The sequence below is a fragment of the Haemaphysalis longicornis genome, unplaced genomic scaffold (assembly GCF_048455015.1).
Source record: "Haemaphysalis longicornis isolate Haplotype H1 unplaced genomic scaffold, Haemaphysalis longicornis Haplotype H1 scaffold_1, whole genome shotgun sequence".
In the NCBI taxonomy this organism is placed as follows: domain Eukaryota; kingdom Metazoa; phylum Arthropoda; class Arachnida; order Ixodida; family Ixodidae; genus Haemaphysalis; species Haemaphysalis longicornis.
In genome coordinates this window covers 120,573,476-120,717,654 of record NW_027526203.1, presented here as the reverse complement: position 1 = coordinate 120,717,654, position 144,179 = coordinate 120,573,476, and the positions used below count along the sequence as shown (strand labels likewise).

General features: G+C 48.8%; 2 protein-coding genes, 2 long non-coding RNA genes and 1 other non-coding gene across 5 annotated transcripts in view; 3 read left to right on the top strand and 2 right to left on the bottom strand.

Annotated features, from left to right (window-relative positions):
- The first annotated feature begins 16,453 nt into the window (after positions 1 to 16,453).
- On the top strand, positions 16,454 to 16,526 carry Trnar-ucu (transfer RNA arginine (anticodon UCU)). The gene has a single exon. It is a non-coding gene; the product is annotated as a tRNA-Arg (tRNA).
- A 50,038-nt stretch (positions 16,527 to 66,564) lies between these two features.
- Positions 66,565 to 68,946, top strand: LOC144179552 (uncharacterized). The gene is made up of 2 exons (XR_013324282.1): positions 66,565 to 66,661; positions 66,910 to 68,946. It is a non-coding gene; the product is annotated as an uncharacterized LOC144179552 (long non-coding RNA).
- Positions 68,947 to 73,205: 4,259 nt separating this feature from the next.
- On the bottom strand, positions 73,206 to 73,802 carry LOC144148406 (epithelial splicing regulatory protein 2-like). The gene has a single exon (XM_077679969.1). It carries the CDS (start codon positions 73,800 to 73,802, stop codon positions 73,206 to 73,208), a length of 597 nt encoding a protein of 198 aa, XP_077536095.1.
- Positions 73,803 to 77,897: 4,095 nt separating this feature from the next.
- On the top strand, positions 77,898 to 135,196 carry LOC144165696 (uncharacterized). Its single transcript, XM_077695502.1, has 9 exons — positions 77,898 to 78,048; positions 86,398 to 86,500; positions 92,350 to 92,550; positions 96,761 to 96,964; positions 99,044 to 99,127; positions 101,065 to 101,181; positions 120,233 to 120,471; positions 120,671 to 120,812; positions 135,027 to 135,196. Exons 2-9 carry the CDS (start codon positions 86,414 to 86,416, stop codon positions 135,078 to 135,080), a joined length of 1,128 nt encoding a protein of 375 aa, XP_077551628.1. The 5' UTR covers positions 77,898 to 78,048; positions 86,398 to 86,413; the 3' UTR covers positions 135,081 to 135,196.
- Positions 135,197 to 143,513: 8,317 nt separating this feature from the next.
- The window catches only part of LOC144165685 (uncharacterized), a 6,672-nt gene continuing 6,006 nt past the window's right edge, over positions 143,514 to 144,179 (bottom strand). Inside the window, exon 3 of the long non-coding RNA XR_013321489.1 lies at positions 143,514 to 143,640. This is a non-coding gene — a long non-coding RNA (uncharacterized LOC144165685). The remainder of the gene's footprint in view (positions 143,641 to 144,179) is intronic.

The following is a 144,179-nucleotide window of genomic DNA, read 5'->3' as shown; positions in this document are numbered from 1 at the left end:
CAACCTCGCTTACAGTACAAAGCAACATGGTGAACATATGGACGATGTTATGAAACAATTTGATGTTTTACCTGTTGGAAAGCAATTTGTTTGATGCTTTGTGCAAGCACTTTTTTCAGAAACAGTTTAAAGTTGTGAATGTTAAAGCTAGGCCTCTAAGAAACATTGAAAAGTTTGTATTACCACGTCTATGCACTTATAACGGTAAAAGAACCTGTGCCTTTTATGTCACCCTTTATTTATTTTTTATATTATTTATGTCACCCTTTATTAAAAGAACCTGTGCCTTTTATTTATTCAACAGAATTAAAAACGAGCCAGTAGTCACTAATATGAAGCAGGTCAAAACACTTTTGATGTCATTTATTGCAGACATTGAATGAATGCATTGCGCTACATGGATGTACCTTGGATGTACCTTGGATGCGCTGGATGAATCTACATTGGATGTACCTAAATCCATTGTAATAATTTTAAGTGCGGCTGAATGTTAAACGCCTTTCCTACGTATGTAGGTACAAATTCTCTTGGCTTTTTCAAGTGCTTATTTTCTCTCCTGTTTTCTTTCATTTTTTTCTGGGCACGGCAATTGCTCAGATATTTTCCTTGCGATTGTTTGGCTCTTTGAGCTTTCTATTTCCGGTGTGTCCCAATTCGCATCCTCCTGTGACTGCCTAGCGACGCACACAAGCCATGTGGCTTATGCCGGCGGGATAATTATCTGTACTTTGAAGTGTGAATAAAGTTCCAGAGTGTCGAACCGGAACCGAACCGAACCAAAAACCGGAACTAAACCGGTATTTTTGCCGGAACTTAACCCGAAACCGAAACGTTATTTTTTCAGCACGCTGAACCCGAACCTGAAAACAAAACAAGTAACGGTTACCGGTTCATGTCGAAACGGTTCGACCCTCCGTTGTTGATATTGCACAGTCACCGCAATGCAGGCCTTTTTTTCTTCCACGTACCATCAACTTTGTTCCCGCTCGCGCACTTTCCCCTCCAGACAATTCACTATCGCGCTCTATGTAACAACAGCGGAAATGAATGAGCACCAATCTAGCAATGGTCTGTTGCTACCGGAAGCGCGAGCGTAGTGCAAGGTGACCAAACGAAATGTCATTCTCGGCAGCTTGCAGGGGATATAAAGCGACTTTGCCCTTCCCTAGCTGCGACTTTATTGGAGCAATCAGGCTGCAGCAGTGCTCCACTGCGCAACAGCGAAACCCCACCCCTGATGTGTGCAAACGTTTTGCATTTCGTAATTTGTTTAAAAGGTCCGACACCTGCAAATTGTTAATATTTTACAAGTGTGACCGCAGGATCTGCTCACTGGCTACCACAAGTGGCCTCGATCTCCCTTCCCCACGACCATTTTTCTGAAGTACGTGGAAATTGAGAACGTTCATGTATCGAGATTTTGATCCACGTTTAATATCACCAGCTGGTTAAAATAAGTCTGCCGGCCTGCAACATACGATGGGCCTCGGAGCAGAGATATAGCAGGGGGTATCAAATGGGCCAGTTTTTTTTAAATGTTTTTACACAGAAAACAACAAAAAGAAAAGTCGAATCACGTTGTTTTAAAATGCTATGCATAAAGTAAGTAAAAACGAATAAGTAAAAAAAAGCACCAAAACCTGGATATTGCTCCATACTTTTCTTTGCCCTGCCTTTCACAACCAAACGTGTCATCAATGCCAAGGAAGCGAGTTCCGTGGTCAGTTTTTGAGGGCAGTACAGTGGACAAGTTCCATTTTTTACAGAAACAAGTAACAACTGATATGTCAGGGAAAACTGTTAAGGTGCTAATCCCTTGGAAACAAACTGCAGCCCTCGGCCTTATTTTGGAAGCAGAAATGCTAATAAAGCAGATGACACGTGCAGAAAGGCAGGCCGGTTCCTCACACTGTCCCATTCACCCAGCGATCATCTTTTCTGCTTGTTCGACAGTTTTGTCGCTTTCAGATCTGCTTTTTTTCGAAGGTGCACTTGTACGCACTGCCCAACTCGCAACATTACTTCTACTGCTACTCCTTCCGGAGGGGAGTACTGCAGTGGACGAATTAAAAAAGAGCGTCTACCCAAAAAAGTCCCACCTCATGCTCCGCGCGTCAAATTTCCCTTTCATATTGTAACAGCATAATCTGTACCTATAAAATGAAGTGCCCGACTGACTGACTGACTGACTGACTGACTGACTGACTGACTGACTGACTGACTGACTGACTGACTGACTGACTGACTGACTGACTGACTGACTGACTGACTGACTGACTCATCAACGCACAGCGAATACTGCTACTTCTAGAGACTTGAAATTTCGGGATTACATTTGCGACATCGCGTAGAGGCTCACTAAAGGGGGACTTTTGGAAATTGTACTCCCAACCGAGGGAAACGGGGAAATGGTGTTTTTTAAATTCGTGATCACTTCCTTCACCCGTTCACATTTTCAAGCGCTTTTTGCTTATATATGTAGCCCTTAAGAATATCTAAAAAGTAGTTTTTCGATTTCCCCCTAACCTACACTATCGAGGTGATTCCGCATTCCAAAAAACCGTTTTCCTGAAGATTCTCAAATAACTCTTTCACCGATTTCTCTATCCAACTGATTTTTGCTAGCATATGTTACTCCTACAAATGCACAGAACTTGTTTTAAGGATTTCGCCCTGCGACGCCGCTAAAAGGGCCAAATTGTTTTTTTACAAATGACACGGCTGACGAGCCAAAAAGGCCTAACAGGTGATGTCCACGCCTAGCCAAACTGCTCTTTTAAACGGCTACAAATTACATGGGCACATTGTGATTACGATGTTGGAGGTCAATATTACTGAAAAATGTAAAACTTTCACGATGGGGTGAGTGAAACGCGGTAAAATAGTTTTTCCGATATTAATTTTTTTATCGCACGCCATTTGAGATATCGAACTGGTTTATGTTGAGATAGGCAACTTACTGAGGTATCTAAACACTGTTCTACACTATTTTTCAATGACACCCTCCCAATAGAGGCAGGCAGGATTTCGGGAAAACACTGTGTTTTTACACATTCGTAAACAGCCACACAGCCAGTCGATATAGCCCATTCGTGTTTGCTTGCAAATGCTGCCCATTCAATTGCCCAAAAATCAATTTCGGAATTTTGTCATAACATGTAGATAAAAAGGCACACGAAGTTTTTTAATTTGCAACCCTGTGGACGTGAAATTCAGTTGAATTTTCCCGCGTTCGCATAGCGCTCGCCATCTGCTGACACTTTCTGCAACCACGTGCCTCCCGTCACGGCCTCCGCGATCGGCTGCCGGCGGCGCGCCGCCGGCAGCCGATCGCGGAGGCCGTGCTCCCGTTGGAGCCCTGTCATTTATCATAAATCTAAAAGAGAAGACGGACCAGTAAAATCGCAAAGGTTAGTGCTCGCCATCTGTTGGGACTTGCTGCAAACTATGAATTTGGTGGTTAGAAGTTCTGAGAACTTGGTATCATCAATGTAACGCGTATCCTAAACGATGTATAACGCACGGATGTTTTTGTTGCGTGCTTTTATTCTGTGTTTTTCCTATGTCTTTCCTGCGAGAATCCCAACAAGGGATTGGCAGTATTTTTAAATAAATAAATAAAAAAAAATCCAAGTCAGCCAGAAACTGGCGAGAAGCGCCGATGAGTATAGGAGGCCTCCGTTGTCTTTCATACGTATGAACTCAGCTGAGTTTAAAGTTTCCTGCCTCTTCTTTGTAATCAAAAGCGAATTCAGGCAGCTTTCACAGCCAGTATGCAGTATGCTCTTTCTTGCTACATAGCCAGGTATGTAGAAAATAAGCTGGCCGTCATTTGAGGCTTCTCGGGAATGACCTGGAAGGTTTTGCAGGGGTGCTGGTTCTGCTGCGTCGATGCTGCCTTGATCAAGGAGTTTGTGCACGAGTTCCTGCTTGCCGCTGGAAGCCCTTTTTTGGCTAGCATCAGCATGTAACAGCGAAGTAAGGACGCCAGGCTTTCAGTTTACCTTGGAAACAGAACGGGCAAGGTTTTCGAATGCCCGACAGTTCACAGTAACAACAAACTGTTGAGGCGTCGGGTGCGCATTGCCGCTGGAGGACTGTCTGACGATTCCGAAAAGATGCTCGGCAGGATCCTGGCTGAGACGGCTAGTCATCACGTATTTGAAACCTACATGTTGTGCGAGGTACTTCAACAGTGACAGCACACTGCAGTGTCACACGCAGCCATGTTGCTGTCGACTGGCTTAAGAAGCCATCCTTTCCGTTGGCGTGCTTCTCCCATGCACTGAGGAAGGACAAAAAAAATTTAGTTTGTCCACCGACGAAAAATTTGCCCGTAAAGCTTCAGCAGCAACGCGAGATGTCATCACTCAGCTGAGGTCACGGATGGTCCTGAAACAAAAGCATACGCTTTGTAGCGCACATCATGAAGCAATTACAACCCTGGGGTCGCGTGGGTAAATTTAACGACGGTTAACTGCTAAGGAATTGGCGTCCTATACTCACTTAAAAAAATGTAGCGTAGCTGAAATGTCCCCGCAGGCCTCCTCGACCCCCGCCCTGTACAACTTCAGTCCCTTGATCCCTTTGTTGCTGAAGAGCTGGAAAGCTAGTGACACCCTCTGGACCTCCAAATAGTTGGTATCTGTGTGACTAGAAGTGATTCTACGCAGGGCTTGCAGAGCAACATTTTTGCCATCCAAGGCCACCGCTTGGCGTACAGTCTGAGAGACAACTAAAATATGAAAAAAGGGTTTCTGGTTCTTATACATACCAAGATGAAATCAATATTAACATGATGAATGCTGTTCAACCTGTCTAATCATCACTTGCACGAACCTCTGGAAGTATGTAGTCAGAAGTCGGCGGGCCATTGCGGAGGCACTTGATGAAATGGGGAAAGTGCGATAGAAAGTGGAGTCGGCGCTCTGGATCAACAGGATGCGATGCGCTACACTTCGTGTTTGTTGAAGATGCACGAATTCCCATCACGGACTATATCTTCCTGTTCCAAGTTGCTCCGTCGCTTGTTATGAAGTCGACTTTGAGTCTTGGTTTTTACGTCAATATTACAGTTTCCAGCATTATTTTTGCCAGCAAGGTACCTTTTATGTTTTTCTTCGAGGTAAATGCTGCAAGCTCCTGAGTCAATTTACCAATGAATGCGACGAAGAGTATTGCCATCCCATGTTCACAGACGGTGTGTTTATCCTGTTCTGACGTGAAAGGTCAAGATCCACAAAGCCCTCGATGTGGCCACCGTTGGTTAGTGACAAATGCTCGGACAATTTCATTTCGTCAACAATGGGGCCTTCGTGCAGCTTGAACTCATCCACTGAGCTCGTTTTCTCACTCAGCACGTCAAAGACGTTCATGTTAAAGCCAAACCCCGCTACCTCCTCAGGGTTGTTTTGCTGGGTGCTGCAAGTATCTTCTCTTTTCTGAGGTGCTCGCAGAGTGCAGGACTCTTCATTTTCATCATCAAACACTCCAACACCCATTCATTTGAATATTTCCGCCTTTAGTGTTTGTCCGCTACGAACATTTGAGAATGTGACGCACTGCCGCACGCTGTTTTGGTGGAAGCTCCGCTATCTTTGCAGTGAGAGCGTCTCCCTGTTACTGGAAGTTGTTTGGAGTCATGCAGCCTTTTGTTTTTCAACCTTCAATCGTTCAGCTGCGAATTTTCCTATCGCCACGTTCGTGAGGGGCGGGGCTTTCTACTCGGGAGACATTTTCGTGCGGCCTTGCACTCTGCGCAAACAGCACCTGAAAAAAAAACGACGATGCACATGAGAGAATAACTCACAAGATGCTGATACAGCTGATTTCCTAGCAGCAAAGTTCTAAATAAACAGATTGCCTTCATAGAAAGCTTTCCCCAGGCACTTAGGGCTGAAGGCAGGGTCTCCGAATGCCGTCGTTGCAGATTGCAGCTGCGGTGTTAGAACGTACAATACATAATTAAACTCCGTAGCCGTCATGGCCCCTTTGCAGGCCGTACTGCCATCAGCTTCTTGCAGCACAGTGCTCGCAAAAGCAAGGGTATCTATTTCAAAGCTCACACATAACATACCGCGAAAAAAATGTGTACGCCGACACTTTGTCTTCATGTGTACAGAAGAGCACGAATTTGTCATGAACAATTTCGAGCTTTTCCTCTTTTCGTATCGATGTGGTAGCGAAAAGAACGCTTGGGTCGTTGGCACAATTTAGCCGGCACCAGAGCTACGAAAAAAGCTTCAAGGCTCATTGTGAACGGCTCACATTACGTAGAACCTTTAACGTCATTTGGTGAGCCTTTCGGGGAAGGAGAAACATTGCGATGTTGCTGGCACACCTCCTCGTTTTTGGCTCTTGTACTTTGTAGTGGCTTTTTGCTTGCTGCCGAGGAGGTCAGCGAGGAGAAGGAAGAGGAAGGGGCTCTGGAGGCGGTGGAGGAAGAGGCGGCGTGTCGGCCGTCACCTCCGCCGAAAACGACGACAACCCGGAGGAATTTCCGGCTGAGAGCATCAGCGACGGGCTTGCACCACCGTCCCTGGTGGCAAAAAATGGTGCAAAGAGGGACGCGCTGCTCGCGCCGGAACGATCGCTTCCGGCGTCTGAGTTCGACGTCTGCAAGGATGAAGATGAGGAGGAGCGGGAGGAGGAGGAAGATGGAGACAACCTTCCGACCAGCCCCGTCGACGGCTGCGATCGAAAGCCCGTCCCGAGCGCCATAGACCGCATTGAGGTCGTCAAGGAAGAGCCTGAGTCTGCGTCCACCCAAAGTAGCACTGTCGCTAAGCGTCGCCGGAAGCAACTTTAGGGTAGACGAGGAAGGTGTTAGGAGCGTTGACGAGTCGGTTGAATTCTCGCAGGTTTGCAGCGAGACGGTTGTCTCGGCTGCCGAAGTCGAGGTGGGCCCGCCCGAGGACGAGGGCTCGACAAAGCGGACAATCAATCGGAAGATGTTCAAGGGGGGAAAGTCTAAGTTCGTGGCCGAAGTGAAGTTGAAAGGCCAGAATAAGATGACAGGTCAGCTGTCGGCGGACGGCGCGAAGGCTCCGCGGATGAAGAAGTGCCACAAGGTCGACGGTGACCAACACGTGGTGGAGAAACGGAAAAAGCTGAAGGGTCTTCCCAGTGGCGCGGATGGTGCAGACAGTTTGGAAGCATCTCTCAAGAAGGCCAACCGGAAGATGCGAAAGTCAAACAAGTGATACCCCGAAGGTCCAAAGAAGGGCAAGCAAAAAACGTTAGCCGCTGAAATGGCCAGTGGAGCTGCAGCCGTCGCTGCTGAAGATTCGGGCAAAATGGGAGGCGGTTGTGGCAACGTGGAGAGGAAGTTTGCAGGGAAGATCAAGCGCGACAAGCACCAAGGCCACGCACCCCTCGCCACCGTTTCCCCCCTACTTGTCGACGCTCGCCGAAGTGTGCGGCAAGAAAGTGGAAATGAAGACGACGGAAGCACAGGCAAAGTCGGCGGACTCGCTCTTCTTACTCTGTAAGCAAAAGGTCCCGGCGAGTCCGACGAGGGAAGGGGACAACGAAGAACCACAGCCGCAGTAACAGCTGCCTCACCAACACACGCACCCAGTCACAGCCATCACCACCAGCAGCACCACCAACCCCAGCATTCACACCATCATCATCAACAGCAGCAGCAGCAGCAGCAGGGTCCGACGAAAATGGACATCTTCACCTCCGTTGCCGAGGCTGCTCCCGCTGGACCTTCAACGTCCAATCCATCAGCGCCCGTTCTCGACAACACGCCTCCGACGACGCCGCACGACAGCGGAGGTGCGGAGAATGACTCGCCGGGCTCCTCGCTCGCCGGCTCGCCGCGTCTGGAAGGTGATTCATATCCCGTCATCGATGGAGAGAGCACCATGTCTGCGGACTCGGAGAACAGCCGGGGGTCGGCGGACGGTGTGGGCCGATTCAAGGCTGGTGGCGAGAAAGACTCGGCGTCTTCAAGGATGCTGGACTGCGCGTCTTCAGCGCAGCGGCACAAGCCGTCGGCTGTGAAGCGTCCGGCAAAGCACGACGAGGAGGCACTGCCGATGCACAGAAAACGGGCGAGGAAGGCACCTCGAAAAACCCTGCGGTCGGCGGTCGCCTCAAGAGGTAAGGCGCGCCGCATCACGAGACGAAGCCGTAGGAATTGTGTGTCGATGTCGTTCGCCGCCGAAAGCGGATTGTGCACGCCAACATCGGCGATGACCACTTGCACCGCGGCGACGCCAGGCAGCACCAACAAGGGCAGCTGCCACCGACCGTCCAAGTTCAACTTTGACCTACCCCTGGAAGACAGCCTGGATGCCGAAAAGCGCATAGCAGTCCTCAAGGACCGGCTCACCGAGCTGCGGAAAGTGTACATGCAGCTCAAGGCCGAAGTAGCGGTCATTGACCGGCGGCGCAAGCGTGCAAAGAAAAAAGATACCGCTACACCTGTGCCGCCCGGTGCGTCCGTAACTCCCACCTACTCCCAACACACATGTTCACCTCCGAGCTCACCCCAGCAGCCCGTCGAAGTGGAGGGCTCCTCTTAACACCACCGCGTCTTGGAAGTCGTCTTTCGCAGCGGCTCCTGTCTTTGAGGCTTTCTCAACCTGTTTCTTCCCCATGACCGATCGTAACAAAGAGCGGCTACTCGGAGAGCAAGCATCACCGCTCAAGCGCCTAAAGTACACTACGAGGGTTATTGTCACGTCACCGCCCGCTGCCTTCGCTTGTCACTAAACGGCGACGCCATCAGCACGACTCTCCATTGCCGTCGCACCTTTCCCCGTTCTTTTCTCTTGCCACGCCTCTTTCCCATTTCTTCATTGGGTCATCTTCGAAGACTCGTCTTCTCAGCGGGCGGGAACGAGTCACGGAATACTGCGCCTAATTCCCCCCGACCACCCAATTTCACCGCTCAAATTGTCTCTCTCATTGCTGAGTTCTACAAAAATACAAAAGTTACGATTGAAGGGTTTTGGGGGCGAACTCTGCCGTCGTATCTTGCCAGAGAGAAGCTCCAATAGGGCGAGTGCAATTAAAGTCCTGGTAGAAGAACGTTGTGCATTTTCAAAAGAGTGCGGAGATTTGATCTGCGTAGTGCTTTTTTTCTTTAGTGCTTGCCAAATCGTAATTGTTACAATGAAGAATTTTGTGCCCACAGTAACAAATCGCCCGTGAAAATTGTTTGGCTTCTTTCCGCCTTGGCTTGTGGTGGTCTTGCAGAGAAATACTGAACGCGTACAAACTGAATCCCGGAAATAGTCTGACTGTTTTGAAAATTCGGTGATGTTTTGCGTCGACCATAACTTCTCGGCGTTCAGGCTTTGTCGAAAAGGAGGAAAACAATGGTGCAAGGATTAGTTAATGGTACACTTATTAATCGTACACTTGTAGTCTGCGCCGAGGCGGATGTCTCCATTTCCCTTCAATGGTGTGACAATAGGGGTTGCCCACTCGGCGCAGTTTACTGGCTCCACCTCGCCCTGCTGTAGCAGGTTGTGAAGTTCTGCATCGATTTTCCGGCGAAGTGCAAATGGCACCCTTCTGGCTTTTAGACGGACTGGCACCACCTCAGGGTGCCAGGCCAACTTCAGCGGTGGTCGTTTTGTAGCACCCCAGGCCCCCGTCAAAGACAACAGCAAACTCCTCAAACAGCTTGTCAAATACCGTTGTCGGCTCATTCATGCAATGCACTCCTGTGATCTCAATGCCCAGTGCTGGAAACCAGACCAGCCCGAGGAAGCACTGGCGCACCACTTTGGCAATGACAAGTTTCATATCTGTGTGCTTGTGTACTATACATAGCAAGTAGTTACTGAGTGCGCATGCGATCTTTCAGCCGCTGCTGTCTCAATGTACTTATTCTAGCCTTGGGGTTCCTTACGGCAAGTATGGTACCTTTTGTATACTCCAATGCCTGGAGTAGCCAGCTCCTGTTTGGATTGGAGCTAAACTCTCCAATAAATCGTTGTTTCTCTCTCTCTCTCTCTCTCTCTCTCTCTCTCTCTCTCTGTAGGCCAGAAATCCCTGAATTTTACCATAACTGTGGCCATCCGATGCACTGCTATGCAGTTTCCCATAACGATGTCGAGTCGCTTCAACTTCGGGATGCGCCCATTCGGGAAGATTTGCCTGGCCCTAGCCTCGGAAGTGAGCGATAACGTGGATCCCAAGTCCACCATTATCTCGCATTCCACACCTTCCATTTCGACAACAACGTGAACCTTCTTTGTCACGGGCTGCGGCACATCGTGGATACCGGACTCAGTGAGGGTGTCGTAGTACGACGTACTTGCACGCGGAATGGTCCTCCAGTTAGACGTCCGGCAGTTTGCCTCAAAATTTGCACGGTGGTCACGTTTCCTTTGCGACCGGCAGACGTTGGCTATGTGCCCTCTTTTTCCGCAACCTCGACATTCGGCATCACGGAAACGACACAAACAGCGCTCGTACGGGCCCCCACAACCTGCGCAAGCTCGGCCTCCAAGTCCTGCGTTCCTGCGTTGACTGGTGTCGGCAGCTAACCGACGAACACATTCTTCGAGGCAATCCTGGTCCTCCTAAACGTCCCCGCACGTCCCCTGGTGAACTAGCTCGGCGCGGTTGCGTTTAGTCGGGGCTGGCTGGCCTCCCGGTCGATGGCCTGTGCGGCGGTAGCTTCTTCGACGGCGCAGGCGAGCGACACTTGTTTCTTCGCCAAAATACGCCGCTTAACTTTGTCATCTGTGACCATTTTTTCCTCCTTTGGCATTGGGACCATTTTTTCCTGGATCATTTCCGGCGGGGCCGTTTTTTAGAGGGACCGTTTTTTCCTGAACCATTTTTTTCGGAGCCATTTTAGCCACACCCGTGTAACACACCGACCCAGATACCTCAACCATTGAGGACAGCTGACAGCTGTCCTCAACGTGGAAGTCTTGCGGGTTAATACCACCTGTCGCATTAAGCCGCGAGACTTCCACGCTTAAATTTCCAGCCAGCACAACGCGCATGTCATATGAGGCGTTTTTTTTTTCGAAAGGAGCCGGATCCAGAAACCGAAACTGAGTTGGATAACACTGCAGTGACGAGAAAAACTCTGCAACTTTCGCCTAAAAAGGAGATGGCTATAAAATAGTTGAGATGGTGCCTTAAAAACGCTTAAGCAGATCATAGTACGTATAGAAAATGAGCCAGATCCTGCTGTTTCACGGATCAAAATGAACCAAATCCATTTGCCCAATGGGAGTTTGCTTTAGGCTTGAGGTTCAGATTATTTCGTGGGTGTAAGTTTTTGTTTTGCTTTTCAGAGCTGGCTTGTTTTGAATTCAGACGGTAATTAGGAGATCGGCGAAACATCAGACCCTAGATGTGAACGACGATGTGAACGGAAGAAGAAGTGAAGGAAATGAAACTGAAAGATGTGAAACAATGATTTCATTTCATCTCACCCGTTCCTACGACATAACTCTGGTTGTATTTATTTTTTTACTCCCATCTTCACCATTCTAGTGCTTCACTAAATAGCCGCCGCTTACAAGCCCTGGCAAATCTCCTCCCCCCGCCTTCTGGGTGTACGAACCACTTCATTAACGTGAAGAATAATAGAAGAGAAGTCTTCTTGTGAAGCGTTTTGGAAATTCATGGCAAAGCAATGGAGGAGAGCTTGCTTACTTGGTGAATGCCTTCAGGCGGGTTTCAGAACTTATCCTAGGAAGGATTAGAAAAGAGGTGCTAACGGTGCTAAGAGGACTCACCTGCTCCCCATGTATAGTTCCACTGTTCTCGAAGCGCTGTTGCATATTTATATTGGTTTTTGCACCAAAACGCAATCGCACCATGCTTGAAAGTTACTTTAAATAAAGTTTTCACAAGAATGCCTAATCAATTTGAGTTTTTTAATTCAATGTGTGCCAAATCCTAATTTATCACCCCAATATTGCTCAAGTTCACGGCATTTTTTTCAATTACTTGTTGCCGTAAACTTCCCCTAGGTGACATGTAAAATATATCGTATAATAGCTTTGACGGCGCTGCATTTAGGTCCGGCCACAAACTTTCGCTTGTTTCTCAAATTCCCGTTAGGTGGATCTGGCTTAATTTGGGAGAAAAAAACGCGTCATATACTGCTTTGCAGTAATAAAGCCGCCATGGCCGCCTATCTTTAAGGATACGATTCACTACATGCCCGAAGTAGGTGCTGCCAATTTTAACTCGCCGTCAGCAGGTCATGTCATCTTGCGTGAGACATTGCTGTGTAGATGGGCTCCCTTTGAGCGTGTATTATTCGGAAATTAAAAACGAGCGAATGTCCGAAACATTTCACGATGTCTAGCGTATAACTAAGTTCTTGTTTACGTGTGCTGTTATAATTTCGCAGAACGCCGTCTTGTTTGAGTGAGAGATGAAAATTGCGATAATTTTATTTGCAAAATCCCCTCTCCATTCGTCAACGTATCCCCGTCCCTCCCGTCCCCAAGCATATGCATCCCTTCTACAACCAAGGCCGCCGGAACGCCCGCGTCCGATTAATCGAAAAACGCTACGGCACGGATCCCAACACCCGCTATACCGACATCGCCCAGTCCTCCACCCGCCACAGCACCACCATCGCAGTCGTCAACAACGAGGGCCGCCTCCCCACCACGGCCTCCTACCGCCACATCCCCACGCTCACCGCCGAGTCCCTCGCCATCGCCCACGCTGCCCTGACCCACTGCCACCAACCCTACCTGACCATAATAACCGACTCACAGCAAGCATGCCGCGTGTTCCAAGCCGGCCTAGCCCCGCCAGCAGCCATTCACCTCTTTCAACGCCTCCCTGAAGACATTGACCTTTCCATTGTCTGGACCCCCGGCCACTCCGGCCTGGCAGGGAATGAGGCGGCCCATGCCGCAGCCCGCGCAAACATTACCCGGACACTTCCCTCGCCTAGCCTCGACCAACTAACTCCCCCACCCCCGACCCAGCAGCCCTGACACCTCTCGAATCCAAGTACAACTCCATCCTCTCCCACCACACTAACTCCCGACGGCAATACCCGCCCCCCCCCCCCCTTCCCTCACCGCCCAACAGGCCTACATCCTCCGCCGACTACAGACTGAAACCTACTTTAACCACATAATTCTATCCCACATTTGCCCTTCTCTCTTTCCACCCGACTGCCCACATTGTCACATCCCTCTCAACACCTACCACCTCGTCTTCTCCTGCCCCCAACACCCACATCCCCACCCCTCCTCTTCCCCTGAGCAGTGGGAGTCCGAGCTGACCAGCTCCGCACCGGAGCGCCAGGTCATCCTGGTGCGGCGCGCACTGGAGGCAGCCCGGACAAGAGGCCTCCTGGACTTAGGAGCCTAACCACGCCCTTATACCCCTTCCCTTTGCCTCATTCAACGTTTTGCCACCACCACCACCACAATGAGGGTGGTTTTCTAGAGCAGGACAAGGCGAAGCAGAAGGTAATACCGCGCGTAGGTGCATAGATCTTCCGTACGCGTGTGTGCGAGATTTCGATTTGTGCATGCTCCTTCCATCACTGAAACAAGCACGGCGAAATTTTCCAAGATATAGTTGATGCTTTGCATGACACATTTCCGAAACTCGACGGATCGGCGAAGTTGTTTCTTCACGTTTATTTGTACTTCCATCCCATATCGCTCACGTATATGCCTGCACAGACGAGCGGGAGAAGTAAACATTTTTCATGCGAGCATTACGTGCTGATATCTGGGCACCCGCCTGATGGGTGGTTGTTCAGAAAAGTTATTCTGCCCTTCCCAGCGTGCCTGCGCTAATGAACGGAAACGGCCGTTTCCGTTCGCGTCTAGTTATCAGGACAACCACGCCCGAAGGTCGTTTTGCCTGACATGCCTGCGGTTTGACTGGAAATCTCAGTGTCTATAGAAACCGCCTTGGAAGCATCTTGAGCTATTGTACACATGCGCGTTTTTGGGTCACGATGGCCCCGTCGTGTATTTTGTCCAAGGTGAAGACGACCAAGGATATACGTCTACCTTCACAAGTAAATGAATTTAATGTGCCTATAAATTAGTTATTGCACGTTATTAGTTGAATCGTACTGGTGAATTTTGAAAAAGCTGCCAAAGCAGGTGAATCAAATTGCTTACCATGGGTGTATCATCATTCATTAGTGTAGAGTATTCTGAAACTTAATGTGTATTGCATATAGCAGTCATTAAGACAGCCGGCAATATGTTAAACTCTCATTTTGTTATATTTGAGACAGTTACACTTGCACATATCGGTTCTGCCAAGACCACCTGGAGACGTTCTTCAGCTGTTTACATCAGATAGAAGGAAGGAATGCGATATGCGATAGAAGGAAATTAATTCGATATGCGTAGCACAGCCTTCCTATTTATACCAACGTCAAACCAGTGGCCGCAAATATGCCATGCCAGACGTTGTCGAATTCCGGCGCTTCCATTCCAGCGTGCTCACAGCAACAAGGATGATGACAAGGTTAGATTACCAGAGCTGGGTGCCAGTAATGCTGTAGCTGATTATGGAAGTTTTGGCTAATGGCGAATCAGGTTCAGGTCACAAGTATCCTTACTTTCATCGAAAATATTGGGGCGTCATAATGCCATCATCCCCTGTGTGTCATGTGCTTAACACCGCAGACCACATTCTGTGTCACAGTTTAGGCAACGAAAAAGAGACAAATTTGACATTGACAGCCTTGCTTTCTCATTTTTCCACCTGTTTTGCTTGAGACATCAGAAGTTATTTTTGGAAGCTGAACCCAATCAAATCCTGTGAACATACATTGCTACTTTACTTTTTATACTTACAGCACATATAGTACGTTGCTCTTTGGCTGCGAGAACGAGCAAAAAGAAACGCAGAAGAAACATGGGGCTCATATCTGCGAGCAATTCTCATAAAACGAATTTTATTTCACCACCAGTAATCACACCAGGCATTAGGAAGTTTGTGATGGTAACAGCGAGGTTACGATGACCCAATGTGCGAGTTGAAAGAAAGGAAGAAACAACAGACGAAATGTAGGGACAGGCAGTTACATTATCCGAAAAAGCGTGTTTGTTTAGCATAAAGTGGAATGCAATTTACGATTTACATTTACACGCATTTCCTTGTAGCACTGTCAATTAAGTTCGAACTTCTATTCGCTGGAAAGCAAGCGGTTTTGAAGAACATCTCAACGGAGCGCGAAGAGACTACCAGCTGACGCATCCGAGGAGGGCAGGTGTGTGAGGCATTAAAATAGCGCCATAGAGACGGGACAACAAACGGACTACACAGAACTAGCGGTGGAAATCAGGTGAGGTCTTTTACCATACACAAAAAAATATACAGAAACAGCGCACGCGCGAACACGAGAAAAGTAGTCAGAAAAAAATCTGAAAGAAATGCAGTGAGGGGGGGAGTGATTAGTTTTCAAAGGAATAAGGAAAAGAAATGTACTGGGGATATTATTGAGCTCTTATGGCAGCTCACCTGCATTCATCCCAGTCCAGTGGTGGGAATAGGGTGGGCAAATGGGATAGGATAGAGAAAAGTAAAGATTAGAAAGGTGAGGAAAGAGTAGAGAGGAGTAGTTCCTCCGTTGTCCACAGCGCACCTCGAACACTGTTAGCTGGCGTAATGCTGCGTCTGGGAGACGAGAAGCCTCGAAGGGAGCGGTGAAGCGCGGAGGCAAGCTTGCTGTGACGAGGAGCGAAGTCTGCGGCGGTTCCGACTGCTTTGGATTCACTCGAAAGGAGTGCGGCCGACAGACGGGTACTGGGGAGCTGGAGCTGGCACTCGACGGCCCGCACCAGCAGAGCTAAAGCCGGGCGACATCCAAACCCGGGGCGATGGCCCGCGCGGACAACGGGCCGCCGAAACGCATTCCCTCGGAAGTGGAGGAGCGCGAAAAATCACGTTCGCTCGACTCCGAAGTGACGACCGAACACCTCTGACGCATCCGCCAACGCTACCTCCGTGCGTACGAAGCACGCGTTACTCTACGCGCCGTCCTTCTAAGTTGTGGAGAATTCAGCACTGCATCTAACGCGTTAAGCATGGCACAAGTTGGCTACATAAGGAAAAAAACTCGCACAACGTTTTGACACACGAAAGTTGTCCCTGCGCATTCACCGCAGCGGAAGCTGCCATGATTTAATTCGTAAATTGGCAGGTGGATACCCATTACTGCCCTAACTCTAGTAGGCAAAAATACAGCGCGCAACGCTGTAAGGGTGGCATCCCGGCTACGCTCGGGTTTAACACGGTTCAATAGACGGGCTGGCCGGGCAGCTTTTCCTCTAGTGATAACACACATCCCAATATTCCAGTAGATAACCGCCGACGTACTTGAGTGCCTGCTTGCATCTTTCTACACTGTGGATACCCAGAGAGGGGCCCACCACTCGGTAAACTCGATCAATTCTGTACCCTCCGCTAGTGTAAACCACCTTTAACTTTATGTTCTTATACATGGGTAACTGCGCATGTGGTCCCTGTGGCGCAGTGGAAAGCGCGTTGGACTTCTAATCCAAAGGTCCCGGGTTCGAATCCTGGCAGGGATGGGCTGTTACATACAGCCCGCTTTTTTTTCGACGTTTTACTGACATAGGCTTTTCGTTCGGAACGCGTTTGCAGCACGCTTTAAAGCAATAAAGCCTGCTGGAAACGATTTTTTCTTAACTTTTCATTTCTCGTGCTCTGTTTTTAATGATGTCTTGTTAGTTTGGCTGTCTGTTTCATTTTATCCGCCCTCTAATGTCCACAGTACGCTTGCCTTACATAATTGCTTTGCGTGCGATTCCGCGCAAAATAAACAGGAACGCGATCGTGAAAGACATGGGTTGCATAAAGAGGAAAAATTTCAACTGAATGATATTCCCCCTGCGCAGAATTTTATTCGAAAACAGAAATGACTGTGTATGAACTTGTAATATTATACCTAAACATAACGAAAAAATTAAGAGCCAGGTGATGTCGTCACGAGGGCGAGCGAGGGGAAGGTGACGCACCGCTTCTCCAGTCTTGAAGCCGCCTCGGCTTCGCAATTTCATGAATAGGCTGAGTTCTGCCACAAGCAGGTGTCGGAACGAAACAAAAACTGGAAACGAAAAAATAAACAAAAAAACGATATTTTTGGCCGGAACGAAAACCAAAACGCAACTATATTTATTATTTCGTTCTGGAGTTAAACCGAAAAAAAATTCGTTTCAGTTTTCGATTTGAGTGGCAATTTCTAGTATTTGACAATTCATTTCAATTGTCAAGTAGCGAGGTGGAAAATTGCCGTCTATTCGCTAAGATAAAACCGCCCTTCTTCTCGCGGCACCCTCTCTCCTTCGCCAGGCTTGGTGCCTCCGGCCATGCTCTCTACGTCTGGGTCGATAGGCGCAGTGCTGAGCTCCCTGCGGGATCCCCGCGCGCCTCTGGCTGCGACGCAGACGTCGGAACATTATTTATTTATTTTTTTATTTATTTATTTATTTATTTATTTATTTATTTATCTGTTTATTTGTTTATTTATTCGTTTATTTATTTTAAACACCCACATTTGCCCTACGGCATTGTTTCGGTGGTGTGAAACATGAATATAAACGAATATTCAAAGCATGCCATGAACAAGGACGAAAAAAATACAGACTTTGTCGTGAAGGTCAGCATACACAAAAAGCACTGCAAACAGATTAGAGCCGCACACTCAATGCAAACGGCAACAAGCCATGTTGCACTTGTAGGCAAGTGCTGCCAAATGCAGCGGAAAACGTTTCATAAGAAGCGGAAGCAACAGTGGCGGGCAAGGCATTCACCTCTATAATAGGTCGTTTTTAGAAAAAGGCGCTTGAAATGAGGTTGTGCACCATGAATAATCACCAATTTTCGTGCGGTTGTCGCTTCGTCTGGATGTATACGTGGGGGCTGATTGTTTTCATCGCGCGTCAACAGTGCGTTGCAGCCACAGTGACCTTCCCGTTAGCTCGTCTGACGGGAGCATTTTTTCAGTCTGAGCTTGGCCGTTGACGTTGGTCAACTGAATGCTTGACGGTAGCAATGGACACACAGAGCTGAAAAGTGTTGAAGGCGGGTATTTCAACCGGCCGCTACAAGACAGTAGAGAAATTCGACGGAAAAACTGCAGTGTGGGACAAGTTTATTGTTGTAGTGGAAAGTGCGACTTTGAAACCTGTGGGACACGTGCAGTGCCAGTCCTTCCTCACGAACAGATCTTCTAGTACCGGCTCATCACACATGCAGAGACACCGATGCAAGCATAATTCTGGAAACGCAAGCACAACATCCTTGTTGAAGCCGACAACAGTCGAACTTCCTGCAGCTGAAAAAGAGAAGGTGACTCTTTCTATGGTGCATCTTTGTGCTAAGGTATGCGACCTTACGACATTGTTCGTTGCACTGGGTTTGCAAAAGTAGCTGAGCCGTAATTAGTATCGGCAGGCTCCATGGAAACCTAAACCCGAAAATGTACTACCTCATCGCAGCAAGATTGCCAGGAAGGTAGCCTTTATGGCATGACTGATTAGGAGCAGCCTCATGTCCGATATAGTGAAGGCCATCAACGAAAGCCTTTCCCCATTACAACAGACAAGTGGACGAACGACTTTCGGAAAATGGCTTACACGACGGGTACTGCTCATTATATTGACGACAAATGGTTACTATAGGCACCGGTACCTTCCCAGAGGGCGACACGGAGGCAGCGACACCCAGCGCCGCCTTCGGCAAATACGTGCAACACTGGGTCGGTCCCCTCGCGCCAGCTCGTTCGTGAATGGGGCACGCTCCTTTCTCACCGCGCCCGGTGAATCACATTAATAGCCCCTTTTACGCTCAAAATTAATTGCGCTATTCTACATTAATTATACCACCCAGTGCAGGAGAACAAATAAGAATTTTCTCGGTTGAACGCGCGTAGGGGATGGAAGGTCGAAACAAATTGGCGTGACGCCCAGAAGAGAAACGCATGCGCGGGATAGCTCACGCGTCTTGTGACTGGCCCGCAAAACTTTTTCATGATCTGCTGTTTGGGTTCAAAAGAAACAGTACTTTTTTGTTTTAGAGTACCCTAAAGAGAATGTTTCGTTTGCTCATACGATATCAGGCCTTGCGCGATGTTTCCGCGCATTAGCCGATCCATGTGAGTACACTTAATTGTCGAAATACTTTGTTGACTGCAGTGATACTGACTGGGCAACATGGGACAGAGCAACATGGGGTCTGATTTTAATTTGGTACCTGGCATATGCAACAGTTTGAAAGTCCCATTTGTTTCTGTGTATAAAAAGTGGTGACGTTAATGAATGGAACGCACCATCGACTACGACGTCTCGAAGGCTGATAATCAAATTTTGATTTTGAATTCATGACTTCGATTACAAGGGTGTGTGGCGCACCGTCTCATCTTTTTTATGCCTCTTTGTTCGCTTCTGCCGGAGCATCGCACGGCCAATATCACGCTCTCAGGCCTTACGGATAGAGAAAAATACATAGCTTTGTGTCTATGTTGGCCCCTCCACCAATAAACTTGACGGATCTACTCGTGCAACCCAACACGCCAGCTGCATAAAAACACGCCGCGAAAAAAAAAATCTCTTCGCGAGAACGCCACCAAATAACTTTCCTTCGAATGAGGAGTTTAAAAATGGGGGGGGGGGGGGGTGGAAGCAGGATACCCAATACGCATATTCAGATTATTTTACAATATTCATATTTGGCGATATTTTTCGCTCTACACTAACGGCTCTGGCGTGAGAACTCTATTAGAAAGTAATTCTATCGCGTTTATTACCTTCAACTTACAGCAAAAACTTTAATCTGAACAAAAAAAAAGTAGCTAGAACACCAACATTTTGTCCTGCGTTTTGCCTATTTCCAACTTTTATTGAAGCCAATGTTATCTGTATTTTCTTACCCGTTCAGTTTGTGAGAGAACGGCCTTGCATAGAATTGTTTTGAAAGAAAATCCAAGATATGTTTTGATATATAATAGCAGGAGAAGCGTTCAGGAACATCAAGGCCTAGAGAGTCTGCCCCAAATATGGCTGTTTGCATTAAATGCAGCGACAGCCACGTGAAATAATATATGGACCATGGGGTGGAGCCCCTGGGTGATAAACTACCCTGTGATAACTGCATTTGAGCGTTTTCGTTGTGCACTAAGCCTGCTAACCAACCTCATAACCCACCTGCTCTAATTTCACAGCAGCACGTAATCCGCTCAGTTACGCTGTTTTTAAAATGTAGTAACCAATGTAGTAACTATGACTTCGTATACCTGCAGAAAAAGAGAAGAATCTGCAGAAGTACACTTGCAGAAAAAGCAACCTTCACAGTGGGCCAGCCTACGGTTCGGCAGGAAGGCGATATTTTTCCATCAGCGCCGTCTTACTTGGAGGCTTCTACTTTCTACAACATTCGTTTCTGCCTTCGTTGCAGTATTTTGTTGGTATGCACACTTATAAACTTATGCTAGACGCCGGTCGTTCGAGGGCAACGAAGGCGGCCGGCGCGGACTGCCCCGGAGTTGTGCGCGGCTGGCGCTGTGGTCGGCCGGACGTCCTGTTTACTTGCGATTTTCCTAACGAGCGGAAAACTGTCGGGAACATCCGGAAGAAGCTGCAGTGGGGCTTTGCGGAAATCGGCGTTGGCACGAACTCTTTGCTGAAAGCAACTTTTCTGACCGACCAGGCCGCAATTATTAGTTCTGCTTTGCAGTGCACATCTCTTGAACACAGTTCCTTGGAAGGCCTCCTCTGAAGAGTTCATAAAAGAAGAGGTCATGGCAATTTCTGAGGACTTGCACGGTGCAAAGTCGCTTGTAAGATTCCTCAAAATGGGCTAGCTAGCCAGCTTAGCCGACGCATTTACCAGGAGGTCGCACAAGATGGAATTATAAATTCGAAATGCTAAAATCGGTATTGTGCCTACTTGCAGAGATTGCAGCCCTGTTTGAGTTCATAAACCTTGCATTCCTCGAAAACATTGATAAGAATATACTTAGCGCCCTGGTTGCCTCTTTGGAACCTTTCGCAGAAGCTACATCTGCCCTTGAGGAGGAAAAAAGACAAACGCTGCCGATAGTTTCGCTGCATGTTGCGAAGCTTCCAAAACATCTTCAGGGACCACTTAGCGCTCCATCTCATAAAACTGAAATGGAGGAAATCAAAGAACGCGCACTGCACTTTTTGAAGAAAAGGATAACCCTTACTCCTGAACACCACGTAGCAACATTTCTTTGCTCGCAATTCCGACACCTATGAACGTTGGTACCCGAAGAACGCGAGGAAACATGCCAGCACACAAAGCGTTTCCTCTCACTGCTACCGGATGGCCCAACGAAACCAGTGGATCTAGAGCCTGAAGCGAACAAGCCATCCATGGAACTATTCAATGAATGGAGCGACGTTCTGTCCACTGCGGATGACAAAGACGAGTTCCGCAAGTACTTAAACGCAAGCACTTTGCCGCCATGCTCTCCATCAGAAATCCTGTAATTCTGAAAAAGCGAGCAAATCAAATACCCGAAACTCTTCCTCCTCACAAAAAATATATATATATATATTTGCAATTCCCACCACAAGCGCCAGCAGTGAGTGAAACTTAAGCGCTGCCGGTTTTATCATGCAGGAGCGACGAAATTGCCTCAAGCTTGAAGCGATGGAGAGTCTTCTCTTCCTTCACAATAATTTGTAGACACATTTGTACGTAATTAGTCTGCATGCACAGCTTCTGACAAAAAAATAAGTATTTTTTGTGAACATAGTTGATTGAACGTCAATCATGGAACGTGCAGTTGAACGTCAATCAAAGATGGTTTTGTGAACATAGTTGACCTGTAAATATTTTCTATTCGCATTCAGAGCCTGCTCATCATATATAGAAAAGGTTTTTTAGGAAAAGAATGTTATAATGTGTATTTTACTGGTACTCAAATTTTCCCGTTCAAACCTACACCCGGATGCTCTTAATTGGATACAAAACATTTTAACCCACCGCATGCGGTTTGTTCATGTATATTCACACTCTTTCTGCTTATCCCCTGTACTGTCTGGTGTTCCCCAGGGAAGAGTCCTCGGACAATTGCTATTTCTTATTTACATTAAGGATCTGCCGCTTACTGTCTCATCTAATATCCGTCTTTTCGCAGATGAGTGCGTAATTTCCGTCCCATACTCACCTCAGACGATACCGCTATCCTTCAACAAGACTTGCCTAATATCCAGGAGTGGTGTCTGAAATGACTAATCAAAATTAACGTCGCCAAGTCCTCAGTAGTCTGCTTCTAGCGACGTCGCAATTATATAGAATCCACGTATGTCTGTAATAACGCCGCAATAGTTGCCACTGACTCTTTCAAGTACGTAGGTATTATGATCTCCCATGATCTACCTTGACCCATCACATCAACTGGATTACAAATTCTGCTAACCGTGCCCTCGGCTTCTTGCGCAGGAATCTGTCCTCCGCTCCGACTGATATTAAATTATTAGCGTACAAACGTTTGTCTTGCCTAAATTAGAGTACACCAGTGCGGTCTCTGACCAAAATCAAGCTAACCTTACGCACTCCGTCGAATCCGTTCAAAATCGTGCTGCGCCTTTCATTCCATCAGTATACTTTTTTCTTTCCGTCATCTCATCATTGAAACGCCAGCTCCACCTGCCATTATTGGAATCCCGCCGCCACATATCTCGTCTCTCTGCCTTTACCACCGATTCTTATACCCTCTCCCCCGCAATAACGAGATGACAGTTCCAGCGCGTCGTATCTCGCGCCATTCTCACCCCAATGCCTTGTATCTCCCACGCAGCCTGACCAGAATTTTTCAACGTTCATCCTTTATCTTCACTGCGCATGAATGGAACAATTTTCCCTTCAACATTTCCACTATTACCAGAAATTTCAACTTCAATAGTGCCATTGAAAATGCTTATCTTGATTAATCGTCGTCTTTGCATTTGGTGCCATGCTGCTGGTGGTTTGCCCACCCCTCATTTAATACCCCTGGGTGTGCCTTTGAGCTACTAATAAATAATATAATATTAATAATAGATATCGTATTGACATGGCCGGGCTCCAGTGGCTGGTAGCCGGCCACACATTTACATTTCGTTATCCCGTAGTGCCCCGTTACGGGTGACACCATCTAAAGGCACGTTTGAACATATATGTGTGCTGCTTATACCCCGTTTAAACAAACACGGGCCGGCTGGTCTCTTGGCACACAGGTTCCATTTCTGGAAAGCAATCACAAGAATTAGGTTCAAATGACACAGGTGCCATTCTATTTTGAATTGCTTGTTTTCTTGGAAACCATTTCTTTTGATTAAGAATGTAATCCATTTATGGCACATTATGACATTCTAAACAAAATTTTGGGTTGTATTGTTCCCTTTAGGACAGTTCCAGCTCTTGGTTTTTTTATTTTTCAGTGGTTTGGTCAATTTCGCTTTCGGCTACTTTTCTTAAATATTTTTCAATATTACCACGAATTTATCCGTGGTTGGAAGGTTTATGGTTCATATTGCTTAGGTTGGGCGGTTTTGTCACCTTTAGGTCGGTTTCAACTAGCTAAGCGAAAGCCGGCTGCGGTACGGATATGCGCATGATTGCTATTCTTAATTGGGGTTGTGTGGCCCGTTTAATGTTGGTTTTGCCTGCTATTATTTCCCTTACGATGCTTTTTATCGGCTTTACGTACGTTTTGGCTGACAAATTTCTCCCAATCAGGTGCGGGCCCCTACGGTATTTGGGTTGGAAATACGCAGCCGGCCTGGCCGGCCCGAGACCTTAACCTTAAAGACGTTCCCAACTTCTCATTTTCTAGCAGCAGAACTCATCACCGAAGAACTGATACTACAGAGAGCAGTAGAGACGCACGACTACACGCCGACAGGACGGCCTAACACCTCAAAACTTAAGTGTCGCCCCGAAGCCACACTCACATGTGGAAACGCATCGTAGTTTGCGGTACTAGCGAAAAAAAGGGGGAAAGTGTAGTTGCTCTGGCTACTTGTGTGGTGTCACGCTACGCAAGCAAAACCAGATGTGGATGCTACGTTAGCCACGGGATGGCGCTGACCACGGGATGGCCTGGAAACACCGGCAGGCGGTCAAGACGCTGAGCAAGGAGGAACTGCAGGAAGCCTGGAAGGAGTATTTGCTCCGAAAGCACGAGATGCAAGTCGTGACGCAGCGAAAGATAGCGGAAGCGGACAATCGTAAGCTACAGGACATAAAATCAGCAGGAAAAGGGGCGACGGCGAAATTTTGGTCTTACGTATCATCACTGGACAGGAGAGCTTCAGCAGCTGAAATCCGTGAGGAATGTTGACTTGGCGGCCGCGAGACGAAAGGAAGGAGCACAGATTTGAATGTGCATCTGTTTTTCGCCCTCCAGGTTGGTTTATTTCTACAATTCAAAGCCTGTTGCTTCTGTTGCTTTTCCTGTAGTACTCTCTGCTGCCAATACCTTCTATTGTGTTTTGCTGGTGCTGTATGTGAAACGCCATGGCTCTACGTCTCGAGGATTTAAGAGAGGAGTACCGGAAGGAAATGAAAGAGTTTAAGAGTAAGCTGGAACGGGACGTACGGAAGGAACTTCGCGACTTTGAGAAAAGCCTTGAGGACTTCAACGCGAGGTTTGAAGAGGTAATGGCAAAGAATGTAGCCCTAGAAACGGAAAACCCAAGAGTTAAAGAACTCCAACGAGGCTCTGATGTCTGAATGCACCAAAATGAAAAGGGAACTAGAGGAGCAGGAGCTGAGGATTAGAGCTAATGAGCAGTATTCCCGGAAATGTAATGTAGAAATCAAGGGAGTGAAGGAAAACGAAGATGAAAACCTTGTACAAACTGTGTGCCAAATTGGCACATCGCTTGAGCAGAACGTCAAACCGGACGACATTGAAATTGTTCACAGAGTGAAAACTCGCGACCACCAGGCGCCTGCAAATATTGTCGTTTGGTTTAAGAGCCGCAGCAAGCGTGACGCCCTTCTTGAAAAGGCAAAAAAGACTAGGCTTACAATGAAAGATCTCGGTGACTCGGCAAACACTCCCATTTATGTGAATGAACATTTGTGCACAGCGTTGAAGCGCCTTCTGGGCATGGCCATTGAAAAAAAGAGAGCGTCAAACTGGAAGTTCGTGTGTGTCAAGAATGGGCATATTCTCGCACGCAAAGATGAACATAAAGACTCCCGAGTTATCCGAGTGAAATGCGCACGGGACATCGATAAAATCCATTAAGCCGGCGTAACTGTACTCTTTGTTCCGGTTACAAAGGAATGGCCATTCCATCCGATGCAGTAAACAGAATGTTCACCTCGGAAAATATTAAAGGATTCACATGCTTTCACTTGAATATACGGTCGTTACGAAACAAAGAAGATCAGTTAGGTATTCTGTTAAGGAGTTTCAATTTTAAGTTTGACTTAATATTCCTAACTGAGACTTGGCTTACCTCAAAATGTGACCTTCCTAAACATAAAAATTACTGTAGCTTTTCAAAGAGTAGAGATAACAGGAAGGGTGGAGGATTGCTTATGTACGTGAAAGATATTAAGTGCGATATGATGGAAAACTTTTCGGTAATATCGAATGATGTTGACAGGCGTGTAGCCCGGTCCGATAATAATATGTTCGCTGTTACGTACCGCCCGCCAGATGGGAATTTAATAAACTTCTTTGCTTACATTGAAGATATGTTTATGTATGTAAATCAAAACAAACTGACACTTATTCTCGGCGGATATTTTAACGTTAACATGTTGGAAACATCCACTCCGCGTAACACTTTCCAGATGCTTTTAGATTCCAATAGTTTGCACTGTGTAATTTAAACAGCAACTCGCATTACATTGGACACGATCACATTACTCGATGTATTCATTACCAATTTAGCCCCGAATGATAGTATAGGTGGTGTTATCGCCTCCCATATTAGCAATCACCTGCCCATATTCCTACTTACTAGGTCCTCTCACCAGACGATTGGCGTAAAACTCCTGATAATCGAAAGATTCAAAACATCAATCAAATAACACTTGAAACATTCAGCTCTAAGCTAAAAAACATTAATTGGGACAGTATATATCACGCGGATATACCTGATCAAGCGTACGGAAAATTCTTAAGCCTGTTTAAAGAAGGCTACCATGAGTCTTTTCCTTTAATTACTATTAATAAAACCAATCGATCGCGGAAACCTTGGATTTCGAACTTTTGCCTTAAGCTGATAAAAAAGAAAAACAAACTCTTTAAAAAGTTGTGGTCCACAAGGAGTCCTCTTGACTGGGAATTATTTAAACAACACAGAAACAAGACTAATACCATCCTTCGTAATGCGAAAAGGGAATATCTCTTATTTTTTTCACATGGAATGCAATGCAACGGCAGATGTAGTATGGAAAAAGACAAATGAATTATTGAATTGTTTTCCTGCGGCTCACAATGTAGTTGACATAACTGTAAATGATATTCTGCTGAAGGGCAGTGAATTAGCAGAAGCTTTCAATGATTTTTTTGTAAACCTTGTGAACACTTCGCATCATCCGAGGCTGTTAATCTAATTCATAGTAATAAAAGTAGTATTTACTTGAACCCTACGAGTGAAAATGAAGTTATAATGACCTTTAACCTACTTAAGAATAGTAACGTCTGTGATGTTGACGACATACATTTAAAACCCGTTAAGTACACACTCGATATAATTGCAGCACCACTAGCCCATATTTGTAACCTCGCAATTACTACTGGCAACTTCCCTAAAAGGATGCAGTTCTCTAAGGTAATTGTCCTTCACAAAGGTGGTGATCAAAACAATTTTTCTAACTATCGCCTCATTTCCATTCTTCCTGTGTTCTCAAAAGCCTTAGAAAAAAGTATACATGGTAGAATCGAAAACTTCGCCTCTATAAAATCTAATAACTAGTGCTCAGTACGGCTTCCGTAAAGGCAGATCAGCAGAACTTGCATTATTAAACGAAAAAGAAATAATTTTAAAAGCTTTTGAAGAAAAACAATTTATAGCTGGTGTATACGTAGATTTTTCAAAGGCACTCGATCGCCTGAATCCCACAACGTTGTTAAAAAAAACTAGAGCTGTATGGAATACGGGGTATACCCTTTCAGTTTCTCAGCACCTACCTAAACTATCGTAAACAAGCCGTAGTGATGTGTGATTCCTTCTCTTTGTTTAAAAGTCTGAATGCTGGTGTTCCACAAGGTAGCATTCTAGGCCCCCTCCTGTTTAACTTTTACACCAATGACACAATTAAGATTAGTGCGAAACCGACATTTGTTATATATTCGGATGACACGACAATACTCTTCCGAAATTCAAGCAAAACGACACTTCACCTCGAAATAAACGATTGTCTTGACAAATTGCGCTCTTGGAGCAAGTAAAATTCATTGGAGATAAATGTTAACAAAACGAAGGCAATTTTATTTTCGCCCAAACAATCATGCGCTGTGTTAGAAGGAAGTCTGCTTCTCGGTAACAACATTGTAGAAGTAGTTGACTCCGTTAAAGCTCTTGTTGTCCATTTTCATGACAACTTGTCATGGGATCTGCATATCTATTTTATTTATTTATTTATTTATTTATTTACCCTCAGGGCCGGAAGGCATTACAGAGGGGAGTGGTTACAATCTACAATACAAACATAATAAAAAAGCAGTCAGTTACAATATAAACGCAAATAAAGCAATCAGTTTGTTATATAAAGATACATTCATATCAAGTAAATAAACAATTCAGGTAAATAACAAAAGCAGTCAGATAAAATACAAACGCAAATAAAGCAATCAGTTTGTTATGTAAAGATGAGTTCACCTTATTATACAATGTTAGGTAGGGTATCGTGAAAAAAATGGTTATCAGTAATCGATACAACTTCTGCAGGAAGGTGGTTCCAGTCTCGTGATGTACGGGGTATAAATGATTGCGCGAACGTTCTCGTAAGACATGAATTGAGACCGACTTTGTGAGCGTGATCAATGCGATGGGAATGGTAGGACGGAGAGGGAATTAATTTATGGCGTAGCTCATTATGATGATATAGTTTGTGAAATAAGCTGAGGCGAGAAATTTTACGACGAGTCTGTAGTAACGGCAGGTCAAGACTGGACTTCATAGTTGTTATGCTGGCTGTACGGTTATAATTGGAAAGAATGAAGCGTGCAGAGTTATTCTGGACCATTTCAAGACGGTAGGTTAGTTTATCGTGACTGGGGTCCCATACTGATGAAGCATATTCTAATTTAGAGCGCACTAATGTTTTATACAGTAGTAGTTTTAATGATGATGGTGCGTTATGGAAGTTCCTACGCAAGTACCCCAGCATTCTGTTAGCGTTATTAGCAACATATTCCACGTGAGCATCCCACGCTAGGTTAAAAGTAATATGGACACCTAAGTATTTGTAAGAGTCAACGGATTGCAAGCATACGTTATTGAGGTAGTAGGAACATCGAGTTACGTTAATCCTAGAAACATGCATGACTTTACATTTATTTGTATTCAGTTCCATTAGCCAGGTATTACACCAGTTATTAATAGCAGAGAGATCAGATTGAAGTATTCGACAATCATTTTCGCTGGTTATTTCCCGAAATATAACACAGTCATCTGCGAAAAGGTGCAAATTAGAAGACACGACATTATGAAGGTCGTTAATATAGATTAGAAATAAAAGCGGACCAAGGACGGATCCTTGGGGTACACCAGAATCAACATTACTTAGTTTGGAGTTATGGCCGTTAGCTGAAACAAATTGGGTACGATTAATTAGAAAATACTCAATCCATCTAAGGACATTCCGATCTATGTTTAGTTTTCCTAGCTTATGGAGTAGAAGTTTATGTGATACCTTATCGAATGCTTTTGAAAAATCCAGAAAAATACAGTCGGCGTGTGATGAGCGATCTTGGATTTGATGCAGCTTATGAGTTAGCAATGCAAGCTGAGTTTCACATGAGTATGATTTGCGAAATCCATGTTGTGCCGATGTGAAAAATGAGTTTGATTCTAGGAATTTTACCAAGTTGGAGTAAATTACGTATTCTAAAAGCTTGCAACAAGTACTTGTAAGAGAACTAGGACGGTAGTTAGCTGGATTAGATTTGTTCCCCGATTTGTGAACTGGAACCACCTTTCCGATTTTCCATGATGTGGGAAGACTGGACATATCTAATGATTGTTGAAAAATTTTTGTTAGTAGGATGGCACTGTAGGTGGACGTGTTTTTTAGAAATTTTGTTGTGATGTTGTCATAACCAGGGGAGGAATGATTACAAAGACCACTAATTAATTTATATATACCAGCTATGTCGAAAGATATTTGAGGCATGATGGTGTAGTTATAGTGATTTGTCACAGGAAGGTAGTTGTGTGTTGCATCCGAAAAAATGTTAACGAATACCTCTTGCAAGACAGTAGCACTTTGATATTCAGGGATCGGGTTATTTGACGGGTCAACCAAGCTAATTTTGTCAGAATATGACGGATTAATAGCTCGCCAGAACTGTCTAGGGTTGTTTTTTAGCATGGCTGGTAGTGTATTGGTTAAAAAGTACAATTTGGCATTTTTAATAGCTGAAACATAAGCATTCGAAGCAATATTATAGGCGGACCAGCGCGTGTTTGTAGGATTTCGTTTGGCCTGGCGATAAAGACGCTTCTTTTTGTTAGCTAGACGTTTGATATGAATATTGTACCAAGGTGCATGCGTGTTAGTGGTGATTGTACGTTGTGGAATGTGCTTTTCGGTTAGTTCATGAACTTTACGCGCAAAAATGTCCCAGTTTTCTTCGACCGAACGATCATCAAAATTTCGAAAAAAAACTTCAATAAATTGTGACAAGGCGTTATTTATGGAAGCGAAGTCAGCTCTGCAGTAGTCGTGTACAGTTTTTCTAACTCGTCTTGTTTTTAAGATCGGTGCGTGAATATCGAGAGTGAGAAGACAATGGTCGCTTATTCCAGGCAAGTAAGTGATTGGGGAAACGAAATCAGGGCGATTAGTTAAGATAAGGTCGAGGGTATTTGCACAGTTATCCGCAATTCTAGTCGGTTCAGAAACTAACTGTGTTAAAGAGAATATAGAACACATTTCAAGAAAGTCGCTGGATTCCTGAGAAAACGAGGTAAGGTGAGGCTGCTCGGCGTGCCAATCTATGTTAGGAAAATTAAAATCGCCGAGTAAGAAAACAGGCGACAAAGGAAAACGGTTCCGAATATTGTTAATTGCGTCATGTAAGTCGTTAACAAAACCGGGTGGTGAAGAAGGAGACCTGTAGCAAACACCTATTACTACTTTTTGATGATTGATTGTGACTGAAGCCCAAACCATCTCGAGGGTGTTTTTAATGTGCACACATAATGACGGAAGATCTTTTGAAATGGCTAGCATTACGCCACCGCCTCGTCGTATGGTTCTATCGCAGCGATAAAGGGAAAAGTTAGAGGCATTATGAAAGATTTCGGAGTCCCGGATATTAGTTGATAGCCACGTTTTGGTTAGGGCGATAATATGAGCGTTGCAGGTGTCGATGACTGATGACAGTGCGTCGCGTTTGTTAACTGTGCTTCGAACGTTGCCAAACAAAATGGGTACGACAGATGGACACGTGGGTGAAAGTGACGAGCCACTGCCCCTCACGCGTTCCTATGTTAGGGCCTGTGGTTGACGGCTGGAAGAAGCGTCTTCCTCTGCCTGCATTTCGCGTATGGAATTCGAGATAAGATCGTAGGTGTACCATTTGTTGTTAAGCTTCATTTTTTTGTACCTTAGCTGAAATTTGGGTGATCCAGGTTGTTTTTTGCCGAATTCAATCAGTTTTTTGTGTATCAGACGGGTACTGGGTGAAAAGTCCTCTCCGACAGTGAGGTCTTTTTCTTTCAGTTCTTTCCTCAAACCGAGGAATTTATCTTTTGTTTTGAAGTTGCTGAATTTAACAATGATTGGCCGGACTTTGCCGTTTGAAAAACTACCCAGTCTGTGTGCGCGCTCAATTTCATTAGGCGAAAACCCATCAAGAACCGATGTTAGCTCGGTCACTATTTTGGTTTCTGTTTCTTCCCACGTTTCTTTTGTGTCTGGAATGCCGTAAAAAATCAAGTTGTTTCGGCGAGATCGGTCTTCTAGTTCGTCTAAACGAGATGCGAGTTCATAGTTTTGACTTGTTAGTTCGTGGGTTGTGCTCTGCAAGCTCAAAAGTTCCTGCTGTTGGCTTTCAATCTGCTCCGATTTTTGTTCTAATTGGTTGAGTTTAATTTGGAAATTTGACATTTGGGTTTCAATGGCTTTCTGTCCATCCTTAATAGCCTTCATTTCAGCCACAACTTCGGTTTGCCACGCAGAACTTTTCAGAGCTCGAGAGTGTAAATCCTTGAGGAGGTGAAACATGACTTTTGTTTGTTCTGTGGGGTCATCAGGTAGGGTATCTAGGTCTAGTACGGACTGGGAACGTGTAGACGGACCGGGGTTGCTTTCTATATCGCCTGAACGTAGTAATAGAAAAACCATAGAAACACAATTGCAAACAGAATCACAGAGCACTTGTGGGCACGGGAAAACTAATAGAAACCTGTCATCGGACCTTCTAGCATACAGTGAATACGGCATACACACCTGCAACAAGCAAGGAGGGCGATTAGCCATGTCGGCTGGACTGCGCCCATGCCCACTGAAGATTGGAGCGGTGGGAAGTCTTCTTATATCCTTTTCCCAGGCTGTCGATGTCGATGAGGAAGGTGGTACGTCACAGAACTTCACTGGCGCCCCCACACGCGGAGCGCACGGCCAGGACAGCTGCAGCGGCCCATCCAGCGGGGGAGGAGGCGAGCAGCAAACGAAGATGCCATCGCGCAGGTGCCGGAGTGGTCCAGGAGAAGAAAATCCAGGGGAGGGGGGCGGTGATAAACAGCTGATGATTGCCAGCAAAGCCTGCCACAAGCAAGGAGGGCGATTAGCCATGTCGGCTGGACTGCGCCCGTGCCCACTGAAGATTGAAGCGGTGGGAAGTCTTCTTATATCCTTTTCCCAGGCTGTCGATGTCGATGAGGAAGGTGGTACGTCACAGAACTTCACTGGCGCCCCCACACGCGGAGCGCACGGCCAGGACAGCTGCAGCGGCCCATCCAGCGGGGGAGGAGGCGAGCAGCAAACGAAGATGCCATCGCGCAGGTGCCGGAGTGGTCCAGGAGAAGAAAATCCAGGGGAGGGGGGCGGTGATAAACAGCTGATGATTGCCAGCAAAGCCTGCAACAAGCAAGGAGGGCGATTAGCCATGTCGGCTGGACTGCGCCCGTGCCCACTCGGGCACGGGCGCAGTCCAGCCGACATGGCTAATCAATCAATCGCAATCAATCAGGTTATTTCCCGTATTGCAAGGTCTGTTGGTATTTTAGCAAAGTTTCGTTTCTTTTTACCGCATCAGATCAAACTAAAAATTTACACTGCCGTTTTCCTCTCTCATATTAATTACTGTGTCCTTGTTTGGGGGAAAACCACGATAACGAACTTAAATCGCCTACTCGCACTCCAAAAGAAAGCTCTTCGACATACAGCCAATGTAGATTACCTCGCGCACACTAAACCGCTTTTCCATCGTTTTAATTTAGTTTCTACTCGCAATCTTTACTCATATCATCTAGCGATGAGATACAAACAAAGCATTAATAACCCTGAAAATTTATTAGTGTCCCTTGCAGGTCTGACAAACCGGATGCCCATATACAAAACCCGTAACACAGAACCTTGCATAATACCTTTTTCGAGAACTTCCTATGGGGAACAAATGCTTCGCTGTTCTCTCCCTACGCTCATAAATTACCGGCACAAACAGACGATAATAATAGAAAATACTAGTAGAGCAAAACTGCGCCCATTTTTTGTACATGGTGAATGATATCTTGAGGGAGATTTTGAATTCATTCATATGTTGATGAAATGTTTTCTCCTCATTTATATGGCGGTGTTATTGTGAATAAGTTATCATTCTGCTCGGTGAAATGGATTCCGCTGTTGTGCCTACTGTCTTGCTGTGTGCACTTGATTCTGCTGTATGTTTTCTTGTTGATTTTTTATGTACGTAACATGATTTAACATGTATAACATGTTAAACATGCCTCCTTATAAAGGGGGGCCCGAACCCTTGTCAAGTGGACTAGTCTCCACTTATTGTTCGGGCCTCCTTCCAAATGTTCTTTGGAAAAATAAAGATGATTTTATTATATTTCATTTGGCTTGAAGACACGGTTGAGGTGACGGATAACCTACAGCGACACGTCACTGAACACATCCGCCGTCTCTACGCGGAGCCAAAAGAGACGGACTGTAGTGCCAGCCCACCAGATGCCTCTGGAGGTGCCAGCGCAGCTACAGGATACCTGAGCCACTTGAAATGGATAGTGTCACGGCAAGCGCTGGACAGGGCAATCAGCCACATCAGCCCGCGCACAGCCCAAGGCCTCGACAGAATCCCAGCCGGTATTGTGAAGATCCTCGGCGACCAGCAAGAGAGCATCTGGCCGATATCTACAGTGGCATACTCGCTGGCCAGCCGATACCTGAAGAGTGGACCCGAGGCAGGGTAATTTTGACCCCTAAGAAAGGCGGGGACAAAGGGCTACTGAGTGACCACCGTCCACTGACCATCACCAGCGTACTGTACAGGGTTGTCGCTCAAGTCCTAAGGCATGGATGGTTTCCTGGGCGGAGACCGGCAAACACCTGAGCGAACTGCAAAACCTTCTTCCGCCACGACCTCAGGCTTGAAGCAAACCTGTTCGTTCTCACCCAGTGCATCGAAATTACGCGAAGCGAGGGACGTGAGCTCATGAGCTGCTTCCTCGACGTGTCAAGGGCATACGACAATGTGCCACACGACACACTGCTGCGCTCCCTCCAGACCATGGACATGCCACCCACATGGGTAGATGTCCTGCACCACCTGTATACAAACAACACTGTAGTAGCAACAGGGAATGGTGCTGTGTCAGACGAAATGCTGGTTCAGAAGGGGCTGAAACAAGGATGCCCACTCTCACCACTCTTATAAATGCTCTACACGGTACCACTGGAGCGTGATCTCCTGCAGGCTGACCTCGGTTTCAGGCTGGAGTATTCTACCGAGGGACTGAAGAGCCAGTGTTTTCTCCCCGGTCTCGTCTTTGCGGATGATATTGTGCTGCTGGCGAGCACCAAGGAGGCGCTCCAGAGACTGGTTGACATCTGCGCGGACAGGCTCGCAAAACTGGGGCTCTGCTTCAACGCGAATAAATCAGCAGTGTTGTGGTTCGCGGGCGACAAGGACGCAGACCCGGGGATACGGTTGCCTTGTGGAGAACCAGTTATAGAGCATACCAAATACCGGTACTTAGGGGTACACCTTAGTACGGAAGCGAAGTACCTCACAGCTCATGAGGACCACCTGAGGCAAGCGTCCAAGAGAGGCAGCAACGTTCTACGCAGACGGTGCCTTTGGAGATTTAGTCGTTTCTACATGATTCGGGAGCTATGAAAGTCAGTACACGTCCCGGCGCTGACTTTCGCCAACGCTGTGATTTGCCTGACGTCTCCAACGCGCGAGTGGCTGGAGCGCGGCCAGCGCGCTGTCGGGCGCCTAGCCCCCCGGCGGCCACGGGCGCGTACGTAGCCAACGAAGCCATCCAGGGGAGCTGGGTTGGTCTACATTTGAGGCGCGAGAGGCTCACAGTGAGCTGGCATATGATGGCAGGCTCCGCCTAATGGCGCCACACCGCTGGGCACGCCGGGTCTTCGCGTACGTACACCAGAAATGCATACGCACGGCCTTGACCAAACGAGTGCAACACCTGCGGAATAGGTTTGGTTTCTTCACGAACGAAGTCCACGCAGACACTGCACGCGGGTGGGCTAGGCTGATTGGGACCCAGGTGCAACAGCAGGAACAGAAAATCTGGAAAGGCAAGGGAGAAAAAAGACTCTCTCCAGCTGTACCGACGATGCAAACCGGACATAAAAGTTGAGCGGCTGTACGACAAAAGTACGGGAAGCGCCCTCCTCTTCGAGGCGCGGGCCGGCGCGCTGCGCACACTGGAATATCGGAGCCGGTTCGACGCAACAGTGACGAGCACGCTCTGCCGGGCCTGCGGGGAGGAGGCTGAGACCACGGAGCAAGATATAAAGAGGAGCACCGACTGTGACCCAGAAAAAATCATTTGCTCGGGCCGATAATCCGCCGGCTGCCCAGCTCTCCCTTTGCTCTCTGCCTCCTTCGTTCGCCCTCTCGTCGCTGTGCCTCTGTACATGGCTCTTCCTTTCTTCGCTCTCCCCAGAGGTGTCTTTTCTTTCGCAGGGACGTCTGTCTTCTGCCTGTCCTACTATGCAGGAGGAACGCGTGCACGGGCGGAATTTAAACACCCGCGCACAGCCGCAATAGACAGCGTAGATAATCGCCCGCCACCGCATACATGGTGATCGCTTATAACCTATCAGGGAGCGTTTATTGTGACATTACGAAGACCCGCTAAACATATTGTACTAACCCAGCAGATGTAAGACGCAACTGAACGACGACGACTTCACAAGCACCAAAGAATAAGCAAGAGTAATATGGAACGCCACAACATACAGTCTAGCGTGATTCTGCTTACGACAAATCGATGCAGCGCAAAAATTACCCTCTGTTGTTGTCCCGCTCTCCGGCCGCGTGCTCAATTATTTATGCTGCTTCTGCGCACAAACAACGCTTACAGGGGTCGCCCGCCATTTATATCCACAGTTTGCTATACTGCATGCGCTGTAAATCAGCGAAGTAGTTTAATTTACTGGTATTTTCACTGTGGATACAAAAAAAGCAACAACACTGAAGCTGATGCGCGGTGGCCTGATGCAACTCTGTACGTTTTTTTTTTTTTTGAATAAAACTTTAAAACTGTCCCAGCTACCTACATCAATGGCCACAATCATTACGTCGGAGGCATGCATGCAGCATGTGACAAACTATAAGAGTTAGTGTGTATTTTAGTCGCAAAATATTCGGCAGTAAATACATCGTGGCTGAAATGACAATGGGCACCAAGTTAACGTAACAACAAACCTTTCAGCCCGGCAAATCGGGAACCAAGTGCAAAAGCTCGAATTTTCCACCATTAGATCATCATAAAACAGTGTACGCCACTTCTGCAACGACACGCGGCTAAATGCAACGCAAAAGAAATCAACAACACACTCCCATACCGTGCGCGCCCGCCACAGAGAAAATTTTTAAGCCCGCCGTGACGGCGTAGTGCGGCAAGAAAAGTTTGTTTACAGCCCTAGGTATGATTAAGGCTCATGTAGGGGCTAAGCGGTACCATTTAACAATGAAATGAAGCGGGCGCAAAGCCACAGGGGCGAGTGAAGAAACATCCTAATTTTGGCAACGTGTGGTACTGTTTTCCCGGTCGAGCGCCGCTGTCAGTCGCATGAATAGGCGGCGCACGCTCAGGCTTCATATAGAATACAAAGGCTGGACCACAGAACTCCAACGCAGCTGTATTTTTCATCCGGACAGCGACTACGGAATCCCGCGCTTAGCGAACCAACGACAAATATTGGCTCCCAGCGCACCGCGCCCAGCGTGTCACAAAGGTTGCTCGCGCCGGCATCGTTCGCGTCAGAAAGTTCGTTCAAAAGCGTGGAACTTCACGTACCTTTTCTCCATTTGTACCGGTATTTCCGCATTGCGTGCACTGCGGCACAAAGCAATGCTCCGGCATTGTAGTCCATCACCAAGAGAGGTCAATGCCCGCCTTCTATGTTTTTCTAATTGGTTTCGCTTTCAAACGACCGTACCAAAATGGCGGACCTAGTTACCGGAGTCGACGTGAGATGGCGGGGCGCATTTTGCATAGGGTCTATTAATTATCTAGCTCGAGGAGTTCGGTCATATTCATTAAAGTGTCAATTAGACACTTGTAGGTACTCACTAGAGGCATTTATTTCTGGTATTTTCTGCGACCAACTAATTGCGTACTCATTTATTCTGACTCTTAAAGAAACCCCGCCAAATATGAATAATACCACGTGATGGCGCTTCCGCCCGCACCACAAAACAGTGCCCTCGAACAGGTTGCCTCGGAGTTAGCCAGAATGACATAAAGAAAGAAAGTAAGAAAAAATCGCGACCGAGTTTGCGCCGATGATCTCTTACGCGCGCTCCGCGAAACTTGCTGTTGCTGCTCCTTCCATGCATGTCATTATCAATGTTTTGCACTGTCTGTTCGGGCGTGTAAAAGGCAAAGCAATTGCTTTCAATGAGCTTATTTGAGGGCGCTGGTTTATGAAGCGGGTAGGAGCGCCATCACGTGGTATTTTTGTATTTCTCGGAATTTATCAGTCAGAACAAGTGAGTACGCACCTGAATATGGAAAAAACAGCGCTAAAACGGGACAAATAACGTGACAAGACTTGTCACGTTCTTTGTCCCGTTTTAGCGCTGTTTTTTCCATATTCAGTTATGTACCAACAAGCCCGCACCAACACACTTTTTCAGTTCATGCGTACGCAATTAGTTCGTCGCTGAAAATACCACAGTTAGATTCCTCTAATAAGTACCTAGAAGTGCCTAATTGGCACTTCAATGATTGAGACAGTACTTGTTGGGTTAGATAATTAATTAGAGTTAATTCATTGGATCCCATTAGCTGAAAGATTACTGAGCGCTACTCCACTGTACTTGAAACTTATGCCCTAGATTTTCTTCGAGTAATGCCATTGCTCATTTTTTAAATCTTGGTGCATGATAGCTGGGACACCCAACCAGTCGCAAGCTAACGGAATTGGATAATTAGCCAATACCCTTGGCATTGCCTTTGAAAGGAATTATTTTTAAATATTTCTTTCAGACATTTTAACAAAAACGTTCAATATAGTGTGCTTCAATTTTCATAACAATAATGTGCATACACTCCGTTCGGATTCTGTAAATTGGGCGCAAAGGCATTACCTTGGATTTCTTCATACAGTGAACAGTTGGCGGGGGGTAAGCATTTGGTCTTCTGTCGTGCTCCACGAGTTTAGTCTTGTTTCCCTTTAACAGTGACGTTGTGAAGACAGCCTTTCTTTTAATTTTTTACCCCATACAGGCGCAATCAAGAAGTTATTGTAAGCGTATTAAACGGACGTCATTAGACCAAAGATTTAAAAACGCGACAAATGAATATGAAAGGCGAATCCTGGAATGCTTGTAGCGTTCGTTCGATGGCTATCCCAAGCCAACATTTCACATGCTCTTGTTTTGCCGACGAGCACCGGGGAAGTCTGGGAAACCATGACGTGATCCTTGCAGGAGGTTTATGCACCAATCACTCTCAGCAGCAGGTCCTATACTGTCTCCTATTTGCTCAACAGAGTGCACATTTCTGTCTTCGGGGTATGGCAAGGACAGGCTGTCGTTCTGAAGGCGCTGATGCGCTAACCCGTTGCTGTATACAGGACCTTGGCATTTTCTCCTCTTCAGCCATCGGACGTCGTGGCCGTTTTATACAGTGTAGAAGGCTCCCTTCCAGTTACGGAGACAAAATGAGCGGAACATGAATGTTCTGTTCTTCGGCGTTGCAGAGAAATCGGTTGTTTGTGTCCACGGCGAGTATTGATCATTAGAATTCCGCCAGTTTACGGCAACGATAAAGCAGTACATGTTCCGTTTGTCAGAGCTACGAACACTGTACAGTTCAAGACCCGAAACGGTTACTGCTCTGTGAAATTCCGACAACTTACAGAAAAAAACGTACGGAACGGCACCAATGCCGTTAGCTGCACTTACGGACAATCGGCAGTCTTTGTTCCAAAACGGAGACCGTTCTGAAAAATCGCCGCCAATTTATGGCCAAATGTAGCGGAAAAACTTCCGTTCGTTAGCATGCGGACGATGAGGATACCGTTTATGTTCGAAGCGATCGCTTTTCAGTTTGAATTGTTCCTGTAAGTATAGCTGTCTGTGTGTAGTCGTGTGCGTGCGTGTGGGTGCATATGTGTGTATGCATGTGTATGTGTGTGTGTGTGTGTGGGTGTGCGCCGTGCATGCGTGCGCGCCTGGCGAGTGTGCTGTGTGGGTAGCACATGGGTATGTATACTGTGGCACTGTGTTTTCTGAATTAAAGGTACTAATTTAGACGCAGGTCTTCTGTTCTTGCAACAAATTTTTAAAAGTCAAGTATGCTTTCATATTCATCACGCACACTGTCGAGGCACAACTCTATATATGAATGGCCCGAATAAGCGAAGAAGGGAGAGTTCTCTATGGTAAGCACTTATGTTCATGAAGGGGGAGGGACAAGCTGCGGTGATTTTATGTACGGGTCTGGGAAGCGTTCGGCAACGATTGCGCTGAATTGGTCCAGTCAGTACGAATAAAGAATGGTAGGTGTCCACAGACCAACAAAGTGCGATGGGCGCTGTCTTGGTCACCTGCGCGGCGTATACGAGCAGTTTTTCACGCTATACTTTATTCGGTAAGCTTTTGGCCAGGGACCGTGTGACCGGTGAGCGTCTGTCCGTTCACGAAATGTTGACATAGTCATTGAGCTTCCCAGTCCCTCTCGCCTAGCTCTTTTTATTCCGAGGAAAAGTAGAACGGGCCATGAAGTTTGGTTCATTGAAAGACCGCTTCGTCGCGATAACAAGGACATCAATTTTAGCTCCAACTTCAAAGACAACTTAGATGCGAAGGAAAACAGACGAAGCAGAGGAAACAACCCAGCCACTTTGCGGCGACATTTCTATGACGTCATAGAATCCCGATTGCGCCATTGGAGGCCTCCGACCAATGCTAACGCCAAGAGACACGACTGGGCGATGGCAGTGTAGGCTCTAGTTGAGTTAGATTGCATCGCCCGAATACTGGCGTGCAGGTAATGCTCTGACAACTATGCTGGTAGAGCTGACCTTTATGCGTCACTCCAGCCCATATTGCATCACGGTAGCGCGAAAACTTAGATTTTTTCCAATTTATAGTGTCTTTTTTGTGTTAGGAAAACGTCTTTCGTGGCTGGAATGGAGCTGTGTGAAGTACCAAAGGCTAGTTCTTTCAAGCTAAACAAATTTTATTTGGCTTCATTGTCTTTCTAGAATTACGATCGCAGCTTGGTTACGCAAAATTTAACCGAGAAAAACAATGAACACGCTGACGTATGCTCGCTACATGTACACATGACAGCGTCTTCAGCACCTACTACGCCGTGTTGCATGTACATTTCACGAGGAAGGAGAAAGTGGCAAAATACCGAGAATCCGTTAGTCGTTTTCAGCCAAACAAGTGTGCAGGCCGCCCGCGAGCTCAGTGGCTAAAGCGTCGCATGCTGCTGAGCCCAAGGACGTGGGTTAGACCTCGTACCTGACGGCCGCGCTTCTGACGGAGGCGAAAAACGAGACCTACCGAACGTCAACATCTCGGGGCACAGTACAGATCCCCATGCGGCGTAAATTAATCCGTGTGCCTCAATTACGGTGTGAGCGCATACTGCATAGCCCAGGTGTAGCTCCCCGCAATTCAGATTTTATTTAGCCTTCTGATGAAGGGTGAATGTTTTTTACTTGACACGGAAAACAAGCTTCGCTGCAAAAGTTTGCAAACGCGTGTTTCTGACAACACAGGAGGTCAGGAAGGGAGCTTTTGTGCCTTGCTGCGCGGAAATGACGCTTCTCGGCGCTTGGCTCCGTGAAATCCCTGTAAAGGGGAGAAGTTATTTGCACCCTACGTGCGTGCCAAGGAGCGATCGCTGCCGCCGGGAAAGCCGCGACCATCTTCGCCAGTTCGCCAACGGCAAGATGAAAAAGGAGTGGGCAGGTTGGGTCCACGACCGCCAGGCTGACGAGCTCTCCCCTAACCGCTTTGATGGGCTGGAGGCAAGGGCAGCCGGAGGAGGAGAAGGAGGTAAACTTTATTTAGCCATACTCTGTTACGGGGACGTGGTGGCCGCTGGCTTTAGCCTGGCGGCGACAATGACAGCCCGATTCTTCAGGGAGGCTTGAACCTCCGGATCAGAGCTGCCCAGCCGGAAAGCAAGGAGGTGGCGGCGGCGCTCTCCGCTACTGCCACCGAGACGTCTCAGCATTGCACGAACGGCCGAGGAATAGCCCCGCTGCTTGCCGGAATCGGTCTGTCCCAACGCGCATCTTTTGCGTCCCTGCCCGTGTTTGGAGCGTCGTGTGACTGTTCTCGCGAGCTGCAGAAATGCGGGCGACCTGTGCGGACACTCCCGTTGGAGTGTTGTGCAACATGCTGCCGCGGCATCTACGTTGTGGATGCTGACGTCAACGCGTTCACGTTGCCGGCGGATGAGAAACTGCTTGACGATTGCATACACGCCACGCCGCGGGAAAACCTCGTCGTCACAGATAATTCCAGGGTAAGGTTTTGGTTTGTTTAGAATGCCCGTTAGCATTTAAGGGAAAATGAAATTATCCCACATATTTTTGCAGGACGGTTTCGGCTGGCGTACACGCGCATTTGTCTTGGGAATGAAAGGCCGTAGACTAGCGCCACTGCTTGGGCCCGTCTTTGTTATTTTTAGTTAATTGCTTAATGTAATATTGCCGTCACTGGCTATGTTATGGCCTACGATAAATGTTCGCCGGTATCACAGAGGAATACAGGCCGTCTCAAGCAGCTGTTTAGTTAAGCTGCAATGATTTGCGCTCCCGGGATTCTTTTTGCTTCTTCGGGCTTTCTTTCAACACAGCCTTCGCTCTACTATTGCAGTCATTTTTTAGATTCGACGCATCTCTTGCTCTGAGGCATGTCCCTCCTGCGTCGTCGCGCCGTCCGTCCGCAGCCCTCCTCCGTTCTTCTCTCCCAGAGCTGTGTGCAACACTCTCACTCCGGCTCATTAGCATACCACAGCTGGCGCGCTTGTTTGGGCGCGCTTCACTGCGTTAACAACTGCTCCGGCGCGCGCATGCGCGACTCTCCCCCGCTGTGTCCTGTCCTTCAGGCGCTGTGAATATCAAGCGGGTAGCGCGCTGCGGCGGTTCAGTCAGCGCTCGCTCTCGTTCGACTCCGCGTGACTTTGCTTGACGACTCCGTGCTTGACTTGATTCTTCCGTTTAAGACGTGATGGAAGCGACGGTCCCTTCAGCCAGTGGTCTGACACAATCCGATACCAGCGTCAGCGCAAACGCTCAAGGCAACGTTACGACCAATTGTACCCCCCGATGAGTCGCATCACATCAGGGTTCCCTCGCGGGAAGATGGGCGTAATTTTTTACTGTTCAATGGTTTCATTTCTTACGTTAAACATTCGCGGGCACGGCCACGCAGATGAAGCCTTGGCACGTTATCCAAATATCAAAAGCTTGTTGTGGTTCACGTGGTGGACGACAACGAAAAGAGAGAGAGAGAGAGAGAGAAAGTGCTTATTGAGCATATATTTACAAGGCGAAGTTTTGCCTCTCGTCAGAGGACACATTTCTCGCCGGGGGTGGGGGAAAGGGAGGGGCAGTCAAATAAATGGTTATATACTCTGATTCGCTAATAAAGAAAAGTACAGTGGGCTATGTACATATTAGGGGAAGAGTGGAGAAGTACGGCAAGCTATATACACATACACACGCACGCACGTGTTTCTTCGGCCTTCGACAGTTCAAGGGCGGGTATTGAGGCCCGCTTCCTCGAGGTACGAGATGAGCAGCGTGAAGGCCGTGCATCATGAGGGAGCCACGAGGATGAAGGATGTCCTCTGCGGAGCTCTTTCGTAGCACCAGCCGCCGGTACCCACACACTAGTTTGTTCCGGCACCGGCGTACGCAGGGCAGGAGCAGAAGACGTTATCCAATGTCTGGGGGTCGGGGCAGGGGGCACAGGTGGGTGTGGTCTTGAGACTCTGCCTGTGCAGGCGTGCTGCTGTGCTGTAGCAGCCGGTGCGGAGCCGGAGGCGGAGGGACCGCTCTGTTTGGACTATCCCACTGGTGGCACGGCGGAGCGCGCTGTGTCGGTAAGGCCTTCGATATAACGGTGTTCCATGAAAGAGCGTTTGATAAAATCGTGTTGGATAAGCTGTCGGGACCCCGTTGTCACATGACCATTCATCATAGGTGAAAATATGCGATAGGTTGATTCGCCGTAGTGGGATACTCCTAGCCCACTACGTCATTCCGTAATCTGTTCTTTGGTATTGTGAGCTATTATGCAGCTGGCTACTTATTATTTCTTGCGTTTTCAATGCGTTTTTGTTCTCGCCGCGAGAAAATATCGGATGTTTGTTTGAATGGTCGCAAATTGGCGTATTCTGGTGATGTAAAACGTGGGCTAATATAAAAAACATACAGAGTGCCAAGTGCGTGAAAAAAACACGAACTAGTTCACTTTAATATTATTTTTGCTGTCCTTTCATCTCATTTTATTTCATTTAATGATTTTGTGTTTTTTAATTCTTTAAATATATTTTGTGTGGCACGAGCACCCAGTGACACCCTTAACTATTTTACATGGACCTCAGTCTGGTACCCACTTTAGTTGCGTCACAAAAGGTCACTTAAAAATATTAGAAACGCGAATAAAATAGGTGCATTGGGTCAAGTTAGCGGATGTGTATGATAAATGTGACTTTAAGGTATATAACATGGTTAAAATTTAACTCATATATTTCGTATAAATTTGTAACAACCTCAAAAATTCGTAAAAACATCGTTCACTCCTACGGCGGAATCCGGTGCACTTGGTTGAGTGTCTAACCATGGACGATGAGGAACATTACAGGCAAACATGTTTGAACTCTTACGAGTACTACTTCAGGACCCCTAAGTCTTGCATTAGGGTAGTGAAATTTTGCGGAAAAACCACATACGAATAGGAATAAACGTAGTTTCTTTCTTATGCTATCCTTTTTTTATTCTGCAAGGACTGTACCAAGAGCAAAACGTGGCCCAGCTGTCCCTCACCGTCTTTCTTGGGCGCGTACAAATGCTTCTCATGCCGGAAATCCTTGCAGCTGCCAAGCGGCTTTCTTGCTTGTGGGCACCTTGGGGCGATTTTTCTTCACCGTTCACGGGTTTCAGCGAGTCAACGTGGACAGAGTCGAACCGACTACTTGCCGGTGCTGCCGCAAGCAAACACCGGCAAAATCACTGGCTTCCCCCAAATGCGGAGACGCGGACCTCTCGCATTCCTTTCGGCTTCTTCCCACATCAACCACCCCCTCCCTTTAGCAGAAGGGTTAACTAATATCTGCTCTTCCGTATTCCTGGAAGGAGGGCCATGGCATATTGGTTGGGAGCCGTGCGACACCCAAAAAATGTGCATCTATCACGCATGGCCACCGAGATTCCCCCCCGCGCTCGTGCGATCAAAACGCGCGCAGGGGAATCTCGGAGGCCATGATCTACGCCTTTAGTTCTCCTCGAACATTTCGTTGCTTGTGTTATAATAAATTGATGATGATCGTTGGAAGTTTATGGTGCAAGGCCAACTGGGGCAAAGAGCGCCAAAACAATAGTCGATGATAGGGGTGAAACCTTAAACACTAACTAAAATCAGCAAAAACAAAAGTAAAATCACAACACGACAATGAGCATGGCTGGTGTATAGAGCCAGATTTCATGATGCGTGATAGGAAATGAGGTTTAAAAACTTGACGTCGGACAAATACTCAAACACACGTTTCACGGAAACAATGGCATCATCACCTAGGAAAAACGATGGATGTAGGGGAATATGTTGTCTGTAGAGTTCTCTGAAGTGTTTGTGTCGTGTTGTGTGAAGTGCCTTGCATGTGATTAGTATGTGCACTACGGATAGGGCCTCTCCGCACCTGCCGCACTGGGGTCTAGGAGATCCCGTCAGCAGATACGAGTGAGTTGCATGCGTGTGCCCTATCCGTAGGCTACCCAAGGCGACTTCCGTGTGTCTGTTGCGTGAGTCAGCTGTGTACCGTCCCAAGTGTGGCTTTATTACATGTAGTTTGTTGTCTGTCTGTTGGTCCCAGTGTGTTTGCCATGTTCTGTGTTATAATAAATTCTCTTTACCCCCCCCCCCTGCCTGTGTCGTTGGCCAGCACGCATATGTGTTCATGATGTAATGTAACAGCGCAATAAACGACGAGGGCAACTGAAGAAATTCACAAGATGGGCGCTGACTGGCAACTAGTATTTTATTGGAAAGGAACACAGATTTTTAGCCGACACGTACAATCTGACCTGGTGGAAACAAACATTTGAAACCTCTGATAAAGCCGCGTTAAGATCGGATAACCGCTCACAGAGTTAGGCGGCATCTAAAAAAGCTTTTTCCTCCTCGTACAGCGCCAGAGAAGGCTGGCTTACAGATCCGGTTCGCCTCTTGTTGATATGATAAGCTTCAACAACATCTCGGGTCTCCTGTCCGGTTAGCCGAATGTATCTGCAGCCGCTATCTACTATGTAGTTTGCTGTGCAAAGGTGTTTCTGTTCCAGTCAGATCTAAATCTGTCGTGGCTTTAGGGGCGAAGCCCCTTGCGGGCTGGGGCTGTCGGCGTCTCATTTCGTCGTCGCATGTCATCGTCGATGTAGTGACGGTTATAAAACACCGGGACACTCGTCTACGCCTCGCGCTAGAACGTAACTCGTGCTAAAACAACACACCGGGACACTCGTTTTCCAACGCCTCCTGCTAGAAGACTTCGTTCTTCAAGCAAAGCTGTATACCTCTACCCCCCAACGGTTTCATCTCCGTGGAAAAAACGCCAAGGCGCCAAGAATACACTTATACACTGCATGCTTCGCTTCTCCCCAGTTTTCGCCCTAGTCGATACCCGGGATTCTTTTTTTCTTTGTATTTAAATGGTGTATTATCTAAGTGAATGCGGAAGAAAGGATACTTTTAAACATACGTACGCCCGCGCAGAGCAGTGATTTGAGGGCTTAAATTAACCAAATAGTTATATATATATTTCTATCCATATATTAGCTGCTCACAGCCATCATGGTAACAAAAACAAACTACACGTGAAAGGTGCACACAAAAATAACGCAGACATCACCAATGATGCAAACATTACGTTGATAGAAATTTAATGAACTAGTAAATGAAAAGCCGCTTCATCAAGCCCTCTTTCCCCCTCATCTATACCTTGATATTATCTGACTAACTCCTTTTAAAATTTCGTCGCTCGGTATATTCTTGATACTCAGGTTGATTTCTACGTCGCCTGTTTAGACAACTTCAGCCGTGTGGCCTGGAACACGTCGGTGGGACTACTGGGCCGGCATTTCATGCTGTTCGCGGGTGCATTCGTTTCGGGTCAGGTTATAATAAACGTTAGTTTTGATATGGTTCCTTGATTTTTTTTGACACTCTCAGCTTCGGGGCCCTTTCTTCGGGACCATTTTTTCGGGACCATTGTTTTTCTACACCTAAAAAGACGTTTGTCAGTAAATCACGGGACTCCACAACGTACAACGAAACGCTACTCTTTTTAGCGTTTTCTTGCCAATCCTCCCCAACCCGCAAACCTCGAAAAACCTCCTTCCCTCTTACTCCCTGAGAATGCAATAAAACATGAGCGCTACAAATGCAATCAGTTGGCTGCACAATAAAGGTATTAGCCCAGAGAAAGTATTGAATAAAGACATACAAGTGCTCGAATTCTAAACATTAGCTTGCATATATCTTAAGAGTGGAGCTGTTGTTGCTGGCCGCAATGTGTGCGGTGTGCGGCGCCATCAGAAAATCCCGGGTCGCATTTACTCCCGCCGTTCGCCGCGCACATGAGCACGCGCTTTACGACGAGCGACCGGCGTCGCTCAGGCTTCCTTCCGCGTGGCGTTGCTAAATATACCAAAAATACAGTTCACGTGCGTCCGTACCTCAAGGGGGGAGCTGAAAACAGCTCGCGTTACAGAAACCCAATTCACAAAGCCAATTACCGGCAGCTGTAGCTTGGACTCGCACGTGCGTCGTTCGCTTGAAAGACGGCGCAACACCGAGCTCTGCAATCTATGCTCATCGCTCCAGGCCACCGACCCTGGGACCTGAACCACCCGGTCTACTCTATTCGGCAAGTCTCCAGAATCATTCTGATCCATCATTTGTCGCATTTGACCGCATACACGTTGGGAACCACGTCTCCGAAGGCGTAGTTATGCCCGGGACTCGCCAAGCCTAACCAAGGAGTTCGAATTTGGTGCCATAACAACGGCGCGATCGCCGCTGTCGCCACGTGCTGCCGATGCATCTCAAGCTGAGGCACGCGCTCTCACCACCAATGAAACCCCTCATGCCACCAAAGAAGCTCATCTTCGGTGCATCGGCATGCCCACGCAAGGAGCAAGCTCGCCCAGCCGCAGTCTGCCTCAAGACAGCCTGCCGCTAACAACGACATTCGTGCTAGCTGAGGTACGCCTCCAAGTGACGCGACACCGCTGAACCAGCAGCATCGACTGTGCACGCAGCCTAGAACTCCTAGCGATATCCTGGCCAGCCATGCACGCGCTACTGAGCTACTGCAAGCTCGGACCAGGACACCTCTCCCTCTCGGCGCTGTATCATCGACCACCACGCCCTCCCTGGTTACGTCTGGCGACCACTGTGCAGGCGTCGAAACGCAGCAGAGCCCTCTCCACGCCGATGCAGACGACCAGGTGGTCAGCATGGACTCTGCGCCGCCAAAAAAAAAACGCGGACGAGACCCCGCCGACGGTTCGGGAGAAGAACAAGAGCACGCTGAGGATAGAGCTGGTGACATTTCAACAGTGGATCCAGAGACGGCGGCCAATGCGCGCGCCCCCACCCCCAAGCGCCTCAACGAGACCAGCGATGCTCCACAAGGGGTGACAATGTCCCAGGCTGCGCAGATCGGCAAAACACGAAAGGCCAGGTCACGCTCCCACGTGAGCTCTCCTGCGCATTACCGGCCCCTTGCTGCCTCCACTGGACAGGTTGCGATGGCAGCTGCTGCGAGGGAGCTTCCTCAGCGTCCCGCTGCCTCGTCGAATGGTGCCCCCGCTACCTCGCCGAGTGGCGCCGAGCTCGCCAACGAGCTTGTGCGCTCTGCGCCGCGCGCCGCAGAGCTGCCTGACAAAGCGGCGGCCGCGTCCGCTCTTCTTAACAAGGAAGAAGATGGTGATGCGGCGCAGTGCGTGGTCACGCCGATGGATTTTGCAGCCAAAGGTGTCCCCACAGAAGGGCGATACAACGCCGAAACTTCTTCGGACGACGTGGAGGGCCAAAGGACGTAGAAGATCTCAAAGGCACACCGTCACAAAGGGCGGAAGCTTGTTGCCAGGCGACCGATACACCAGCCTGCTGTCGGCACCTGCCTGTTTCGCCCCACTGACCGCCCTGCTTTCTTCCTTGCGGTATCGAGGGAGGCAGTCGCCCGTGAATTGGCCGCTGTCACCGGTGTCTCCCAAGCCAGAATGAACACTCGCTTAAACGTTGCTGCCGCCGATGCCGAGACTGCTGAATGCCTCTCTTCTCTGCTGGCAACACTGGAAATATGCGGTATACCCTTACGAGCCTATCGACCTGTCGAACGCGGCACAAGTCGTGCCCTGATCTTCGGCGCGGACCCGCAACTCTCGTCGGACGAGGTAATGGCCAATGTAAAATCCCATGTGCAGATAAGTGAAGTGTCCCGGCAGCGCAATGGTGCAGTGGTGTTGCACTTTGCGGGACCGGTCCCACCCCCCTTCGTCGCTGTCTACAAGCTGCTGCTGCCCGTGAGAGCCTGTCGTCCCAGACCTATCCAGTGCGGCCGATGTGGGAGACTTGACCATGTGACGGCCGGCTGCAAGGGTACCGTGAGGTGTGCGCGTTGTGGGGGAGGACACAACTCACCACAGTGCACCACAGCTGTTGCCCGCTGCTCCAGCTGTAGTGGCCACCACAGTGTGACGAACCCCACTTGCCCACGCTGGCCGCACAAGCGCCGTGTGGCCACAGCCATGGCCCAGGCGTTAAAACCAGTCTGAGGTCGAGGCGTCGGTTCGATCGGCGCAGCCGAGCTACGCCGAGATGGTCAGGTGGCGCAGCACCCAACAGCAGTCACGGCTTGGCCCACAGACGCCCCAGGGACGACTGCAGCCCCGGTCTGCAGCCCAGCCGAAGGCAGCCAGGCGCCCCACTTCCCAGCAGCCCGCCCCGCCCACAGCCCCAGTCGTTGCGCTTGCAGCCCCCGGCCCAGAGCAGCTGATGCCCGTCCTCCTGGCCCTGACGCACAGCTTGGTGGGCCAACTGCCCGCCGATGACCCTGGAAGGATGGCGGCCACAGACGCCCTGGCCCTCCTGAACCACCCCGCCCACCTCCACAATGGCTAGCAGACCCTGTGGGAAAGGCCAGCAGCCACGCATCCTGCAGTGGAACTGCAACGGCCTGACTGCAAAGCTGACTGAGCACCTGTTGCGGGAGTCCTTCTACGGGCTGGCACTGCAGGAAGTGTACATCTATAGCGACACGCCGCGCCTGCCGGGCTACGTGTGTCATCTCAGCGCCACGAGCTGCCGCCTGAGGTCATGCAGCAGCACACCGTGCCGCGACGCTACCCACCCACCGGGAAAGTCGCGGGCAACGGTCTATGTGCGCGCCACCCTCAACAGAGCTCCTGTTGACCTGGCCCTAGTTGCTGACGGCCCAATGGTGACGCAGCGGTGCGCCTATTCCTGCGAGACCGCCGCCAGCACGTGGGGTTCTCACCACTACCCCGTACTGGTCACCCCCGGGAACCACCGCAAGCGAGCCGATACAAGGGGGGCTTACGCAGTCACTAGCTGGGTAGACTTCCGCAGGGAAATGACCAAATGCACCGAAGACTTTGAGGTCGACTTCCTCGCAGCAGTCGTGCGGAGTGCCGACAAGGCAACGGTACGGGGAGAGGTACCTCTCTGCACGCCACTTCCGGATATGCCGCTGCTACAGCTTCGGCCCCGCCGCAACCAGCTACAGAGGAAGGCTTTGCGAAGCAAGTGCCCAGAGGATTGGACGGAGTACCGGTGGGCGGACGCCCAATGCCACCGACGGGCACGGAAGCGTCGCAGGGAGGGCTGTGAGTCACTGGGTTCGTCCATGGACTCTCGCAAGGACCCGGGCAGAGCCTGGCGTATCTTTAAGGCTCTCCTGGGGCCTACCACCACCAGCCGGCGTCCGCTGCATGCGGTCGCCATATCCCTGGGCTTCACACAAGGGCCCTGGCGGAGCTGTTCGCCGACCAGTTTGCCAAGGCCGCTCAAAACCCGCCTCCAGTTCCTGCGGCCTCACCCGACGTGACGCCAGCCGCCCCACACGACCAGAAAGTGTTTACCCTCTGCTCCACGGACATCACGCTCCGTGAGCTGCAAGCCACCCTGAATCGATGCCCCAAGCGGTGGAGCGCTCCTGGTATGGACGGGGTTACGCACCAGATCCTGCGGAACCTGGACGTGACTCAGTTAGAGCCGATTCTGCGACTGTTCAATCGGGTCTGGCAGACTGGTGTCCTCCCGCCACCTTGGCTCGTGGGGCTCATCTCGCCAATTTTCAACTTCAGAAAGCCCCCGACAGAGCCAGAGTCCTACCGGCCCGTTTCCCTGACGTCGGCTGCTGGGAAGGTCATGGAGAGTGCAGCCCTTTCCCGTCTCGAGTGGATTGCGGACCACAGCGGCGTCTTCCGGGAGCAGCAAAGCGGCTTCAGGCGGCACCGCTGCACGGCTGACTCCCTGGGGGACGTCATCTCCATGCTGCCCACCACGACAAGGAGGAGGCCTTCCTGCTCTTGCTGGACATGCGGTCGGCATTCGACACGGTTGCCCACGGGGCCATCCTGGAGGCCCTGGACAGCATGGGCGTTGTGGGGCGCCTAGGACGCTACATCCGGGCGTTCCTGCATGACCGGATCCTGCGGGTGAAGGTCGGCCGGGTGACCAGCAGTCCTCGAGATGTCCGCTCCAGGGTGCCCCAGGAAAGCGTGCTGAGCCCATTCCTTTTGAACTTGGTGCTGGCTCCTCTCCCCGACTGCATCCCTCCAGGCTTGCGACACCCAGTGGAGGTGGCGGTGTACGCTGACGACGTGGCACTCTGAACCCATGGCCCCACCAAAGACTGCCACATAGTCAAGGCGTGCCTCCAGGAGGCTCTGGGCGCAGTTGCAGTCTTCCTCGAGAGCCGTGGCCTGCAGCTTTCGGAGGCCAAAACGCAGGCCCCTATGCTGCCCCCGGGAGGATGCAGGGCTCGACAGGCAACACCGCCCATCACACTCAACGGGTGGCCTCTTCCCTGGCGGCGGACCGTGAAGTACCTGGGGCTGCTCATTGAATGCCGGCTCACATCGCTGCCAGCTGTCAAGGCCCTCAGGGCACGTAGCGACGAGTGCTCCAAGGGGTGCGGCAGCTTCTGTCACGAGGCAATGGCTGCTCACACCAAGTGGCGCAGCGCGTGTTCCACGGCATGGCCTCCGCAGCTGTGCTGTACGTGCTTCCACTCGCCTACCTGGGACCACAACGCTGGCAGGAGCTGGAGATCGACCAACGCCGCGCCATTCGCCTCTGCCTGGGCCTCCACTCCACGTCACCGAGGCGGGCACCTGGCCCATCGAAATGCGGGCCTTGCAGACGGGGCTGCGGAGCATCCAGCGCTTGCTGACCGTACGCGACGGGGCTCCGCTCCTGCAGGGGTTCCGTAGCCGGCCAAAACTCGCCCGTGGGAGCGCTGCTCACTATCTTCGAGGAGGGCATCGAGGTTCCGAACCGACCCCGTCTGGAGCCGCTACCACCAGACACCGGGGAGGCCCTGCAGATCACCACGACCCTCCGCGGGGTCTGCAACAAGCGGACCACACCACCCCAGGCCATCCGCAACCAGGCGACCGCCCTGCTGCAGGACGAGCTGAGCAGCTACCTGCATCTCTTCACGGACATCTCCGTCAAGCACAACACGTGCGAGGGGGCGGCTGCGTGCGTGGTGCATGATCTGGGAGCCAGCCGGAGCTGCCGCCTGCCCTTCCCCACTTCCTCCACACGGGCGGAGCTGGCAGCGCTGGACCTGGCCGCCGAACTCCTCCTCGAGAGGGGTCCCCATAACCACCCAGGAGCGGTCATCCTCACGGACTCCAGGACTGCCCTGCTGCGGCTGCACGCGGCCGATCAACCCACCAACAGCAGCGGCTACCCGGAGCGCTCCCTTGCAACCAAGCTGCACAATGTGGCTTCCCGAGGCTGCGACCTGCGGCTCCACTGGCTGCCGGGCCAGAGTGGCATCCGGGGCAACGAAGACGCCGATGCCCGCGCCAGGGAGGCCCACCAGGAGGGCACCCCAGTCTCCCAAGACGTCACCGCGTTCGACGAGGCCCGCACCGCCCTGGCCCACATGGTGCAGACGATGCACCCCGACCCTCGGGTCGTGAGCGGCCTGGCGCCCAGACCGTTGCCCGCACGCATCAGCAGGGACGCCCGCTGCCTGCTTCTCCGCATGCGGCTCAATTGCTGTAATGTGGCGGAGCGTCTGCACCGACACGGGCGCAAGGACACCCCTACATGTGCGGACTGTTAATTGGAGACGCTCGAGCACCTACTCTGCCTCTGCCCCCACCACGCGGGGCCGAGAGCAGAGCTCCCGCGAGCGCTCCAGCGTCGATGCCTTCCCAGCGCCGGCATGGAGGACCTTCTGTTCCCGAAGGGGCCTGCGGCAACCCAACGGGAAGTCTTCGCTTATCTGCTTCATTTCCTGGAGTCGACCGGCCTTTCTCAGCGGCTGGAGTGTGGCCTGGAGTGTAGCCTGGAGTGCAGTGATTGACTGATGTGCCCGGACTGACAGCTTTCTAGGACTGACAGCTCCCTTTATACCTTTCTCTCTCTCTCTCTCTATCTCTCTCTACTTTATCCTATCACTCCCCCTCTAATTCTCTTCCCCTGCACTGGGTTGTTCAAGTGAGCTCCCTGCCGAGCTCAAAATATCCCCAGTGAATTTCCTTTAATTTTCCCGTGGCAAACCACAACCACCACCGGTTGTAGCGCGTGCTGACGCGTTCCACTTTGGGGAAATGTGAAAGCCTGCGGTCAAAATAATCCGGGCCCGCCAGTCATGCATGCAGAAGACGACGATATAAATGGACGTGAGAATGGCTACTACTACCACAGTGAGAAGCGACGAGGGAACGTGTGAATAAACAATTTCTAACCTAATGCAATGCGCGATGGTGTGCCCTTTAATGCTTACATCGAAAGAAATCCTCCAGCTTCACTGTGGTTCGAGTTTTGCGTGACTTAGTGCAAGCTTCGCAAATTTTTTTCTGCAGTTTAGTTATAGATACTAGGCACCGTTTTTAAAATCAAGAGAATCAAAATAAAAGTTTGCTTGTATACTTATACGCCATTATCAGGGTTGACTTACGTCAATGCTCAAGACAAACACAATTCACAGAGTGAAACGGCCATTTTTAAATGCGAATGCATTTCTTAGTCGGGGGTTGTCGTGCTCCGCCGGCCTGCGCCTGCATTCCTCCAGCGCGAGCGCACGTGAGCGCGCGCCTCGTAGTTCTGCCCACGGTGTAAGAATAGTTGTCGTCGTCATCGTATCGGCGCGGCGGACCCGCGGCGCTCGCATCGCGGAGCTCGGGCGGAGTAGCGGAGAGTGAGTGGAGAGGAGGAGCGCGCTCGGGCGTGTGAGGGCGCTCGCATCGCGGAGCTCGGCGGGCTCTCTCTCCTCTCCGCGTACCCTCTCTCCGCTCGCTGCACTCGGAATCTATATAATGCAGTGGAGCGCGCGCCTGTCGCCTTGATAGCGATGGAAGTCGGTGAAGTCGAATCCCTCGCGGCAACGATACCGCAAGCACGAAGTGTAACACAATGCAACCTGAGCATTACACCTCCCGCTGGCGGTGACGTCACTGCAGTTGCTTCAACGTCATCATCGGTTGGAGGACTCACACTCTCGGCTCTCTTCATTAAGTACGCCATTAATAATAATTACTCGCACCGCACTCATCGGTGCACCCAATGCATTCGCATTTCCACACGATCCCCTTCGGGGAGGTGGGGGGATTTTTTTTGTTCACTGCGTAGGTTTTTTCTTTAATTTAATTTCGTATCTTTGAACCTACTGCATAATTAGCCTGATGTTAATATTTTATTAAATAGCGTAAGTGCAAAAGAAAGTTCGTATGAACAAACATAATATTCATTTAGGTGCAGTTCTAAAACAGTAATTAATTACTGCACCTTGATAAAATATTAGCCCTTTCTTCGCACTGGTTTTGCGCCTAAAAGCACCTCAAATGCGATAAAGATTCTATTAAATTAGTCGGCATTATAAAAAGTGAAGTTAGCGATGGCACCTCGGCAAAAGCGGTTTAAGGTGGAAGGCCACGGCCTTCGCGTCACGCGCGATCTATTTATGAAGGCCATTATGCTACATATCAGCGATAACCCAGGGGAGCGCGCACTCCTCGCCTCCAAAACCGCCGGCCGGGCTCTAGTCCATGTCATCAAAACACGTCGGATTAAATCCATTTCAGATACGATATTTTGCGCGCGTATTCTAGCTTTGGGAAATATACTTGTAAACATTTCAAGAGCAATTTTCCTCTCATTCTTTTTTTTAATTGCATTGACTGAAAATGTGTTGCTTGAATCAACAATCAACAACCGCTGAGTGTATGGCTGTCCATTTTCTTATTCATTTTAATGATATCATAAGCCGGTTCAAAAGTGGGCAACACGAAAATAAACACAAAATTTTCTTTCCTAAAGTTTGTGGCAGTAAAGTAATAGGTACGTGGAGAGCACAGCCATCAATTTAGAATACAATCAGACACGCATTCATAACACCCACAGCACACGCCACGTGCATGTACACGCAACGTGCGCACTAGCCCGCACACCGCGCTTGGGCTCCAGCTAACGCACACAGGTTCGCGCATGGCCAGGGCTTGTTGTATTAAGTTATTTTATGGGTATAAATTGGGGAAAGCTGTGCAGAATTAAAGTAACGTTTTGGCGCATTTCAAGCACCGCGACAACAGTCGCTCACAACTCATTCGAAGAACCATGGATTTTTTTAGAGTTCGTGAGGGGCGAGCACTTAACCATGGCCATAAAACATTATAAAAAATTCTGCTTTTTTGCAACTGCACCATAAAGTGAAACACGCTCCATATTCGTGGTTAGAAAAACGAAACTTGTTCATAACGTCAACTGAACTTGAAGTATTGGCAAGGGAGAGTCGCTCATGCATGTAGTTAAATTTCGAAGTGGATCGGTCGGCCGATGTCGATGATCGAAGCGATGATCCGATGACATGATTGCTGAAACGATGACTCGCTGCCTCGTAGGCCGAAGGCACATAGCCGACGACAGTCTAATCCAAGTAAACTTAAAATGTACGATATGTACACTTTATTTACATTACGTATTTACAAATCAAGGCTCATGATCGCGCACGAAGAGGTCGGGCAAGGCCCGCATCGAGCGAGGCTCGCCGGTCCTCTCCTCCCCCTGTCTCTCATTCCGTCTCCCAAAAACCTCAAACTCCTCGGTTTTACTAACAAAACCTCGCCCACAAAAGGGACGTCAGAACTTGAGAGTGAGGATAGCTTATTGATTAGCCCACACTAGGCCACTGATTGGCCACCGTGACAAACAAAGCTACGTGGGTTCAAACTAGTCACGTAACCCACCTCTCTCACTGTCATACAGAATCCCGGAGGTGTTCAGCAAAACACGGCCATAACACATAAAAACTAACCAACTAAAGGAAACTTTTCGCCGGCCATCGGTTGTCGGGCGGCATGTCCTAAAGTATTGTCCATACCATGCCGCCTATCATTGTGCCCTACGCCGCCAAAATTCCTTTCCTTTGCTAACACGTGGAGCGCCTAACAAAGCCTGGTCGCCTACCCATTGACGCATCCCAGCGCCGAGTCACAGGTTCAGACGCGTGGCGAACGGAACGTCGCCCAGTAACTTTGAGCAGCACAACTGTCAGAAACAGAATGTCTGGTGCCCTCTTTCTACGTTTGACCGAAGGTTTGACCCCTTGATTCATTAAGTTCACGTTACATGCGCAAAGTATTTTGAAAACAGAAGAGTGCCGTCGGTCGGCTTCTTTTAAATCCACTATAACTTGTACAAAGCTAATTTGCTTGTCATCGTTGGGGAAGACGAAAAACTTGGACGAACTGTTTCGCCCCATGTTGCTGCACCACTGAGGTGCGCAGGACTGGTAACGCACCTTTCTCCGCGGCCCCACGTTTAGAATGCATTCGAATATAGTTTATAATTCAGCGACACTTTCAGCCCACGGAGACGCTTAGGCAATCCGCGTAACACTTCGCACGCCGGCTCGCTCGCGCGCGCACCGAACTGGCCCGCCGTGCACGCAGAGAGAACGAACAGAAGAAAAAAAAGAAAAAAATCGGCATACATCAGCAAGCGCAGAAGCCTGGACGGGGTGGAAAGAAAGAAACGCCGAGGTAAAGGGGAAGGAGGGCCACGCCGCAGCACCCCGCCGCTAGGATCGTCCCAATTTTCGAAACCAAAACTAGCCACAGTCTCCGACCTGTGGCGTTAGGGCTAAACATTCTCCCTATCAAATGCAATAATCCGTGCGGCATCAGAAGGAAAGAATGGAACATGAGCTTCACTCGGAGTTCAAGTAACACAGCCCGGGGCAGCCGGGCGATAAAATCAAAAACATAAATAAACAAATCCAATGCATAGTTCGCGGGAATATAAGACGCCCGAAGAAATTAATAAATATTGCGCTATTTATTCTTCATTAAAGCGCCTAAAATTTCATAGGGATCGAGCCACGGTGTAAGAAATATTTTTGTTACATCGTGGATCGAGCCGTTGTACTAATTGATAGCCTCGGCACATACGTCATTTGTTAACTGTATCCCCAATGTGGCACGTTGCCTCAGGTTGAAATCCCGGTTCCTAGCGTGGTCGTAATCTCTAAAGTCGAATAAAATTGAACTATGTGGTCGCAATTTTGCATGGAATAAAGAAACATTGGCCCCAATCCACGCTGTGAAGGTGGTTGGCAAGCGAAGCTTTAAACGACATCCACAATTGCCCATGCGACGTCACTTGAATTCACACACGTGGTTCTGCAAAGAGTGAAACCAGAGCTTTTGCCAGCCTTTACCTGGAATTCGCGGGGATGGCGTGCCGAACGCAGCAGCAGCGTCGGCCACGTCTTGGCTAGAGCGGCGGACGGCGCCGCTGTGCGCAAAAGCTAGCAGTGTGCAAAAGGTAGCGTTTCTGTAGCGGCCAAATGTCTGTATGTGGTTTTTAGATGCGACTGCATCTCATTCCCTGCATCCGGCGTCGTCGGCTTCCGCCCCTCCCCCATCCTCCTCGCCGCGCCAGCTGCGCACTCCGCCGCTCACCCCCTGTCCTCTCCGATAGCGAACACTCTCTCGCTAGGGGCATTGGATTGGATTCAATTGGATTGGTTTGGATTGGCTTGGCTTGGCTTGGCTTGACTTGGCTTGGATTTAATTGAATTTGGATTGGATTGGATTGGATTAAAGTGGATTGTGTTGGATTGTGTTGCGTTATAGTCACGGCAGACGCATTGGCACCGGCGCGTCCCCTCACCGTTATGCGCGCTATAAAACGCGGTGCGTGCGCCGCTCCGCTCCATCGTTCAAGCGCCGTTCCTCGCTGTCCAACGCTGGAACGTGAACCCCCTATGTGTCGCATCTACACAGTGGTTCCCGCGAGGGGAGGTGGGAGTTTTAAATGCAGAGCATTTCTTTAACTCACGATGTCACCCGGCGTTGTCTGCGTGCCTCGGCGTCCGCAACAGCCGTTCCAGGTGCGCCCTCTCCCCCACTCCTCCTCTCCCGCATCACGCTACCCTCCTCGCTCTCAACAACAGGTCCGCACCCCTCCCCCTACACTATATAAAAAACAATACTTACCGGCGCCTGGTTTCGATCCCACGACCCTGAGGACGGAACGCAAGGTACATGGTGCTCTACCCACTGCGCCACAAAGCCGACCCAGAATGGAAGGCTACGAACGCGCCTTATATCCTTGACTCATTCAAACTACGTCAAGAAGCTGCTGATACAACCCATTCACTACCTGTGGGCGGAACGCGAGGTACATGATGCTCTTCCCACTGCGCCACAAAACCGACACAGAATGAAAGGCTACGAACGCGCCTTATATCCTTGACTCATTCAATCTACGTCAAGAAGCTGCGGATACGCATTCACTACCACCAACTCCCCAAACACTAAACGTTAACGCAATACACCCACCCCCTATGCGACGCATTTACTCGAGTCCCCCTTCGCGGGGAGATGGGCCTTTTTTTACATTTTGTTTTCGCGCGCTGCAAACGAATCTTTGACGTATGTTTGCCGTACGACCACTTAATTCCTTCGGGTGCGCGTTACCCTACAGGGGCTGTCGAACAAGTTAATCAAGCCGTGTGAACGCAGCGCGCAATGGACGCAAAGCTGTGCCAAAGGAGGCCCAAAACAACCGTCGCTAAACCAGACGACAAAGCCGTACCGCCGACGCCGCCGCCGGCGAGCAGGTCCGTACGGGGAACTCTGGGTAAATTCGCCGTGCCATCTACAGGGTGCTCCGTGAATGTAACCCTCCGCCTGTCCCCCCTTTCCCCCCTCTAACACCTGCCGCCGCGTACGCCGCGTTGGGAGTTTGTTGGCACGCCACGAAAGAACCGTTGGCTGACAGAGTGAGGAACCGTTGCTTTAAGAAAGGTAGCTCAAGATATCAAGACGATCTCATTTCATTTCATTTCATTTTATTACCTTAAAGGTTCCCGGAGGGACATTACATAAGGGGTGTGGTTACAAAAAAACGTACAAAAAAGCCATGAATTAGTTTGAAAAATGGCTTGTGACGCTATGCATAAATGTTGATGGACAAGTGATTGCTGCAATATGGTGGGGGAGGTCATTCCAGTCTTTTGCTGCACGAAGAAAAAATGAGGCAGCAAAAGTAACGGTGCGGGAACGTTCACGGGTAACTTGAAAGATATGGCCAATGCGATGTGATCTGCGAAATGGGGGGGAGACGTAAGGTTCGATTGCAAGTGGACTGGGAAAAAGTTTATGAAACAAGCAAAGGGTAGCAATGCGGCGGCGGGAAGACAGAGGGGAGAGGCCAATTTCTACTTTTAAAGATGACACGCTAATGTAATAGCCTTATGAGGAATGAATCAATCTAGTAGCCCGGTTTTGAAGTGATTCGAGTGCAGTAATGAGATACGCGTAGTGTGGGTTCCAAATTGACGACGCGTATTCGAGCTTGCTCCTTACGAGGGATTGATAAGCTAGTAATTTTACATGGCGAGGTGCGTTGCGCAGATGACGTTTTAGGAAGCCGAGAGTACGATTAGCAGCTGCGATGATAGTCCGGATATGCTCAGTCCAAGTTAGGTCACTGCACAAAGTTACGCCAGGGTATTTGTATGATTGCACAAGTTGAACATTAGTGTTAGAAATTATGTAGGAAGTGGTCAGCGGGTTATGGCGACGCTGAAACGACATTAGTTTACATTTGTTAGGATTGAGTTCCATTTGTCAGTGTTCACACCAACGCTGTACTTGGTTAAGGTGACATTGGAGGCTAATTTGATCGGATACATTAGTTACTGTGCGGTACAAAACCCAGTACAAAACACCACTTGCGGTACAAAACACCACTTTATTGGTACTTAACCACTGATTTGATTCAAGAATGTGATTTGTTGGTGCTAGACGTGGGTTTTTTCGGTAAATGCGTCTAGCATATCCATTCACGCTTCTTTCTGAACTATGCAATGGCAAAATATTTATTTGGGGTCTGATGCGTGAAGTCCTACACGTGGCCTTCGCGATCGGCAGTCGGCGCGCCGCCGGCAGCTGATCGCGGAGGCCACGTTCTACAAATCCTAATTCCGTCACCGTTTGGATAGCTCTGTTTCTAGTGAAAGCTTAAAAGGACGCACTCATGGTATGAATGCATGCCGTCGTGGCGGCTGCGCGGCTGCGGCCCGCTTGCTGAAAGTGCGTGCAGACGTCAATTACGTTTTTTGGAGCCAATGCAGGGTCATTTTGTGAGGACTCCGCACCTGTTTTAAATGCAGAGCATTTCTTTAACTCACGATGACACCCAGCGTTGGCGTGCCTCGTTGTCCGCAACAGCCATTCCAGGTGCGCCCTCTCCCCCACTCCTCCTCGCCTGCTCTCCGCTGCTCCTCGCGTTTTGCACTTGATCTCACCCCCACTGCTCTCTGCGCATGCGCCGCGTTGCTATGACAACGGAGGCGCGTCGCCTGCGTCGTCTGCTTCCTCTCCGCTGCGGCTGCGCTCCGCGGCGCCGAAGTCAAACGGGAGCGCGCGGCCTCGTCCGCAACAGCCGTTCCAGGTGCGCCCTCTCCCCCACTCCTCCTCGCCTGCTCTCCGCTGCTCCTCGCGTGTTCTCTGCGTGCTAGGATCGCATTCAGCACAGGTGGGGCGCGCATGCGTCGTAGTTTGGCGCGGCAGCAACAACAGTTGTGGCGTGATCGTGACGTAGTCGTGACGTGGTCGTGGCGCGGTCGTGCCGTGATGGGGCGGTTCTCGGCGTTCGCTCTCGCTGTCAATTTCTTTCGAACCAGATAATAAATGATGTCACGTGACCACTTAATTACGACTCCTCATTAATTACAATAATAATTATAACAACAACAACAACAATAACAACCAACAGCAACAACTGCAACAACATTAACGTAACCCAACCTACTTAACGTCGTGCGCCCCCCGAAAATGCTCTGCATTTGACCGTGCCCCTCGCGAGGGGGATGTTTCATAAAAATTTTTTTTTCTTCCTGCTTCGGCGAAGTTACATACACAGAGAAAAGCCTGCCCACGGGGGAAACCATCGCGAGTGGCTGGGCAGTGTGCGAAGCCCCTTCTTCTCGCGCCGTGGGGGAGAGAGCAAGATAGAAGGAAAAGTGCCTAACTCTGGACTCCACGTGTGCAGGTTTTCGAAGCATGAGGCCGTGTCCCAAAATCCGCGCCATGTAAGCAGGTGGGCTCATCATCTGGGGTCCGCCCATGTGCAGTGTTGCTGGAGCGATGTCAGCGATATGAGTGGGGACCGTAAGAGCTCCTGGCAGCGGGATCAAAACAAATGTGAGGAGCGTTCGGGGTCGGGTGCGTGAGGACGCCCACAGGGTGCACGCCCAGATTTATCACTTCTTCACGGAAGACCCTTTGGAACATGAGATTAGCTGGGACAGGCGCGCCGACATCGCGACCCCACGTATGCAGAGGAGCGATAGCCTCAGTGTCGCGGCGAATGATGTTGGTGAGATTTTCCGACGCCGATTCCGAAGCGGAGGGGCAAAGTGGCCCGGTTGGTTGGAAGGGTTCCTCACACAATTACGTTGTGACCATGTTGGAAAGCCTCGTGAACTGCTGGGCGCTGCGCCGGCTTCTGGCTTGTTCGAAGCGGCTGTATTCTGTTAGCATTTCAAGCACGCTGGAGCTTTTTAAAAGCTCTGAGAAATGGAAGGCGTCGTCAGCACAGCCCTCCGGTACAAGGCCGACCTTTTAGATTGCCGGCATCTCAGAGACAATTTGTGGCAAAGGGCGAGTACGTGCTGAATGTACGTGGTGCATGGTTCAGTCGGGCTCTGAGCACGAGAGGAAAGTTTTTTTTGGCAGCCAACTGGCGATTGGCGTACTTACCAAAAAGACCGTATATTTTGCCTTTAAAGCTGTCCTAGCTGGTGATGTCGGGTTCACTAGTGTCGAACCGAATTTTGGGAATGCTTTCAATTGAGAGAGAAGACGACTTCAGCCAGCCCGAGCGTGGCGTCCCATCGTTTGCGGCTGCTGTCACGCTCGTACATTTGCCGCCACTCGCAGATGCCAACGTCATCAATGCCGCATAATATTCCAGGATCACGAGGGTGAGCGACGACGATGACTGGCGGGTTGAACATGGCCTCTGTAGCTCGCGGATCGCCTTGCGACACTTAGCGACCGCTCCGAAGCTCCATCGCCGTCGATGGGATCGTTCCAGCACTTCAACCACAAAATCACGCATGGCAGTAGACCGAAAAGACATATTTTCAATATTTACAGCAAAGAAGCACCGCGACAGTGGGCACCGGAAAAGCTCAAACCGCCATTTCAAAAGTTTGCTTCTTCGTACTCTTTTCCTGCATTCATGCGTATTGTCATCATTATGGGCATTGACAATATAGCGTCTTTCAATATATGATATGTCTTAAATGGACGGGAGCAGAACGTATTGAAACGAATAAGATATAGGAAACAAGGTGTGCCATCCTACGAAACTCCTTTGCCTCAGCCAAAGTAGAGCCATTCAAAAACGGTGAAGTCAGTGGGCATTTAAAGCAAATATTTAGAGAGCGAGAGTAAAACAAATATGGTCAAAGGAGGCAACACCAGAGCTTGTGTTCTGCACAGAAAAAGGAGAATGCTTTGAAAGGCATTCGGCAACATGCAGGAACAAACGCAGTAGGCATGGCTAACAGAACGAGTCTTCGGTGTTGCAAGGGTAATTCCAGCGTGTACTCGACTAAACCCAACCCTCAACGCACCTCAGAGAATTCGGCGTTGGGCCAATACAAGTGACAGCGTATAACAAAAGATGTCGCTGTCGTTACTTTCTTCCTGGACCTGCCCACTTGGAATATACAACAGATATCGGTAGCTTCGGGGAATGCTGTGTCCCCTTCACAAATTCATGGAACTATGAATTGTATAAGTAAAACTTGCAGAACGGTGCGTGCCCCGTGACGCCTCACCGTGATGGCACGTGTGTATAACAGGGGACCCCAAGTCGCGTTGAGCTCAGACTCTGGGGAAGCTGTTGCGCTGCCCTGGCTGACGTAACCCTTTGTCCAAATCTGCTAGGCCAATCCTAAGCCTTCTCGACAGCAATACAAAATTAAAAGAATAAGCTTTAATAATAAATGTAACAAAAATATTTTATGACAGTAAGTAAGAAAGGTGTTTTGACTAGCTTTCCGGCATAAGACGTTTCAGCCTCGGTCGGGACGAGAGCTTGTAGACTGCATATTAAGTGCAATGCACTTCTTAAGCGACCCTGAACCTGCGTCCACCGGCGATGTCCGCGCACGTGGAGATGGGCGCGCGCAGCCTCGCCGCTGACATGGCACATACCCACGTGGGGGATTGGCCAGGAATCTCCTCGTCTTCCTTGGCAACGGGGGGAGATGGGCGCGCGCTGCCTGGCCGCTGACATGGCACATACCCACGTGGGGGATTGGCCAAGAATCGGGCGTGAGAAGGGCTAATGCACCTGCTTAAAGGAGTACTGACACGAAATTTCAAAGCTGAGATCCGCTCTAGCAATCAAGTACAACGACAACACAAATAGGTGTCTGTGAATAAATGCATCTTTCTTTCTTTGTAGTTGTGTGTGTGTGTGTGATCTCTCTTTCGCGAACATTACCGAACCGCGCAAATTCAACTCCTGCATTCGCACTTTCACATTCTTCCCCTCGGGGAAATGCGGGGAATTTTTTTTCGACCAGCGCACTCACGGCTTGGCATAGACAATTTTCAGAAGGACTGTACCTCGCGCCCTGTGATAAAAAAACGAAAGCGAAGAAAAAGGTGCAAGTACAATGTAGCAGTGAAGAACAAGAACGTGAGCAGACTTGACTTCTCCTGTGATTTTTTCTTCTTTTTTCCGTGCTTTTCTTTTTATACACCGTTCCAACTAAGTCTCACTTCTGCTCCGCTGTTTCGTCATAACTAGCTCGATTCACTGAGCAAACCAAGTTTGCCTTGGCCAATCCCCCTTAGTGGGTATGTGCCATTTTTATGACCAATCGTCATCGTCAGCAACCAAGGGTCTCAGCGCGTGAAGGGTCGAAGCCGCCTCCCTGCAGTACCGCCATGCAGCCGCTCTCGTTCAAAGCGCCGGTTACTCCAGAGCCTTTCGTCGGAATGTTGCCCCACTTACCGCAACGGTCTTCCCGGAAGAACTGCCTGCGCTTGCGCGGTTTGCCTGTCGGGTCCCGGCATGATGCAGTCCTGGGCTTTATGGGCGATTTCCGGCATTCGGTCGCCCTGCAGGGTGTCCACATCGTCTACACTATTGAGGGCCACCCAGCGGGCGAGGCGTTCGTCCAAATGGACTCGGAATACGCAGCCTTCCTGGCTGCCATGTACCTTTCCGGCCGCGTTATGACGGGGAGGAAGCCGAGGCGCATCCAGGTCTTCCAGTGCTCGGTCGACGACCTGAACAAGCTGGTCACGGAACCTGTGCCCGTGGCTCGCTTCGGCCAGCCGGGTTCCCCCTTCAGCGTCCACCATACCGAACCGCGTCCGATGCGGCCACCCGGCGCGGTCCCTGCTGTGTCTCCCGCGTGCATCCCGCCAGCCGCGTACTGGCCCTTCAACAGCCCCTTCTCCACTTCCTGCCAGTCGGAAATGGCGGGCGCCACGAGGGTTGTCCTGCGCGGACTGCCCTACGAAGCCAGCGTGCGGGATATCCTGGCCTTCTTCCGCGACTTCCCGTACCTCACCGCCGACCGTGTCTACCTGCGGCGTAGAGCCAACGGTCGCCCAAGCGGCCAGGCCGTCGTGGCGTTCCCGACGCAAGCCGAGGCCGAGCGCGCCGTGAAGAAGAAGCACCTGCGCATGATGGGAGACCGCTACGTAGAGCTCTTCGTGGACTGAAGAGGAACTCGTGCGGGCCAGGCGGGCTGGCAGTACGCAGACTCGTTCGGTTAGCCCTGCTTACTACCGTCGTGCCTGCATGTTTGCCAAATGCCTTTCAATGCATTCTCCCGTCTTTCCGTACAATACAAGCACCGGGGTTGCCTACTTTGAGCGTGCTTGTTTTACTGTCGATGTGTATACATCTTTTAATAATGCCCACCAGCGTTTCCTCCATAGTCGCAAAGTGCTCTTTCCTGCTTAGTCGAATAGGATTACATAGGAAGCAAAGTATTGTCTCCCATATTTTATGTGATTCACGCATCGTGCGTCGAGCTGTAGTCTAAATGAAAATTTTAATGTTTGCATTATTACGGAGTTATAACGCCATATTAAGACAAACATTTCTGCAATTACCACGGCAGTTCGCGGGGCTACCATGGTTGCCAGACCAGAGTCGCCCCCTTACGTGACAGCTTCGCCTAACTTGTTTTCTTTTTTTTCTCTCTTCGTTCGCTTCCTCCTTCCTCTCGCCATCCCTCCCTCTACGTTTATTTCTGATCTGTCCTGTCGCCGCCGATTCCTCTCCGACTGACTCGCCGCGCGGAATACGCGCGCGTTTGTGGCCTGCGTGCGCGCGGCATTCGTTGTGATTCCAGAAAATAGAACGCGACTTGGACAACGACGGCAAAGAAGGACGACGGGACAAGCGCTCACTTGCAACGAACATTTATTGAGGCATCGTCTCATATGTATACATGACTCATCAGAAGGATGCGCACGCGCACTTCGGTACACTACATGAAATGCATCAACCAGACAACATGATCAAATTGACGTTTTCAAAAATTCAAACTCGCTGGCACGCAAAAAGACATAAGTAATGCTGGCGCACTTGTCCCCTTTCTGCTTAATATAAAACGCTTCCAAGAGCTCCCTCGCCACTGTATTATCACTCCTGCCGAGAATTCTAATCTGCTCAAAGAAAGGTCTGCATTTTTCCAAAGGACTGACAGGCCTGCAATCTTGGCAATGCGCGGGTAAATGCGCGCAAGTATCATTGTTAAGAGAAGAACTATGCTCGCGTGCCCGGTCATTCACACATCTGCCCGGCTTGCCGATGTAGGCCTCCCCGCATGAAAGCGGTATCTCGTAGACTACCCCGACGTCACAAGGCACAAAGCGCCTGGCATGCTTCTTTTCGCACTTCTTCGGTTGATGCGTTCCATGTAGTGTACCCAAGTGCGCATGCGCATGCTCCTGATGATTCATGTATAAATATGAGACGATGCTCAATAAATGTTAGAAGCAAGTGAGCGCTTGTCCCGTCGTCCTTCTTCACCGTCGTTGTCCAAGTCGCGCTCTATTTTTTGAATCATAATGCACCAACTTGCTCAGCAGATTTGCTTAATGGCATTCGCTGTGTTTATTCTATTTTGTTGTTTGTTTTCATCACATTCTATTCGCGGGTACAAAAGAGGCATGCGCGAACGAGTTCCAGCAGCGGCTGTGATTATTAAGTCGCATCATGCATTCGCGGGTACTACAAAAGTACTGGGGCCCATGAAGGCCACGGATCTGTCAGTCCGCTCTGGTTACTAACCCCTGCGCTCTCGAGCCGCGGCTCGGGCTCGAGCCCGGGTTGGTGCTTTTTTTTTTCTTCGTCCGTAGGGGAGGTTGCGCGCTATAAATGGCCATATATGCCTATTTTAAATGTCTATTTCGATATCGGCGCCTATGTGAACACTATTTTGTCTCAAGTTTCCCTTTCGAAGCAAGAGCTCGGCAGTGGGGCGAGCCATAGTTGAAGTCTGCGGATTAATTCTGAGCACTAAGGCATATTTGACGTGCGCCGAAATCGCAACACACGGGAATTTTCCATCTTCGTCTTTATCTGAAAAGCGGTCACCACGGCCGGTATCGAACCTGTTGTGTCGTGGGCGACGGCGAACGGCCTCGGCAGCGACGGGAGCGAAGGCTCAGCGCGCCGGGCCCGTTCGCCGTCGCCCACGACACAACATCTTTTTGGCGACGAGGATGGGATGCTTTTCTTCTGCTGCGACGACATCGTCGACGGGTCCGGCAGAATGAAAACGTGAGTGCGTTTGACCTCGCTCGAGTGTGACTGTCCGGCGCGTCTGGCGTCGCGAGGCCTAGCGTTCTTTGTGCTGACACTTGTCGAACCGTCGTTTAGGCCTCGCCCTACTTCGTTCTTCTGCTTCTGCTCCTGCATCTCTCTCCTTCCTGCTTGGCAGCATGGGCCTCTTCGATAACCTGCCCGTTTTCCTCGAATTGCCGGGGCCGCCTCCGATTCCGTGGCATAACTGGAAAAAATTGTTTCAGGCCCATCTCGAGGCGGCTGGCGGCAGCGACTGGAATGACGGACGACGCGCGTCGGCGCTCGTCAGTGTTTTGGGTAGGGAGGGGCAACGAAGGTATTTTGCTGAGGCGGAGCAGGACGAAGCAAGGAGGGACGCCGCCAGTAACGTGACCGACGCTAACGTAACCAGCCCTATCGTGACCGACTCCGCGACCGACTGTAGTGTGACCGCATCCTCGGCTCCGGCCATTTCGAAATTCGACCAACTTTTGGAGCAGCTGGACCGGCTCTTCGCTGCGTCCACAAATACGCTTGTTGAACGACATGAGTTCACAAGCCGTCGTCAATTTCGGGGGGAAAGTTTTTTAGAATACGTGACCGCTCTAAAGGAGAAAGCCGTACGTTGCAAGTTCGGGCTGACGTACGCGGAGCGCGTCCGAGATCAAATCATACATGGAACGTCTAACCCCCAGGTTAGAGAAAAGCTGCTCGCACATGGCGAAAGGTTGTCTTTGGAGAAAGCTGAAGAGATTGGTCGGAGTTTTGAATCTTTGTCGTTGGCGAACCAAGCCTTCGGCTCGCATCATCAAGTACAAGCAGTAGGTCGACGAGGAGAAGGTGGCGTCGCGGAAGATGACAGTCGGGGAAGCCGCCGCGCTCAAGATGGCGGCGTGGAGAATCAAGATGGCTTGGGCCGCCGGGGAGGCCGGCGCGCTCAAGATGGCGGCACAGGAATTCAAGATGGCCTGGCCAGCCGGGGAGGCCGTGACGTCATTCCACCGGGTTCGGGAAGGCAAGATGGTGGCCTCCAAGATGGACGTTTCCATCCGCAGTCAGCTGTAGAGTTCCGCGGTACTGTTCAGCAGAAGTTTGCAGGCAAGTTTCAGTTGTGCGAACGATGCGGAAATAAATGGCATAATTCAGCATTTCAAAATTGTCCAGCCCGAAATCGGCGCTGCAACTCTTGTAATAAGTGGGGACATTTCGCATCGATGTGCCGTAAGCCGGCACCAGTGCATCGAGTTTCTTCGAAGGAAGCTACGGGATCCGCTTCGACACCGGAACCTGTAGAGCATCCAGCATCCACGGAGATCAACGCACCCGCAAGATCTTCCGTCTTAACAGTCAGCACTTCTTTTAGAAAGGACTTAGTCGTCCAAGCTGAAGTCAGCGTCAACAATCCTCCAAGGAAGGACTTAGTCGTTCAAGCCGAAGTCAGCGGAGTGACCATGCAACTCTTAGTCGATACCGGAGCATCCGTGTCGTTGATGACTATCGAAGATTTCAAGCGTCACTTCAGTAAACAGCATGCGCTGTCCAAGGCTTCCGTCAACTTGTGGAATTTTTCCAAACAACGTATCGGCATCCGCGGCTCATTTCAAGCTCCTGTTCAAGTCTTGCAACGGTCTTGCTCCGTCACATTCTACGTCACCGACAAAGGGACATCTCTTTTGGGGCTCGACGCCATCCAGCAACTGGGCATTCAGATCGACGGTGCGTCTCTTACGTGTCGACTAGCATCGGTGTGTGCAGTGCAGTGTCCCGTGAACGTGCCCCCGGGTTTCGAACATCTCTTCAACGGCGAGTTGGGTCTTGTCAAGGACGTCTCGCATAAGATCCAACGGCGCCCAGGTGTGACTCCAGTTGCATCTAAGCTACGAAGATTGCCTCTTGCTCTCCGTGATCCAGTGTCCAGCGAGCTACGACGCCTCGAGGACAATGATGTCATTGAGCGTGTCGACGCCTCGGAGTGGGTTTCGCCGCTCGTCGTGGTCCGGAAAAAGAACGGGGACATTCGGCTGTGTGTGGACCTCCGGGAACCGAATAAGGCAATTATCATTGATGGGTATCCTTTACCGCATGTTGAAGAGCTGTTGCAGATGTTTCATGGTGCTGTTTGTTTTTCTAAGCTTGACTTGGCGTCGGCTTATCATCAGTTGTTGCTGGAAGAGGGCAGTAGGGACTTAACTACTTTCGTGACTCATGAAGGTTTATTCAGGTTTAAGAGGGTGTGTTTTGGTCTGGCGTCGGCGCCTGCGGTTTTTCAAAAAATGATGTCTCAGATCTTAAAAAATTGCAAAAATGTTGTTTGCTATCTTGATGATATTCTTGTGTGGGGAAAGACTCAAGCTGAGCATGACGCGAGCCTGGTTGAAGTCTTAACATGTATAGCAAACAGTGGCATGAAGTTGAACGATAAATGTCTTTTTTCGGTCAAGGAACTTGATTTTTTGGGTCACAAGATTTCGGCTGAGGGCATCTTACCTTTGGAGAGCAAAGTAAAAGCTATAGTTCATGCTCCCGCTCCTACGGACATAAAGTCACTGCAATCATTTTTAGGTCTTGCAGGATACTATGCTAAGTTCATAAAGAACTATGCAGAGATAGTTGAACCACTGCGCCTCATGCTCAGGAAGGGTCAGACGTTTTGTTGGTCTGATGATGCTCAGCGCAGTTTTGATCAGTTGAAAGCGTACCTCACTTGTTCTCCTGTCGTGAAAGTCTTTAATCCTGACTTGCCTGTAGTAGTAACTACCGACGCATCTGATGTGGGAATTGGCGCGGTACTACAGCAGCGGTATGGTTCTCGGCTTGAAACCATAGCCTTTGCATCTAGAACTTTGTCGGAGACTGAGAGAAAATACTCTGTGGGAGAGCGCGAAGCGCTGGCTTGTTTGTTCGCGTGCGAAAAGTGGCACATTTTTCTTTGGGGCAGACGGTTCACACTTAGAACTGACCATCAGGCTGTAGTTGCTTTGTTAGCCGCAGGAGACTCAGGTCGGAGACCTTTAAGGATTTCACGGTGGTCAGCTCGTCTGCTGTACTACAATTTTGACATCGAGTATTGCAAAGGGTCAGAAAATCTGGTGGCTGACGCTCTATCGAGATTACCCATTCAGACCGGTCAAGAACTTGTTAAGGAGGAAGAGATAGTGTCATTAGTAACATCAGTAGTCGATAAAGAAACCGTGCAGCTGGCAACGAAGGCCGATGTGACGTTGCAGAAGGTAGCAGAGTATGTGTCAAAGGGTTGGCCTGATAAGAAAAAGGTACACAGTGATTTAACTGCTTACTTTCATGTAAGGGATGAACTTTCTGTTGTGGACGGATTACTCATGCGTGATGACCGTGTAGTCATTCCTTGTGTACTGGTACCTACGTTTCTCGAGTTAGCACATGAAAATCATCAAGGAATAGTACGAACGAAGCAACTTCTCCGGGAACGTTACTGGTGGCCTCAAATGGATCGCAATGTTGAAGAACATGTAAAGCATTGTCACGTTTGTCAGCTGGCAGACAAGTCTGCTAAGCCTCATGTAGCTCCGTTGCAGCCAGTGGAATGGCCTGAAGGGCCTTGGCAAAAGTTGGGAATGGACATCGTCGGTCCGTTAGATGTGTCGTACCCCCGATTTCTTGTTACATTAGTCGATTACTACTCTAAGTGGCCTGAGGTTCTGGGCACAAATTCCATTTCAACTGAGGATGTCATTAAGTTGTTGGACTCTTCTTTCAGTCGGGAAGGGCTCCCTGAGGTTTTAGTGACGGATAATGGACCCCAGTTTGTCTCCAAACAAATGCAAGAGTATCTAAAGGAAAAAGGTATCCGCCACGTGTTCTCGTCGAATTATTACCCTCAGGCTAACGGCCAGATTGAACGGTTTAACAGAGTTCTCAAAGAACATTTACAGGTAGCCAGACTGGAAGGCAAGGATGCTTCGAAAAGCATTACACAATTTCTTGGGTCGTATAGGGTCACACCACATTCAGTGACAGGTCTTTCTCCAGCTTTTTTGCTGCATGGACGTCAGCCTCGTTCCAAAGTGGATATTAGCAACTTCAGAATACGTAAAAAGGCAGCAGAATCGGACAATTTCCTGCCTCATGTTCGGAATCAGGTCTTCACGAAGCAGCATAAAGCTAAACAGTACTTTGACAGAAGGAAAGGTGCGCAGCCGACCCGCATAAAGGTGGGAGATGTCGTGAAGGTAAAATTCCGTAAGCAAGGATTTCTGAAGTATAGTAAGCCGTTGACAGTGCAAGCTCAGGTTGCACCTTTCACCTTTAAGCTCAGTGATGGAAAGATCTGGAACGCTTCGAAACTCACAGTCGTTCCGAAAGGAATTGAGGTTGGCTCGGCACCGTATTCCTATGACAATGTTGAACTCTCGTCGAGGCATAAAGAGTTTTTGTACTCTTTGTCTAACTTGGACATTTGTGACAGTCAGTCCCCTAGTCTACAGTTGTCAGAAGGGACAAGCCCCAGTGTTCAGACAGACCCTGATCTGTCGGAGGTCTCTACCAGTGCAAGGTCTGAATCCATTGTCCCTTGGGAACCATTAGAATGTCAGGAAGAAAATAGTGAACAAACAGATCCAAATAGCCATGTAGACAACACAAGGGAAAATGAGGGGGTTTCTGGATCGTCAAATAATGCAAGTTCAACGTCTACGCGTCCGCGCCGTAAGACTAAGCAGCCTCAGTGGCTTCGCGAATATGTGCAGTAAGGGGTATACGTACGGTTCATGCTTTGCGTCATGTTGAACGTGTCATGTCTGTGTTGAATCGTATATCATCATTGAAAGTGTTTTGGACGGGTTTTTTTTGGGACTTTAGAGAACTGTCGTGAGCGAAAATGTTTTTTGGACGGGTTTTTTTTTTTGGGACTTATAGAACTGTCGTGAGCGACTGATAGCCTGTTGTGTGAGTCAAGTGAAAGGAAGATGCAGACATTCTTCAAAGCGCGGGAGAATGATGTGCAGTGTGCATTTAAGATGCTGTATGTATTTCGCAGAGTGTGCGAACTTCTTTTGCACGGGAAGATGATGTGGTGTAGTGGCGTATTTCGCAGAGTGTGCGAACTTCTTTTGCACGGGAAGATGATGTGGTGTAGTGGCGCCCTCTAGTGGAGCGCCCGCTCACTGTGGGCGCTTGGTTGTGTTAATTGTAACTAGATGTCGTTGCTGTGGTCGCACGTGACGGGTCACGTGCGTATGCGTCTAGGTGTCGTCTTGTTGAAGAATAAACGTGCTCTTTGGGCTCTGGTCTTGGTGCGAGCAGGCCGCACTCTTTCTTCTTGGGCTTGTGCGTGGGCCCGGCGCGCTGAGCCTTCGCTCCCGTCGCCGCCGAGGCCGCTCGCCGTCGCCCACGACACAACAGAACCATTGTTCCTGGGCTGATCAGCACAGCGTAGGGCCACTAACAGCGTCTGAGCACTTGTTCCACCGCGGTGGGGTTGCACAAGCGCCAAGAAGTGCCTTACTTACATAAACACACGCGGCAAAATAATTGTGCGGTGATACAAAAGCGGAGTCTGAAAAACTAAGGAGCATATCAGGGCATTATAGCCTTCACAAAACTGTACCAGTTTCAATGGCATTATAGCATTTCACAAAACTGTACCAGCTTCAAGGATAATAAAATGACCTACCACATTTTCCCCCTCGCTTTTCTTGGCTCAAACCACTCTGCGCGGGTGGCGGGAAGAGAGAGAGTAGTTTATTTCAGGGTAGCGTGCCAGGGAAGCGGTTATGAGATGGCCGAAGGTGACGGAGAATGCGTTAGCCTGAACGGCGCCAAGCTGGCAGGCGCGCTTGCTGACATTCGAATCGTCCGGCTCGCAAGCGCAGTGGAGGTAGGGACACCGAGCGGTCGTGGGTGGCCGGCGTAGGCGTGCACGACACTTCCCTAAACCGGAATAACACACGACACACTGCAGTGAGGTCGAGGGAGCATCGTGAAGCGAAGCCATAATTCCTGCGCATTTAATGAACATCAGCACAAAATTCTCGCTCGAGCAAGTTTTAATGGTCGTCGTTCGGTCAACCCTGCTCGGCGTTTTCTCGTAATAAGACATATAAATCTTTAGCCTATAATAAGAGTGACTTACAAACACTACAGCACCCCTGAGGTGGTGTACGTTTACCCTGGATGCGCGAACTGCCGTGGTAATTGCAGAAATATTTGTCCTAATCTGGCGTTATACAAATATTCATTTGGACTACAGCTCGACGCACGATGCGTGAATCACATAAAATATGGGAGACAATACTTTGCTTCCTATGTAATCCTATTCGACTAAGCAGGAAAGAGCACTTTGCGACTATGGAGGAAACGCTGGTGGGCATTATTAAAAGATGTATACACATCGACAGTAAAACAAGCACGCTCAAAGTAGGCAACCCCGGTGCTTGTATTGTACGGAAAGACGGGAGAATGCATTGAGAGGCATTTGGCAAACATGCAGGCACGACGGTAGTAAGCAGGGCTAACCGAACGAGTCTGCGTACTGCCAGCCCGCCTGGCCCGCACGAGTTCCTCTTCAGTCCACGAAGAGCTCTACGTAGCGGTCTCCCATCATGCGCAGGTGCTTCTTCTTCACGGCGCGCTCGGCCTCGGCTTGCGTCGGGAACGCCACGACGGCCTGGCCGCTTGGGCGACCGTTGGCTCTACGCCGCAGGTAGACACGGTCGGCGGTGAGGTACGGGAAGTCGCGGAAGAAGGCCAGGATATCCCGCACGCTGGCTTCGTAGGGCAGTCCGCGCAGGACAACCCTCGTGGCGCCCGCCATTTCCGACTGGCAGGAAGTGGAGAAGGGGCTGTTGAAGGGCCAGTACGCGGCTGGCGGGATGCACGCGGGAGACACAGCAGGGACCGCGCCGGGTGGCCGCATCGGACGCGGTTCGGTATGGTGGACGCTGAAGGGGGAACCCGGCTGGCCGAAGCGAGCCACGGGCACAGGTTCCGTGACCAGCTTGTTCAGGTCGTCGACCGAGCACTGGAAGACCTGGATGCGCCTCGGCTTCCTCCCCGTCATAACGCGGCCGGAAAGGTACATGGCAGCCAGGAAGGCTGCGTATTCCGAGTCCATTTGGACGAACGCCTCGCCCGCTGGGTGGCCCTCAATAGTGTAGACCATGTGGACACCCTGCAGGGCGACCGAATGCCGGAAATCGCCCATAAAGCCCAGGACTGCATCATGCCGGGACCCGACAGGCAAACCTCGCAAGCGCAGGCAGTTCTTCCGGGAAGACCGCTGCGGTAAGCGGGGCAACATTCCGACGAAAGGCTCTGGAGTAAACGGCGCTTTGAACGAGAGCGGCTGCATGGCGGTACTGCAGGTAGGCGGCTTCGACCCTTCACGCGCTGAGACCCTTGGTTGCTGACGATGACGATTGGTGATAAAAATGGGGCATACCCACTAAGGGGGATTGGCCAAGGCAAACTTGGTTTGCTCAGTGAATCGAGCTAGTTATGACGAAACAGCGGAGCACAAGTGAGACTTAGTTGAAACGGTGTATAAAAAGAAAAGCACATAAAAAAGAAGAGAAAATCACCGGAGAACTCAAGTCTGCTCACGTTCTTGTTCTTCACTGCTACATTGTATTTGCACCTTTTCTTCGCTTTCGGTTTTTTGTCACAGGGCACGAGGTACAGTCCTTGTGAATATTGTCTAGGCCAAGCCGTGAGTACATTTTCTTCGCTTTCGGTTTTTTGTCACAGGGCACGAGGTACAGTCCTTGTGAATATTGTCTAGGCCAAGCCGTGAGTACATTGGTCGCAAAATACGCATTCTATCAGCTCTCGTCCCGACCGAGGCTGAAACGTCTTATGCCGGAAAGCTAGTCAAAAACACTTTCTTACTGTCATAAAGCATTTGTAATTTTTAGCGGTCGAGAACGCTTAGGATTAGCCTAGAAGATTTTGACACATGTTTAGGTAAGCCAGAAAACTGGCAAGCGCATCAGCTTCCCCTAGAGTCAGAGTTCAGCGCGACTAGTGGTCACCAGTTCTATTGACGTGCCATCACGGTGAGGCGTCACGGGGCACGAACTATGCTACAACCTTCACTTTTACAATTCATATTATCTTGAATTTCGTGAATTATTCCCCTAAGCTGCCAGTTTCTGTCCAATATTCCAAGTGGACAGGTCCAGGAAAAAAGTAACGACCACGACAACATCTTTCGTTATACGCTGTCACTTGTATTGGCCAATGCCAAATTCTGTGAGGTGCGTTGACGGTTGGAGTTAAATTTCAAATGTGAATTGTTCGCCAAAGTCGATGCTGGATGATCCGATGAAACGATGCCTCGACGGTTCGTTGGCCGACGGCACATAGGCGACGACGGTCTACTCCAAGTAAACTCAAAATGTACAATATGTACACTTTATTTACATTACGTATTTACAACTCAACGCTTATGATCGTGTCCGTCTCCCAAAAACCTCAAACTCCTCGGTTTTACCAACAAAACTCCGCCCACAACAGGAACGTCACATCTGGAGAGTGAAGATAGCTCATTGATTAGCCCACTCAAGGCCACTGATTTGCCACCGTGACAATGCTAGGTGGGTTCAAAATAGTCACGTGACGCACCTCTCTCACTCTCATACAGAAACCCAAAGTATTCCGCAAAACACACATATAACAGAAATAAAAACCATCCAACGAAAGGCAGACCTAACGACGGGAATCTGCTCTCGGGCGGCACGTCTTAAAGTATTGTCATACCGTGCGCGCCTATGTTTGTGCTCCACGCCGCCAAAATTCCTTTCCTTTGTAGACACGTGGAGCGCCTAACAAAGCCTGGTCACCTATCCATTGACGCATCTCAGCCGCCGGGTCGCCAGGGCCAGCCGTGAGACGAACTGAAACTCCGCCCAGTAACATTGAGCAGGGCAACTATCACAGACAGAACGTCTAGTGACCTATTCCTATGTTTGATCCAAGGTTTGACGCCTTGACCGACCTACAGCTCGTGTCCGGCTTGGGAATTCTGGTGGTGGTAATCGCGGTCATTAAAATGTCAACGTTCCCCTTCCGCCGGCTTCTCAAACGAACACAAGGAAATTCCCCTCCGAAAGCTTACATTCCTTTCAGATATTATGGAGTGACCGAATCGTTTGTATGCGTCGTCTCGGGGCCCGCTCGTAGGGTGCACAAAAAAGCGCGGCGAATAACAAAGAAGCCTCCGCGGTTTCTCCTTGCGCCCCTCGCGCCTAAAGCCCGTTCTACATGGTGCAATTTTCCCTGCGAATTCGCAGATGCGGTGCCGCTCATGCGGCAAAACGACCTCTTTTCTTTGCTGCGGCGAAGTGCCAAATGTTTGAAACGATCGAGCATCCAAGGCGAACGCCGCTCGTGCGGCGTTAGGTGTGGGGCCGGAACTTGCTGCCAATAGGAACACAGCTAGGTGAACGTCACGTCCACGTCACGTCATCAACATTTGCACGCTTAGCAACCAGATGGCATTGTTTGCATACGCGCGGCGTAAGCGCGGGCGCACCACCCCAAACGTACGCGTGTTCACAACACGATGTCGGGCGCCGTTTTCAGCGAATACTTAATTGATGTCCGCGCATGTCGCGGACATCACAGCAGTTCGGGAGAAGTACATAAGAACCGATGAAGTCCCGTCAGAGGTACACCAAAATGTGCTAGGCACTACAGTGCCTAGAATATACCAGTATATTCTAGGCACTATATTGGCACGCACAACCAGCGAACCCAGGGTTGCTTGCTGTGTTTATCTTCTCTGCTATGTGTGCGTATACTGAAAAATAATTGGCGATTCTTAAATGAAACCTCTAATACACTCATATTTACTGCAAAACAATCTGCAACAACTTCCCCAGAAAGTACAATAAAACAAATTTTTTAACATCACAACAAGCTTTGCTCGTGGCAGACCTAATTCGGTCTGCAAACAATGTGTTTCTGAAGTGCAAAAATCGCGACGTTCGAAGGCCATGTAGACGACATTTTCCATGCATTGCGAACCTCGGAAGTGCGAATGTTCGTTCCACCGAATTGGCAGGCGAAAAACGCCCCACGTAGAACGGGCTTAATTCAGCTTTGCCGGCGCGGTAACAAACACCATAGAGGTAAACAAGCTAACGCCAGCGAAAGATATCTAGTTGCCGGGCGGTTTTAATTAACCACTGAGGGGCCCGAACTTAACAGTTGGGTTTAGTGGAGTACACGCTGTTACTGAGAAAATGATTTATTGCTTGCAATAAACACTTTTCTCAATAAAATTTTGCGCAATAATTTGAAATGCAGATGATTTCAAGTTGTACGCCTGGGCGTGTGCATTTACATATTGCCTTGAAAAATATCTGCAGGTCAATTCATTAGAGGCAGTGAACTTCGTTGCCTTCGATAATAATATTTAACATGTGATATGCTTTGAATAACGAATGAACCGAGAAGGGTCAGGGTTACCTCATTGGCTGACGTAAATTCATGGGAAGCAATTCACACAATGGCTTAGAGTGCTCACATATTTTTAGCATTTGCGTGCGGGCACTGCGCTCACTAAACAAAATACGCATCGCATAAGCGACGCAACCACGCTTTGGGTAAACGCAGCATACACCACCAATGGTTGCTTAGTTTAACGATGTACATCACAGTTTTTATGTATCATGCGAAGTCGACTTACAGTGGAAATAGACATAAGTTTCTTTTAAAAAAAGGTTGCACAGCGAGGTGAAACGCATCGACAGTAGATAAAAAGTGAACTCTCTTCAAACCGAAGCCAGTTTGTACTGCATTTGGAAATTTTGTGTAAAAATACTGAAGCATTTATGTAAATGGGAATAAACGGTTGTTCTTCAGCAATGCACCGATATTCACAACTGAAAAATGCCTAGGTCCGACTGCACGATAGCTTGGAGTTTCGAGCTTGGATGGGATGTTATGTTTTCTGCAGGCGCTACTTGGCCACTGTAACAGCCATACGCCGTAGCGCCTGTAATACATTTGGAAAAGAAGCCGCGACTAGAACATTTAACACTCATCTATACCTATAAAAAGAAGCACCCGAGAAGCACTCGAAATGGTAGTAACTGGTGAGTGATCGAAAATTTCATTTTTTACATCTTGTAAACTTGCACAACAGCAATTAAAATCGAAATTCGAATAATAAATTTGGTTATAATGATTATCGTGCAAGAAATAAAAAAAAACGCCACAGATAAAAGTACTATCATCATTATAAGAGGTGAACAACAACAACAACAACAAAAAAGAGCGAACGCCGGTTCACGTGCCCGGAAGCGTTCGCAGTGCTCGGAGTCACTTTTTCGGCCCCCGTCGCTCGCTGCTCTCGAGACCGGCGTCCTCCACCTGCAGCCCGGCGTCTTCGAATAATTGTAAAGGTAACAACAGCACGAAATTTTAACTGCCTCATCTTAGTAGGACTTGATCGCTGGTTAGTTGGTTCGTGACGTACGAAGGAATAAGCTCGCGCAAACGACGAGGACGAAGAGAAGAGGGGAACAACTCACCTTATCCTCTCTTCTCGTCGTCCTTGTCTTTTGCGCGACCTCATTCCATCGTACGTCTCATCTTATGTTGCGCCTGCATGCGTCGGAGCGCAGGCGATCGGCGTGTGCTCTGAGCGTCGTCTCGTTTAAACTGCGGCTGATCATCAGCCCCAGTTTTATGCCAGGCCTAATGGCTCGGCGGCGTGTGCTTGTTCCTTTGTTTCTTACTGGGCGTCGTCGCTCATGCCGACATCGAAGAATGAGTTCGCTGGCAACTCGGGGTTGGGGCCGCGTCCAGGAGATTTTTTTTAATCGAAGGTTCTCCGCGAGATCGGGTAAGCAGGACTGCGTTTCCTCGCAAACACTTTCAATATAGTTCCCGGTGCACATGACGCTAGCCCGTTTTTGTCCTGACGCCTTTAAGCCACCTTCGCCTCGCTTCTCAGTGGTGCGGTACCCGCCGCGGTGGCTCAGTGGCTAAGGCGTTGCGCTGCTGAGCACGAGGACGCGGGTTCGATTCCCGGCCGCGGCGGCCGCTTTTTTGATGGAGGCGAAAAGCAAAAACGCCCGTGGGTACGAGATTTAGGCGCACGTTAAAGATTACCAGGTGGTCAAATTTAACCCGGAGCCCTCCACTACGGTGCGCCTCATCGCCTGCGTTGCGTCGGCGCGTTAAACCCTGCAATCAATCAATCAATTCTCAGTGGTACGAATCTCTTTTAAATCAACGCTGATCTGGTCGAGCGGCTTCGCCGTCGCAGAGGGGTTGACCTTCATTCGACCGCAGCTGCGCCGTACCCTTGACAATGCATCACGGGAATCGCCGGGCCGAGCTTCGTCGCTTCGTCGACAACCGCGTTCGCTAGCCGCTGAGAGCCGGCGCATGCGCTCTCCGCAGCCGGGCGCCCTGCCGGACCACGTGACTCACCGTGTGCATGCATGCGACTACATGCGACCTTGGCCGTGCATGAGCGTTGCGGGGTCGTCTTTTTCTCTTCGCCCCGAATTTGTTATTGCTTGTTTAGTTTCTAAAGACGATAGTGTGCGCAGATTGCGCGTGCGGAATGTGTTATTCCTTGTTTGGTTTTTAAAGACGATAGTTTTTCTTGGGTTACTCGAACGCGAAAGTTTTGATGTGGCTGTCTGTCTGTTACTCGATTCAGGCGCCTGGCCAAATCGACCAAGCTTTGCACAATGGTTTATATGCCCATTGGAAAATCTAAGCCCCTAAGCGCGGTGCCAATGTTCATTCTTGTCAACATTGTTGAACAAGAAGAAAACATTAGGTAAATATCAGGTGGAAAATTACTACATAAATGAATTTTGCAGTGCTCATTTATTGAAACAATCATGGACAGAGGTCGCCAGGCTCACTCACGAGTGCACTCACCCCGCCCACCTCCCCCCCCCCCCTCCCCACTCACCACTCATGAATGGTTAGTGAGCTTCGCCATCGTTTCGGACTGGCGAGATTGAGCGCGTGTGAGTGCGAGCCACACGCGCAGTGAGCCCCGCTCATCACTCGCGAGGGAACTCGCGCTACACGCATCATTTGCAGGGCTTACCGCGGTGAGCGCCACTATTCCGCTCATACTGGCTGTTGGCCATTCGCCGCAGGAGCCGCCCGCTGGGATCGTGGTTAATGGCTAGTGTACTTTTAGCGTCAGAAGTATGTTGTCACTGAGCTCCTGCTATGGGGCAGCGTAGAATTAACTCTCTGGTGCCTCGTTGATTTAGGAATATGATTTGGATGGACTTCTGTGGACTTCTGTCGCCGTAATGCACTGATACTGTTCCGTTTCATGACTTATATGGAGGGTCTGCTGCGCGCATTCGCGCGCAAGGGATGACGACGATTGGCGAGCGCGAGTGAGTGCGAGAGGTGTTGGCGAGGGGTGAGCGCGAGTGAGTGGTGATGGCGAGTGGTGAGCGTGAACACGTGAGTGCGAGTGGTGATGCCGAGCGGTGAGTGTGAGCGCAAGTGAGTGCGAGGGGTGAAGGCCACTAGTGAGTCTGAGTGAGTGATGAGCGCATCAGATGATTGATTGATTGCAGGGTTTAATGCGCCGACCCAACGCAGGCGATGAGGCGCGCCGTAGTGGTGGGCTCCGGATTAAGTTTGACCACCTGGGGATCTTCATCGTGCGCCGAAATCTTGTACACACGGGCGTTTTTGCTTTTCGCCTCCGTCAGAAAAGAGGCCACCGCGGCCGGGAATCGAACCCGTCACCTCGTGCTCAGCAGCACAACTCCTTAGCCACTGAGCCACCGTGACCGGTATGAGTGCATCAGAAAAAATTTATTTTTCGGTGTGAGTGTGAGTGAGTGGCGTTCAGTTTTGCCGAGGTAGGTTCATGGGTGCTTGATTTTTGCAAATGCAATTCTACATCCACTGAAAAAAAATCACATTTTCCCCTGCTGTCTCCCGCACCCCTGCTGCCGGAAGTTCAAGAAATCAAACCGCAACAGCAACGAAAGCTTCCACTGGATAAGTTCCACGTTCCACTTGGAACGCATGTGTCGCTGGACAACGTGGCATTTATAAATGTTGTAGTAGGATTGCCTCGATTCGCGCTCGTCTCCGCCCTACGGCAGCGCTGGCATCGAGACACCGGGCCTGGAGAAGTGGAAGGCGGTAAATTTAAATTGACAATTTAGCAAACTTCTAGCGTGTTTATCTTGGGCGGAGCGAAACGGGATTGGAACAGCATAAGAGGTGAGTAAGTAAGGGAAGGGAGGCATTTACTTGGCACGGCCACTCGGCGACTATCGTCTTACGTCGACAGTTTGCAACGAAAGGAGCAGATACGCGGGCAATATTTTTCAGTTCTTTCTGACGCCCCTGCACCTGCTTGCGCTTCATTTAATCCCAATTTCTATGCTGTATACGCGTCTGCTCGGCCTGCCATCGTTGCTATTTCGTCTTTCTTTAGGTCCGCTGCGCTAAATGAATGCCGATTCATACTAGGGGAGGTGCACACCTACTGTGAGATCGGCGGTGTGCTCAAATAAGTTTTTTAACGCGAAATCGTTGCTTGGCTGGGCTGGCAAAAGCGCGCACCCACCCGAATGTCGTCTGCGGCAAAAAGCTGTTCACAGCTGGTAACCCTTTGCTAACACACCCCATGTCATTCCATGCTTTGGATGGCGCTCGTACATCCGAAAGAAGGAAACAAACAAATATTCAGCGCATTTTCTTCTGTAGCATGGAACAAAAAATGAACAGGAAGCAGCACTTTGCGCGCACTGTTTCATATGGCGCATCAAAAGAAAATGGAAAAAACGGGAAAAAAACACTCGGCGCGCGGTCAGTTCCCATTGGCTTACGACGCATCCCTCATGAAAATGGACGTTGAGTTTTATAGACCCCCTACTGTGTTTCTATAGAGTCAATAAAAAGTAAATTAAAACTCGTCGTTTATAGACTGTGCTCGTTAAAAGTCAACAAACTTTGTATTGCAAAACCTCTACCAACATTTCATTGCCTTCAAGATATTGAGTTTAATACACTTCATATTGCATTTTTATGGAGTGAACCAAATCTCCCATCTCAAAAACGGCGGCCAATATAAAATCAATGAACTTTTTATTGCTAAAATGCAACATGAATTTTATTGCCTTCACTATATTAAGTTTTAACAAACTTTGTATGCCTTTCTCTTAAGTCGTTTGAACTCCGAATGTGTGGACTGTGGTCATTAGACAGGCAATAAATTTTTTATAACGAACACGCAGCATGAATCTTATTACCTTGATTATGTTGAGTTTCAATAGACTCTGTATTGCGTTTCTATAGCCCACCCACGGAGGTCTGGTAGCTTATCGGTGCATATATGTGGGGTGCTATATAGCGCCGCCTGCCCCGCCTCATCAAGCGAGATCGCGCGTGGACGTCCCATCACTTCGTCTTGGGAGCACTTGGGAGCGGTGGCGCCTGGGATGGCGGACATCAGCGACGGAGAGTTCGAGCGCCTGCAAAGCTCCTCTGTTAAAACTTGCCAGAAAACCTAACTCACAGGCAACAGGATATTACGACTATACTCACTAAGAATTTTATAGAAGGGTAATAGAGATAAATTGAATAAAAACTCATCAGACAATCTGTTCAGACCTAGCTCATATGTAACAGGGTGTGATGACTGGGCACAATAAGGATTTTACAGAAATTCAATTGAGATAAATTTAATAGAAACCCGTCAGAAACTGTATTCAAAGCTGACTCGAACGCAACAGGTTGATATGACCATACTCAATAATAATTTTAAGAAAGCTAATCGAGGCAAATTTAATAAAAACTGATCAAAACTTCTATTCAAACTTTATTTACACGCAACACGATGTTACGGTTATACTCAATAGGAATTTTATAAAACATTAATTGCCATAAATTTAATAAAATTCCGTCAGAAACTGTATTCAAACCTGATTTCTACGCAACAGGCTGTTGCGACTGTACTCAGTAAGAATTGCATAGAAAACCTTTTGAATATATTTTATAAAAACCCCATAAAAAACTCATAAACTACATTCAGAACCGATAAGGCCTACTGACTTGGCTCTATCGAGTTTTAATTGAAACGTGCTGGCCAATTTGTAACGGAAACTCAATAGAAATATTCTATAGAATGTTGACAAAATGGTTGTGGGGTCCTTTTGAGCAATATCTATAACAAGTTTATTAAATCTCGGTAAAGATTTTAATGAGGGATAGCATGAATATATATATATATATATATATATATATATATATAATAAACTATCTTACGCCTCTGGTAAACCTCTGAATAGAGCTGTAAGCTTCTGCATATAGAGACAGCGTAGCAGCGCATGAATAGCGATTTTTGAAAAAGTAGTTGCGTCAGTCTGGTGCCAGGGTTGTAGGTTATAGTCGCGCTAAGCAGGAGGCTCGGCGACAAGCATAGCCAAGAAACGCGTTCGCGAGAGAGTGTACTGAAATATCCTGCAATATTTTTTCATCTTGCTTTGAGTTGCATTGTCCACGGTGGTGTTTGTTGCGTACAGCTGACCAAACCCGGCCGCCGCACGGTAAAGGCAATTTGCTTGCACCAGGTTGCGATCGCTTCGGTATGCGGGGGCAGTGACTGAAAAAGGTACCCCGAAGGTAACCGGGGTTGTCACTGAATTAACCTGGGAGGGTTGGTATACCCAAATTTGCCATTTATTGCGCTTGTAAGCCAGCCCGACAGTGCTCCTACAAAAGTGGCGCTCCACACCACGAAATGGCGAAAACACCGCCGCCGCTGAAAAGGTTAACTACCGTGAAAGTGCGGGATTTTTTCCCCCGAATGTCTCGGAAAGCGCAATCACACAGAGCGATTTTCCACCAGAAGCGGGGAGCGACGTGGCGCTGTTTGCCGCGGGGGGAATCGCTCGTCGCTTCGCCCGTTTTTGGATCGCCAGAAAGTATCGCTGGTCGCTCGGAAGTGGTCGTACAGACTAGCCAATAGGACCTAGAGTCCCTTCAGGGCCGCAACTTACGTGTTAAGGTTGATAGCACAAAGAATCGGCCAGCTGCACTACGTACCGTTGAGAAGTACGTCTCTCGGTTCTCCGCGATATACCCGCCGCGGTGGCTCAGTGGCTATGGAGTTGTGCTGCTGAGCAAAAGGGTGCGGGTTCGATTCCCGGCCGCGGCGGCCGCTTTTCTAATGGAGGCGAAAAGCGAAAACGCCCGTGTGTTGGAGATTTCGGCGCACTAAAAGATCCCCAAGCGGTCAAAATTATTCCGAGCCCTCCACTAGGGCGCGCCTCATCGCCTGTGCGTCGGCGCGTTAGACCCCGCAGTCAATGTCCGCAATACGTTTCTTTCTCTTTTCTGAAATAAGCGCACACATAAAACGCATACCTGCCGCGCCTATTTTCGCAATAGTATTTGTACAGAGTTAGCCGACAGAGCGCGTTGCTGGCCGTAGTGCGGGAACATTGATATCGCGTTTCTCTGTCGTCTTCGCTCCCGTGTGGCTGCGTCGGCGAGCGACGGGGTCGCGCGACTGAGAGTCACCATCGCGTCGCGACGCCTGATGAACTCCCTCCGCGTGGTTACCGCTATACATGCACTGTATGAATAATACTAATAAACAAAGCAACCGGTCGCACAGGTCAGTTCTTTGCTGGCGAACTCTACTGTGAATTTCTTAATCGTTACTCAGCTACAGTCAAACCCGAATATAGCGAACCCGGATAGAGCGAATTATGCTATATATCGAACGAAAATAAATCAGTTGCGTGAAATACACGCGAAACACATTCCATATTACGAACTTCACATCTGATATATCGAACTCAGCGTGCCTACAATGGCCGCCAAAATGCATGGTCTCGGAGCGGCGATTGAGATTTTGAACGGTCGCGACTTCTGAGCAAAGGCCGCGACTGAGACATTGCGCCTCGTATGGAGTGACATGACGCCCGACACTTTCCGTAACTGTTTCCGACGCGCGGAACTCATGACGGAACCCGCGCAGTCAGTGAGTCCGGACCTTGGCGGCAGCTCGCCAACTTTCCCGATGCTGTGACGAAAGGAGTGTCTTTCGAATATTTCCTGAGTGTCGACGACGACGTTGCCGTCACAGTAAGCCCGTCGGACGCGGGCACCGTCAGCAGCCCCGTCGTAATGCTGATTAAAAGCACTGAGGAGGCAGAGGATGTCGCGAATGAAAGCCATCCGACGCTTAATGAAGTCCTTTTGGCAGTCGATGACCTCCGCCAATGTTTCTTCGATATTAAAGGACACGGAGTCGAACTGGAGCAAACAATGCCTCGTGTAAAGAATGCTGTGCTAGTTGACGAAGGGAAAACAAAAATCACCGCTTTTTGGAAGTAGGCAGTTAAGGCGTTAAGGTGGAAAGTAGCTTTATTATTTGCCATAAATTGATTGTTTTGTGTATGGTAATGACATACTTTATTTTGTTCGTTTCTGCATGCGGGGATGGCAAGGGGATTCCCGCGTATTGCGAACTCGTACCAATAAATTCATTAGAGGCGGAGTAAAGATGGTTTGTGGTTCGTTTCCCCGAAGTCCGGTGTCGATCAGGAACCCAATCGCCCGGGCTCCGGTTGATTTGGAAGGAGGCTGGCAGGGCGATGCTGTTGAAGTTCTTGGAGATGGCGGTAGAATTGACGAACTCGAGGCGTCGGGGTTGATTAAGTGAAATGATGAGTTTATATACAGCTATTTACAGTAGGAAAACTGGGTACATGAGTAATAGAAAGAAAAACTTCGAACTTCAGCTAGACGCTAGCTCCGAGTGCGCACAAATCACTCGAGCTCCTCAACTTCGTCCAACTCTCCTCCTCGGAGCGTACACAAACCGCTCGAGAAACGACGGCCGAGACTCTGTCTCGCCGCAAGATCCGTCAAGTTGACCGGTACGGCGCTGCACCCTAAACCTCCGACGCGATCTTAACCTCGACTAGGGGGCTCACAAATCCCAACCTAGCTTTAACGGTCGAGACTCCTTTTCCCGCCGGGAACTGCCCAGCTCAGCGCTCAGACAAGAACAATTTCCAACGGCCAAGTTTGGCCTTATAAAACCTCGAGATCCCCCTCTCTCGGGAACGCCCCTGTAGCTTTCGTACACGCGTAAGGGAGTGCCCAAATTCACGTAGACAGCTGTCACTCAGCACGCCACGGAACATTCAATGAGGCGCCGCCGTCTTTGGGCCAACGGCACGCTCGCAGACGAGCAGGTGCGTGGGACCCCGGGGGGTGAGAGCGAAAGACGGCGACAGTGCTCTGTGCCGGCCGGGGCGCGTTAACAATGGTGTCTTGCGCGGCGCGTGCTTCGACGCCGGTAATCCCATTACCTCCGCGCGTCACGCGGACGGTCCCGGAATCCGGCGGCGCCGTCTGCTTTCTCAATGGGGGATTATCCCTGTGGTATGTGGTGGGCCAGAGAATCCGTCTCCCCTGCGCGCCGTGATAAATTGGCGAAGGCTGCACCGTAGAGTCTACAGTGCTGGGCCACCAGACAGAGTGGCGGGTTCTCACGCGCAGCCCGGGCGCCTGGCCGCTAATCTCATAAGTGGACCTTACAGGCGGGTTCGGCTATATCAAAACATTGGATATATCGAACTAGTCGTGGCGCATTTGCAGTTCGCTATAACCGGGTTTGATACTCGTGGCCATCTTCACGGCCTCTGGAATTCGCAGTAGACAATGAAAACAAGGTGCTCCATTCGGTATGAAACTGGAGGCCTTCAACCTGCTCGTCTTCTCAGGTCCTGAACTGGCAACATGGACGCCCAGACACGCGCGGAATCGGAATTCACGGAGCCTGGCTTCGGAGCTTCGCAAGAGGGCGCTGTGGTAATAGAGCCACAGGTGAGACATATTCGTGTTAATTGCCCTTTCAAGGCATTGACGAGAACGCACAATGTCGGGTTTGATCGTTGCATTCCCGCGCGCTTGCAAGCACACAGCGCCCCCCAGGATGCTCGCAACTGTGGCGAGAGGGGCCCGACTCTATCTCCCCGATTCAGCTGCATGGCTTCCGCATACTTCACACTCAGTCCGGGCGACCGCCTCCTCCTCTTCGTGGAAGACACGCTCTCGGCACCCTGTCGCTGCATAGCGCGAACCGAAAGCGCGCGCGCGAGAAGGAAAAGGTAAAGAAAAGTCCAGGCTACGGCTACAAAAGGGGAACAGCGCAAACTCAGACAAAACACAAGAAGAAGAATGTGACAAACACGAGCGCTGTCTTACAAATCTCCTTTTCTGTAAGACAGCGCTCGTAAGACAGCGCTCGTAAGACAGAGTTGTGAGACAGAGTTGTAAGAGTTGTAAGAGAGCGCTCGTGTTTGTCACATTCTTCTTCTTGTGTTTTGTCTGAGTTTGCGCTGTTCCCCTTTTGTAATCATGCACCAACTCGCCCAAGCCTTAACCCTGGCAGGCTACGGCCTAGTATGCTATCCTGCACGGGGGAAAGGGGAACAATGAGGAAAAAGAGGAAAATAGAAAAAGAAGGGGAAAGGTACAGACATAGAAGGGGAAAGGTACAGACATAGCCTAAAGTGGTGTTCCTAGCGGTTGGACACTATAGACAAACAAGTGCAGTGAGTTCATAGCGGTTAGTCTTTTGAGATACAGTCTTTTGTGCAGTTTGGTCGTTTTTAGTAAACACAGGAGCGCTTTTGTCGCCTTGTCCGTAGATGACGGAGAAGTCCAGTGGCCCAGGATTGTCTCCTCAGAGAACGGTCGCCGAGAGTCTAACTTTCGTATTGTCAAAGGGAGTTAGCTTCGTTCAGATGAAAACCGTGGACACCCGCATAGGACATGTCGTATGGTCTCTGGCGTGTCACAGACATCGCACGCCTCACTTGCTGCCATTCAAATCTAATCAGTAGTAAGCATTTGGGAATGCGACTGTTTCGAAGAGAAACAGTGCGCTAACATTTTTGAGGGCTATGAATAACGCGTATTTCGATCGTTTATATATGCTGGCGAAGACGTCGCAATATGATTTACCTGGGCTGATTATATATACAGAGTACAGAAAACAGCCCGGCCGCCAGCACAGTGAACGAAGAATCGCATTTTCGAAACAGTCACACGGATCTTTGTGGCGGGACCTTTTTCGAGACTGGATGAACATGTCGATCTAACTGAAAACTGCCTGACCCCAGTCTTTTGACAGCGCTAGAGGTATAGTGTAAACCTTTGTTTTACTTGATGACATACATTTTTTTATTCGACGTGTACATTAGTTAATCCGCGAGTTAAAATGCTGACGAAAGCGGAAAATAGAAGAGAACACAAGATATATACACCAGAGTCCAACAAACACTACTCGACAGGTTTCCTCTTTTCTAAGAAATGCATTGCGGAATCTCTACTTTCTACCGCAGATGCATGTGTGCAGCCACTCGCACAAAACAAAGTTTGAATGCCCGTGCTCGCTATCAGTGGTAATGTACGGACGCTGCAATTCGTTCTTGGATTTTGTAGATGCAAGCCTCGCAGGTCCAAAGAAAGCTTTTTCGAAGTATGGCTCAGTGACGCCATAAAACAGAACACAAGGTTTCTACCATTAAGTTCTTTGTTGCAGGGGCCTGTACGTCGGTACGTCTGACAGGAATTGGGAGACATGGCAACTTATGACGACGGCCTCTTTACCGCCCGAATTGGTGACTTCTCGCGCTCGGGGTGTGGCAGTGCCCTGGGTGGGGTACTGAATGTTAAGATTAGCCCTCTTGCCCAGTGCCGCCGTTATATCAACTTTTCACTCTTGCGCCGATAAAAAAAATTGATGTGGGCTTATCGCGGTCCCTTTTCCTAGATTTTTTTTAGGGGCGAAGCTCCTAAGGGCGTGGGTCTGTCCATCCTCGACGTATGTATGTAGCCACCTCTAGTTTAGTTCTTGGATTGTTTACTAGATGGCGTGGCTACCTCTAGTTTAGTTCTTGGATTGTTTACTAGATGGCGGTACTTGTATATTATGAAAAGATGCGCTTGGATTGTTTACTAGATGGCGTGGCTACCTCTAGTTTAGTTCTTGGATTGTTTACTAGATGGCGGGGAGCGTTGTAATAAAATCCGTTCGCTGTTGGCGCGCGCTCGGAGTCGCCCGATGGATAAGGCTGCAGATGTGCGAGCCCGCGAGGCAGAAGCGCTCCGTGAAGCTGCGCGACGCCGCCGCCAAGATCCTGCCGTACGAGAGCGGGAGGCCGAAGCGTGTCGTCTGGCTGCGCGACGACGCCGCCAAGATCCCAGCGTTCGAGAACGAGAGGCCCAAGCGTCACGGCAACGGCGCGAGGACCCTGCCGTACGCGAAGCGGCACGGCTGCGGCGCGAAGAGGATCTCCAAAACGTCAGAGAACGGGAAGCGGCGAGAAAGCGCGCGTATCGGCAGGCAGACCCCGATGCAGTGAGAGCTCGTGAGGCGTCTGCAAAACGCATCAGGCGAGCTCAGCCCCAAGGTGCCGACGCACGGTTTAAGCGAGACTTTCTAGACGTTACGTTCGGACACAGATGTAGTGGGCGAACTTTCACTGAAGAGTCACGGTTTTACCGATGATTTCCCCTCAGGAGCTTCGCCCACTCATCATCATTCACCCCGTGGATATGCTGTGAATTTTTTTTTTACTCTGGGGATACTGTGGGGAAGAAAATGTATACAGAATGATTTCAGATTGAAGCACCCGCGTTGCTAGCATCAGGTTTTGAGGCGCGCTGATCTTTACGCTATATATGCCGCATGCCGCATTCGAAGCAAAAAACTCTGGGAAGCTTGGACTCACGCGCAAGACCCGAATGGCGAAGCTGTTGTAGGTGATCATTGCCGGAAACAAAGTTGAGTTTAGTATCGTTGTGGTGTCGTGGTTGACGTCGGCGGCGTGGCATTTCGATGACCTTATGTTGAGCAAGGCCAGAGGAAACTCGTCGTTTTGGTCGACGTTTTCATACGCCACTCTGCTAGCGCGACTTATCGTCTCTATATAACGGACGCTTTGCACGTCGAGTCTCTCGAAGCGCAGCCTCTTCCTCGGCCGTACGTGCGAACTATCCGCGGTCGGGCCATGTGGAGTCAATGATCACGTATGCAGCAGCTTCGACATTAAGGACATTCGACATTCTACGGTACAGAGCGCATGCGCACGATGACACGTGGACGAACGAACGAGGGGCGTACGCTATGACGTGTCTTTCTCGCTCCGAGCAAGTGTTGCCACGATAGTGCGAACGAAGCCTCGAAGCCTGGCCTCCGCGATCGGCTTCGTTACAGCTTCCTTCAAAAGCTAGGCGCACGCTTCGCCCTCCGTGCGCGTATGATGGGGGTGGCGACAATACCAGTACCCTTAGACAATGCCCCGACGCCCTATCTAAGCCACGGGAGAGACGGGAGTACGAGTAACCGGCCTCGCACTCACTACCCCCTCCCCGCAACGACAGCGTTAGTGAGCAGGCGTTCGGTGGTTACGACGACGACGCGCTGGGTAGCTGTTGAGCAAATCGTTTGTGTACGGTGTCTGCAGTTAAAAATACAAAGAAAATGCCGAGTGCTCGTGCATGCGTGCTTCGAGCGCACGTTCGTCAAGCGAAGCATACCCACTTAGGGAGGTGGACCAAAATCGGCCACAAAAACAAACAAACAAACAAACAAAGAAAACAACAACAAAAAAAAAAAATTCACAGCATATCCACGGGGTGAATGATGATGAGTGGGCGAAGCTCCTGAGGGGAGATCATCGGTAAAACCGTGACTCTTCAGTGAAAGTTCGCCCACTACATCTGTGTCCGAACGTAACGTCTAGAAAGTCTCGCTTAAACCGCGCGTCGGCACCTTGGGGCTGAGCTCGCCTGATGCGTTTTGCAGACGCCTCACGAGCTCTCACTGCATCGGGGTCTGCCTGCCGATACGCCCGCTTTCCCGCCGCTTCCCGTTCTCTGACGTTTTGGAGATCCTCTTCGCGCCGCAGCCGTGCCGCTTCGCGTACGGCAGGGTCCTCGCGCCGTTGCCGTGACGCTTGGGCCTCTCGTTCTCGAACGCTGGGATCTTGGCGGCGTCGTCGCGCAGCCAGACGACACGCTTCGGCCTCCCGCTCTCGTACGGCAGGATCTTGGCGGCGGCGTCGCGCAGCTTCACGGAGCGCTTCTGCCTCGCGGGCTCGCACATCTGCAGCCTTATCCATCGGGCGACTCCGAGCGCGCGCCAACAGCGAACGGATTTTATTACAACGCTCCCCGCCATCTAGTAAACAATCCAAGAACTAAACTAGAGGTAGCCACGCCATCTAGTAAACAATCCAAGCGCATCTTTTCATCATATACAAGTACCGCCATCTAGTAAACAATCCAAGAACTAAACTAGAGGTAGCCACGCCATCTAGTAAACAATCCAAGAACTAAACTAGAGGTAGCCACGCCATCTAGTAAACAATCCAAGCGCATCTTTTCATCATATACAAGTACCGCCATCTAGTAAACAATCCAAGAACTAAACTAGAGGTAGCCACGCCATCTAGTAAACAATCCAAGAACTAAACTAGAGGTGGCTACATACATACGTCGAGGATGGACAGACCCACGCCCTAAGGAGCTTCGCCCCTAAAACTCCAACGTTCGCACTATCGTGGCAACACTTGCTCGGAGCGAGAAAGACACGTCATAGCGTACGCCCCTCGTTCGTTCGTCCACGTGTCATCGTGCGCATGCGCTCTCTACCGTAGAATGTCGAATGTCCTTGATGTCGAAGCTGGTGCATAAGTGATCATTGACTCTACATGGCCCGACCGCGGATAGTTCGCAGGTACGGCCGAGGAAGAGGCTGCGCTTCGATAGGCTCGACGTGCGAAGCGTCCATTATAGAGACGATAAGTCGCGCCAGCAGAGTGGCGTATTAAAACGTCGACCAAAACGACGAGTTCCTTGTGGCCTTGCCTAACATAAAGGTCATTGAAATCCCATGCCGCCGACGTCAACCACGACACCAAAACGATACTAAACTCAACTTTCTATCGGTCGATGATCACCTACAACAGCTTCGCCATCCAGGTCTTGCGCGTGAGAGCAAGCTTCCCAGAGTTTTTTGCTTCGAATGCGGCATGCGGCATATATAGCATAAAGATCAGCGCGCCTCAAAACCTGATGCTAGCAATGCGGGTGCTTCAACCTGAAATCTTTCTGTATACATTAGCTTCCCTACAATGTCCCCAGAGTAAAAACAAATATAGGAAAGGGGGCCGCGATAAGCCCACGTCAATTTTTTTTGATCGGCGCAACAGTGAAAAGACGACATAACGGCGGCACTCGGACGGCGTCTGCGCTGGGCAACAGGGCTAATCGCAGAAAAATTTTATGTTCGCTGAAGATGCAGCGAGAGGCGATGAGTAGCATTACTTTTTTGTAAGTTTAATCCACCGCGAAGAATGTTTTCAAGGGAAGGGGTTCGACTACTTCTATTTAAACTGCCGCATGCCGCTGTAACGTTGCAGCGAGATATACAGGCCAGCAAATGCAAGAGGCGCTCCCTCTTTTTTTTGCTCCGCTGGCATTCTGACATGGCAGGGATTAGGGAGCGCCGTCCGAGTGGGTATCAGTGGCTCACTCGGTCTGTGCGCAACGCGGCTCAGAGGCGTTCCCTGCGTTACAGCTGACGCACCAGTTGGAGTGGCTTGCTTGCTTGAGCCCCAGACCAGGTGGCTGTGTGACAGCGTCGGGGGTTCAAATTGCAGATGGAGGTGGAGCAGGAAGATCTTGGTGCCTTCGGAATCAGGGAGAGCGTCTTCGGCGGAAACGGCGTACCAACGCTCATGCTGCAAGAGGAGGTCGTTAACGCGCAGTCCACCGTGAGCGGCTATGACCACGACTACTGCAAGTCTGGTGGCTACAGTCCCATCGACGCGTATGAGCAAGAACACCGCGTGCATCCCACGGTGAGCGCACAAGGCTCCACAGTCACGTCACCTCTTTTTATCTCGCAATACCACATCGCTTGGCGCTGGCTCTCGTTTAAGAAATACACACAACCTGTACAGGCCACTGAAAGGAGCAAAAGAGTAGGAGGGAACAGCCTGGCGTCATATATCAGGAAGGGTGGACACTTTTAACTAGTGATAGTTACAATACTATGCGCCCAGTAAGGACGCCACAAGTATAAAAATCACGAACCTCTCTGTCTAAAGACGACAATGGTTGAACGCGAAGCTCTCGTGATGGATTATTTGATTGGCCAGTCCCACACTGCGGGTATGGGCTTTTCTGGAGGTACGCACCACTTTTCTACAATACCCACAGAAGCTCTCGGGTGTGGACTCCGCGGTCTTAACGTTTAAATTTCGAGTGTACGGTGCAAATCGGTACCTGCTGCTTGGGGTTCGCTTAGAACATGTCGAAATGGATCAGTCGGATAGTGCTGGCTTCATAACGCCAGGGACCCAGAATTGATTCCGGCTACGGGAAGCGTATTTTTTCTCACATAACCCACGATCATTCATCATCATCATCGTCAGAGAAGTTGGATTTCCTGCAGGGCGTATAGGCGTACAACGGCATCAGCGAGGACAGTAAAGCTTTGCATTAAAAGTGACCTTGCGATTCTAGTTGCCAAAGTGTTCGACGTGAAATAGCAGCATTGCTACTGTAAGCCTATGCATGCTGTTTATTCTGTTTAATATACCAAGGCACCTTCAAATGAAAGAAGTATAATTGTCGGAGGTTACTGAACTACGGGTGGTATTAGGGCGTCATTTTCGTCGTAATGAAGACACTTTCACAATGCAACGGTCACTCGCAATTAATGCTTACACAGACCGAGAATACGTTTGGCACGGCTGTGATGTGGGCGTTGTAAAACAGGAATATTAGAAGCGCTATGTATGTAAAGCGAGGAAGAATACAAAGAAAGGCTCCAGAGGAGCCCCGATGCACTTGATATGGGCGACAGGTTCTCTGTTGCGAAGGGACAAACAGACGTGAGTTTGCTTGGTTATGTAAAGCTGACTAGACAGATGCGTGTGTTTTAGGAACTTGAATAGGAGTGTATTCTGGCCAATTCAGAATATAGTGAACGGCGACAATTGAGTCACTGATGGTGGCATTCCTAACAAAGGATTCTCCAGAATTCAAAGCCACGTAACTTTGGTGAGTCCCCTGTAATAAAAAGTTATTATTGGTGGTCGAAAATTTCGTGACGGCGTCGGGTCGTTGTCCTCGCAAGCCGTCCCTCCTAAGTGCACCGGTAAGCAGAGTCCATGGGCATGCTCCGCAGATTAACGTATATGTGCAGTTTTGTCGCAGACAGTGCTATACCGAAGATGCCGGCATGCAGAAGACTGTGCATCTCCGCTATATACACCGGTTATGTTTCTCAACAGGTTCAGTTCTATCGCCAAAGGGACTGTGGCGTCGGAGGGATTAGAGCTTAAATAAAATATTCGCATATCACACCGGATAGTTGAAGCTTCAATTTTGCACGTAAGGTCACCTGCATGGCAATGCACTATATTCCCCAGATAAATTTAGCATGAGTACAAGTGTGGTAGTTCGGAAAAATATAAACACCCCGCTGCCTAAAAGCGCATTACACCGATACAAAATGCTTTTTACGGCATTGAAGGTGTTTTGAATTAAGAATGTGTTCGCGTGTTAGGCAGGAAACAAAAAAAAAACTTTGAGAAAATTGTAGGTAATTGCCAGTAGATTACGAGGGTGGTGTTAGTGAGAACGCCCTTTGTTTCACAAAGAAATCAATAGAGAGAATAAATCATTGCCTTGAATAAACGAGAAACTCATTTGACGCCTCGCAGGCGGGTTGTCGCCCTACCGTAGGCGCGGATAACAGCTCGTGATTTCTGCGGCAGGTGGTCAACCGTATTGAGCCCAGTTTCATGGATGGAGGCGCTGGACCCGTCCCTTCGTGGTAGAGTCGTTAGCGAACGGCTTGCAGGAAAGTTGCCTCGGCTGTTCCGACGACGAAAAGCGACAGGGCCAACCTTGTTTATTACATGGCGAATGAAGAAAAGCTACGACAGAGGTAGTAGCACACGGGCGTGCTTGAAGCATGAAAACTCGAACGGGCAGAGAAACGTTCTCCGTGGACACCGAATACGCACTCACTGGCTCGTCAAAAAAGAGCCTAGAGCCTATTTGTAGTCTCCAGTGCAACCGTCAACAGGTGTTCAGCGTGTTGTGCACGACAAAACAACTAGAAATACACAAAACATATCTCCCACTGCGCCTGTGATGATTTCCCCCGAAGAGGCGCATGCTGTGCCGGAGGGAGGGCCGAAGAGGGAGTTTATCGGACGGCCGCCGTTAGCAGAAGGCTTGCTCGAACACGCCCTTGATGGGGCCAGTTTGTACCGATTCTCGCCACAACTGCCACCGTGACTCAGAGGCCCTGAGCGGCCGCGCGGAAGCCACGCGCGGCTTGTCCCAACACAAAAGCTCCTGAAATGCTGGCTTCACCGCCACACATGAAACTGTCACGCCATGCCAAAACCCTCGCAGTAGCCGGGACATCTCGCGCGCACAGGGCAATGGCGAAGCACCTCGCGCTGATTCGTAACAGCTACCCCTAATGAAGGACAGACTCAAGACCCGCACTGTCTTGGCGACGTCGGCTTATTGAAGGGATATAGACGACCATCAAGTACGAAGCGATTCTTCTAGAAGCGGCGCAGCTTATCAAGAGGGACGCGTGCACAACATAGTGGCAGAGTTGTCCTAGCAAAAATTGGGCTGGAATAAAAAACTTTATTCATTGCAACAAGCAATACTTTCCGCAGTGATTCATACTTTACCGTATCACCCCTAATTGTGGGATGACGGGGCTCGCCTACACCGTACACGAGCAGAGCGTTTCCCTTAGCACTGTCCACGTGGACAATGCCGGCATTTGCACCGAGGCTAAGAACTTCATGACTCCCGAGGGGCTTGTTGTCTCCCTGCAAGTGGCATAACTTTCCCTGGAACAAGAATTGCAGTCCCCAGCCTGGGCCTGTCTCCTCTGGAGGTCCACCTTCTCTTCTCAGGGCGTTCCGATGAGAACCGCGGGGACACAAAGCTGTTCCTTCGCGGAACAGACATCCGACAGCATTTCGTCGGCTGAATACGACTTTTGGGAATACCGATAAACGAGGCTGGTATTTTGGACACGTGGACCCTACAGCTCCAAATAACTGGGGATTCACCTTACAAATCGTCCTTCATATCAGCAACAAGTTTAGCGGTGTGAGCACATAGTGGATAAAATTCACGGTCCTGTAATTGTGGATGGTACACACAGGCGGGTTACTACCTGAAGAAGAAACACTAAAACGAATTTGAAACGATGCACACACAGTCGCTTCGGCCGGTAACACGCACACCTCGGCCCACTCAGATCCATCTGCTGTACCAGCATGAGCAGATATCCAGCGTGCACATGATAAACGTAGCCATTGAAACTCGTAGGAACTGACGCGAGCTCACTCTGCAATGTTGTTTTTTGATACAAGAGATCGCCCTAGCGACGGACCCAACATGTGGGGAACACGCCTTCTCCGTTGGGGGGACAGCAACTCGGAGGTCACTCGGCCTAGCACGGGTGAAACGGACCGCAGGTTTCGACACCAGCGGTGACGACTGGCGGAAGAAACGAACGAAGCGATGCCAGGGGGCGACTACGTGCTATTAACATACTCAGCAAGGACGGGCGGAATGGCAAGGTTAATTGCACAGAATTAACATCTTAATAGAAAGGACCGAGGTAGTTGCAAATAACACGAGAACGGCGGCTCTTGAAAATGCTGTGTCGGAAGCAGCTGTGGGTACAAAATAAACACAAAGAAGATGAAAGACTTGAAAGCTGCACAGGGAGAGTTTCAGCGGATGTCCAACCTAGAGGATGCATTGAAAGAGGGAAAGCTTGCTTTGCTAACGAATGCCGATTTCCGAATTGCGGTGTTCCCACTAGGCGTTCGCACTTCTTTCTGGTGCCCTGGAATTATGTACGTAGCAGGGGCCATAATGTACTTCAGAGTGTCCAACACGGTTACTAAATCTCTGCCACGCCGCTGTAACAGCCTGGACCCCGTTAAAGTTACTCGCTCGCTTGACCTCGCTTGGCTGGCTTGGCAACAACGTCGGTGGTTCCAATCGCAGGTGGACATGCAGCCTAGAGATCTGCAGGTGTTGAACATCGGGGATGGCCCCTCCGGTGAAGACAGCGTACCGTTACCAACGGGACAGGGTGCCGTGGTCGAGGTGCAGGCCACCGGCAGTGGCGATAACTGCGACTCCACTACGCCCGTTTACACCGTGATCGGCGAACCTCACCGGGGACAAGGCCACTACGCGTATCCAACGGTGAGCGCACCAGGCTCCGCAGCAGTGCTACCTTATTAACGCGTAGCGTTGAAGGGACGCTGAACTGATTTGTAAACTTTGTGGGATTACTTGTGCAAAGTGTGGAAGTCCCTAGGTCATGGTTCGGCCACTTTCGGTGTGTTTACGCGACTCTGTTCAGTAGAAAAGTCAATTCGAAAGTGCGGTCCTCCCCTCTGCATCCTTCTTGCCGATTTCTATGTCGTTTCAGATGACGCTTACTCGAGGCAGGCTTGGCTTGACTGCGCTACTGTGCGGCTCGCCGACAGCCGCCAGCTGTTCTTCGCAATTCGTTCGCTCAATTATGCCACGACACGATTTTTGTCTGGAACAATGTCTCTTTAGTTAGTTATTTTGTCGACTGTATCAACGTTATTAAAGTCTATAACTCAAAGTAGCTCCGCATAAGCGCACATGCGACGCCTCGCTGACTGGTACGCTATAGTGTCACTAAATAAGGTACAAGAGTAGCGGAACCGAGGCATGCAAATCAGCCACCGCGCACATTTTGGCCATCAGTGTAACGAGATTGCCGCTTCTACGGCTCCGCTGCGGACTTCTATGGGGTTGTTTGTTGCAGCAAAACGGCATCTTCGGACACACTCCTGCAGTTGAAATGCTGCTACACACATTACCGTATAAACCGGAATATAGGTCGAGTTTTTTTCAAAAAAAATCCGCACAAAAGTCACCCCTCGTCTTATATAGCGGTCATTGGCAGAATGTAAATCGTTGTCTGGCAACAATGTGCAAGCGTAGTACGTCCCCCATCGCCATTCGTGTCGGACTGCTCTGTCGCACTATCAGGCCTTTATTTGATTTCGCTTTTCTCTAGTTTTTCATCAATTACTCGTCTATTATGGGTGCATGCGTAAATTTCTGTACGTCTCTATTCCGAGATGAGTGGCGGCAGTCGACGCCAGTTCGCCGCGGCGTTTAAGCTGACGCCGATTGAGTCACCGAGCAGAATTGGAATATGGCGGCGCAACGCCAGTTAGGCTTTTCGGAGAAAAGTGTGCGGTACTGGCGGTGTGCTCGTGCAACCCCCGAAACCGATTGTTCCGTGGACGTCAAGGGGTGCACCCCGAGTTGGAGAACAAAGTGGCGGACGTCGTCCGGGAACTTCGCTCACGATCGCTCCGGAGGCCATGCGCGGACCGGCTCCGCGAACTGTACAATGAGTGGATAGCCGGCGACAACAAAAAGACCTATACGGGTCTTTCGCTCTCGCTGCCCGACGACATGGTTACACGAGCGTTCAAGAAGTGCTCCATCAGCAACGCGCCGGGTGGCATGGAAGATGATAGTGCGAAGCAGTCATCCTCGGACGACTCTGAGAGCTCGGTCGAGTGACTTCGGCAGGCATAGTGAGTGGCAGTGACGGACGGGCGTCGAAAATAAATATAGACATTGTGAGTGCGCTTCTGTGCGGAATTATTTTTTTTTGTCAACTTTTCCCACCTCAAGGTAGGGGGTCGACCTATATACCGGGTCGACCTATAATCCGGTTTATACGGTATCTCTGATTCGCGTTCGGAGCGACGTCAGTCGCGCGCATCCGCAGAACAGGAAGGACAGTCTAATCATACCGGAATTTACCGACTGAAAACGCACAAGCAACAAAATGGCGGCGCCAATGAACCGTCGCAATGTAAACAAGAGTCACGTGATGCTAATTGACCAATGACCATGGCGGCGGCACGGAACAATAGTAGAAAAGAGAGCCGATACTCTGTAACCTTATGGCAAAAGTGTGGCAAATCAAGAATTAAAGACAGGTTTACTCGTGGAGTTCACATCGAAATTACAAACGTTCTGCATTTAGAGAGAGGAGATGCGACAAAGGATGAGGATGACAACGAGAGCACACGTTTTGTAAGACCGCGCAGCGCCAACCTTCGGGCTTACACCGCTGCGTCTCTCAGCGGAGCCGCAGTCACTTGCGACTCAGGGCGCCACGGGGGCGCGCAAAATACGGCCGTATTCGCTCGGCAATGAGACACTGAAGCTTTCGAAATCACGTCATTGCAAAATGTGCTTACGTGTGACCGTGATTTCCAGGGCCCTTCACCACAGGTGGTCGAAGCACAGATCCCATCCACGTCACGACTTCTTTTACCGGCTCCAGGAAATGACGGAACAAAGGTAGGAAAGGGCTTTCCAGAAACAATCGTGTCGATACTTATCCCGCCTCTTATTGCAGTTGTTCAACGCAGCGTCGTAATTTGTGTAACGTGCTTCCTTTCAAAATTCCTACTGCGTTTTTATTGGACATTAGGAAGCGAATATTAACGTAGTTTATATAGGTCGCTCAACCGCAGGCCGTAATATTTCAATGTAGCTTTCTATTTGTAGGGTTTCTTTGCAAAACATATATTCATAAAATTTCGATTTAAGTGTTACTGATCCCCGTGAGGAAATCCTGTCGCGTATTGGCAGAGTGTACGATGAATTGGTTTCTATATCAAGTAGGTGCCAATGTACCGCTTACCCACGTATGCAAACAAAAATACTCTTGAAACAGTTCAATCTCCCAGTTTTAATAGACGCATTCAAACCTTACCTTAACACGACCAGTTAATAGGGACACACTCTCCATAGCACGGCTTGAACGTCTTTAGCTTTTCTGTTCCTTATCCCGATGTTTGTTGGGGTGCTGCCAATATATCGCGTATTTATTATGTAGTTCTCTAATGCAGGTCTGCATAATCACTGCCAATTAACCTGCACGGCTTTCTGGTACTCACAATTTCCTTGCTTGTCGGTGGTAGGTCACCGCCGGAGAGTTCACTTCTTGGACAAGTCACCGTCGGTTTAATCCGAAGGAATTGGTGGGCTTGTAGATAATTGACGGCGGTTTCAAGGCTCCCAACCCCTTCCAACCACCGTCAAAGGATCCCGCCACTGTAACGAAAGAGGAGTGGTTTATTTCCGAAATGTTTGGCCGGGCTTAGAATGCGAACAGTCGGTACCTCGGTCCACCGACCTCAGCCTTCGTTGCTGCAGGGAAGCACAGATGCGAATGGGCTCCTAGAAAATAGTGAAGGCAAGCCGAGTGGCGGACAATCGTACCTCGTTCACACTCTCGAGAATGGACAATTGTTCTTCGTCACAGCAAGCTTCATACCATCCTCTTGGTTCGCAGATTGATGCACAATAGGAGATTAAAATGGTACTTCGGTTCATGGGTTGTTCCGGGGTGTCCACTGGCCGACGCCTGCCTCCCGTATTTAAAATGGGCATTTGGGGGACCGTTGCAGTGCTATGACAGAAAGGGTTAGCCGCTCATTCTCTTGGTTCCTTGGCAGCCTAAGGGGATCGGGATTGTGGAGCCAAAAGCTCGCGTAGTTTTCATTCTTGCGCCCTGCTCGCCTGTGCTAGATTATCGAGTCGTGAGACCCGGAGGCTCAGTGTACGGCTTTCGCTTGCTTCGAAGGCATTTCAATGATTTGCAATGCTACGTACTTTTAAGCTCAAGAGTACGTAACAGGACCACATAACAGGACAAAGACAGCTCCATGTATTGTAATAAAATGTATGAGGGAAATGTGTCGACTGGCTGGAAGCAAAAATGTCCATACCTGAAGGCTCAACGCATACATAGCGCCGCATCGTAATGGATGCGGCGCTAGTTCTGAAGCACGTTCTGAGGCGAGATGGCTAGTTGTGAAGCACGTGAGGAGTGTGACCAAGTGCAGTGCCATGGTCCCGTTTCTTACGAGAGTCAGAAGTTGTTCAGTTTGGTCCCTCGTGATTTCGCAACCTCAGCTGCCAATAGCACCCGCCCTGAAGGCCGTTACCGCAACCCGACATGACGCGAGCAGCTATCTAAGAGTGGAGCGTCGTTCGTACTCTGTCCCTCAAGAGTTTTCTGCCTGTAGTCACATTGCGGTTGCGTTAACTCCTAGCGCAGTGAAAAGGCATCTTAACCGCCTCGCATCGGTTGTCGAAATTTCCGCGTTTCTTTTGGTTGAACGAGGCAGTACGCAGATTGACGTACGCAGAGGCCCATAGAACCGCGGTTCATCTTCCGCTACTATCTGTCCAGCGGTTAGAAACTAACACTAAATGTCTCGTTTCAGCTGCATGTCGGCACCGTGTACGGCCCAGTGTACCAGCAGCCGCACCTAGCCCCAGTTCCCCCGGGCTACGCCTCGCCAGCTGCCGCCTGGACCCTTTACCAGCCGGCCGCACCACAGGCAAGTTGAACGTCGGGCCCACAGCGTCGCGTTTTCCCAAACAATGGACGCATTCAGAACAAACGCGGCACCATTGACGACCTACTCTATGCTACACGGCCGGCAAAAAAGAAAAAAATACCCTGGAAGTTGTTCAGAGCGTGTTTGTCAGAGGTTGAACATTCGCTGAACGGCGCACTCTGTATGGGGGGGGGGGGGGGGGTGACCAGACGAGGGGTTAATAGTCCTCCCGTAGATAGTTTCGTGACGACAACTTCGAGTGCGTAACGTAGACACCAGGAGGGGATGTAGCTCATCTTAAGTTCAGAATCCTGTGAAAACGTAATGATTCCGAGGCGAAAATATGTCTTGATCGTAGGCAGCACACCCACCACTCCATATAGGCACCCATGGCACCAAGAACAAGAATATTTTGTGTGGGGCAAAAGCGCGCCCAAAAGCAACGCCCAAAAGAACTCCGAGCGGGGCGTTGCTGCCGCACAAAGTCAAAATAGTTAGTCTCAATCTTCCCCTTTGCGCCGTGTGTGTCTGTCCTCACTCCGTCCGTGTCCCTTTTTAGCGCAATCATTTTATTTAACTTCCCCTTGGTTGTATGTGTGTGTGTGTGTGCGTGCGTGAGTGCGTATATATATATGTATATATATATATATATATATATATATATATATATATATATATATATATATATATATATATATATATATATATATATATATATATATATATATGTATATATATATGTATATATATATGTATATATATATATATATATATATGTATATATATATATATATATATATATATATATATATATATATATATATATATATATATATATATATATATATATAGGAAATGAGGGGCTCGTTGAAAGTAACACAGCAATAAGGGTTGGCAACCCTTACGGGCTGCCAACCCTTATTTCTGTGTTATATATATATAGGGAGCTACTGAACTTTTGAAGATGGCAGAGAACACAAGAAAAGAAAACTTTGAACAAGGTAAAAGCACGATTGTGTCAACGTTTCAGCAAAGACACTTGCTTTCGTCAGGGCAATCTCTCGCCTGGCTGTCACGCTTTATATAGGGGTAGGTCCCCAGGTGAGAGGGGAGGAGGAAAGAAGGAAGTGAAATTGAGAGCGGATTGGTTTGGGAGTATGTCGGGGGAGATATTGAGGGGCAAAGAAGGTTGTATAGCTTGGGCCGCGAAGTAGGTCACAGGGAGGTCAGCCGGGGGTTGATATTCGCGGAATTTTTGGAGAGAAAGGATGAAAGGTTGTTTGTTGACCCGCCGCGGGGCATACGGAAAGGTTCTCAGAGCCGCCGGAAGCAGACCAGGGGGTGACAGTGGGGTCCTTATCAGAAACTATCTGCAAGCCTCAGGTCAAAAGAAAAGGTAGAGAAGGGGGGGAAAGAACTAGGTCAAGGAAAAAAGAAAAACGAGAAAAAAGAACAGGGAAACAGGGAAACCACGCAAACCCACACACAAAAGAAAAAGCAATGACCCGGCAACTGAAATGGCACGTGTCACCCACGGCAACATTCCTGGAACAGGCCTGTCCTGAAACTCAAAAACGAAAACATAAAGTTAGAGTGACGTACGGGGCACAAGACCACGTGGAGTAAAAAAAAAAGAGAGAAATAACATAAATAAAATGGAATTCCAAAATCAAAGGTTGGAGGGATGCGGGGGGTATTAAGCTAGAAGCTAAGAAATGAAAAAAAAAAACGAAATTAGGTGACCAGGTAAAGACCAGAGGGAGGGGTAATAGTCTTTGGTTAAGGTATATGCAAGACAGTGCCTATTTCTGTATTCCCGGTGAATATCGCAAGGATTCCAAGTTGCCCCTAAACGCATTAATTCCAGTAGGTTCCATGGAGTTGAATTTGTGAATTAAATAGGATTCTTGGTATTTCCTGTCCCTAGGAGACCTAAAGTTTGACTGAAGTATATACAACTTAAGGTCATCAAAATTGTGTCCTGGTTGGTTGAAATGCTGCGCTACAGCTATGGAGGATTTGCGAAGAGTATCTGCCCGGTGACCATTAAGACGTAGGCTCATAGATTGACTCGTTTCGCCTATATACTGTTTGTGGCACATTGAGCATTCCAACATATACACAATGTTGGATGAAGTGCACGTAAAACTTGAATTAATCTTGTGGACATAATTACTGGCTGTGGTTTTTACAATGCAGTCGGTCTGCAGGTGCCTGCAAGTCTTGCATCTGGGGCGGGAGCAGCTGGCTATGACTGGTTGCTTTGAAGGCCCTGTTTTAGCATGCACTAAAATATCTTTTAGATTCCTGTTTCTCCGGTAGGTAACCCTTGAGGCTTCCGGGAAAGTCTTTCTAAGTCGGTCGTTACTGGCCAAAATTGGGTAGTACTTGCGCTGTATATTGTTTACTGTTGGGAGGGCGTTTGAAAATTTAGTGATTAGGGCAGGCGGCTTGGCGCTTTCGTTTTGTCGCTGTTTGTTGAGCACGTCATCCCTTTTGAGATTAGATGCACGTTGGTATGCCTGATCGAGCGAGCTTTTGGGGTGGTTCCTGTTAATCAGGGTGGTCTTGAGTTCATCTAGGTGCTCTACGTAGTCACTGTCATCACAGCATACTCTTCTAAGCCTGGTGGCTTGTCCTACAAAGATCCCTTGCTTGCAGTGTCTCGGGTGATGGCTTTTATAGTGTAGATACTGCTGCCTGTCAGTTGGTTTTCTAAAAAGCGTGGTTTTAAGTTTACCTTTGTCTAAAATTACAGTAGTATCTAGGAAGTTCACTTCTTTTTCAGAATACTGGCAGGAGAATTTAATAGTCGGATGCGAAGAATGGAGATGAGATATAAACGTTTCCAGAGTCGCGCGACTGTGTTCCCAAATCATGAAGATGTCGTCTATGTAGCGGAGGTAAACCTGAGGTTCATGCGGAAAAGAGCTTAATAGAGTGGCTTCAGTTGCCCCATGAAAATGTTGGCATAGGTCGGCGCGGATGGAGTACCCATGCTGGTTCCAAAAACTTGCAAAAAGTAAGAAGAGTCGAATTCAAAATAATTGAGAGTTAAAACTAGTTTTAACAAAGTTATGTACACTTCTGGCGCATGTTGGTGCGGGTTCTCGATAGAGCTTTTGAAATAGCTTCAATTCCTTCGACGGAAGGGATGTTTGTATACAATGCGGCAACGTCAAGAGTAACAAGGAGGGTTCCACTAGGTAGGCGTCCACCCTTATTTATCTCTTCTATTATGTGGAGGAAGTGGGGGGTGTCCAGGCAGATACTCTTAGCAGATGGTCACCGGGCAGATACTCTTAGCAAATCCTCCATAGCTGTAGCGCAGCATTTCAACCAACCAGGCCACAATTTTGATGACCTTAAGTTGTATATACTTCAGGCAAACTTTAGGTCTCCTAGGGACAGGAAATACCGAGAATCCTATTTAATTCACAAATTCAACTCCATGGAACCTACTGGAATTAATGCGTCTAGGGGCAACTTGGAATCCTTGCGATATTCACCGGGAATACAGAAATAGGCACTGTCTTGCATATACCTTATCCAAAGACTATTACCCCTCCCTCTGGTCTTTACCTGGTCACCTAATTTCTTTTTTTTTTATTCCTTAGCTTCTAGCCTAATACTCCCTGCATCCCTCCAACCTTTGATTTTGGAATTCCATTTTATTTATTTTATTTCTCTCTCTTTTTATTACTCCACGTGGTCTTGTGCCCCGTACGTCACTGTAACTTTATGTTTTCATTTTTGAGTTTCAGGACAGGCCTGTTCCAGGAATGTTGCCGTGGGTGACACGTGCCATTTCAGTTGCCGGGTCATTGCTTTTTCTTTTGTGTGTGGGTTTGTGTGGTTTCCCTGTTTTCCCTGTTTTTTTCTCTTTTTTTCTTTTTTCCTTGACCTAGTTCTTTCCCCCCTTCTCTACCTTTTCTTTTGACCTGAGGCTTACAGATAGTTTCTGATAAGGACCCCACTCTCACCCCCTGGTCTGCTTCCGGCGGTTCTGAGAACCTTTCCGTATGCCTCGCGGCGGGTCAACAAACAACCTCTCATTCTTTCTCTCCAAAAATTCCCAGAATATCAACCGCCGGCTGACTTCCCTGTGGCCTACTTCGCGGCACAAACTATACAACCTTCTTTGCCCCTCAATATCTCCCCCGACATACTCCCAAACCAATCCGCTTTCTCAATTTCACTCCCTTCTTTCCTCCTCCCCTCTCACCTGGGGACCTACCCCTATATAAAGCGTGACAGCCAGGCGAGAGATTGCCCTGACGAAAGCAAGTCTCTTTGCTGAAACGTTGGCAACAATTGTGCTTTTACCTTGTTCAAAGTTTTCTTTTCTTGTGTATATATATATATACAGTATAGCCCACTTATAGCGCACCCGGTTTTAACGAAATAGCTGCCATAACGAACAACTCTTCGTTTCCCGTTACCATTAGTATACATATATTTTCTGTCCAGATATAGCGAAAAGCGGATTTAACGAAGTGATTTCGGCTTCCCGTTGTGTTCGTTATAAGCGGGCTCGACTGTACATACATATATATATATATATATATATATATAAGTAAACAGTCGGATACACAGCAAGAACAATAACAAACAATGTTTACTTACGTAGCGGCAATGGGACTTGCCTTCATCAGAGTAAAGTTACATGATTATGGTGTCGCAAACATTGAACACATTTCTTATATAGGTTTGCATAAAACTGTAAGAAGGAATGGAAAATGTTTCGCAAATGGAGAGTGTGCATACAGTCAGGCTACGCCTACGTTACAACATCAACCAACAAAAAAAAAAAAAAAAAAAAAAAAAAGGGGGGGGGGGAGCAAGAGAGAGAAAAAGGGGTCGTGTTAACAATGCAGCGTTCAAGGTTGCACCATGACGGGTCAACGTATGCCGCGCGGGTTGCAAGTTCAGACAATGGGGGAAAATGGTCAACCGCGGTTTGTAAAGAAAGGGAAGAGTATACAGCAAGGTATTCAGTGGCTGGGGAGACTGGTTCTAGGGAAAGCGAAGATGGGTGTGCCCCCCGCGGATGAAGAGAATAGATAGGGTGCACAAAAGAGCATTTCACAGAAGCTAGCAATCGAACAGGAAATAGGTAGGGTCACAAAAGGTTAAACATGAATAGATCGGGAACCGGCCCACTCGTCGCAGCCAACTCGTCCTAGGAAAACTGGTCATAGGGAAACTGGTCAAAGAGGGCATCTCGTTCTAGGTGATCCTGTACTAGGAAAAGTGGTAGCACTGACCTTCTCGTGCTAGGAAAAGTCGTCTCACGGTTCCGTTTTTGGCCGATGTCGAGGAAATGGGGAGAGGAAGTTAGTGGCCTCTAATCTTATAATTAATCCCAGGTTGACCTCTTCAGAGTGATTTCGGGGGGGTCCCCTGCTTTTGTTTTTGCAGGCGGTGGTTGAAATGGTTTTTCTATTTTAACACATGTTCCTCTGTCCCCTTCTTATTTCCCTTCTTGTTGCAAAAAAAAAATCACATTTTTTTACTGGGTAAGGGGCTTCTTTTCATGTTTATTTTTTTCTTCTCCTTCCAAAAAATATTCGTCACGCTTTTTCGGTGGAGGGGGGTCGACCTTTTCTTTCTTTTGCGTTTTCTTTTCTTTTTGCGTTATCTTTTGAAGCTTTTTGCCGGCTTGTGTATATATCTATAAATAGGGCAAAATGTTGGCCTCTTGTTTGCTTGAAGGTGCTGGTTGAAATTGGCTTTTTGGTTTCAGCACAACTTCCGGTTTCTTTTTTTGCTTTTCTTCTCCTTCTAAAAAAATATTCGTCACACTTTTTTGTGTGAGTGTGTGTGTGTGTGTGTGTGTGTGTGGGGGGGGGTCAACTTTTAAGTCCAGCCTTGACTTTCAGGTGATATGAAGACTAACAAAATGAAAGTTATCCAGCTTGACAATTATCGTTTGTCAGCAGGCATGAAAACAAAAAATCAAAATACTAAAGAGCGAAAACACAGAACGAAATCGCAATCCTAATACAGCGCCGTCACTTAATTACCAAAAATAAAAAAAAATGTATTAGAAAAAAAAGAACGAGCAAACTAAATCTAATATAAAAGGCTCATGTAATTAGCTGCACAAAAAAAAATAAGATCCGCTGTCTGGCTGGCGCATTCCTCGAAGGCGACAAAGGAAACATTAAGGGTGGTGAATTGAAGGAGCAGTGTAAGAATGTTTACGCATAAGATGAGAAATATACATGCTTCTGTACTCTTTCAATGAAAGAGTACAGAAGCATGGGATCCGGACAGTTTATCGAACGCCGTTTTATCGAACGCCGTTTTATCGAAGTCGTTTTATCGAACGCCGTTTTATCGAACGCCGTTTTATCGACGGACGTTTTATCGAAGCCGTTTTATCGAAAGTGTTTTTCTCGGCCTTTTCGAGTAACATAATTTGCAGTACGTTTTTTTATTTTCCTCCTGGCTATGTAATTTGCATATCTTGTCTCCACAGCAGGCCTATTTAAAAACATTTATAGTCTGTCTTCTAGTTGACTTTTATTTCCTGCGTGTTTTTTTTGTTTGTTTTTGTGATGCGCAAAATATGTCACCAGAATTTTTTGCTGTGTTCATTGCGCAACTGGTACTGCCATAACGAATCTCCTTGTGTCTCTATCCCCTCTGATCCGAAGCATATCACGGCATTGTGGCGTATTGATTAAAATGCCTCGATATGCTTCGTACCTTTTCGTATAAACCGCTTTTGTGTCGACACATAATCTAAATATTTCGCCGCGTATGTTGTACATAAGTCAGGCACTTCTTGGCGCTTGAGGGTCCAATGTCAAAAACCTAACTGGAACACTAGCAAAAGTCTCTCCCGATTTCTGCATTCCTAATTCTTAATGGGATCTGAGTTCAGTTGCTAAGAGGTTACCAAGCCTTGTACTACTGTTCTCGTTGCCTTGCATGAACTAACGAGAAAAACGTGAGGTACAAAATTGTCACCGTACTGCAGGTTGGCTCGTTTTCATCTCCCTCTGGTTGCACCCCAGCATGTCTGCTGGGGTGCATGCTCTTGCCTTTTTATCAGAAGGCATAAAAACAGTACGATCAAAATAGTAAACACCGAAAATGGAGAAATCATGAAGGTCTACTCAAAATACAGCGTCGTGACCCGATTACCTATAAATAAAAATGGAAAAATTAAAAAAATGAGAACGAGTAATACTATGGCCCGTGCGATTATACCTGAACAAGGCACACAAAAAACCAACAAAATGCGCTGCCTGGTCGGGTGTGTTCATCCAAGGCCACCACGAAAACGTAAAGTTGGTGAATCAAAAGAGGGGCTAAGAGTGTTGACGCAAAAGTAGAAAATTATACGAAATCCTATATTTTTTTTTATTTGAGCATGATTAACAAAAAACGTAAATTGTGATGGGATGGGCAATTGTCCAGCTGTACTAGCTTACGAGTTTCCCTAGTGCGAGATGACCTCTGACGACTTCTCCTACTTGACGAGTTCACCTATGACGAGTTGGCTGTGACAGGTTCCCTTGTGACGATTCTCCTAGACTCCACCACCTCTGTTGGGGTCTCACTATCACTGTCGGAACCCCCCTGTTCCAGTCACATAGCACTAATCTTTCAGAAGTTCTTGGCCCAACATTTCTCCAGATGCAAACAGTGTGACCCCAAGGTCCGAGTAGGAGTCGCGGGTAAACCACTTGTCTAGAACAATTGTGGGGTACAAGACTCTGGATCACGTAATGATGAACCATGGCGCAAGGGATATATTTTTCAACACTAACCTAAACACGTCGATACACATCTAAGGAATATTGCGCACGGGGTTCGGGTTGGTACTATAGGGGCAAATTCTGTAATATAAACAAGGGGGTCATACATGCTTGAGTGAAATCAATAAAGACTCGAAAAATAAAAATAATTTAATAAAACAAAGGTTATCGAAAACACTGTAAAGGCGCGTCAACATATATAGATAGGTTTTTTATGTAATGCACGTCAGAGAGAATGTAGGAGGAAGGTTACTGCAGGTTAGGTTAATGCGATTGCCAGTTAAACAAAATAAACCCCGAAAATTACAATGCAAGCCGCAAAACCGCACTTTCGATAAAACGGACGTAGGTGGTTCGATAAAACGGCATTCGATAAAACGGCGTTCGATAAAACGGGCACTTTTTCGATAAAACGGCGTTCGATAAAACGGCGTTCGATAAACTGTCTGGGAACCCAGAAGCATGTATATTTCTCATCTTATGCGTAAACATTCTTACACTGCTCCTTCAATTCACCACTCTTAATGTTTCCTTTGTCGCCTTCGAGGAATGCGCCAGCCAGACAGCGGATCTTATTTTTTTTTTGTGCAGCTAATTACATGAGCCTTTTATATTAGATTTAGTTTGCTCGTTCTTTTTTTTCTAATACATTTTTTTTATTTTTGGTAATTAAGTGACGGCGCTGTATTAGGATTGCGATTTCGTTCTGTGTTTTCGCTCTTTAGTATTTTGATTTTTTGTTTTCATGCCTGCTGACAAACGATAATTGTCAAGCTGGATAACTTTCATTTTGTTAGTCTTCATATCACCTGAAAGTCAAGGCTGGACTTAAAAGTTGACCCCCCCCCCCCACACACACACACACACACACACTCACACAAAAAAGTGTGACGAATATTTTTTTAGAAGGAGAAGAAAAGCAAAAAAAGAAACTGGAAGTTGTGCTGAAACCAAAAAGCCAATTTCAACCAGCACCTTCAAGCAAACAAGAGGCCAACATTTTGCCCTATTTATAGATATATACACAAGCCGGCAAAAAGCTTCAAAAGATAACGCAAAAAGAAAAGAAAACGCAAAAGAAAGAAAAGGTCGACCCCCCTCCACCGAAAAAGCGTGACGAATATTTTTTGGAAGGAGAAGAAAAAAATAAACATGAAAAGAAGCCCCTTACCCAGTAAAAAAATGTGATTTTTTTTTTTTTTTTTTGCAACAAGAAGGGAAATAAGAAGGGGACAGAGGAACATGTGTTAAAATAGAAAAACCATTTCAACCACCGCCTGCAAAAACAAAAGCAGGGGACCCCCCGAAATCACTCTGAAGAGGTCAACCTGGGATTAATTATAAGATTAGAGGCCACTAACTTCCTCTCCCCATTTCCTCGACATCGGCCAAAAACGGAACCGTGAGACGACTTTTCCTAGCACGAGAAGGTCAGTGCTACCACTTTTCCTAGTACAGGATCACCTAGAACGAGATGCCCTCTTTGACCAGTTTCCCTATGACCAGTTTTCCTAGGACGAGTTGGCTGCGACGAGTGGGCCGGTTCCCGATCTATTCATGTTTAACCTTTTGTGACCCCACCTATTTCCTGTTCGATTGCTAGCTTCTGTGAAATGCTCTTTTGTGCACCCTATCTATTCTCTTCATCCGCGGGGGGCACACCCATCTTCGCTTTCCCTAGAACCAGTCTCCCCAGCCACTGAATACCTTGCTGTATACTCTTCCCTTTCTTTACAAACCGCGGTTGACCATTTTCCCCCATTGTCTGAACTTGCAACCCGCGCGGCATACGTTGACCCGTCATGGTGCAACCTTGAACGCTGCATTGTTAACACGACCCCTTTTTCTCTCTCTTGCTCCCCCCCCCCCTTTTTTTTTTTTTTTTTTTTTTTTTGTTGGTTGATGTTGTAACGTAGGCGTAGCCTGACTGTATGCACACTCTCCATTTGCGGAACATTTTCCATTCCTTCTTACAGTTTTATGCAAACCTATATAAGAAATGTGTTCAATGTTTGCGACACCATAATCATGTAACTTTACTCTGATGAAGGCAAGTCCCATTGCCGGTACGTAAGTAAACATTGTTTGTTATTGTTCTTGCTGTGTATCTGACTCTTTACTTATACTATTTCTGCGCGCTTTGTGAGTTTATCTTTCTCTAGATTTATATATATATATATATATATATATATATATATATATATATATATATATATATATATATATATAGCGCTTCAGCTATATTTGGCAAACTCCACTGGGGATCTCCGCCCAAACGACAGGAAACCGCGAAAGAGCGGCAGAGCGAAAGGATAGCATGACAGAACCTCGGAACTGGAACATGCGCGACCATTGAGAAACAAAACTCTATGGCCGCGACCGTGGTAGCGACAGACGAGGTCATCACGCCATCACGGCAGGTGCAAGTTAGCGCTCAAAGCTTGACTTCGTTCGGCAGTTCGACCTGTTGCAGGGTGCTTTCTTCGCGACTGCTCCATAGGATGCATTCACCTATGGCTGGCAAAACATCCGAGCAAGTGGCGGCCGCGCTAGCCAGCGTCATCGGGATTGCAAACCGCGGAGATGAGGTTGATTTACTGGTCCCTGTGCTGCAAAAACCGGCCCCAACAAGAGGGCTGTCCCCGCCCCCCCCCCCCCCCTCCCCCACCAAAAAAAGAAAGCAGAAACCGGTTGTATAGAAGACATGCCGAATTCGGTTGAGAAGCGACTTTTCACTGAATCCTGTCCGTTGGGCCCCTCTTGCAGCCGGAAGAACACAATGACGCAGCTTGCAGTAGTGGTGCAAGGCTAGGGAAACAGCACAGCTGGCGGCCCCTCTCCCTCCGTGTGAGACCCGGCTATTGCACCTCACATGGATTTCGGAACTTACCGCTGAAATTTCTCCATGACTGGCAGGCCAGGATCGTTTCGTCCGCAGGCTTTCACATCTCGCACAAAGTGGGCCTCGTTAGCACGAGCTGAAGCCGCGGCCAAGTCCGATTCCGACGACCGCGTTACGAACCCAAGAGAAATGCTGTGCGCCCGTAACGACATAACTTAATCGGATAGACGCCGGGTTCATAACTCGAGGGACCCAGTTGCGATTCCGACCACGGCAAGCGTTGTTAACGCGCATTATTAGGCTCATTTTCGATTCCCCCGTGGCTGTTAGCCGTACGCCGTCAGCAGTGGTCATCGAGTGTCCGCAAAAGGACGTCATAGCTGCCACCCGGGAACTACGACTATACTTCACTCCACAAGCTAGGTGCAGCACTGTGGAGGCTACATTGCTGTCAACAGCCCGCCCCCTCAGGGCGCCTAACTCACCGCGAAGGAAGTGACAAAAGGCGCCGGGGCCTTGCGGTTCCACTTGCCGAGAGAGGTGAAGGGAATGTCTTTTGAGGACCCTCTTCACGGCGATTTAGGCGCCCTCAGTGGGCGCACTGTTGACAACAATGTAGACTCCACAGCGCGGCACCTAGCTTCTGGTATGAGCCATAGTCAAGCGGCAGAGCCGATCTCACAATAGTCAAAAAAAGAGGAAATCTTCAACCGATTTCCAACATTATAATACACCTAACCAAGATAAGAGCAGGAATGCGAGAAGAAGAAACAATAAGACGCATGCAGCCAGGGATGACGAGCCGGATATCGCGGAGCCTGGCGTAACACAAACTCACCCGTACAGAAGCAAATTATATAAACATCACCACCAAAATGACATATCAGGCAGCCCCCCACCTCGCATTTTTTCCCTCTAGACTAACTGAGAGCCGGTGGACAACCAGAGTAACAGACTGGGCACGCAGAGGTTCTGGAGGGACGAAACGAGAAAATTCGGAGCCAAAGAATGGACTCCGGCAGCGCACGGCATGAGCGGGTGAAGGTCAGTGGAAGAGGAGTTCGTCCTACAGTGGCCCTAATTAAGCTGTTGACGATGATGGAAAGGTCCTCAAATTGGGTCTTTATGGCGCCTTCGAAGAAATGAGAGAACCCACTCTCGTAGCATCGAGGGAGCGGTTGGGAAAACAAAATCTGGACCGTCCGTTGTATAGAACACAGGGTCCCTCCGTAAAAAGGAATGACCGGACGCCGTGATGCTCCTGTCACCTATCCCACGACTCTACATAAAAACGCTTTTTTACGGCAAAGATAGATCCATACACGCAAGGACAGGCGATATGGAATGATCAGGTTCATTAGAGGAAAGTTCCAAAATCAAGATAACACAGCATGTACCGACTCCGGGTTGTACGGAAGTGCGAGGCAGCAATTGCCGTCGTTCACTAGTTAGGCTGCATGTGACTGCATGACCCTTCTATGTACAGAAACAAAGAAGCGGAAGTTGGAGCCTGCCTCTTTGCAATCCGACTATCGGATTTATCAAATAGAAGCGTAAACATCAATACAGACTCTCAATGAGGAATGAACTTTTGGGTAACCGACGGCGATGGTCCAGTGGTAAAACACTCGTATCGTAAGCGGGAGGTACCAGGTTCGAATCCTGGGCCACGGGATACCCACCGGTTTCTTTAAAGGGTACAAGCGTCCCCGTACCGTAGCTTGTCTCGACGGTAGAACAAACGCTTGGAGCTTGACCACAAGCAGCCATGGGAGGCCATGTGGTAAGGTCCCTCGAACACCTTCGGGCGGGGTCTGGGACCTCTGGGCACCCACCAGTTCAAAGGGTACAAGCGCCCCCTGTCTCGGCGGGGGATGAAGGGCTTGGACACGCACTACCACTGCGGCAGACGTGGTAGGTTCCTCTGGAGCCACTGGTCACCCACTAGAAAAAAAATGGGGACAGGCGCACCCCGTACGGGCGATCCACTGTACTGGAAACCGTTCCACCACGTCGGTTTGTACCATGGGGCACGAGAATGTGGGAGGTACTTCGGTACCGCTGGGCATCAACCAGTGAAAAATTGGTACAGGCACCCCCTGTACAGGGGATCTCGTGCTTGGGAAGTTACCCGACTTTTTCGGGAAATGCTCCGGTGGAAGGGGTCGTAACTTTTAACCGCAGCGAGGGCTCAGAGGTACAGCACTCGCCTCGTATGCGGGAGGTACTGGGTTCGAATCGTGGTACCGCCGGACACCCACCGGTTTCGTTATGGGTACAGGGGTCCCTGGTCGAGAGCGGACCCTTGAAAGGGGATTTGACGTCTGGGAAGCTGCCTTTACCCTATCGAGGGGCTCCTGACCCTTGTCCATCTGGCGGGGCCCCCGGCCATCATGCCGCGTTGCGCCATTGCCAGGGGTGAAAGAGTCTGGCGGCCTGTCCTGCCACAGGCGGTTTCGAGTTGAGCGTCCATCGTGGCTGGGGAAGGCACCATGTGAATTCGTGTTCCTTGGTGGCGCCGGGCACCTACCGGTAAGATAGGTACAAGCGACTCCCCGGCCTGGCGCTCGGCCCTAGTGTGGGACTACAACGCTTGGGAAGTTCACCCGGCTTGCACGGGAAATCGCCCCTATGGAAAGAGGCGGCTGCAAAAACACAGGAACTTTTTTTTTTAAATAGCAGGTTACTGGATATTGATAACATTCAAATTCGACCTGTTAAGTATGTCTTGCCGTTTATCACTTCCCCACTTGCTCACATCTTTAACTTAGCAATTGAGTCTGGCATTTTCCCGATGCCATGAAAAGGGCCAGAGTATCAGTTATATACAAAGGTGGAGACAGGAACAATGCTACAAATTACAGAGCAATCTCTGTTCTACCTGTTTTTTCCAAAGCGTTTGAAAAAATTATAATTTCCCGATTAACAAGCTTTTTTGAAGCAAAAAAAGTGTTAACTGATTCTCAATTTGGCTTTCGGGCAGGAAAATCCACAGAATTGGCTTTATTGACCCTAAAAGAAAACATCATAAGAAACATCGAACAAAACTTGTATACAATAGGTTTCTTTCTGGACTTCAGTAAGGCTTTCGACGTAATTGACCATGACGTTCTCACTGCTAAGCTTGCACAATACGGTATTCGCGGAAAACCTTTGGCCTTGCTTGACTCTTACCTGCACGGCCGACAGCAATGCGTTTTTATTAATAACCACAAGTCATCTCTTTTACCTGTCTCGCAGGGAGTACCTCAGGGTAGTGTATTGGGTCCGCTTTTATTTATTACTTACATAAACGACATTGTCCACATTGATGGTGAAGTTAAATTTATGATCTATGCTGACGATACCACTTTTACTGTCTCAGGTTCTAATCCAGATAACATAACTGTAAAATGCAATGAAGTCCTTAACAAGGTATCTTTGTGGTCCAAAATGAATAAGCTCAGAATTAATCCAACGAAAACGAAGGCCATCATCTTCCGTGCTAAAAACAAACAACTATCTTTTTCTCATCAGCTGAATTATGAACACCAGCCTGTTTCCATTGTTAGTGACCACAAAATTCTAGGAGTATATTTTTGTTCAAACTTGAAGTAGGACACTCAAATAGACTTTCTTAGCAAAAAGTTGTCGGCAGTTACAGGACTACTATCGCGTTGTTGTAGCATCCTTCCGCTAGAAGCAAAGCTTCAAATCTACTACGGTTTATTTTATTCATACTTAAATTACTGCAGTTTGTCTGGGCTACAACTACAAAAACCAACATGAATAGGATTGTCACAATACAGAAAAGAATTGTTCGACAAATATAAAATCTAAATCGCACAGACACAACCAGAGAAGCGTTTGAAGTGCATAATTTGCTACGAGCCGATAAAATGTATGAGTTTCGCCGATTGCAAACGTTCAAGTTTTCACCAACTAAAACTGTTGATTACCTCTCCTTTCTGGCATCCTTACAACCTTACTCACAGGCCGTGAAAAGCCGCTGCACCGATATATGGGCGGTACCACCCTTCCGTACAAATTACAGGTTTCAATCATTGGCTCATAATATTCCCATGACTCTAAACAAACACCAAGAAACTACTGGATACAGCAGGAGGCAGCTTCAAAAATACATAGTGCAATTATAACAAAAAAAAAAATCTGGAGGGTTCAGTCATTATTGTATCTAGTTTCCGTGTCCGACCTGATGGTTATGTACAGTGTGCCTGTACAGTGTGTTGTACAGCATGTTTTGTTTCAGCTTTCGTAGTTGCTGCATTGTGATTATGTATGGTGTATATGAATTTTCTGCGTGGAATGAATCTAAATTTTTCATTCTTATTTCTGATCCTGCCAAAAAGTTTGTTTCTTTTCCTTTCTTCCCGAAAATTGCTTCTTTATGAAATATTTTTGTGAAACTTAGGCAAAAACGTGTCTTATTCCAGCTGTATTTATGTACATTGTCTGATGTGCCTTGTAACGGTTTCCTGGCCTTTGTCAAGCTGTGCAAGCAGCTTTTAGCCAGGAAGTCGTCCAGTTGATTATGGGAAAAATAAACCTGAATTGAAAATTGAAAAAAAAAAACCTGAATTGGGTTAAGGTAGAATACCTAAACGTTCCGGTAAGATACTCCCGTTTGCGTTAAAGATCCCCTGGTGGTCGAAATTAATCCCGAGCCCTCCACTACGGCGCTCCTCATCACCTCCGTTGCGTCGGCGCGTTAAACCCTGCATTCAATGAAATCAAGATACTCCCGTTAATAGTGACGAAAGGTAACGCCACTTGGACACCGACAGAAGGGTTTGAAAAGAAAGAGGCACCGGACAAGTGGCACGGGATCTGGCACACTGTGCCCCTTGCGACCACGGCACACGACTACCGCACTCCGCCCCCAAAAACCGTTAAGAACGCCTCGAATACGATCCTTTCCTGCGCCCGAAGTAGATCTCAATGCCGCAGAATAGAAAACACTGTGGAGGTTGAACCATCACAAGTATCTATACAAACGTATGCGTGCGAAGATTAGTGGGAGCATCAGACATTAACTTAGAGCTGTGCTAAATCACAGAAAATAATCACCGTCTTCTATGCAACGTAGCCATTTCCAAGGGGAGAACAACTCAAACATAACATCTTCCGCTTGTATGGAGACAAGGCAGGCAGATTTGACCAGCTCGTTACCCCGAGATCAGCGTGAATTGATTGAGGGCAAGGGAAGGAGTTGCTGCATATGCGCCCTGGACTTCAGGTTCCACTCTTGAGCTCCCCGCCATCTCTTTACCCCTTTTTCCTAAACCCCAACTATTTCTTCCCCAAGAAAGATGTTCTCTCCTAGCAAAAAAGCAAAAACGTTCAGTCTAGCCAAGACATTAGAGAATAAACACTGGGAAACAGTGACAGCGTCGCGTTCTTGCCAAGGCTGACCAACTCCCCACAGCCGACCTCAACCTTCCAGGTTCACATCTTAAGCTGCAGGAGTGAAGAGGGCCTTCGTCTCTTCCAGGCCACGGCGTATAAAACCGTTGCTCTGAACTTCAGGGACCGTAAAGCATGGATCGTAAAGCAGCAACTCCGTTCCGAAGCACTCCCTGGGCATCGAAGTAACGCTATCTTGTCGTACAACTTGAAACCGAAACGTAGATGTCACCTGGAACTTTTTTTAATAGCTCAACTGATGCAGCTTGTCGTATTACGACAAGGTGCGTTGTTGGCGGAGTGGCTTTAGCAAAAAAATTAAAAGAAAAGAAACTGGCGAAAACTCCGCTGAGCGCCTCGCGTTGCCTAGCAACTAGCAACGCCACAGCTGGTGCAACATCTCCCCGGAACCTCGACGCGACTCCAGGAACGCCGCGAAGGCGGTGTGCACGTACGCGCCGCCTCTGCGGCCCAGCTGTCGTTAACCACTGCCACGCAGATAATGCTTGGCATGAGGAACACGACGATATCGATGCATATGACGATCACTACTACCAGCACAGTGCAAAGCGACGACGGAACACGTAAATAAACAATTTCCAGCTTGTACACATGCGTGCTGCAGCGTCGCTATGGTTCAAGCCTTGCGCGACTTAGTAAAAGATTTAGGACCATTTTTTTAAAGAAAACTGGTACAACTGGTACGACTTAGTACAAGATACTAGGACCAGTTTTTTTTAAGAAAAAAATATCTTCGAGACATAGCCCTATTATTTTTCAAGGAAACGAAAAATCTTCCGCTGCTGAGCACGAGGCTGCGGGTTCGTTTCCCGGCCATGGCGGCCGCTTTTCTGATGGAGGCGAAAAGCAAAAACCGCCCGTGTGTACGAGATTTCGGCGCAGGTTAAAGATCACCAGGTGGTCAAAATTAATCCGGAGCCCTCCACTACGGCGCGCCTCATCGCCTACGTTGCGTCGGCGCGTTAAACACTACAATCAATCAATCAAACGAAAAATCTCTCACCACATGCCGAGATTCCGTCCCATCAACATCAAAAGTGAGGCGGATGGTATCCCCTACAGTATACCTTGCCACAAATTTGTATATTTATTTATTATTATTTACATCTGTTTTTATTTAAGTATTTATTTATGTGTTTATTTGGCATACGTTTCGCACTTTAGGGACGGCATGTGCCGCCCATTGGCTTGGTAGAACCCTACATAAATCGTATGTTCAGTGCTGCTTATAGGGGCCGCCTGCAAGTCGAAGAAAACAGATCTTCTTTCGCCACGCCTGTTGGGACTTATATCCTCCTGTCTCACTTTTCACCACCAGTTCTCTAATTACATTTCTGAAAATCTTTGTAGTTCTCTTTCTGAGTATGCTGTTTAATTCTCCAGACTTCTGTCGAGCGAACATTTCCGCTCCAAGGATTCAGATGGATGCTTTTACCTAGTCACAGAGTGTCTGAATCTTTTGTTTCCTTTGTACAGACCATAGGTCCTACCGTTTGTAATGTACTTCCTTACAATGCTCCTCTTTTCCGAACACCGTGTTGTAGCTATGAAGGGTTCAGACCAGCGCCTGGGCCTACCCGCCGTTTTCACTGGAACTGTGTTTCACTGAGTCGCTGGCACCGCGCGCGCTCTGCAGGAAGAGAGATAAACCGAACCACAGACTCTCCCCTCACCACTAATGGGAATTCGCCGGAACAGTTTTCTGCGAACACGTAACCGCCGGATTTTTCTTTGTCCTAGCCGTATTAGGCTTCACTTTAAAACAGCTACAGATTAGGCTAATATGTGACGAGTTTGCTTCGGCACTGCTAGAACTCTGTCGCGGTTTCGCTGCTCTTAATGCGTCTTCTGCATTCCCCATAGCACTTGGTCCGACCACGTATACCTCCTGGACCATGTACTTCTTACGACGATTCGTCTGAGGCGATTCTACTGCGGTCGTGCTGGGCGATTTCCTAACGACCGCATCTTGTGCTAGCCCTCTCCAAGGCGTCATTTCATCTGTGCAGCCTATCGTCGTCGCCATAGCAACGGCGTCTGCTCTCGCTGTCGCCTCGCAGCAGGATGCTCTCATAATTGCCATAGCATTGGCTTTCGATAAATGGGTACAGGACGGGCTCCTCCGAAGGGCGCCAATAAAATTCTGCCGCGCAAAAATGCAATTGCGGACTGCGTAAAACGCATTCTGTACTTTCACAACCCCAAGCTGTTGCTATCTGACTGCAGTAGGCGTTCCTGCTATGGCGGTGACTATTGAAAAATATTTCTCAGCCCAACCACCACCGCCCACACCAGCAGCTAAAAAGTGCAACAGGTCTCTTCTGATTGTCTTCCACTTTTTGCAGTGGCGAATTGTTCCAGATGCAGCTCTCCAGGCGTGTCAGGTTTTCCCTTCATGAAGCGTAGTTTCTATGCCTACGATGGTTGAGCCATGCAAGAACCAAGCCATTTCGCAGGCACAAATCGCTGTGCGTCTCGGAGAGGGGAGGAGCGGGTGTGGGTATTGACAAAACCTGCGTCCGAAAAGCCGGAAGAACCACTTCAGGAGAAACTTATACTCGTATCATTAGGGCAAAGGGATATCACACGCATAATAAATAACATCAGAGCATAATCAGTACAGCTGCGCCGCTTAGCTTTTTTTATCAGTTAGTATATTCTGGTTGCAATAACCCCACCTCCCATCTTTTACAAAAATACGATACTCTCGTCATTCTAGATACAGACGCAGAAGTGAGTGCCCTTCCGTTTCCCAGGCATGAGGCTATCGTTTTAACGGTCTATTGCGATATGCTTCATTTTGCACTTTCTCATGCAATGCGTGCGCCGTTGGTTACGTTTGCATGATGCTGCCGTTAATTCTATCCTGAGCTTCGATCCTTCCGGGATGGACTTCTGGCGATGGCCAACATTGTGTTCAAGTTGCGGCAATTTTGACGGTCTTAATGCGCTTGAAGGTTGGGAAGGAGCAGATAGGAAGTGCTCGCTCATGTCTCAACGCTCTTATGTGCAGGCGTACCAACAGGTGGTTTTCGCGGTCACCGAAGCAGGAGGCCCAGGTCCAAACAGCGGCACGGGTCCATCGCAGTTCATCGACATGGCTGGGGGATGCCTCGGCGCCGTAGCTTCCGGTTACGGGACGGCTGCCGCTGCTGGCCCGTCCGGGCCCGCCAAGACCGAGGTGGCTGGGCTGCCCGTCAACTGCCCTCAAACGCCGCGGGACATCCACAACGCGAAGGAGCGTTTGCGAAGGTACGACATTTGCCCCCACGCTGTGCGCTGCTGCAGACGGGGGTGGCTTTTGATGGCGTCCTTTTTCGACGACAACCTCATTCACAGACTTACTTGCTTGAACCCGTCTCAGTTTCATTTGGCCGTGTTTTGGGACCCTGTTCGTCGTTATACGTGCTGCTGTCGCCGTCAGTGCACTGACTACGACCCGGCTATGCAGGGCTCGGATGAGGACTTGCTGGGATCAATTTCGGCAATTCGTGCCAACTGTTAATGGAAATACGGACAGCGCTACCGTCAGCGAGCGGGCAGCGGATTACACACGGCACATGACCCAGGCCCTGTCCGCGCGGTACGGTCCGGTACGTACACCTCCTTTTCACAGGTTTCTCTGTTCAAGAAGCCTGCTATTCTCTCGCTGAGCCAGTATCCATAATTTGCACTATTTGATGTAGGCAATGACACTGAAGCAAATCCCTTCAGCTATCCCTCCTCGAGAACGCTAGGCTTCCTCGTCTGGATGCTGTTGCCAGACCCACATACCTCCCTTTTCTTCCGTCTGTTGAGATGTACATTTACCAAAGTATGTGTGAAATTGTCACAAGGGTGGACATCAACGGCCAGGACATCAACGGTTCCAGGGGCCCTTGACAGCGAGAATTCGAGTGCCTTTTTGGGGCAAATAAGGTCTCAGAGGGACCTCATTTGCCCCGAAGCCATTGTCTTTCTCATCGCTGTAGCTGGAATGGCAAGGGCTACCCTCCTTTCGCGCTGCTGTTTCCCGCTCTCTGCGCGCGATTCTTGCACGTGAATTGCGGTCCGAATTTTTGTGCGATTCTGTGTAGCGCACAACTTTTTGTACCTCACGCGCTTCATGAATCATAGAGGCTTACATCGTTCTCCTTAGAACAGTATCCAAGAGGGCGATCAAATCCTGATTGCTGTTTAGTCACTGAGCCATCCTGGTGGGAGACACTCGCCAAGGGGCGAAACTTTGCAGATGTGCAGTCGTTTAAGCGATTCATGTTTGACGGCTCTGAGTGCTTACAAGAGACGAAAACTAATGGCGGGGGACATTACACAAGGGGTGCGCAATCGCCTCTTGTAAACACATCGCAGTCAAACAGGAATCAATGCAAACAAGTTCGCACATTTGAGGTTTCACTCGTTCCAGTTGTGCAGGGCAGTGTTACGACCGGGAGGGCCGACCCGACCCGAGCTCCGTCGCCTCCGACATACGTTGTTGTAGCGTGGTGTGAAGAACGGCCAGCCGCTGTTGCAGCCGTGAAGAAGTCCAGAAGCCGTAGGCTAACGTAACTGTTTACTTTATAGCGAGAGGTGAGCCGAAGCCAAAGAACAATGCCGCGACGGGCGAGGTAACAGTACAGGACTCGAGCAGAGTGACAATATGGATTCCCTGCTCAAACAGGAATGGATATACAGCGCTTGGGTGGCTCGTATTTATACCAAAAAGCGGCAACGGTCAAAACAGCGTTCCCTGTAGAATGTGTACACGCCACACACGTCACAGACCCACACAACACTCTATCCAGAGTTCGTGAACAGTCGGTAGCATCGGCGCACGTTGAGTCCGAGAGAGGGGAGAGAGGAGGACTCCGCTGCGATCGCGGGGCCTCTGTGTCCTTGAGGCGCATCTGGGCCTGTTGCGTCGGCACGCCATCGAAGTTTGAAACGGAGACCCAGGCTTGTCCAGGCATGAAAACATGAGTCACCGACACGGGGGAAGGGGCGGGGGGCGGGTTGCGGCAGGGGGTTGCGGGGGTTTTCAGCCGAGATGACGCGTAGAAAGCTGGTACAGTGTGGTAGCTGTCCGCGGCACGTAGACGCAGAGGAGTTTCAGCGGGATGGCGGCGAGGCAGACGAAGGGGCAGGTAGGTGTCGGTTATGCGTAGTGGTGTCGCGGCTAGAACACGTAGAAGCGGATAACTCGGGGTTAGCTAAGCGGGTTGCAGAACTGAAGGCAGCGCTAAGTAACGAACGCGATGAACGGAGGGCCGTTGAGGGAAAGTTAGAAGCAGCTGAGAGGAAGCTAGAAAGGAGCGTCATTTCGCCAACAAATGACGACCACCTCGGCCCATGCAGCGAAGCGGAGGCATGCGCCGAGGTGACACCGGGGGTGGAAGCAACAATAGGCAACAGCTACTCCCACGTGCTGCGAAATAGGACAGCAAAACCAGTCGATAACCCGGGTACCAGTAAAGAGTGCACGTGGCAGATGATAGCGTGGTAATCATTGCGGGGGACTCGAACATGAAGATGAGCACCGCTGCCATAGTGGAAAGGGTAAAGGGGGATAAGCGTGTGAAGGTGGGGTGTTTCCCAGGTCAAACGATGCAGACGGTGATGACTGCAGCGATGGGGCAGCTGGCCTTGTCTAGTAAAGCTAAAAACCTTGTGGTGATTGCCGCGGGGCTTAACGATGTTCTAAAGGGAGAGGAGGGAAAACTTGGCCAGGAGATAGCGAAGGGGGTAAAGGACCTGCGGGTGACGGCCCCAAATGTGTGCATTGCAGTCTTCACCGCGCCGGAGGGGATGAAGCAGGGCGTGCACACTGAACGGGTAGTACTCGCAGCTAATAGCGAGATCGTGAGGTGCGGCAGGGAACTTGGGCTTGAAGTGATAGACGTGAACAGGATAGTGGGCAGCATCGGACATAGGCAAGCTTTTCAGTGGGACGGGATTCACTTCAGCCCCAGGCTAGGAAACAAGGTGGGGTGGCGCTTAGGTGGGAGAGCGGTAGCTTTTTAAGGGGCCCCGCGCAGATAAGGAAGGCAAACTAGGAGACAAAGGGGAAGCAAAAGACACATGCACACTCAACGCTGGGAGGCAGCCAGGCCTAGAGCTAAACGGAGAACCTACGGACGTAACTGAGAGCGTGACAGAAGCCATGTAAGTGGAAACAATGGAGCAAACAATTCTGTAAGAGACAAAAACAGACCCCGTAAGCGGAAAGGGAAAAACAAATGCAATAAATATTTAATCAGCTACATAAATATGCAGGGAGGCAGAAAGCCAGATAAGTGGGTGGAAATTCAAAAGCAACTTGAACGGGAAGGAATAGACGTGTACGCTTTAGCCGAGACTCACCTCCGGGACCTAGAAGCCCCACCTATGATAGACAATTATGTCTGGGAAGGTTGCAACAGGACCACAGGAATTAAGAAAGGGGGAGGTGTTGGCATGCTCATTAAACAAGGGACCGACTGGCAGAGAGTGCATGAAAGTTGTAAAGAGCATCTATGGGTTAGAGGCACCATAGAGGGGAAAAATACATGGTTAGGAGTGGTGTATCTGTGGACCGGAAGTAGTGCTAGGGAGGAAAATGAGGAAATGGTAAACTGTTTGAGAAGAGATATAAACGAGTTCAAAGATTCGGGCGAAATCATAGTTGGAGAATCATAGTTGGAGGTATGAATGCCCAAATAGAAGGTTTGGATGGATACACAGACCACAATGGTTCTCTAGTGATAGATCTATGCCAGGAAAACCGGCTTGTAATAGTAAACACGGAAAGCAAGTGTGACGGACAAATAACGTAGGAAAGCGGTAACAGACAGTCCAGCATAGACTACAGTTTAGTATCCGAGACAGTATACGGAAGGCTTCGGGAAATGAGGATAGATGAAAATGGAACATACAGCTTAGGAAGCGACCACAAGCGGTTTAGCTTGCACTTTGGAGGCGCAACCAGGACAAATGCAGAAATAGGTACAATAGGAGGAAATAATTTGAATAATGAGCAGTTAAAGATCATCGCTGATAGATTGGAAGATGAAATCAATAAATACCCAGGCAAAAATTGGGATTACGACGAAATTATTGCGTTCATAAAGGGTAAGATGAATGAAGCAAAGGAACGAAACCGATGAAAAGGGAAGGGAAAGCCGAGAAGCTGCCGGAATAAGAAAATAAAAGAGGCTATTGACCAGCGAAGAAAGGCGTCGAGAGAACATAGAGAAGCAAAAAGAACTGGTATGGAACCGGAGGTAGTGAAGGAAAAGTGGGATGTCTACCGTGGGAAAAAACTAGAAGTGCAGAAAATGGTGCAAGCAAAGATGAAGCAGAAAAGCGAACAATGGATGGCAGAAATACGGAAGAAGGACAAAAGCGCATCCAAGAAGTTTTGGAACCATGTAAAATCACAAAGCTCAAAAAACGATAACCATCAAAAATTCCTGATTGATGAGGAGGGGGAAAATTTAGAAGGAGAGCACGCGTTGGCGCATATTCATCGAGTGATTAGTGAGAAGTTTAGGAGAATAGTGGAAGGGAAACCTGCACCGATAACATCAGCGCCACAAAAGACTGCGGAAAGGGAAATAAGTTTGAGCAACCTTGATTGGAAAAAAGCAGAGCAAAAGGTTTACCCCCAGACAGCAGTGGGCCCGGACGGAATACCAATGCAACTGATAAACCTACTTGGACTTAAAAGTAAGGAATCGTTTATGAGGGCAATAGATAACGTGATAGAAACCAAACAAATACCAGAGGACTGGTTAGAAAGTAGGATGAATTTAATATATAAAGGCAGAGGAGACAAAGCCAGTATTGATTCATACAGACCACTCACAGTAAAGTCAGTGGTGTATAGATTGGTAATGCAGGCGTTAAAATCAGAAATTAAAGCATGGCTGGAAGAAAATGAAATACTTGGGGAACTGCAGAATGGATTTAGACAAGACAGGCGACTGGATGACAATCTTTTCGTGATAACGCAATGCATTGAAATTACGAAAGCACAGAATAGACCACTATGGATTACGTTCTTGGACATTAAAGGGGCATATGACAACGTAAACAGAGAACGGCTGTGGAGAATGCTGAAACTCCAGGGATTAGATGGTGAGTTAGTACAGTTCCTTATAGCAATCTATAAAGACGATAGAGTGCACCTTACTTGGGAAGGACAGAAATGCGCCCAGCAGGTCAACATCCATCGGGGACTGAAACAGGGATGCCCTTTGAGCCCAATACTGTTCACGCTTTACATGGCAGGGTTAGAAAAGAAACTGGAAGAAAGTCAAGTAGGGTTTAGCCTAACCCATATGCTGCAAGGCGAAGTGGTACAACAGCATATTCCGGGAATGTTATACGCAGACGACATTGTTCTTTTAGCTGATAACCAAACCGATATGCAGCGGCTAATAAATATTTGCGGCCAGGAAGCCACTGACCTCGGGTTAAATTTCAGTGCAGAAAAATCAGGAATAATGGTTTTCAATGACGCTACCACCGACGTAGTGTCTATCCAGCAAGGCGAATTACGTAGAGTGAAGGAATATAAATATTTGGGAGTGTGGATAAACGAAGGGGATAACTACTTAAGTACTCACGAGGAGCAACTTAAGGTTAAGGGAAAGCGAAACGCAGCTATAATGAAGCATAGAGCTCTTTGGGGGTATAACAAATATGAAGTAGTAAGAGGAATGTGAAAAGGAGTAATGGTTCCGGGTCTCACGTTTGCGAATGCTGTACTCTGCTTAAAATCAGACGTTCTATCAGGCCTTGAAGTAAACCAGAGAACGGTAGGACGTTTGGCCTTAGGCGCGCATGGAAAAACAACTAACGAAGCAGTTCAGGGACATATGGGCTGGGCGTCGTTTGAAGTTAGAGAAGCTCAGAGTAAAATATGCTTTGAGATGAGGTTGAGGGCAATGGATCAACGAAGGTGGGCAGCTAAGGTTTTTAGGTACCTATACTTGAAAAGCGTGGACACGCAGTGGTTAAGAAAGACTAGAAGGCTAACGATGAAATACGGAAAGAACAGTGGGGAATCCAAAACAGCCAAGGTAACCAAAAAACAGGCAAGGCAGATTGAAACGAATAAATGGAGGGAAAAAATGGAAGCTAAAACGTCGTTAGAGATGTACAGGGCTGAGAAGATGAACATCAGGAAGGAAAATTTCTACGATAATTCCCAGGGCAGTGCTTTGCTTTTTGAGGCTAGAGCAGGTTGCCTGCGAACTAAGAGATTTGTGGGGAAGTATTCACAAAATGATGGGGTATGTGTGGTCTGCGGAAAAGAAACAGAAACTATGCAGCACATAGTGTTAGAATGTGAGGGTATCCATCCAAATCTACATGAAGGGAATATTGGGCTTTCAGAAGCCCTAGGATTTAAGGGTATCAGACAGGAAATTAACTTCAAGGCTGTCGAGGGGACGAAAAGAAGATTAGAATGCTGGTGGACGAAAAGCAGAGAGGGGAATATTGCCTAGTACAGTTACCACCTGTAACAGGGAAAAGAGAGTATTTCGGGCCTAATAAGCTTTAGTGCCTGCCCTAAGCAGCGCTAGTATTAAACCAAGAGTGTAAAACATCGTTATATTAGTCCTTTTTGGTAAGATGACATGTCATCACCCCGATTCAAAGGGGAAACCAATAGGAATCATCATCATCATCATCAAAGGCGCTCGTAGTGGAGGCTTCGCCGCACAGCCGAGGAGTGATTAAACGAAGCCCGACGGCCGTCGGATTCGTAACAGCAGCAACGTTACGGACTTATTTCTCCGAGATAGTCACCGCGAGGGGAACGCAAAGTCGACGCCCATACCGCGTGTGGGCTGCCTACAATATGACGTGTCGTTTGGTCAGCCCTGTACTCTGGCTGCAATACCAGGAGCAATGTACTATTGCAAAATATTTCCGAAGGGGAGAGGGTTGGTGAGAGCAGTTGAGAGAACGCGTACGCGGGAAGCGCCGAATGGCACTGACGCGTTTCCAACAAGTGGTCTATGGGTTTATTCCTCGAGGGTTTATTGCTCCAAACAGAGGCGTGGTTCGCGGGACGCGGGTAATTCTTTATCGGCGGATGGAACTGCTATATAATGCTGGTGATATTGTATGGCAGCTGCTAATAGGCACCTCGTCTTTCTCGATTATTTTACACTTTCTCCCAGCCGCGGGATTAGCGCCCCAAGATGCTGAAACTAAATATTTTCAGCAGTCATTTCGCGTCGCTGCCTTCGTTGCACCCAACAGCAACAGATCAAGTTCATTAAGCAGTCCATGAAACAAATTGATGCCATGTCCGTGATAGTGGCACAGGAGTAATCCATATACTTAGGCTGCCACTAATGCTTCCAAGTCTGTGGCGCACCTGATCTGTGGAATCAGACCTTTGTTAGAGGTTCATTTGGAGGGTCGTCTGTCCTGGGGAACCACCTAGCAGTTCTCGCCTAACCTCGATTTGGCATGCATGTCGTACGGCTTGTCGTCGTTGAAGGACTTCATGTACCGGTTGGATCTTTCTATGCGTGTAGCGATCCTTTTCCATGGGGCTCCCATTTTCTTCCTCGTTTCCCAATCAGTCGGCAGTTGGTCAGGTGCCTTGGTGGAGCCTTTTTTAGGGTACTTGCGCCTGCTCGTCGTAGAGTTACCATGCTTGGCCGTCGTTTTGACGTCGACCTCTTCACATCTGCACGTTCTGTATTTGCCGACACAATCCCCTCTGAAGCCGCGCTGCTGTGGTTACGACATAAACGTGAAGGCCCGGTAGATGAGTGTGGGGCTCTGTTGATATGTAGGAGGTTATGAAGGGGTTTGTGGTTCACGTTTCCTGCTTATAGGCCTTCATGTGGTCGTTCGTTGCACACTGAACTTCTTTTGCCGCATAAACCCTAGGCAAACAAGCAGTCTTTTCAGGCTCTCCCACTGCAGTCTTGTTGCTCTGGAGACAAATTGGAGAAAGGTCCTTTTTTGGGAGTGAAATCGCTTGACCCAGCAATAGAAATACCTACCTCCTTTTTACAAACTAATGCATCCGTTTTTTCTCTGAAGGAAGCAGCTCTTTGGGTGACCCGGCGCTCCGTACCAGCTTCGTTTAAAGGTGCCACAAAATAACTCTTTTTGTTGAGGGGTCACTGCTCTGCACTACCGAGTCATCATTGTTTACGATACGAATGTATTCTTCTAGTGCTTTCCTTACGATGTCATTGTTGGAATGGTTTTGCAAATCTAAAAACAATCTGTCCATTCTAAATTTGGTTAACAGGATTGAAGTTTCAAATTCATCGGAACTTTCAAAATCTTGAGTTTTTTAAGTTAACAAGCTCTTCTTTTTCAGGATTTTTTGTTTTTCGATTAGGCTCGCTTTAAGTAAAATCAGCTTACCGAATGATGGGCGTCTTGGCGTTCATCTCTGCTTTAATGTCGTCAATGAGTGCGGTGGTACCGCTTCGGGTTGGGCTTCGTCGTTTGCACAGAGCCTCCATGTCCGCCCTCCACGTCGTTATTGTCTGTGGGTCGTCGATAATAGTAATGGTAGACGGAAGAACGAAGCCGTTTTTCCGCTGGTTTCCGCAAGGCGCCCGCCAAGAAGCGGTGACGTCGTTGAGGGTGTGGCGTCTTCAACTCCTTCTTGGTTCTTCTTCACGGCCGCCTGGGGTCACTCGTCACTGGTAGCAGTTTGGTCTAATACTGGCAGTCACTCACGATTGTCGTGGTTGTACGCACTCAATTCTTCAACTGTATATTCATTCAATGCTGGTGATGGCACCATTTTGTTGATGAAACAGAGGTGCAGGTGGCGGGACGTGAGTGGTTCCTTAATGGCGGATGAAACTGCTATGTAATTATGGTGATATTGGGAGGGGCAGCTGCCAATATCCAACCCATCTTCTCTAATTTTGAGCAGTACCATGTTGTTCGGAATATCCGAGAATTCAGCTTAGCCGAGTTCGTCTTAACGTGAGTGTGCTGTAGATATTGCAGTGAGGAGATGCAGTGACACGCATTCCAATCGGGGCACCCGTCCTTTCATTAGCTCATTAGCATGCACAAATTCGTGGGTACGCAGCCGCTTAATCGAGGACGTTACCATCATCTCTATTCGGTCACGCCAATTTGTCTCGAGCGCTGATCGTGCTGGTTGGAGATCGCACGCTTTGATTCCTGCACGCCACCCCACCTCACCTCTGTATCACACCCTCTGTATTCGCCCTCGCAGTAAACACCATTGCATTTGGTTGAGGGAAAGCCACACTACACCCTAGCCTACGAGCCACCTCTGTTCCCGCCACGTCTGTTCCTCGCCGATTCGCCCCTGCCGCACCGACGACCACGACGTCGAAGATCGGCTCGCCTCTGACGAGAAGGTGCGGACGCACAGTAGATCGTATGATGTTATGAAGTTAAATTGCGTAATTTTCTACCCGACCAATTTCACCGAACTGCGGTTTAGGTATCGCGGAACCGAGATAGACCTGTGTATCACTTTTAGGTCCAGCTTTGTAGAGGCCTTTGGCAAGCCTGCGGAGCGCAAGCTTCGCGCTGCGCTGCGCTTTCGAGGACGCCGTTGATCTCTGCAAGCGCGTGAACGCGTCAGTGCGTGAGCCCGAAAATATGGATAACATTCGGAAGGCATCGAGGAGGGCGCTTAACAGATGTTCCCTGGTAAAAACACGAAAATTGTTAGTGACGTCATTAGCTTGTGTCAGAGCTATGGCAAGCTGCGAAAACAGCTCGTTTTTCCTCGCAGTCGGCTCTCCGCGACTGAAGCGTCTCTTTCGGCGTTGTCATTCGATGACTCGTCAATGAAAGACCGCATAAAGGGCCTGGTGTGGGAAGACGTCGCTCGGCAACTTTCCTTCTACAGTTGACGGCATGCTGCGTGCCTGCCTCGCTCCTGCGTGCCTGCTTGCCTTTGTGCCTGCGTGCCTGCGTGCCTGCCTGCGTGCCTGCCTCGCTCGAGAAAATGTTCGGGGGCAAGAAGCTAAGGCTCTCTCAATCGCCTGTCAGCGAAACACCCCTCATGGCACCCCTTGCTTACGCTGAAGTCGTGGCCAGAGCTCCTAGCACAAGCCCGTCGATGCAGCGCCCTGCGCCGAGTCGCAATTTCCGTTCACCCGTGGCGTACTGCCCGATATGATTTACATGTAACATACCTGGCCACGTCGCACCTGCGACACCATTGCCCATAGAATTCGCCAGCCATAAAGTCAGCCTGCTGCCGAATCCCCGCGCAACCGGTCTCCACCCGACGAACAGGACTGATCCCCGCCTCTGCTCTTTGTCTCGGATGTGCCGTCGCCCCAGCTCCAAGCCCGAGCAAAACTGATCAGCGCAGTTTCGTCGGCAAAAGCTGCGTCGCCGTCAGATCACCGAAGTCCTGATCTTACCCTTACGAATTCGCTTATGGACACCAAATCTGCCGTATCCGTAACGCATGCAAACCTCTGCCCCAGAACAAGAACAGTCGCAATGCCGGTATCTGGACTTGTGCCTACGCACTTCGAGCGCGCAACATATTAGATGCAAGGCATCTCTTACACTCGGTCTGTCCCGCGTTGACCGGCGTACTCCGCACTCCTCATTACGCATGCGCAAACTCTCATCCGTTCTTCTCTCCGACAGCTGTGCGTTATGCGCTCTCTCCGGCTCATTATCATAACAACAGCTTGCGTGCTTCGCCTACGTTCGCATGTGCTCCGGCGCGCGTGTGCGCGCATGTGTGCGCATGCGCAACTTCCTCCGCTATCTCCTCTCCTTTAAGCGCGCATATAAAGCGGTGAGCGCTCGGCGCCCGTTCAGTTAAGCGAGCGCTTTCGCTTGACACAGTAGCTCGACTCCGCTTGACATTGCTCGTGCTTCGCTTGACGACGACGACTCCGTTGAATCTTCCAATGAAGACGGTATTTACGTACTTGGAACTCTACGTCTGATTGAGCATCATTTAAGGTTCACTACACTTCAACCACATTTGGGTAACCAACATAACGGAAACGCGAATTGAACCCCGTGAGATGCCTTGCATCACCCCAGGGTTCTCCTCGTGGGAATGTGGTGGAATTTTTATCCTTTCGCTTCGTGCACTGCCATAGTTGTCATCTAGGATGTGCAGAGTTTATCAAATGAAGCTGTCATTGATAACGCTCCTGCGAAAGTGGAATTGTTTTTCCAGAGTGAAGTGACCTCGGACAATACGTCCCTTTCTTCAAATCTCGTCGCAGCTGCAGATACAGATATTACCCCCTTTGTCCGCCATCGTTGTCCCCATGTCTTGTGCTTGTCCTTCCTTCTGGGCGATCTTCTTCACGCTTTCCAAAATCTTTTCACATCGCAAGAGCATCCCACTCCCATCTGCTCTTCTCTGCCTTCAATATGGCATCTCGACACTCGGGGCCTGCAATACCTCCGCATCGCCGTTCACGTTGTCCACAGGAGTGGGCCTTAGATGCGTCAAGGCTATAGACACCCATGGCATCACAGAAGTTTGAAGATTCACCTCAGTTTTCTCTCAGTACACTGACTGCTCCACTTTCTGCGCCGACATCAACAGTTTTTGTTCCCTTCCTAGACGCTTTGCTATCTTCCTCGCAGCGCGACAGCCTCATCCCATTGCTTAAGAGGTGTATTGGCTGTTTTAACTGCACACAAACCTCTTCGGGCCGCTCTTCACAGGCTCTTCTCCACATTTACAGCGTATCCCATACTCCGCCGCTGCAGCGACGATATCGTCTGTCACCCACCGCGCGTCGCGTTATTGATGCTCGCGTCAACGACATTTTATTGTTGCGACGTATCAATCAGGTCCGGGCGCGTCCAGCTGTCCCCGTGAGAAAGAAAGACGGCTCCATTCGATTCTTTGCAGATTACCGATCGACACCTCACCAAAATTACGCGCAAGGACGTTTATCCTTTACCACGGATAGGTAGCGCTCTGGAGCGTTTACAACGCCCCGAGTTTTTCTCTTCCTCAGATCTTCGATCATGCTATCGATGGGTTCCCATGGCGCACGCTGTTCGCCCCAAAACAGCCTTCATTGCATCAGACGGACTATATAAATTTAGCATCGTGCATCCTTCCCGCTGTGCAACGCTCCACCTACAATTGAGCTTATCATAGACAGGATTCTGCGGAAAATGCAAGATTGACAAGATTCTGCATAGAAGGAAGTGGAAAACATGTCTTCGTTACTTAAACGATGTTGCATTTTCTGGCGACTCCGAGTGGTGTCGTACGCAGGAGGGTGCCGCCAACTTTACACCACGAATGGCTACTTTGAGAGGCAGGTATTATGAGAAAAGTTTGACACGAGGTAAAACCACTAAAACATATCGCCTGACGCTAAAAAGCGATAACACAGATTCAGAATAATAATGCGGACGGGATCCTGTGATCACATTTGCGGGGACCGGGATTAATTCACGACCTCACTCCTCGTGGCGGGCTGGATCGTCAAGCGTCTCTTAACTGCACCGACGATGTGGAATTCCACGAAATCCGACTATGATCCATGATCCCTTCCCTGCGAACGCAGCGGGAAGGTGGCGTTCTTGCGCATAGTAGTACACCCACCAGCGGGGGTCACATTCCCGGTTCCAACCATTTTCGTTTCCGGGAAAATGTGCAGCGCAGAGTTCTTGCACGTGTTGGCAGAGGATGGCGGACACCATTTTTTGAGTGTTTGGCGTGAGCGAAGGAGCGGCAGCGTCACTGAGAGCATTTTAGGTTGGCATAGCTAGCTGTCAATCTCGAGGACATGAACGTGTTTAGATGGCACGGAAATGTACTGCGCATAATAAACGAACGAGGACCTTTTATATACATGCGAATAAAACTCGAGCTTACCGATTCAGAAGCAGGTCCTTCCTGACATTCTGACGTCATGGCCGCTACAGTGGCAACGTATACGAGAATGTTTTCACTGTAAACGAGGCGCACACGATGGAACAAATACAAGCGAAGATAGAAATACCACGAGAACATGAGAGGCGCAAAATTTCTCGAAGCTTTTTAGACTGCTTACGTGATTTGAATGTGGCGGCATTTTGGCTTCCCCTGGCGGTACTTACAAACCTTGTTCATTGCAACATAAATATGTCGTGGCATTACGAGCATGACAAGCGTATTCGAACCTTATGCTAGTAGATTTATTTATTTATTTATTTATTTATTTATTTATTTATTTATTTATTTATTTATTTATTCATTTATTTATTTATTTATTTATTTATTTATTTATTTATTTATTTATTTATTTATTTATTTATTTATTTATTTATTTATTTATTTATTTATTTATTTATTTGAATCCTTTCCATTCCCGAAGGCTTTACAGAAAGGAAGGGGGTTATACATTGTCAATATCAACGTCTAGAGCCATTGGCCAACCGACGTAAAAGTGCCCGTCTGAACTTTCTACACCAGCTGTATTTTAATAAACTGGGAATCCAGTCGCAAGATTACATAGCTAACAACCCTTGTCGAGCTTCTAGTCACAAACATAGCCGAAGTATTAAACCATTCTTTGCCCGTGCAGACCAATACAAAAATTCATTTTTTCCCAGAACTGTTTCCGATTGGAATGTTTTGCCAGAGTGTTCACCCTTGCTGTCATCCAATGTATAATGATTGCATACTTACCTGCTGATTATGTATCCCCACGTTCATGTATTGACCTTGCATCCGTACGCATGTCTTCAGGATGTGTACATCCCTCGCCTGCTTGGACCTCTCTAGGTGCGCAGTATTGTACAAATAAATAAAATAAATAAATAAAAAATGAGTGAAATGTTACAATTGTAAAAAATGGAGAGTTTGAACTTTGCAGGGTCGGGGAGGGATGCGGTGGCAGCGAAAGGCAGTTGCAGTGTTTGCTTGTTTTAAGAATGAAGGAATCACTGCAGTGGTTTAACGATGATCGAAACGAGGTGAAATGTAGGAGGTAGAAGAGAGAAGCTACTGTTTTAAAGATGAATTATAATGATAAATTTTATGAAAAAGAGAAAGGCGAGGGCATTCTCGACGAAAAGATGTCCTTTAGGTTCATAGTTCTTTGATAACTGTGACGCTGGCATGACGCGAATAATTACACAAATTGAATCATTAGCATCGTTACCATTGTTCTGTTATTAATACGCGTTTCATTGGTTTCGCCGAGACGCAAAGGAGAGCAACCATATGAAAATACTGTCGCAGTCGCCAAGAGCTGACCCAAGAACAAGAGAAAGAAAAGGTACCAACAGATACACTGGTAGGGGTCAGAACGCGGGAAAATCGAATTAAAATGAGCAAGCCGTCATTGCATTTATCACGAAAGAACCGAGAGGGGAGGAGAAGACCTTGAAAAATTGAACCCAGTTCTACCCAGTGTGATGTAGGCTGGAACAGCGGAGCTATGGGGTTCTCTTGTGCCTGCTCGAACGTCAGCGGGCGCTCTCCATGGAGCGGCAGCGTCCTTGCCGCGCAAATTCTATGGTTCGCAGAAAAGAAAAAAAAAAAAAAAATCGGCAGCTAAACGTTAGCGGCGCGAAGATGCCTCCCTTCTCTCTCCCCTAGCGGGAGAAAGAGGAAGCCGTGCCGCTACGTGACCACTGCGCCCTCCGTCGGTGGGTCTGGGAACAGCTGGCACGGCGGTTCCGCTACCCGTCGGTAGAAGACGCCGGCGGGTCTGGTAACGCCCCACCTGGAGCAGACGGACGAAAATGCTCCACCCAAAACAGCTCCCCGGTGAAAAGGATAGAGTGTTATTTGACAGAGGGGGATCGTATTTTGACGGCATTTGCAGCGAAGCAAGTAGACACGCATCAAATTGTTTTCTATCCCCTTTCAGGAGAGGGCGAAGACAATCATCCAAGAATTCATCGACACGTTCCACCCGCACTGAAGCGCTGTGTGACGTCACGACTGCACCCGGCCCGTGGTGTGGGGTCTGAAGACGACAACCACGGAGAGGTCTCCCGCAAGCTTTAGACTCTTTGCTCTAGGATTTGGTTAACAAGATTTTTTTTCCTTCTGTCAAATATTGTTTCCGGCTCATTTTTTTCATTAACCGTTCATTTTAGGGTTTAGTAACGCTTGGCGGCAAGCTAGTTGGTTGAACATCGTTTGTAGGAGTGCGCTGGTTAAAACACATGATAGACTAAAAAAAGATGCATACACTTCACGTAAAGACTGAACACTGACAACTGCTTATTAAAAATGGAGTGACAACATACAGTAACCTCTCGTTATAACGAAGTCAGCGGGACGACCAGACATTTTGTTATAAGCAGTGTTTCGATATCAGCGACAACTCGAGAAAAGCTGAAGCATTTGAGATTTAATTGCGCCACAGGTGTAAGCAGTCAAAGCACACTGTATTCAGTGAAGCAAAACTTTATTCTGGTGCAAAAAAGGCAGTGAGCTTTGGCTGTTTCAAGTTCTTGCTGGTCGCGATCAACCCCTGCTCCAATTTTGCCACGCCTTGCATGACTCTACGGTAGCCGCACATAAAAGTGGCAATGGCCACTTTTATACGGGCTTGCGTGCGTCACGGAACACTACGAGAATTTGGCGCTGGAAAGCGCCGCAAACGCAGTGGCTCGAGTTTGAGGTTGTGTTTCTTGAGCTGAAAAAATGATTAACCGCTTATTGCGGGTACACAGCACAATCATGAAAACTGACCGGTCTTGCACTAGGGCTTTGCATGATCACTGGGCATTTTTTTCCTGAGCTGTGCAGCCGTTAAGTTTGCGACTCAAGAGTTTTTGGGCGCCCTGTTGTCGAGGGCACTGCTGATTCTATGGAACAAATGTCGGTGTTCGCGCACAATCTCGTCCGCGCCACTTACCAATGTCTAGGAACAAAATTTAGTGGCACCCGCCGCAGTGGGTCAGTGTCTAAGGCGTTGCGCTACTGAGCACGAGGTAGCCGGTTCGATTCCCGGCCGCGGCGGCCGCTTTTCTGATGGAGGCGAAAGCAAAAACGCCCGTGTGTACGAGATTTCGGCGCACGTTAAAGATGCCCAGGTGGTCAAAATTATTCCGGAGCCCTCCACTACGGCGCGCCTCATCGCCTGCGTTGCGTCGCCGTGTTAAAACCCTACAATCAATCAATCAATTAGTTTGTATACATCTCTGATGTAGGCTACACTCTCAGTGAAATATTCCTTAGCAGGCCGTCCATTTGGATTCGCATGCCTGACATTCATACGGGGTTTCGTTAGGCTATGCAGGCTCAGATGCATGAACATGTCCAAAGGAACAGCCTATTCGTTGTCGGTAGGCAGGAAACGTATGCCATACGGTGTTACCGGTAATTCATTCTTAAATGTTCGCTGGAGAATGTCCCAATGGAACACAACCTCGGAACAATCCAAGAAAATGTGTTCCAGTGTTTCCGGCTTATGAGAAAGGGCACAGTCTACACCCCAGGGCACGAAAATTCCTTTTTCTTGCAGCCATGGTTTCAGCGGCAGTGTCCCGGTGTGCAGTTGTAAGAAGAAACGTTTAGCGAATGGCTTAACCGGCATCTTTTTAACACGCTTTAGGACATTTCTTGCCGAGCCCGCAGTGTCTATGGATCGGTAGACTGGAACCGGCAGTGAAATTTCGATGACGTCCTTATAAATACGTGTACAATGAACGTTTTGTAATAACCGCTTGACTGACAAGAAAGGGCAAAGACCACCTATGCGCCAGAGAGAGAGATGATGGCGCACCGGCCTAAAGCCGAACAAGGCTAAACAAATCAGAAATTAGGTCGTAGCTACAGCGTTATTCACCAGAATAAACGGCCCTCCGGCCCTTTCGAGTAGCACATGTGCGCTTCACATGCTCATTGAGCCCGATGGTGATATTTCACCTAATGAGAGGCCACTGTGGGTCACTCCACTTGTCTCGTAAAGGAGAGAGGACCTTCGGAGCTGCGAGACCTGCAACTTTTTCACTTTTCACCCAATGGAAAATGCGTAATTTCATACACATAAAAGGACATCGGCGACATTAACACTGAACTGTCTGCAGCGAGCACGAGTTCTTAGAAATTTCTGTGCGTGAAAGTTGGCCTCCGAAAAATAATCAAGAATCCAACTGGATGGCAACGTTTTGGGGTTATTTTTGCCGCCAGAGCACTATGAGCCCTACGAAGTGAAAAACCCGTCATTTAGCAGCTGATGGCAAAAAAAAATCCACTTGAGCGCGTAGAACATCGCTTCAAAATGGAGAATGAGAGAGGGATATATATATATATATATATATATAGATACGGGACGAGGGACTCGGTAAAGATACATATCAAGGTTGCAGTCGTCATTGCCAGTGCTATTCGGCTTTTTTCGAAATATTTAATAGGGCCGAATGACGTGTGCTTGTCACGTTTCTTTGATTCATTGATAAATAAGCGAAAATATAAGTCGAGAAAAAATCCGCCGTTTTTCCGGGAGCGGGACTCGAACCCACATCTCCGCATAACCGGTGCGGTGCGTTAACCAATTACGCTATCCCGCAGCGGCTTCTCTCTCGACTTGTAAAGCGGGGGTTTATATTTACAAGAGCTCTGAGGCCGGTCAACTAGCGCCGCCCCTCGACTACCGCGGGAGACGTAGAACGTCTTCTTTCCCAGCGGCCGCCACGTAGAACGTGGTCGGAGGTCGGGGTTAGCAATTGGCATATCCGAACTGCTGGAGCCAGTGCCTCGTAATGCATGTAGCAGAACAGAGAGATACGGGACGAGGGACTCGGTAAAGATACATATCAAGGTTGCAGTCGTCATTGCCAGTGCTATTCGGCTTTTTTCGAAATATTTAATAGGGCCGAATGACGTGTGCTTGTCACGCTTCTTTGATTCATTGATAAATAAGCGAAAATATAAGTCGAGAAAAAATCCGCCGTTTTTCCGGGAGCGGGACTCGAGCCCACATCTCCGCATAACCGGTGCGGTGCGTTAACCAATTACGCTATCCCGCAGCGGCTTCTCTCTCGACTTGTAAAGCGGGGGTTTATATTTACAAGAGCTCTGAGGCCGGTCAACTAGCGCCGCCCCTCGACTACCGCGGGAGACGTAGAACGTCTTCTTTCCCAGCGGCCGCCACGTAGAACGTGGTCGGAGGTCGGGGTTAGCAATTGGCATATCCGAACTGCTGGAGCCAGTGCCTCGTAATGCATGTAGCAGAACAGAGAGATACGGGACGAGGGACTCGGTAAAGATACATATCAAGGTTGCAGTCGTCATTGCCAGTGCTATTCGGCTTTTTTCGAAATATTTAATAGGGCCGAATGACGTGTGCTTGTCACGTTTCTTTGATTCATTGATAAATAAGCGAAAATATAAGTCGAGAAAAAATCCGCCGTTTTTCCGGGAGCGGGACTCGAACCCACATCTCCGCATAACCGGTGCGGTGCGTTAACCAATTACGCTATCCCGCAGCGGCTTCTCTCTCGACTTGTAAAGCGGGGGTTTATATTTACAAGAGCTCTGAGGCCGGTCAACTAGCGCCGCCCCTCGACTACCGCGGGAGACGTAGAACGTCTTCTTTCCCAGCGGCCGCCACGTAGAACGTGGTCGGAGGTCGGGGTTAGCAATTGGCATATCCGAACTGCTGGAGCCAGTGCCTCGTAATGCATGTAGCAGAACAGAGAGATACGGGACGAGGGACTCGGTAAAGATACATATCAAGGTTGCAGTCGTCATTGCCAGTGCTATTCGGCTTTTTTCGAAATATTTAATAGGGCCGAATGACGTGTGCTTGTCACGTTTCTTTGATTCATTGATAAATAAGCGAAAATATAAGTCGAGAAAAAATCCGCCGTTTTTCCGGGAGCGGGACCGGCCTCCGACCTCCCGACCTCCGACCACGTTCTACGTGGCGGCCGCTGGGAAAGAAGACGTTCTACGTCTCCCGCGGTAGTCGAGGGGCGGCGCTAGTTGACCGGCCTCAGAGCTCTTGTAAATATAAACCCCCGCTTTACAAGTCGAGAGAGAAGCCGCTGCGGGATAGCGTAATTGGTTAACGCACCGCACCGGTTATGCGGAGATGTGGGTTCGAGTCCCGCTCCCGGAAAAACGGCGGATTTTTTCTCGACTTATATTTTCGCTTATTTATCAATGAATCAAAGAAACGTGACAAGCACACGTCATTCGGCCCTATTAAATATTTCGAAAAAAGCCGAATAGCACTGGCAATGACGACTGCAACCTTGATATGTATCTTTACCGAGTCCCTCGTCCCGTATCTCTCTGTTCTGCTACATGCATTACGAGGCACTGGCTCCAGCAGTTCGGATATGCCAATTGCTAACCCCGACCTCCGACCACGTTCTACGTGGCGGCCGCTGGGAAAGAAGACGTTCTACGTCTCCCGCGGTAGTCGAGGGGCGGCGCTAGTTGACCGGCCTCAGAGCTCTTGTAAATATAAACCCCCGCTTTACAAGTCGAGAGAGAAGCCGCTGCGGGATAGCGTAATTGGTTAACGCACCGCACCGGTTATGCGGAGATGTGGGCTCGAGTCCCGCTCCCGGAAAAACGGCGGATTTTTTCTCGACTTATATTTTCGCTTATTTATCAATGAATCAAAGAAACGTGACAAGCACACGTCATTCGGCCCTATTAAATATTTCGAAAAAAGCCGAATAGCACTGGCAATGACGACTGCAACCTTGATATGTATCTTTACCGAGTCCCTCGTCCCGTATCTCTCTGTTCTGCTACATGCATTACGAGGCACTGGCTCCAGCAGTTCGGATATGCCAATTGCTAACCCCGACCTCCGACCACGTTCTACGTGGCGGCCGCTGGGAAAGAAGACGTTCTACGTCTCCCGCGGTAGTCGAGGGGCGGCGCTAGTTGACCGGCCTCAGAGCTCTTGTAAATATAAACCCCCGCTTTACAAGTCGAGAGAGAAGCCGCTGCGGGATAGCGTAATTGGTTAACGCACCGCACCGGTTATGCGGAGATGTGGGTTCGAGTCCCGCTCCCGGAAAAACGGCGGATTTTTTCTCGACTTATATTTTCGCTTATTTATCAATGAATCAAAGAAACGTGACAAGCACACGTCATTCGGCCCTATTAAATATTTCGAAAAAAGCCGAATAGCACTGGCAATGACGACTGCAACCTTGATATGTATCTTTACCGAGTCCCTCGTCCCGTATCTCTCTGTTCTGCTACATGCATTACGAGGCACTGGCTCCAGCAGTTCGGATATGCCAATTGCTAACCCCGACCTCCGACCACGTTCTACGTGGCGGCCGCTGGGAAAGAAGACGTTCTACGTCTCCCGCGGTAGTCGAGGGGCGGCGCTAGTTGACCGGCCTCAGAGCTCTTGTAAATATAAACCCCCGCTTTACAAGTCGAGAGAGAAGCCGCTGCGGGATAGCGTAATTGGTTAACGCACCGCACCGGTTATGCGGAGATGTGGGTTCGAGTCCCGCTCCCGGAAAAACGGCGGATTTTTTCTCGACTTATATTTTCGCTTATTTATCAATGAATCAAAGAAACGTGACAAGCACACGTCATTCGGCCCTATTAAATATTTCGAAAAAAGCCGAATAGCACTGGCAATGACGACTGCAACCTTGATATATATATATATATATATATATATATATATATATATATATATATATATATATATATATATAGCAAATCAGAATAGGAAATGAGGGGCTCGTTGAAAATAAGACAGAAATGAAGTTTGGCAGTCAAGAAAACCTCGGAGGTTTTCTTGACTGCCAAACTTTATTTGTCTTATTTGTCTCATATACTTGTCTCAAGCGTCACCCTCAAGCGTCAGATACACTTCTAGTAAATATAAATAGCCCAGAAAGTGAAGGAGAACACAGTCGCCCAGATAGCCGAATTGGTAAGGCATTCGAGATCTAATCGAAAGGCGTGGGTTCGGTCCCCACTCTGGGCGCGTGTTTTTCTTTCTTTCTTCCTTATATTAAAAAAATCTCTACTTCATTAACCATAGTAAAAAATAGAGCCTAACCACACCCCTTTGCCTCCTTTGGCGTTGTAGACTGCCGACCTATGTTTCTGTATATAAAATAAGGGTTGGCAGTCAAGAAAACCTCGGAAAGCAAAGGGGAGGTTGTGGTGGGTTGTAGAAAGAGATGCAGAATTTTTGAGTCGAAAAGAAAGTGGTGAAAAAATGCCCGCCGGGAGGGATCCGAACCCACGACCTCCAGAATACCAGTCTGGTGCGATAACCACTACGCTACCGGCGGGGCTGTTTCCTTAGCACTTTCTCGGGTATTTATGTGAAGGTATTTTTGTTTACTGCACTTGGGGGTGGTAGCCAGCGCCATTCGGACTACTCGGGGTGAAGGGGACCTTCTTTTTAACCCCCGGGCCGTGACTCGGGTGTCTACAACATGTCGAGAGTGGTCGACCAGCGTTGAACCCTCTTAAGCTCCCGTTGGCACCAAGACTGCCAGAACAGAGGCCCTCGCTAAGCATGTACGAATCAGAAAATGGGGAATGAGGGGCTCCGTGAAATAAGACAGAAAATAAGGGTTGGCAGTCAAGAAAACCTCGGAAAGCAAAGGGGAGGTTGTGGTGGGTCGTAGAAAGAGATGAATTTTTTTAGTCGAAAAGAAAGTGGTGAAAAAATTCCCGCCGGGTGGGATCCGAACCCACGACCTCCAGAATACCGGTCTGGTGCGATAACCATTACGCCACCGGCGGGGCTGTTTCCCCAGCAGTTTCTCGGGTATTTATGTGAAGGTATTTTTGTTTCCTGCACTTGGGGGTGGTAGCCAGCGCCACTCGGACTACTCGGGGTGAAGGGGACCTTCTTTTTAACCCCCCGGCCGTGACTCGGGTGTCTACGACATGTCGAGAGTGGTCAACCAGCGTTGAACCCTATTAAGCATATATATATATAGAGAGACCATTAATTTGGAACTCTGGTTTTAGGGTGGGGGAATGGCGGTGGCACATTGGGCCGCCACGACGTCTAGAGCCCCGCGTGTGACCCGTTGTAGGCGTTCGCGGTCAGAGCACTCCAGAGCCTGTTCCCAAGGGGCAGAGAAGGGTGCCCAGTGTACAACAATGAACAAAAACTTTCAACAGGCACAATACACTCATGGCTCCAAGCGCCCGCGACTTCTGGCTCCAAAGTGCGCCAGCGGAAGCCGTTTGTCTTCCTGGTGTTCGTCTGAGACTTGCGTCGTCTCTCGCGATGTACAGGGCTTCGCCGTGGGGTGTACTCCAAGTTTCTTCTTCGTCTAAGAGCTGTTGACCATGCAAGTGCACAAGCAATGTCGAAGTGCACAAGCCGTACAATGCCAGCGAAGGCTTTCGCATTTCAGCCACGTTAGTAGTGTTAAGAGCCACGATTCTTTTTATTTTTTCTTCTCGCGGCTCGTGTTTATTCACTTTCGGAAGGAATACTTCAGCCATATCGAGGAAAGCAAAGAAGTGTAGCTAAAAACGACCAGCTATCTTTCTTTAGCGCTTGTCCAGGGTGTTCCTCCCCTTCGTCCCGTTATTTTTTTGCGCTATGAAGATGAATCAGTACCAACTAGCCCGGTTTTCTGTATACCCTACTTCAGTTCAGCTATCTTTCTTTCTCGTGTGTGTGTCAGAGTGGCCGTTTGTTATAATATGTTCATTGCAATCTCTAGAGTGTGGGGCGGAGCTCCGAGGATAGTATTGGCCGCAACGGACCTCAACCTACTTCCCTCAAACGCAGATTCCTCCAATATTAGGGGAGAAATTAACATCATCAGGGATAAAGTCAGCCTTTCCGAATAGTCTTTAATCCAGGACCTCTTAAGGACGGCCGGCTTGTCCGGAGAAAACTGTATTCTGTTCGCATAGCCCCCGGAAAGATATTTGTTTCCGCGAAACGAAACCGGCTTGGCATGAAACTTATGATTGATTCAGTCATGACTCCAAAGTAATGCTCAACGGCGTCATATACTAGCAAACTATCGGTGTCACGGAGGAAACAAATGGCGTCCGCTGTCACCTGGAGGTTCACACGAAATATAAATATGAACGTTAAATATTCTTTGCCTCTCCGCCCCCCCCCCCCCCCCCCCAATTGTCCAAGGCGGCGATTTCTCCCATGACCTTAAAAGCAATCTTTTGTTCAAGCAACAGTAATCCAACCAAAGTTCATTTGAGGGCAGCCGTTCTCGTATACAAGCAAAAAGGAGACAACGAAAATATAGTTCAATGTAGCCAACCTAAGCATTGCTGGGAAGACCTTGATAACTTTTAATTTTGCTTTTGGAACATTGGAACAGCGACATGGCCTGTCGCAGGGAGCTGAAGGCAAATGACAATTTATTAAACGCTATATAGAGAACAAACAATATTGCAAAGATGATGTCTCCTAAAAATGCTTGCGCGGTGCGCTGAGCCATCTGCTGTGCCATGAACTCGGCGCACCAAGCTTCCAAGACTTCCTTCTTGTACGGAGGAAGTTATAGGCGCAGGACGTTCTCTTGTTTAGTCTGGAATAAACAACACGAAAGAGGCCATTAAATTCAAGTAGTGAGAAAAATGAACTGCACCGAGCTCGTAGACACGTAGTGTAGGAGACGTCTTGGCAATAGCTCCTCACCCTACATGTTCAACTCCAAGCACACGATTCCATAAACTTTTATATTGGGCCCAGTGAGAATGAGAATACTAGTACCACCAGATATTTAGGCTTATTTAATCCACCTGAGGCAAAGGAATGAGAACTTTTCAGGAGATATTCCTTGCTCCAGTGCCTGCACGGAAGATGTAGCATGCTGCATGGTGGCATCTTATGACTTTAACGAACACTTTCGTCGCTTTCGTTGCCCCGAAAGCAGCTGAGGGCCTCGTCTAGAGTATTGTCTGGTCGTGTTGGCAGCCTGAGATCCAACTGCACTCAAGCCCAGGTCTCTCAGCACCGCTCGCACAAAACCTGGACATTTCTCGCTTTGTAAAACACTCATATTTCTTGATAACGAAGCGCAACAGATATGTAAAATAATTCATTGTACAGGCAGGTTAGTTCGCA

Bases quoted from the DNA above. Each gene is read 5' to 3' on its own strand.
- LOC144148406 (XM_077679969.1), bottom strand. From the start codon at position 73,802: ATGGTCTACACTATTGAGGGCCACCCAGCGGGCGAGGCGTTCGTCCAA.
- LOC144165696 (XM_077695502.1), top strand. From the start codon at position 86,414: ATGGACGCCCAGACACGCGCGGAATCGGAATTCACGGAGCCTGGCTTC. The intron at 86,501-92,349 runs GTGAGACATATT...TTCAAATTGCAG, and splicing joins CTGTGGTAATAGAGCCACAG to ATGGAGGTGGAGCAGGAAGA. The intron at 99,128-101,064 runs GTAGGAAAGGGC...GTCTCGTTTCAG, and splicing joins CAGGAAATGACGGAACAAAG to CTGCATGTCGGCACCGTGTA.